This window comes from Patella vulgata, chromosome 5, assembly GCF_932274485.2.
Source record: "Patella vulgata chromosome 5, xgPatVulg1.2, whole genome shotgun sequence".
NCBI lineage: Eukaryota > Metazoa > Mollusca > Gastropoda > Patellidae > Patella > Patella vulgata.
In genome coordinates this window covers 58861743-58996750 of record NC_065883.2, presented here as the reverse complement: position 1 = coordinate 58996750, position 135008 = coordinate 58861743, and the positions used below count along the sequence as shown (strand labels likewise).

General features: G+C 36.7%; 8 protein-coding genes and 2 long non-coding RNA genes across 18 annotated transcripts; 1 reads left to right on the top strand and 9 right to left on the bottom strand.

Moving 5' to 3' along the window:
* Positions 1–2626: 2626 nt before the first annotated feature.
* On the bottom strand, positions 2627–11418 carry LOC130010456 (sulfotransferase 1B1-like). The gene is made up of 6 exons (XM_056101211.1): positions 11300–11418; positions 8129–8359; positions 5720–6043; positions 5002–5102; positions 4116–4293; positions 2627–3457 (listed from the first exon to the last, which is right to left on the bottom strand). Exons 2-6 carry the CDS (start codon positions 8328–8330, stop codon positions 3345–3347), a joined length of 918 nt encoding a protein of 305 aa, XP_055957186.1. The 5' UTR covers positions 8331–8359; positions 11300–11418; the 3' UTR covers positions 2627–3344.
* Positions 11419–14635: 3217 nt separating this feature from the next.
* On the bottom strand, positions 14636–20994 carry LOC126820784 (sulfotransferase 1B1). Of its 2 annotated transcripts, XM_056101210.1 has the most exons (6): positions 20912–20994; positions 20526–20770; positions 18175–18504; positions 16260–16360; positions 15257–15434; positions 14636–14825 (listed from the first exon to the last, which is right to left on the bottom strand). In XM_056101210.1, exons 2-6 carry the CDS (start codon positions 20668–20670, stop codon positions 14713–14715), a joined length of 867 nt encoding a protein of 288 aa, XP_055957185.1. In that variant the 5' UTR covers positions 20671–20770; positions 20912–20994; the 3' UTR covers positions 14636–14712. The 2 variants fall into 2 exon arrangements, with proteins under 2 accessions (XP_055957185.1, XP_055957184.1); XM_056101209.1 differs by lacking the exon at positions 20912–20994 and having other exon boundaries at positions 20526–20861.
* A 5851-nt stretch (positions 20995–26845) lies between these two features.
* LOC126820764 (putative E3 ubiquitin-protein ligase UBR7) lies at positions 26846–126872 on the bottom strand. The gene is made up of 9 exons (XM_056101021.1): positions 126576–126872; positions 122505–122638; positions 120909–120969; positions 119756–119851; positions 117836–117889; positions 116541–116646; positions 115197–115312; positions 27527–27531; positions 26846–26861 (listed from the first exon to the last, which is right to left on the bottom strand). The coding sequence occupies exons 1-9, from the start codon at positions 126732–126734 to the stop codon at positions 26846–26848; spliced, it is 747 nt and encodes a 248-aa protein (XP_055956996.1). The 5' UTR covers positions 126735–126872.
* LOC126820780 (sulfotransferase 1B1) lies at positions 29124–44889 on the bottom strand. Of its 4 annotated transcripts, XR_008788195.1 has the most exons (8): positions 44480–44889; positions 41167–41490; positions 40390–40490; positions 39799–39976; positions 38680–38881; positions 35706–35858; positions 35352–35592; positions 32952–33088 (listed from the first exon to the last, which is right to left on the bottom strand). XR_008788195.1 is itself a non-coding variant. In XM_050548901.2 (6 exons), the coding sequence occupies exons 2-6, from the start codon at positions 35551–35553 to the stop codon at positions 29224–29226; spliced, it is 918 nt and encodes a 305-aa protein (XP_050404858.1). In that variant the 5' UTR covers positions 35554–35592; positions 35706–35848; the 3' UTR covers positions 29124–29223. The 4 variants fall into 4 exon arrangements, 2 of the variants coding, with proteins under 2 accessions (XP_050404858.1, XP_050404865.1); XR_008788196.1 differs by lacking the exon at positions 35352–35592 and having other exon boundaries at positions 32953–33088; XM_050548901.2 differs by lacking the exons at positions 38680–38881; positions 39799–39976; positions 40390–40490; positions 41167–41490; positions 44480–44889 and adding exons at positions 29124–29336; positions 30254–30431; positions 31067–31167 and having other exon boundaries at positions 32765–33088; positions 35706–35848.
* On the bottom strand, positions 47550–52758 carry LOC130012956 (sulfotransferase 1B1-like). Of its 3 annotated transcripts, none has more exons than XM_056101208.1 (6): positions 52700–52758; positions 51558–51795; positions 50102–50425; positions 49393–49493; positions 48768–48945; positions 47550–47766 (listed from the first exon to the last, which is right to left on the bottom strand). In XM_056101208.1, exons 2-6 carry the CDS (start codon positions 51754–51756, stop codon positions 47654–47656), a joined length of 915 nt encoding a protein of 304 aa, XP_055957183.1. In that variant the 5' UTR covers positions 51757–51795; positions 52700–52758; the 3' UTR covers positions 47550–47653. The 3 variants fall into 3 exon arrangements, with proteins under 3 accessions (XP_055957183.1, XP_055957182.1, XP_055957181.1); XM_056101207.1 differs by having other exon boundaries at positions 52635–52749; XM_056101206.1 differs by lacking the exon at positions 52700–52758 and adding an exon at positions 52321–52570.
* On the bottom strand, positions 70365–71765 carry LOC126820768 (uncharacterized). Its single transcript, XM_050548885.1, has one exon. The coding sequence runs from the start codon at positions 71472–71474 to the stop codon at positions 70383–70385; it is 1092 nt and encodes a 363-aa protein (XP_050404842.1). The 5' UTR covers positions 71475–71765; the 3' UTR covers positions 70365–70382.
* Positions 76314–81806, bottom strand: LOC126820781 (sulfotransferase 1B1). Its single transcript, XM_050548921.1, has 5 exons — positions 81579–81806; positions 79379–79702; positions 78643–78743; positions 77783–77960; positions 76314–76565 (listed from the first exon to the last, which is right to left on the bottom strand). The coding sequence occupies exons 1-5, from the start codon at positions 81778–81780 to the stop codon at positions 76453–76455; spliced, it is 918 nt and encodes a 305-aa protein (XP_050404878.1). The 5' UTR covers positions 81781–81806; the 3' UTR covers positions 76314–76452.
* LOC126820775 (RING finger protein 151) lies at positions 92550–95988 on the bottom strand. Its single transcript, XM_050548894.2, has one exon. It carries the CDS (start codon positions 95273–95275, stop codon positions 94313–94315), a length of 963 nt encoding a protein of 320 aa, XP_050404851.1. The 5' UTR covers positions 95276–95988; the 3' UTR covers positions 92550–94312.
* A 371-nt stretch (positions 126873–127243) lies between the features above and the next one.
* Positions 127244–130103, top strand: LOC126820799 (uncharacterized). Its single transcript, XR_007680144.2, has 3 exons — positions 127244–127449; positions 127885–127978; positions 129969–130103. It is a non-coding gene; the product is annotated as an uncharacterized LOC126820799 (long non-coding RNA).
* A 408-nt stretch (positions 130104–130511) lies between these two features.
* LOC126820792 (uncharacterized) lies at positions 130512–134129 on the bottom strand. Of its 3 annotated transcripts, none has more exons than XR_007680131.1 (4): positions 133996–134129; positions 133322–133437; positions 132056–132129; positions 130512–131601 (listed from the first exon to the last, which is right to left on the bottom strand). It is a non-coding gene; the product is annotated as an uncharacterized LOC126820792 (long non-coding RNA). The 3 variants fall into 3 exon arrangements; XR_007680132.2 differs by having other exon boundaries at positions 133986–134102; XR_007680133.2 differs by having other exon boundaries at positions 133322–133457; positions 133996–134096.
* Between the last annotated feature and the right edge of the window lie 879 nt (positions 134130–135008).

Genomic DNA, 135008 nt, shown 5'->3' with positions numbered 1-135008 from the left:
TTGAAGAGGCAATACCAGATTTCACTTAATGTTAATAAAAGTTGATTCAAGTTCGCGAGTGACCGTTATATTTGCTTAACGCATTTAAGGAATTCCACTCTTCAATGTGATGAGTGACTTGTCAATCGCCACACCCTTCACCAATATCACTAATGTATACAAGTAGAATATCCAGACATTTTGCAATCTGGGGAGTTATTACCAAAAACATATCGAATCCGAAAGTTTTTATTTCTTCAACTTCAGACAGTTGTTTATAACTGCGATAAAGGTTTCAAAAAGTATTAACTTGCTTCATTCACTAAAGTCACTAAAATGTATCTTGGGCGCCCCCTTTAACATCTGGCAGGTTTTATTAATGCTTCGTGTTCTTATAGTTATGTACAGTAAACACTCAATGAACAGTCGCTGTGAATACATGTTAGCTCTTATGCATGCAATGCAGAAAATCAGAACTTTAAGGGCATAGTAAAGTGACATTATTTTGTCACATCACCTGAAATAGGGGGTCCTGAAAAGGCATTTACAATAGCTTTAGTGCCTATATATGTTGGTATGTATATGTGCCGGAGATGACACATAGCAATACAAAATGATTGAAAATCCAAAATAATGAAGCAAATGCCTAAGTTGTAACTGCACAGCTACACGCGTAATAAATCAAAACACAAGAAAATCAAACTGGCTAGATGGCACAACTGAGTTATACGTTGCCAAAGTTTTCCAATATTTTGTAAACAATAAGCCATTTTGTTCTATGGATTACTTTATTGAAGATGTATTGCGTACCACTACTAAACGGTCAAAAGCAACTCCTATTCCATGGCTCGCGTGAGATAAATGACGCAACAATTAATCATGATATGATATAGGACTAATGGAGACGGGATTTGACAATAAGCACCATTTTCAACTATTATTTTCCTTATAATGTTTCTACATATATAGGCCTACATGAAAATTAACAATTTAAAAATATTAGAAAAACAGATTTTGACATAGAAAAGCCCAATAAATGTAACACTGCAGAATAACATGAAAATACTAAAGAATGTAACGTATATTATTTGTATCATTTTCGCTATGAGATAACTTCTTACACATTCAGTAAATGAATGCTCTGTGATGATTTTTGTGCGCTTTACCTTCCGCTTAATTACATAATCGCAAACAAAATACAGGATATGCAATTAAAAACCCATTTTTTTATCAATACATACCAACAGAATATAAGCATCAAAGCAAGAATGATTTACAAATAGAAACAATTTACAACTGCTTGACGACAAATCCACATGTACTAACTTTAAAAAAAAAAAAAATTCATATAAGGGCCAGTGTTCTGGGTTTTGAAATATGTTTTTCAGCGTTCATATCCTGTGTCAAGATTGTGGTACTTTCCCTTTACCTTAAACATACATTATGCAAGGGCTAAATCTGCCTATTGCGGATCTTTCTTTAAGCCTGAACTATTACATAAATTAGACCTTTAATTAACTTATCCAGACCATAATCAACTCTCGATATCACCGCTAGCCTGTGATATTTACTGGATTAGCGACCGATTTGCTGCTCAACTTTCATTCATAATTTAATCATGGAATGGATAATCGAGACTATGTTTTTATCGTACCGACTTCATTTGCCAAAATCTCGGTTCAGAGTAGATCAATTTGACTGAAATTTTCAGCAAATTCCCTTTACATTATTAGTTTCTATAGTGAAAACTGTCAGCTCGTTATCCAATCTCCCATAATGTATCTTTAATTTAAAAAGAAACGAAAGTTCCAAAGATCATTTGATTGAACCTTTGTAAATATTTTGAAGATCCGATGAGAGCTAGTGGATTCATCTATGCTTCTCGTTAAAAAGATAAGGTTGGTCTCATTAACGTTGACTGGCAAAATGTGTTTCAGCCACAATTCTTTCTTTCGTAGCCTATTATGATTTGATAGGTTTATGGATGCATAACAGGTATGGTTTAGAAATACGTACGTCAAAATGAACGCCGTGAATAGTATTAGTAGTAAAATATCGAAACATTTATAAATAAATCTTTGTGCTCAACACTGTCTAAGATTTTTATCCGGGCCTACTTTAACGTGACTGCAACGTGCCTATACTATGATACTATCCAGTGTACCCCTTGCACAATTCTACAACTTAGTCACTCACAGACGCCAGGTCAAAGGCCGTGTGATAGATTCCAGGTTACCACAAATAAATGCCCAAAAGAGCGCTGATGAAATATGGCAATAGCCAGTCCTAAATCCATACCTATGTATATAAATTATTTCAAGTGGAAATCAGTATTTTAGACATTCAGTTTTGCTGTTGTCGGTTTGTGATTTATCACCACAACGTGAAGTACTGCTTTGACACAGGTAATGTCACAAATCCGATTTGCCGCCTGACCGAGTGGCATAGTGTCCCATCTATCGATTTACGGTCTTTTTGCAGGATAGTCTTTGATAGTCGACACCACATTCTGCACACAGAGATCCATCCGCTTCATTCCTCTAGAATAGATGTCTTCCCTAAATGGTCGCCATATCCAAAAATTAGTATACTGTTTTGTAATGCTTTTCTACTCCGTTTCACATCTGCCATACACACAAAGACTAAATAAGCTTTTTTAGTTTTATTAAATGGAAGCAGAATAAATACTCAACACAATTCTCGAAGTATATTAGTGTTTTCGACTAAAATCGAAGATTTGGGACTTAAAATGTTGGTCAACTAGCTTAATGTCTGTAAACGGACAACCTAAGTGTATTATGGTGACACCGTAGTCAGTAGTCAAATGAAATGAAATGGGGTTTAATGTCCTACAGTTCTGCTCCGACTGGGCTAATGAAGACGGGTGTACGTATACAAAGGACAGTGTGCAATCAGCAATCATTATGATCATCGATAACGTCGTTTGACTTCTAGGAGATCGTTTTCTCATTTGCGTACGGTCTGTAAAATGTGATGAGGGGAACTAAATTGAATCTATCACATTGAAACACGGATCATACTCTAGAAGAAATAAACGAAAAATGTTAAAATCACGCAGGCTTCTTCGTATCACTAATAAAAAATACATAGTATATATTATTTTAAAAGGATTGGATGAAAACTGTAAGCTCTAGAGTGTTCACCAGAACAGAGGGAGCAATGATATGCGACCACATTTCCACTAACACGTAGGCCTATACAAATAGTTATATTTTTTTATATGTTCTTTTTGTTTGGATTCTAAAATAATATCAACTATATATATACATGTATTAACCATTACTGTACAGTGAGTAAATATAAATTCTTAATCGTGTGGTGGTGTTTTTTTTTATAATTGTACTTTAAATTGTATATTTCAATTTAATTTGACTATCTTTCATTCGTTTAACAGTCATTTGATCAATCGATTCACTATCAGCTACAGTTAACCAATTCTTCCAATCACCAACTTTACCTGAAAATAGTTATCGTCAAATTATTAACCATACAACGACAGTAAACATAGAAATATCTGATATCACATCATCTTCGGTTTGCCCAATGACATCGTTCCGTTGTTAGTGGCTTCGTCGGTTAGACACATTATCTGCAGCAGTTCTATATTTATCTTCAATAGCAGGTTAAACATGTTTACAATCGCCTGAATTCAAACGGTAGTCTTGTTTACAGTCTCCTGAGTTCAATAATAATCACAATGGAAATATTGCTAATTCCAAAGAATGGAGATCTAGCAACCATTTCGGCCAGCGACATTATGCTGTCTATGCGTTGAACAAAAGGTGACGCCGCCAATGCGCAGATTCCCTACTTGCTTGTTGCCCTACCCCTGGCCAAGAGGCGGATTATCCGAAAAGGTCATTATGTTACCCAATCACATTTGAGAAAACACTTGGCCAGACTATCCTTCCCCCATTGTTGGGTTAATTTAAATTTCGTAACATAACAAATCAGACGAGAAATCGTTTAATAATCAAACTACAATCAAGTGTGTTCTGTGTACGCTGTGGAATTCATTTTCTTAATTATACTATACCACAGAACAGAAATGATTGAAATGGGTTCTAACGTCCCACTTTTATAGAAAAGGCACTATTCAATAATTTTGATCCTACCTTTTCTGTACATTGAACGGCCTTCTTTTAAAAAAGGTTTTATAAAATTGTCTTTTACTTCATCATTGGCTTTCTTTAGTTTATTAAAGGAACATGCATCAACTATAGCTTCACATAATTCATCAGAGGCATCAGTTTCAAGAAATTTAGCCAAACCTTTTACATGATCTACAGGATTCTGAAGTAAAAGTATAAATATAATCGTTATTCTTAGTGGTGACATTGGTGACATCATCTGACAATTCTGGTGATATTATTTGACAGATACCGGTCTAATTAATTATCCGACTGATACTGTTGATATTATCTAACGATTGATATTATGTAACAGATACTGATGCTATTATGTAACAGATACTGTGGCATTATCTAATAGATACTGATGATATTATCTAACAGCTACTGATCGTATCATCTAACAGATGTAACAGTGACAGATAATGGTTACAGGTGACATTAGCCAGTAGATATAGATACCGGTATTATTTTCTAACATTTACTAATGATATTATCTAACAATAGAAGATAGCATTGAAAACACACGTATATATAACGGTATTATTTTCCGACAGTTACTAAAGATATTATCTAACAATAGAAGATAGCATTGAAAAAACACGTATTTTCAAACCTGTACACATTATATTGTCAATTTAACCAGCTACTATTGATCTGTCCATCCTTACTGATAACTGATGGTATTATCTAAGATAGTATCAACTGTAACAGTTTCACATAAAAAAATTAGTAATAACTGATGGTATTATCTGAGATAGCATAATCTATAACAGTTTCACACAGAAAAATTTACTGATAACTGGTGATCTTAAGATAGTACATTCTGTAACAGTTTCAATAAACTTATTTATAGATACAATCAACATACCTGCTGCATGTCCTCATAAGAGAATTGATAAAATGGATTTTCAGTTGTCTTAAAGAAGTTTTCCCATTCTAGAACATATTCATACCATAGACCATATGGTACTGAAACAGTTTGTATCAAGTAAAGGGGTTACCAGACAACAACACATACACTCACGGCAGATACGTCGCCAGGGCAGCCCACAAGGATTGTCGCATATTTATTCTTTAATGGGCAATGGTAGCATTTACATGACACTTTCGTGATTAAAACTAGCCATATTAAGTCTTTATTAGAAATCATTAAAATTTGATTTGATTTCTGGCTTTTCCATTATAATATTTAAAATGCATATAAATGTCAAGTAGATCGGGTGATAATTTTTACTGTTTTGAAGTTTAAGTGATTATGAGCAATAATTTGGGAAGTAACATAATCACATTCAGATTAGCGAGACGTCTTAATTACGCTTATTAAATTTATATAGAAACTTCAAAACGTCGTGTCACCGTTTTGTGTCTTGTTCGTAGATGTGCGTTTTAGCGTCCATATTTGGTCAAAATAATACTGTTGGTCCACTGTGTTTAACAGAAGGCCAACACCTATTACTAACGAAAATAATAGTTTCATTTTATTGAAAGCACACAAACACGACCAAATAAGTACGTGTTATAGATTGGGCGCCATTCCAAACTAATTCTATAACTAAGTTCTAGTAAAATTATTTCTTTATACTTACATCGTTTATTGACGAAAAGATCTATAAAATCACTTAAATTCCCATGGTAATCAAGATTCCTTGCTGAGGCGTTAAAATGAAAAAACATGGAAACTGCCGTGTCTTTAGGATTACGAGTGAGGTAAATTATTTTCGTTTTCTTTTCAAATATTTGTTTTGGTAATTGTTTTGGCCATAAGTGTGAATTGAGAACTCGTGGTGATGGTTCGGCTTCAATTCTATCAACATTAGTAGCTTCTACCATTTGCTGCTCTTTAATTTGTTTATGATATTCTGTTGTTTGACCTCTCAACATCTGAATCACTTCCCAGATCCAATGAGTACCTGAAATATATAACAAGCCAACAGTGAGACTGATTTCCCTCAACGGCAAAATAAATAGATGACACATTTGTATTAATTTCACATTAAGCTTTTTGTGAAGCATGAAGCAATCAAACTGCTTGTCTATATTTGGCAGAAAATGCGCATGGTCGAATTTTGCCAAGGTTTGGATGTAGTGAAACTACATGTATAGGCCTACACTCTACTCAGCTATAATTAACGTTAACTTGTCCGAAAGTATCGACCTACCAAACTGAAGTTCTCTCTACTTAGTAAAAGATAAAATGGCCCATGAACAAGCTCGGTAAAGACATTCACCTTTTGAACATCCACGCCACGTCTGCACACTCTACATCAATTTAAAGCAAAGTTAATGTGTCCAAAGTCTTGAACAATCAAATTGTTTATTACGACTGAGCTCCATTTGAAAATGCTCATCATCGAACTTAATCAAGGTACTGATGTAATACAATCTGTTTAAAATACAGATATATTTCGTTTAAATACGAAATGAACAGGGATCTGTGTTTTAATCAGATTGGATGTAATAAAACTATACACGAAATTACACCATTGACGACACAATTAGAATCAAAATTATCGGGTTTCAAAATCTCGACCAATGAAATTGCGTATCACTCTGCTTAAAAAGCGTATGGCGTTATTCTTTGGGACAATAACACTCTTGCTGGTTTGACAGCTCCAGAAAATAAAAAATAGCCTTATTCTAAGTACTAGATGTGTTAGTGTCCTACCTGTTGTGTAAATTATCCATTAAATCCTACTTTACTTGTCCAAAGGGTTCAAAAATATTTTTAAATCCAGGTCACATTTGAAAAGCTTTACGTCAGGCTTTTCAAATCATTTAGTTGAATTTTTCCAATTTTTAAAATTAGGTGTGTTAAGATGAAATTTGTATCATCAATTAAATGGAATATTGTAAAATAGTACAATTTGTTGACCAGAATAAAGATTGGGATATATTATTCAGTTACAACAAGAGTGGTATTGAGCCTTTAAAATAGCTGAAAATGGTTCTAATATCACATATTTAAATATGAATGAAATATGAATGTATATGAAGTGATTTATATTCAATTTTTAAATTTTTATTGTAATCTATAGTTAATTATAAAATAAAACCAAGTACGAACAATCCAAACCATAAGACAGAATTCGAAGTCCTAAAAAACGTTATAGGCAAAATAGTGTATTCAAGCAAAATAGTGTAATCAGCAAATGGACTGCTCCTCGTGTACAAATTACACGACAAACAGTGGTAACAGGTGTCCGGAAGAGTAAGCTTACCCTGCCTGGCGCCACACCCGCATTATGATTAGATGAAATTGAAATACTTGAACTGTCCAAATTGACGTTTTTGAATCCCCCATTACTATTTACTTTCTCATTGCCTTCCAGAATATTCTTTTTTCCTTGTTCATTACAAATGTCAGACGACTCGTATACTAATTTTAAAATGTTCACTGTGTCTTGAATATTCGATATCAGTATCCTATATTTTCACGGCAAGATAACAACCTCAATATTGATTGATATGGACGAATATTGAATTATAATTCGTGTTTTTAATATTATAGAAAATATTGAGTTACATGTTTTGCTCTTTTAACAAGAGAAGGAATTCCGCATTAGCGAACTAAGTCAGAATCAGACTTATTATGTAACAAAGCAGCGAAAAATTAAACTGTTTATATGCTTAGTCTAAGCAGAAAATGTTCGTCATCGAACCCAGACAAGACATCCGCCTAATAAACAACTACACAAGGGCTGAACTTAAAAATCTCGCTCAACTAGAAGCGTACAAATAACTGTGACTGACAGATAGAAAACCCAGTAGTGTAGATATTATACAAAGGCCATCCTGACTAACAATGTCGCTTAAATATTAATTTTGGAGCATCACTGATGTCCAGTATCTGCGTTGTGATTACAAAGTCTCTTTAGAACAGTTTATTGCTGAACCCAGGCAAACTGAATTTGAAGGTTGGTTTGTTTGATGGATATTGCTTATTGGCATCGATCTTTTCTCGGTATTAACTAAACATAATTTTCTAAAGTACTTACCTGCTTTGGGATAAGCACATATAATGACGTCATCATCTCTTATGTTCATTTCTCTAAGCTTACTGAAATGTTCTAAATACGAGTTTCCTAACATCTCTTCAGGAAACGGTGGTACCGGTATCCCGTCTACTTCTATCGTTTTAAATTCATTTCCTGATTTATCTATGAATATGGCTGGTTTTACTTGATTTTGGTTTTCCATTTTATTTTTGTGTAATTATCTATCTTGACCTAAAAATATCAGTATATCATTTAGATAACGAGCTAATCTTATTATGTGTTTCGTATATTCGCGCACATCGGATTATGGCCCCTGATAGTACGAAAGGTCGCGTTTTTAGCTTGTGGACCCTCTAGAAGTCATAATTTGTATCCGTTTTTAAAAAAACGGTTAAATATACCACCTTTAAACCCTAATGGCAGTTAAGTTCGAATTACGTGAAAATCGGAACTAAACTGCCTGACAAAATACGTAACTAGTGTAAAAGTATAGAGCGGGAACTCCAATCCGAGCGGAGCAAGGTTCAGTCCGTCCCTAGTATCATTAGGTCCGATAGCAACCTAAGGTTTATTTCTGTTTTATGTATTATCTAGTGTCCATTGCTAATGAAAATAGTATTACTGTGGCAATCGCAAGAACTTGTGAAATGAATAAGTTACTAATCGTCTAGATGATATCAGGGACTCCCCGGGGACCGAGGGTCCCTGTAACCGGGCTTGCGAGGCGTTCCAACTCTCTGGGGGCCCGGTGGGGTTGTCTCCTCCCCTGCGCGAAATTTCGTTTCAAAAACTGAAAATGATGTTTTCTATGGTATGTTCTGATATTTATAGCCTATGCACAAATTTTAAATCTGACAATCTTATCGGAAAGTAACACAAATCGCCATATTGGATTCTATTTTGATTGTCGTTTGTAATTTACAACATCCTGGGCTATTCATAATTTGTTTTGTGGGTCAAAATTGAACTAGGCAACCTTAAAACCCTTATATAAGACATATTACAAATGTCCAACGGAAGCAAATGACCATTAATTAAAATTTCGCCATTTTGGATTTCATTGTGGTGTCCCTTTTGAATTTCTGCCATCATGGATTTTTGAGATCAGAATTGAACTCAGCGATATCGAAAACCATATAAATGCTATGTTACACGTCACACTGCAACAGTATAAAAACGACGATTTTAATTGTATGTACATTTTTTCTAAGATCGCGTAAAATCCGCCCTCGACAATTTCTTGTGCACATTCCACAGATTACATTTCAAAATTCCCATGAATGTTCATTGGGTTAAAGGAAGATACCAAGTGAAAAAGAGGATAAATTTATAGAAGTTATACAAGCTTATTCCCCATATTATAAAATGTTGGGAATCTGGCGCAGAGCACCCAACCCCCAACACATGAGTAATGCCATCTCCTTCTTGGGAGCTGGGGCTGACGTAGTTAAGACGAGATCGAGCCTTATTGAAGATGGGGATGGCAGTGGTTTGGTTTAAAATAAGTTAGTTTCTTGGTTGGTAGCCACTCGCACTTCCCAACCATGGCTATGTGAAAATGTGGGGAGGTATCGGCCAAAGGTTCCCCGGCCGGTAAAGTGCTAATTTTCAATTTTATAAAGATAGGTTGCCAGGCAACGAAACATACGCCCACAGCGGCTAAATCGTCCGGGCAGTCAACAAGAGTTGTCACATATTTTCACTTTTATCGGTAATGAAACATTTATAATACATTAAAATCTGATTAAGAGTAACAACCCATTAATTAATTATCAGAAAACCATTAGAATTTGTTTGGTTTTTATAAAGTTTTGCCCCATGCTAACGTTTAGCTGTTCAAGTCATAAAAATCCATTGAAAATCAATATACTTGTTCGTCTCAAGACCTTACACTCTGTGTATGAATCTGAAGTCAATCGGATGATAACTTTAGCTTCTAGAGGGTCACAAGAGTTTTCAAAGTGATCAAGGGCCATAACTTTGACAGTAATTATCGGAAATCAATACGATTCTTCGTCTCATGACCTCAAACACTCTGTCTCAATTTAAAGTCAATCGGATATTAACTTTAGCCTCTAGAGCATTTACAAGATTTTTTGAATTGATCAAGGGCCATAACTCTGGCAGTAGTTATCGAAAATCGCTGAAAATGAATAAACTTCTTCGTCTCATGACCTTAAACACTGTGTATAAATTTAAACTCAATCGGATATTAACTTTAGCCTCTAGAGCGTCCACAAGATTTTTCAAAGTGGTCAAGGGCCATAACTCTGGCAGTAATTATCGGAAATCGCTGAAAATCAATAGGCTTCTTCGTCTCATGACCTTAAACACTGTGTATAAATTTAAAGTCAATGGGATATTAACTTTGACCTCTAGAGCGTCCACAAGATTTTTTGAAGTGATCAAGGGCCATAACTCTGGACGTAGTTATCGGAAATCGCTGAAAATCAATAGGATTCTTCGTCTCATGACCTTAAACACTGTGTATAAATTTAAAGTCAATCGGATATTAACTTTGACCTCTAGAGCGTCCACAAGATTTTTTGAAGTGATCAAGGGCCATAACTCTGGACGTAGTTATCGGAAATCGCTGAAAATCAATAGGATTCTTCGTCTCATGACCATAAACACTGTGTATAAATTTAAAGTCAATCGGATATTAACTTTGACCTCTAGAGCGTCCACAAGATTTTTTGAAGCGATCAAGGGCCATAACTCTGGCAGTAATTATCGGAAATCGCTGAAAATCAATAGGATTCTTCGTCTCATGACCTCAAACACTGTGTATAAACTTTAGCCTCTAAAGCGTCCACAAGCAATTGTGGACGCCGAACAGACGGGCGGGAGGACGGACGGACGGGGGCGACGACAATATACGACCACATTTCAATGTGGGCGTATAAAAATAAAGATCAGCTCACGTAATTAACTAGGTGCTCGAATTAAACCGTGATAGGCCGTCCTAAATGGACACGTATAAGCATTTCACATAAATTAGCCAGCTAGTTTTCCCCCGCGGACGGTTCGGCGAAAATAGCTAGGGTAGACATCTAAGGTTTTAAACGTGTTTAACATTAAAGCCTGGAAGAAAGTTATTGTATTGTACATGTTGTAATCAATATTATAAAGGCTGACATTTTTACAATTCGATAAAGCATATCTACATACCTATATGATGTGAGCTGACTTTGTTGAGAACTTTTCACTCTTTTAAACATCGGCAAGACGTGTTGACTTGTGGTTAACTGGGACACATGAGAAAAAGAGCACGTGACCTAATATCCAACCACAGTCTGTATAAGTTAATCTACCGTTGCCTGTTGCCTGCTGCCTTAAAGATACCTTCCCGCGTACACACTGGGTGATTTGATGATACATTTGGACTAAAAACATATTCAAAATTTTGTTTCAAATCCTTCCCAAAACACTGTGTTCGCGAGTGAATACCCCTGCTATAAAGAGAGAGAGAGAGAGAGAGAGAGAGAGAGAGAGAAATGGGGTTTAACGTCCACTCGACACAAACTAGGTCATTTCGGGACTAACATATGGTTTAGTTTTATTTCAATAATTCACTTGCGCGTAAGGGTCTTTAGCAGTGGGAGGAAACCGGAGGACCCGGAGAAAACCCACGAGGTTGGACAGGCGACCCTACTCCTTGTCACGTACAACCGGGGATTCGAAACCACACCAGTCGACTCAATGACAGACTTATGATATAGCGCGCACGCTAACCATTCAGCTACCCCTCCCCCCCCCCCCCGCTATAAAGAATCTATGAAAAGAAGTCATGTTTGTGTCACGTGTTTGTGCCACCTAACAACGGCTGCGAAGGGAATGCCCCTGCTATAAAAAATCTATGAAAAGAAATCATGTTTGCGTCACGTGACTTGACTGACGCGGTACCTAACGGATGTGAAGCCGGAGGAGAATTGATTGCATATACAAGACGATGTTGTCTTTAATCGCTGTCCATTTATCATAAACATCGAAGCCTAATTAGATTCTCGGATTATCCACTGCCCATATCTTTTTCCGTGGTTTTTATCTCAGAAACTGATGTACGTTTCAGCTCACCATCAAAATTTATCAAACGCTTACTAACGCGGGGAGACCGGACAATCTTCGCGTGCAGTCGTTGACGTCACTCGAGCAGACATCCCTAATTTTTGTACTGTATTAACTCTATGGATGTTTTTATGGGAATCCAGTATTTTTCTAGTAAAATTTTATGTTCCTACTTTTTATATACACCAAAATTGCCATATTTTTATTGGAATTAACCACCCGATAAATACTTTTGTGGGAAAGTATATTTAAATAATAATGACAAGATGTTACAAACATTTAGTTAGAAAGCAACTAAACTGATTTAAACTCAAAAGAAAATGTCATCAATATAACAAGTTTCTAGACTTTCGTATCATACATGCTTCATTTTCGACATAATTTTATTTTTATTCCTTATATACTTATGCTATGTTTATTTGTTGATATTACATTCAGTATATTAAAGAATCAGTTGTTTTAATATGGGAACCTGTCGTTGCCATCTTCTGATCTCGAAAAACCGATGAATGGTGAAAAGTTAGAATGTCGCGGAAGGGGTCAAGAGAGTGCGAGAATACGTTTACGCCCATTGAATTTTTCCGATTTCTCGTGCCCACTCTTCATCACAATCTCGACATCTCGCCCCCTTTGACTATCGACTGAATAGTTTCTTTGGGTGTATAAATATAACTCACAGTGAATATATATGATATTATCCTCATGGTGTATATGAAAGATAATGTGTTCAATAGTGTTCGTTATAGACTCAAATTTCACCCTGTTCAATATTTGGATATTTTCAAGGAGGAACCATTTGGGCCTCTATTGTTGTAATACTAAATGTCTATACAGGTCATTTAAGTTCTATAAATGGTGTTCTGCTTAATGTATGGAAATGGGTGAGGCTAGATTTTGGCTAATTAGGTACCTTGCAAGATTTTACTTTCTTAGACTAACTTACTGGAGTTCCTGCCACTTTCAATATTTGGAAGTGGGTTACTGTTGTCACGTTTCGTTAAAATGGGCAAATATCAGGTCAGTGGTCTCCGGCCATCTGGCATAGCACACATTAGTCTAATTTCATACAATAAGGTTGACGTAACTGGGAGATCGAATAAAATACACAAAACACACAAATATGGCAATGGTCCGTCTTAATAGCTGACGTATCTAAACATTTTATATAAATAGACCAGCGCGGTTAAAGTTCTCTTACTACATCATGCGGCGTTCTTTGAAGGACGTACAGCCTTTGGCTCGAGGCCGGAATAGAGACAACATGCAGTGTTCCTAGAGAGACGCCTCGGCTTCGAGGCCAGGTTAGACATAAAGACCTAGAAAGAAGAATTTAACTCACGTCACAGAAGACACGCCACGTAACAGGGAACTTATATATATCTTATATTTAATGTCATAGCTGTATGTGTAGTTTCCTGTATATAACCTTTGTATTATGGATGTTACAGAGATATAAAAACATAGTTATAACAACACAGTGTTCCAGAGTTAATTCATCATTGAGTAAAAAAGTACTCAACATGAAGTTCGAGATGAAAGGAATCTGTGACACAGGATAAGTGTCACCGTAGTGTTACACTATAATTCGCTTCTGAATGGCTCTTTCGAAATCCAACTATCAAAGATTCTTGTACGTGTAGATCAATAAATCAAACTCTTCATTTAAAGGAATGGAAAGTAAGGTTCACTGTTAAAAATAAATGTAAAATTACAGTGAAAAATATGTAATTTCTTTATCATAACGCTGTAAAAATACCACTGCATGTAAGATTACATCAAACGTCATGTAGAAATACAACTATATGTCAGTTTACATTATGTGAGCTGTATATTAACGGAAATGCCATTTGAAATAGTATTTTTACAACAAATTGTAAATTTACTGTCAAATGGTGTCCAAATCGGTTATTGCACTTCGATCACATATCGAATTTTGTGCAAAATATTTACTGTTACGTCAGTTAAATTAGCCTATTTTAGAAAAATAGGTTATTCAAAATCTGAATGCACCTAACTCGCGTATGGAGTGATATGCCATGCATAGGGTTGTACGTGTGGGACATTTTACTTCGTGTCATGCCTCCTACTCTTTCCATTGTAAGAAGCAGAACAGTAGGACGTTAAACCCCATTTCATTTAATTTCTTTCCATTATCGAATGATGTTTTGCATGCTCGGCTGAAAGGTAAATGGTAAATTTAAATTTACAAACACCACGTAAATTTACAGTGAGTGTAAAATAACTTTGAGGTAAATTTACAACCACAGTGTAAATTTACAGTGGGTGTAAGATAACTTTGAGGTAAATTTACAACTTATTACTAGTTGCAAACAAAACCACGTCTCGACTGTATAAAAATGTAAATTCCTTAGTCGCTTGGAGTTTTTGTTTGAATAGTAAAAACATGCAACTATGTAAACAAATATTTCCTCTGTTATGAATCGTTTTAATAGTCTGGCGTATTTTTTTTCAAATTGTATATTTCAATTGAATTGAATTGGAGTATTTTTTTTTTTTCAAATTGTATATTTCAATTGAATTTGACTGTTTTTCATTCGTTTAGCTGTCATACGATCAATAGATTCACTATCAGCTACAGTTAACCAATTCTTCCAATCACCAACTTTACCTGAAAATAGTTACCGTGAAATTATTAACCACAATACGACAGCAGGCATAGAAACACTGGGTTCATCTATGAGACACATTTTCTGTGGCGGATTTCAGCAGCTAACAGTTCTACATTTATCTTTAATTACGGGTTCAAATTTAACACCGTATGAACTATTTCGGTAGACCGGTTTACAGTCGCCTGAATTGATCAATAAGTATACTGAAAATACTGTCATTTCCAAAGATTCCAAAGACTGGGGATTTAGCGACCTTTTTGGCAACCGATCCGTGCTTTATATGCGGGGCCCAAAAAATGACTTTGGAAACTAGTCGTTTTGAGTGACAGACTCGCTAGTTTTGGTTGAATAAAATTTCGGAACATAGGAAATCAAAAACATTATGATTTAAGTTCATTTTCTAGAACTGGATGTTTAAAGATTCTACTACCTTTTCTGTAAAATGAAGTTCCTTCTTTGAAATAGGGTTTTAGAAAGTCGTCTTTTACGTCTTCGTTGGCTTTCTTTAGTTTATTAAAGGAACAGGCATCTACTATAGCTTCACATAATTCATCAGAGATATCAGTGTCCAGAAATTTAGCCAAACCTTTTACATGATGTAGGGGATTCTGAAAAAAGGTCAAAATATAATTGGTTTATGTTGTTTCTGGTGTCATTATTTTAACCGGGGCTTATGTCGACTTTTGAACTGAGATGAGAGCAACTGCTTTTAACTAGTTGAAAGTGTTCTCATGTGGACCAATCAGAAACTGGGGAAGACAGAAAGCAACTAAGTTCTAATATTGATGAGATGTTATATGAAATGAAATGGGGTTTAACGCCCTACTGTTCTGCTCATATACTGTTATTGAGGATATTTATCTAACATATACTGATGACATTATCTAACAGTTACTGATGGTATTCTCTAACAGATACATATGATAGATAATATCTAACAGTTACTGATAATATTATCCAACAAACAGATACTGCTTATATTTAACAGTTACTGGTGATATTATCTAACAGTTACTGATGATATTATCTAACCGTGTCGGATGATATTCTTTTGCAGATACTGATAAAAATGTATCCTTCGACTTATCGATACCCCCCCCCCCCCAACTGTTTCAATGTGGTAGCTCCAAAGAGCCCTCATTCTCTACACATACAAAATGTCTCTCTTGGTGAGCTGTCAACTGACTCCGCATATCCACCCCACCCAGCTACGGTACTGGCTAGTATAGATCAGTAAAAGTTATAGGTGACATTATTTAACGGATACAGAGTGGCAGGCAATATTATCGTAGAGGTATTGGTGGTATTATCAAACCGATAACCAGCTACTATTGATCTGTACGCCATTGCTGATAACTTGTGAGATTATCTAAGATAGTACATTCTGTTACATTTTCTAAAAATGAACTTATTTATAGATACAATCAACATACCTGCTTCATGTCCTCATAAGAGAATTGATAAAATGGATTTTCAGTTGTTTTAAAGAACTTTTCCCATTCTAGAACATAATCATACCATAGGCCATATGGTACTGAAACAGTTTGCATATAGAAAATGAAAGAACTCGGGTTTCTTTCTACACCCAAAAACAGTTACATTCAAGATGCTAAAATGAGATCATACATAATAAATGAGAAATCACTGAACACCAGCAGAATAGGAATCGTCGTCTTCTGCATGTTAACAAGGAATTTTGCTCCTAGAACATTTATAATTTGATCAAAGGTGACAGTAATTATCTAGAATTTTATCATTATGTACATAAAGTCAAATGATAATTTTTACTGCTACATAAGACTGTAAGTAATAACTACAGAACTTACAAATATGGACCAAATTCGACAGGATTCTAAATTCAAAAATAGAAACTTGAAAATGTCCCGTCACCTTTATACTTTGTTTTTTATGCTAGTATTAATGCTCTGTATATTAATTGCGTTTCTACCTACTTAAATATTTATAAAAAAATGTCTCTATAATATCCATTATATGTATCCTATATGTTCTATATTTATATAATTTTGTTATGTATGTATATATTTATACTGTGTACATCTATCTAAATCAGAGAGAGGGGTTATACATAGACACAGCCTCTTCCCCAATCCAAATTCAGGTATTTACTGAACAAAATATTTACCGTTCATATTTGGCTGAAATTTCGCCATTGGTTGATAAGATTAACTGAATGGCAACCAATGACGTTGATGGCAACCCCGTTTGCTAAATGCAAGTTTATGTTTCAAAACGGTGGATCACATGACGCCTGCGCATGCCATTCAGTATGGAAAATCCGCAGCGAATTTCTGCTTCTTCAGTCCTGTTTTTGGAAAGCAGACATTGCGTACATTATCTAAAATGACTAATAATCTGTATCGTCATTCTATACTAATTTTAGTACTTCTAGTACTAGTATTGTTTGACTGGGGCCGTTCGAATCTAAGCTAATTTTAGCATTTCTAGTAAAATGACTAGGCTAGTATTATTATAGATTGAAACATGCTTAAGGATGAATTTTGCGTTTTGATTGGTCGATTAGACACTGTCTATTGGACAATAACACCCTTCTAAATTAGAAAAATCACTGCGTATTAATATTATGCGTACTACTTTAATGGCGATTACCACAATGGAGACAATCAATTTTGATCTCGGAACATTAGATGAAATATTTGGAGATATGCCCGAAGATGAACTTGAAACGCCAACCCCCTTGTCAGGTAACAGCTACAAACAACAAAATATTCAAAAATCTATTACAGAAACATAAATTTTGTTTCAAAAACTACTTTTAAAAAAATGAAGTGAGAATTTTAGGGGTTTTTTTTGTATGTCTATACTCATACGGCTACTATAGCAACCAGACGATAAGCAAGCCAAATCTAACACGAGCAGCCATTTACCCCGCTACGTCACGACGTTTTCATTACGTCAAAATTGATTTCTTTGGTTTTTACGTCACTAAAACCTATTTGCAGTAAGACGAATTTTGAAGTTTACACAATAAAATAAGTTCTTTAAAAATTCTAAAAAATAGCATGTTACAATGTCGATAAACCCCTCCTGTTTCGCATTTAGAGGGGTGTTATTGTCCAATAGACATGTCCTGAGATTTTACATTAGAACCCGTGACGCTAACGCGTCTTAGGTCCTAATGATCTCAGGAAATGTCTATTGGACACTAACACATCTCTAAATGCGAAACAGGAGGGGTTTATCTCCTAACTGTTGCCCTTCTAAGCTAATTTTAGTGTTTCTAGTAAAATAAATAGTATTATTATAAACTTGGAGTTATTCTAAGCTAAGTTTAGTACTTCTAGTAAAATTAATCCTTCTCATACTTACTTCCTTTATTGATGTAAAGATCTATAAAATCACTTAAATTGCCATGGTAGCCAAATGATTTTTCTACTGTATTACCCTGATACTGAAAATACATGGAAACTGCCGTGTCTTTAGGATTACGAGTGAAGTAAATCATTTTCGTTTTCTTTTCAAACATTTGTCGTGGTAAATGATGTGGATATAAATGTGAATTAAGAACTCGTGGTGATGGATCGGCTTCAAAATTATCAATATTCCTAGCTTCTAACATGTGCTGCTCTTTAATATGTTTATGGTATTCTGTTGTTTGACCTCTCAACATCTGAATCACTTCCCATATCCAATGAGTACCTGGAATAAATAATAGCATAATAATGTGTATGCACAAGTTTAAGAGAATGGCAAGGTTCGTTTTCATCAAAAAATAAACACAACGAGTAACTCATAATCTGAAGGGGGTGCCTTAAAATCAGAAATACGAGTAACTCACAATCTAAAGGAGGTCCTTAAAACAATAAATACCACGAGTAACTCACAATTTATAGGAGGTTCTGTAAAGTCATAAATATAACGAATATTACATGCGTTGCGACCCATTTGGGTCAATTTCTAGGTCCCAAATATTACCGATTTAGCTCCTTTAATAATGAGTAATTGCTCCACCAATCCCCAGACATTCAGCAATTCGTCGTGGCATGCTCCTAATCAACCGTCCAATCACGATTTGAGGCAATCTGACCTACTCCTCTTGCAGTGCCACGGCCAATTCTTGCAGTGTTGTGGGTTGACGTTGACGTCGACGAACACGTCTCCCGATCATGTCCCAGACATGCTCTATAGGGGAAAGGTCAGGACTCATGGCTGGCCAAGGCATATGGACAATATGGTGACGCTGGAGGTAGTCATTCACGATGGGCACGGGCATTATCATCTTGAAAGATGAAACGTCGACCTGCACGTTGAGCAAAGGGCAGAACTATCGGTAGTGACCCTTCCTTGAACAATATGCAAGTCTGTTCTGCTAGTCATGGTGATTCCTCCCCACACCATAACAGACCCCCGCCCGAATCTGTCATGCTGTCTGACGTTAACGTTAGCATGACGCTCATTTACACGCCTATCGGTGAAATCCAGAGTAAATCTGGACTCAATTGAGAACATTACACGCGCCCATCGACGATTATCCCAATTCTACGCTGCCTACAGAATTGACGCCTGTTTGCCATGTGCTGGCGAGTTAATGGAGGCACAACACGCGGGCGTCGCGCATGCAAATGGGCTGCATGTAGCCGATTTCTAATCGTTTGGGGTGTAACTCGAATTCCTGTAACTTGGTACAAGTTTACAGAAAGCTGATTGGCCGTTTGTCCTCGATTTCGCAGGATCTGTGTACGAATGTATCGATCCTGGGCTTGTGTAGTGGCTCTAGGACGACATGAACGAAGTCTATCATGAGCATTGTGTGTTTGTTGGTACCGGTTCCCCAGTCTGCTGACACATTAAGCATGCTGGCTACTGCTCGCTGTGTAGAACCCATTTGAAGCATGGCAATAGCACTTAGACGTTCATCATATTGAACGTAACACACTAAAGCAAATATACGCTAAACAGTAAATCTTATGCAAGAACCGATAGGAAAGCAAACATGGATATGATAAACCAGCACGCGGCAGTTTTCATCAACCCTTCCTTGAAGTGTCAAATTGGACAATGAACCTCTCCCACGTGTATGGCGCTATTGCGTGTCGCACATACAGTTCAGTGGTTATATTGGGGCGATAAGTTCTTCATCTGTGAACATACTCCTAAAGCATGTCAAGTGTCCATGCTTATTTATCATATCACAACTTTCATAGGTATTTCCATTTCAATATTCCAAACTTTTTTTGAAGAGTATATATAAGAGTTAGTATCTATCATCCAGAAAAATATTTTCCGAATATTAGTCTGGATGGGTTGTCAACATTTGAGAATAATGGGCCTAAGCTCATTAAAAAAGTGGGCCTAAGCCTATAAAGAAAAAAGAGAAAGAAAAGAGAAAAAAGAAAAGAGAAAGCAAGGAGAGGGGGGGGGGAAGAAAGAATGGAGGATAGGGCAGGACACAGGACAGGAGAAAGAAAAGATAGGAAAAAAATGACTTGTGTGGGCCTTGGTCAATGACCTGACAGGTGGGCCTTTGGCCCACCAGTCCGGCACTGCCTGTGTGTCGTAATTGCAAGATCTATTTAGAATAATCTATTGCTGAACCAGGCATTTTGAATGTGCTGAAAGTGATAAGCATAATTTTTGGTTTGTTTTTTGTGTACTTGTTCTTATTGGCATCAATCATTTCCATAAATAAATAAATAAAGATAATTTTCTACAGCACTTACCTGCTTTGGGATAAGCACATACAATGACATCATCATCTCTTATGGTCATTTCCCTAAGCTTCCTGAACTGTTCCGAATACGAGTTTCCTAACATCTCTTCTGGATACGGTGGTATCGTTCCTCCGTCTATTTCGATCGCCATCATTTCATTTCCTGATCTATCCGTGAACGTAACTGGTTTTGCAATAATTTGGTTGTCTATTTTACTTTCGTGGATAATTTATCCAGTCGATGTGGGTCCTGGCCTAAAAGTATCAGTACATTATGTAAATAACATGCTAATCGTATTGAATTAAATAGTCTATTGCGGAGTGCGTCAACTGAAATTAAACATGAAGATAAGATAGTCTTAGTACACAGGAGCTGAACCGATTGAATATACCTACTATATGACCTGAGCGGACTTTGTTTGAGAACCTTTCGATCTTCAGTGTATGTTTAACCTCAAATGATATATCATAAAATGATTACATAACAGGACGCAGTGCATACTTTGTTAGCATAAGTTAGTATAAATAGCTATTGCACGTGACATTATCTATGCGTCTATTAAATAATAAAGCTTGAACAATCTCTAATCTGACCTCGAATTAAATTAATATTTAGATTGATGGTTGTGACAATTGCATTAGAAATTTACGTTGGGTTCATTGTCCCTCGAAGAAAGCAGGGGACTATTAAAATGGGTTCGTCCGTCTGCCTGTCTGTCCGTCACACGTTTTGGGACACATTAACTCTCCTTCTAATTGAGCTAGAATGTTCAAACTTGGAATGTTTATTAAGTCAGTGCCTTGATCGAGTTCGAAGATGAACATTTTCTGCTTAGGGTAAGCAGAGATAAGCAATTTGATTGGTTGATGCTTTGGGAAACAAAAACTTTGGTTCTAATTAAGTGAGAGTGATGAAACTTGGTGTATAGTTTCATTACATCAACACCTAGACTAAGTTCGATAATGAGCATTTTCTGCTCAGGTTAAGCGGAGCGATAAGCATTTTGATTGGTCGAGACTTTGGAACCCTCATTCTAATTGAGCTAGAGTGTTCACACTTGGCGTAGGTGTTTATTAGCTGAATGCCTTGATGGAGTTCTCATTGAGAATTTCTGCTTAGGTAGTTACTTTAGTAACGTAAATTGTATCGGCTCTGCCTTCTACTAAGTTACTGTCAGCTGATAATGACAACTAGTATGAAAATAAGGCTTTCCCTATCTCGGTTCTAAGGCTATTTTGGAACCCTTACCGTCTATTTTTCACTGCGATTCTTCTTTAGTCGCCAACATGGAATCATTTCTTGTCACATCCAACACAAAGTTATAAAAATCCAACACCATTTTCATTTGAATTGGGCCGCCATGTTCAAACTAACGCTCAGCCAAAATTCCAAATTTAGGAATGGAATTTTACCGTAAATGAGAATAACACATAGAATATTTAAAATATTTTATAAAGGTCAATATATACTGAGCGCCATGGAAAACGCATCACTTAGTTTTTCGTATAACAAAATGATCCTGTAAACATATCGTATTTATTTTGCTTCTTATTGTGAACAATATTGAAATGGGAACAAATCAATAACAACACATTTGTACACTTATGGATGTTTAATCTGTAATCAACGGTACAAAGTCTGAGGGGTCAAAACCAAAAGTACGACACAGATGTCAGTAGAGCGTGTGTCCTCGCATGGAGTTTATCAATGGTTGAAAGAAGGCCTGTTGCAAATTGTTCCATTCTTGGACAAGAGCAGCTTCTAAAGCAGCAATGGTGTGCATCTGTGGTCTCCGATACAGACGGCGTCCAATCTCATCCCAGACATGTTCTATCGGTGCCATGTCCGGAGGCATGGCTGGCCAGTCCAAGACATTGATGTTGTTAGCATCCAGGTAGTCCATACTAAAACGGGTGGTATGCGGACGTGCATTATCCTGTTGGAAGTGCTGAAGTTGTGGGTGCGCTCGGAAAATCGGAACAACAATTGGTTGCAAGACATCATCACGGTAGGCTACAGCATTAACGCCACCCCTGCAAATGTGTAGGGCGGTCCGGTGTTGAAATGTGAAGCCTCCCCACACCATGACACTTCCCCCACCCCATCGATTCGTTTCGAAGACGCAGCAGTTTGCAAGACGTTCCCCAAGACGTCTCCACACACGTTGACGGCCATCAGCGTGATAAAGATGAAAGCTACTCTCATCACTGAAGAGCACACTTTGCCAGTCTACTCTTCTCCATGTCTAGTGTCCTTGAGCCCATATCAAACGCCGCTGACGGTGATGATCCCTGAGGATAGCTCCAACATAAGGTCGTCGTGCACGGAGTCCTACTTCTCTTAGACGACGTCTTACGGTGTTGGCACTTACTGGTCCTTGTCTTCCGACGACTGCTGCATCTGTCACGCAGATGAGTGACCTGGATGTAGCGGTCTTGAGCCTGGGTTGTAACGGGTTGTGGACCAGGACGTTGACGGTCACGTGTTGATCCAGTAACTCGAACACGTTCCACCAACCTTACAATAGTGGACTGATGACAATTGAAGTGTCTGGCAATAGCACGTGTAGACATGCCAGCCCTGGACATTCCCATGGCTTCATTCCGTTGATTTTCAGTAAGTCTCGGCATCTCTAGCTCGATTCCTTCACACGTCCAACAACAAATTACGACAGATTGACGTTTCACAGTTCATGTACTGCACATTAAGTTGAAAACATGCTTTTAAAGGGCTCACGCACAATGCTGCACGTGAATATTGGGTTTTTCATGTGCAACTCGTGCAATATTTTTTTCTTTTTTTTTTTTGCACACGGGCCGATATTTTTTGCGTTTGGGAGCATTGTGTGAAACAATAGTTCATAGTATTGCATAATATTATACATACAAAACCACCTAGTAATAAAATATTTGGGAAAAAAAAGTGATGCGTTTTTCATGGCTGAATAAAAAAAACTTTAGTGACCATGTACAGCACGATTTTTCGTTTACGGTAAAATTCCATTCCTAAGTTTGGATTATTGACTGAGCGTTAGTTTGAAAATGGCGGCCCAATTCAAATGAAAGTTGTTTATGTTTTTGTATCGCACAATTCTACATGAAAATAGAGTTGGATTTTCATAAATTTGTGTCGGATGTGGCAAGAAATGTTTCCTTTTAGCGACCAAAGAAGAATCACGGTGAAAAATAGACGGTAAGGATTCCAAAATTGCCTTAGAACCGAGAAATGGGAAAAGCCTTATTTTCATACTAGTTGTCATTAGCAGCTGACAGTAACGTAGTAGAAGGCAGAGCCGAATTTACGTTACTAAAGTAACTACTGCTTAGGGTAAGCAGAGATAAGCAATTTGATTTGTGTATAGTTTTATCACATCAATGCCTTGACTAAGTTCGATAGTGAGCATTTTCTGCTCAGGGTAAGCAGAGCGATAAGCAATTTGATTGGTCGATACTTTGGAACACAATAACCCTCCTTCTATTGAGTTAGAATGTTCAAAATTGCTACAGGCGTTCATTCTGATTGGTTGATGCTTTGCGGCATGATAACTTTGGTTTTGATTAAGTGAGAGTGATGAAACTCCGAGTATACAATTTAAACTTAAACGTACATTATGCAAGGGCTAAATCTGATTATTGCAAGTCTTTATTTAGGCTTCAGATGTCATAGAAATTATAAATTAGATCGTTATTTACACAACAAGCACAAAATCATCTCTGTAGACCCACGGATGGCTTGGATTCGGCTTGGATTTAAACAGGATTTCATTGATTGATTAAATTTTTAAATGGCGTCGTAAGCGGGGATTAACCGTTACGTTGACGTCATACTCCCGGAAATTTTAGATCGAGGCTAAATGATAGAGTTTACGAAGCGAGGCCGCTGTTGTGCGAGGCCGCATGTCAGTCAATTTGATTAAAAGTTCGATATATACGGCCTTGATGTTATGTTTAGTTGTGGTTAAAATGAGAGTTTGGATGTCTTTATTATACGCTCTTTTGTCACTTGCGTTTACAGAAAAATTTTGGAAATTGATAAACATCGCAGCTAACATCACCCCAGTTGAATTGCAGCCCCATTGGATCACTGTTTCCTATTTGTCTGCTTCGGGAGTTACGTAGGCCTACCAGTTACAGTACAAGAGTACACGCAGGCTAATATGCCTCATTGATTTGGTCCATTCCTTTCAAACTTTCGCTTCTTATCTATATATTAAAAGTCTAATTTTTAATTTGTAGTAAAAATAATGTGATACGAATTGAATTGCAACCCCGTCTCAAACCGAAAGGCTATCGGTACCGCAGCCATTGAAAACGTTACTTGATAATCGAGATTATGTAGGTGGAGTTAATGCCTGTCAATCAAAAGAACGGCCATTCTCGGAGACGGTGAAGAACGAGTTGACTCCTATTTCTAGTCAAAAATTACAGTGGTGATAACTTTGTTCAGAATAAAGTAATTTGACTGAAATTTTCAATATATTCTTCTTTCATCATCTATTTTTGAACTGTTATAGCAAGAATGGCCAACTCTCTATTAAAATCTCCCATAATGTATCTTTAAATATACCTACTACTTGATGTGAGCTTCCTTTGTTAGTATCTTTCACTGTTTTAAATACTGCTAAGGCGTTTTGAATTCTGGCCAAACTTTGAATTTGGAAGAAAAATAGCAGGTGACCTAGCAGCCCGATAAAAAGTATGACTAACACTATAACAATCACGTGTCCTAATCCTGTTTACTTCTCGTGACCTTGACGGAATCTGCAGGTGGCCTTAATATTTAAACCTGACCTAGTGGTTCTGCGCTCTACATTTAAACCTATTACGGCCATGTAGTAAAGTCAAATTGCAGAATAACCCTAAAAAATTGCAAGAAAACGTTTAATGGCATTTTCTTATAGTATTTGGTCCAGAGAACAACATATCAAAAGTTGTCTGAAATTGAGCTACCACAAAGGGCCTAAATATGTCGTCAAACAAAATGGCTGCCATTGAACCAAAATCCCGTTTTTCTGCTCTTATTCTATCAAAGCTGTTGTTTGAGAAGGCTTAGATGTAAGACAATGCTATTATAAAAGCAACATCGTTATGACGTTACGACGAAAATATTTCCTTTCTGATGATTTGTTAGCCATTTCATTTGAAGTTGTAGATGGATGAATAGCAAAAGTGCATACAATTGCTGCAATAGAAATGCCGACCACGATATATGGTCGGTCTAGAGTATATTATTACCCAAAAAAGTCCCAGTCCGAAATCCGTGCCAAAATGTGTCAAATTGGCCAAAATTCAAAATGGCCACCGGTTTTGAGTGTGTGTGTGAGTTAGATGTATTTTACGTCCGCTTCCACCGAGGTGATATCGCAGGCAAGCGCCGGTTTTGACTGGAAAATGTCAATTTGTATCGAATTATCATAATATGATCGAGCTTGGTATCAAAATGTATCCTTTTGGGGTAGCTGAATCCACTTCCATACACATTTTGGTGAACAATTATACCCCCGAGTCAATATTCGGGAATAACTCCAGATGGCGGCTAGTTTGGGCGGCAAAATTCGAATTTTACAAAATGACCACATTTGGTGTCAAAATATACGTTTTGGAGGGAGCTGATTCGACTCATTTTTTTCATTTTGGTAATTAACTGGTTCTCCTGGGTCAAGATATGTGGAAATCCCATTGAAGATTTGGGGATTAAGAGCGGTCGAGTCTGCCTCAGATCTAATACTATTGCATTTATCAAGCATCATTTAGACTCTCTGGTCGACCACTGCTCATTGTGGAAGCAGTGTAGCAGGCATGATGAAAGGGGCTTCTCTCAGCTCACTGTGTCCGATTTCGATCACCAACATCGACAGTGGAGCCAAGATGACCAAACCTATTGAAGCACACAGCGAATTTATTTCACAAAATGATTCAAATAATGCGACACAGATGGATCCCGATATGCATTGAACTATATGATAATGAACTGTATATCGCCATTCTGAAAATTACGCAAAGATAACGGGTATTGGTCCGTAATAATGAGCCGATTAAGATCCCTGACTGAAGTTCAATAATGAGCGGAGATAACAATTTTAATGGCAGAAAATTTAGGACATAATAAAACTTGGTGTAAAGTCATGACTAAGTTCAACAATGAGCCAAGGGCGTGCTAGCGCCTCCGAATGATGGAAGGCAGACCAAAGTTAGGGCACTTTAGCAGTAGGGGCGGAGTCGTGAAAATTTGAGTTCTGTGGCACGTGGTAGAATCGATTTGGTGTCTATGTGAGCCATGACATACCATACATTGACACTTGGTTAAGGGATAATGATTAAGTCCTAAAGTCAAGAACTAAACGACCTGTGGGTAAAGAAAAACAAGTATCAACAGGGACTGGCATTTCTTACAAAGGGTACCTGCCAAGTTTCATTCGATTCTGTTCCCTAATGAGGACGAATGGGGGGAGGGGGAGGGGGGAGGGGGGTAGAATTGAAAGTAGACTAACAACCCCGAGAACGAGAAGACGGTCAAGTTACTGGTTATAATCTCAAGGGCTAAAGGTCGAGGGTGAGAAGTCCCTAGCTTAAGCCTGCTTCACACATAACCATAATGAAGTCCTTGCCTCGTGCTTATTACGCGCAAAAGTATAGAAGCCTATAACTACCATTCATAATTTCTACTTTTCGCCTCTTCAAAACAAGAAAGTCGAAAAGTAGAAGTTACGACAAAATGTGAGGCGACAACACGCTATACAAGCCAAAATCAACTAGAAAATAGGAAATTAAGAAATAACACACAGCGATAATAGCGCCCCTCGTTTTTTCCTATTTTCTTATTTTCGACTTGCATTTTGGCTTGTATACCGTCTTGTCGACTTTCGACTTAGTCATATTTTTGTATTTATTGATGTCAGTAAGAAGGGGCCATACGCATACCAAGCCAAAATGCAACTCGAAAAGTAGAAATTAGGAAATTAACACACCACGCTATTAGCGACTTTTCGACTTTTCGTCTCGGTAGTTGTTGTAGTCTCAGTTTTCCAGGTCGCATTTGAATACGTGCAATCAGGGCTCATATTGTATTTCATTCTTTTCCGTCAAAATGGATAATAATTTTTATATAAAAAAAATGTTCATATTTTTTTTCCCGCCAACTGGGATATTTTATCTGCCAAAAATGTCTGATAAAAAAAACACACCTTAGGCTACAACAATTTAATTTATTATATAGGTCTATTATAAAACAAATTTCCCGTACCGATATATACAACAACATACATGGGGATTGGGTGGTCTAGTGGTTTAACACGTGCGCGTGAAATCACTAGGTCTGACACTGATTCAAGTGGTGTGGTTTCGATTCCCCGCTTAAACATGACAAGGGAGTAGGATTGCTTGTCCAACCTTGCGGGTTTTCTCCGGATACCCCAGCTTCTATCCACTGCTAAATGCAGGGATAGAACACCCGACCTCCACGTCCTGCATCACTGACAAGGGGGAATCCGATGGAAAATCTGGATGAACTTTCTCGACCAATGCAGGGATCGAACACCCGACCTCCAGGCTGGCTTAACATCCAGACATTTTTGGCAGATAAAATATCCCAGTTGGCGGAAAAAAAATATGAACATTTTTTTTATATAAAAATTATTATCCATTTTGATGGAAAAGAATGAAATACAATGTGAGCCCTGATTGCACGTATTCAAATGCGACCTGGAAAACTGAAACTACAACAACTTCCTAGGCGAAAAGTCGCTAATAGCGTGGTGTGTTAATTTCCTAATTTCTACTTTTCGAGTTGCATTTTGGCTTGGTATGCGTGTTGGCGCCTTCTTACTGACATCAATAAATACAAAAATATGACTAAGTCGAAAGTCGACAAGACGGTATACAAGCCAAAATGCAAGTCGAAAATGAAAAATTATGAAAAAACGACGGGCGCTATTATCGCTGTGTGTTATTTCTTAATTTCCTATGTTCGAGTTGATTTTGGCTTGTATAGCGTATTGTCGCCTCACATTTTGTCGTAACTTCTACTTTTCGACTTTCGTGTTTTGAAGAGGCGAAAAGTAGAAATTATGAATGGTAGTTATAGGCTTCCATACAAAAGTCCTATATAGCGTGGTGAGGTAATGCGGATAAAATCCTCAAGTGTGAAGGCAACTACACTCTCAGTACGCGCAAAGTCGCAGAAATATTCATGGGCCGGCGGAAGCAATTCTTGATTTTGTCGTAACTTCTACTTTTCGACTTTCGTGTTTTGAAGAGGCGAAAAGTAGAAATTATGAATGGTAGTTATAGGCTTCCATACAAAAGTCCTATATAGCGTGGTGAGGTAATGCGGATAAAACCCTCAAGTGTGAAGGCAACTACACTCTCAGTACGCGCAAAGTCGCAGAAATATTCAAGGGCCGGCGGAAGCAATTCTTGATTGGGGGGGGGGGGGGCTTCCATCCTAGGTCCTTATAGGCGTAGGTCCAGGGGCCGCAATAACCTGGAGAAAAGAGTACTTGCCGCCAAATTATTGCCACGATCTGGCTGATTTTTTTTTCAGGTCCTAGCGAGGTTGTGGTGTATGTGTGAAGGGGGTATTAACCAGCCAACATCTTTTTCACTGAGCCACCATAACAATTCTTTATCTTTGAATTCTACACATATCTCGTCTATTATCAATCATTGCATATAAATGTAGATTTATCACCCTGTTTTAGGTTTGTGTTTTAAATTGTATATTTAAATTTAATTTCACTGTGTTTCAGTCTCTCAGCTGTCATTCGATCAATATTTTCACTTTCAGCTACAGTTAACCAATTCTTCCAATCACCAACTTTACCTGAAAATAGTTACCGTGAAATTATTAATCATTGGGCGTCAGTAGACATATATATACCTGATATCATTTCATCCTCGGTATCCACTTAGTAGAGTTGAACGGAGGGATACCACTGCGGATACCGAGGATGATATCACTCGTGACTGGGTTCATCTGTTACACACAGATCCTGTAACAGGTTTCAGCAGCCAACAGTTCTGTATTTATCTTTACTTACGGGTTCAATTTGGCACTGTGTGAACTATTTCCGTAGACTCGTTTGATAAATGATTATACTGAAAATACTGCCATTTCCAAAGATTCTAAAGACTGGAGATTTAGCGACCATTTTTATAGTAGTAGTATCTTGGTGCTTTCGGCAACCGATCCGTGCTTTATATGCATGGTCCAAGGGGTGACGTTGGGAGCTAGTCGTTTTGAGTGACAGCTGACATCACGTGTGCAGACTCAATAGTTGATCATAGCAAAACCAAATATTAACAACCAGCTTTGTAACCAGAATTTGAACGGGTAGAGTTATTTTAAAATGTATAAGTCCGAGCGTTTAGCCTGTGAGTATGGTAAACTCGGGTGAGGGGGAGGCCCTTGCAAACAATGTAAAGAGGGACATCTGATGCCTAATTGGAAATTATTGCTTGATATATTCTCTGTTTGGTACTCATGATATATATTCCATTTACGCTCAATTTGTCAAATTAAAAGTGCCTAGTTGGCCTGTGCCTTATCCGGCCCTTCACCCCACTCCCAACCGCACCCTTCACCCCAACCAAACCCTCAACCCCCAAGAGTGGGGTCACTAAATATACCAGGCTGTGCTGCCACGTCGAAATACTTTCAAGTACATTCTCTAGAGGATAATATTTTCTGGAGCTGAATGTTAAAAAGATCTCTACTACAAAACAGTTTTTTACTCCTACCTTTTCTGTAATGTGAAGTTCCTTCTTTGAAAGAAGGTTTTATATAATCGTCTTTTACTTCATCATTGGCTTTTTTCAGTTTATTAAAGGAACAGACATCTACTATAGCTTCACATAATTCATCAGAGATATCAGTTTCTAGAAATTTAGCCAAACCTTTTACATGATGTACAGGATTCTAGAGAAAAATCAAAATATAATTGTTTTCGGTTAGTTCTGTGGCAGTTACTTATATTTGATATAATCAAATAGTCACTGGTGATATTATCTAACAGTCGTTGGTGATATTATATAACAATCGTTGGTTATATTATCTAAGAGTCACTAAGGATAAAATATATAACAGATATCGGTGATATGATCTAACAAATACTGGTGATATTATCTAACAGATACGTGATAATATTTAACAGATAAGCGATAAGTGATAATATCTAACAGATAAGCGATAAGTGATAATATCTAACAGATAAGTGATAAGTGATTTATCTCTTATCTGTTAGATATTATAATATCTAACAGATAAGTGATAAGTGACAATATCTAACAGACAAGTGATAATATCTAACAGATAAGTGATATTATCTAATCTCTAGTATTATCTGATAGGTATAGGTGATATTATTTGGAGGATATTGATATATATAACAGTGACGGGCGATATTTTTTGTTACTGATAACAGTATCAAGTCGATTATATGATAAATTAATGATGTAAGATGTCTACCCTGACTGATGCTATTATCTAATAAGATAACATAATCCGTGACAAATAAAACATTTTAAATATATATTTTAAAACAATCAGCATACCTGTTGCATGTCCTCATAAGATAACTGATAAAATGGATTTTCAGTTGTTTTAAAGAACTTTTCCCATTCAAGAACATAATCATACCACAGACCATATGGCACTGAAATAGTTGGCATATAAACAACAGTTACAACCAAAATGGTAAAATGTATTATAGCCCTGGGGGTAATTATTATAAATCGTTAAAAATAAAAAACAATCAGGCAGTGTAAAGTTGAATCGTTTTTCGTTATTCGTTATTCACCAAAACTTACCTCGTTATTGGCGAATAACGAGGTACAAGCTACCTCGTTATTCGTTATTCGTTATTCATTATTAAACGAGTTATTCTGGATTCCAATATACAGCTAGCCATGACTAGAATGACGGATGCCATGTATCCCCCAGTAGTATAAAACACAGCAAAACGACCTCTAGACGAAAAACAGTCCACATTGTTATTCAAGCAACGAATAACGAGCTGTTTGTTATTCGTTTTTCATCTCGTTATTCGGGATTCACATATGAAGGTGTTCATGTATCTTTAATGAGGATATTTCAGGATTTAATTCTAAACGATCACTAGACAACACTAGAATAATGGATTGCAAAGTATCCCCTAGCAGTAGAAAACTTATTAAATGACATATAGTCGGTAAATAAACCAGATTGTTATGCAAGCGGTGAATAGCGAATAACGAATCACGAGGTGATTTGCCTCGTTATTGGCGAATAACGAGGTACAAGCTACTTCGTTATTCGTTATTCATTATTCAATTTTATATTCGGGATTCCAATATGCTGCTAGCCATGACTAGAATGGTGGATGCCAAGTATCCCCCAGCAGTATAAAACACAGCAGAACGACCTTTAGACAAAAAACAGTCCACATTGTAATTCAAGCTGCGAATAACGAGCTGTTTGTTATTCGTTTTTCACCTCGTTGTTCGGGATTCACACATGAAGGTGTTCATGTATATTAATGAGGATATTTCAGGATTTAATTCAAAACGATCATGAGAGAACCATAGAATAATGGATTGCAAAGTATCTCCTAGTATCGGTAAATAAACCAGATTGTTATTCAAGCGGTGAATAACGAATAACGAGGTGACTTCGTTATCCAACTTTATATTCGGGATTCCAATATGCAGCTAGCTAGCCATGCCTAGAATGATGGATGCCAAGTATCCCCTAGTAGCGAACTTCATGCGAACTAAGAATTTTTGTTACTAGAGTATTTACAAGTTGATTATTTGCAACAACTATGAATGCAATTATCAAAGGTATTAAGAAGATCGAGTAATAACAATTCCAGTAATTCAAATAATATAGAACTTGAAAATGCCCCGTCAACTTTAAGATTTATTTTCTATGCATTTATTAATATTTTGTGTCGTTTTTATTATTAAAAAGACCATGTCTTTGGCGTAGTGGTGGGGTTTGCCGGTTATATAGGATCGAAATCACACCATTGGTTGACAATGTTTAACGGGTCTGTGTTAAAGGAAATAATATTTCTATTATTCTATTGAAACGGCGGGTCGCCTGATTACCTGACGTGTACACCGCTGTCCTGAAATCAGTACATTACGTAATGAACTAGCTAGACTGAGGATTAAGTTAATTTTAGTATTTCTAGAAGTATTATTATAAACTGTGGGTTATTTTAAGCTAAGTTTAGTACTTCTAGTAAAATTAATCCTTCAAATACTTACATCCTTTATTGACGGAAAGATCTATAAAATCATTTAAATTGCCATGGTAGCCAAATGCTTTTTCTTCTGCATTATACTGAAAGAACATGGAAACTACCGTGTCTTTGGGATTACGAATGAGGTAAATTATTTTCGTTTTCTTTTCAAACATTTGTTTAGGTAAATGTCGTGGCCATAAATGTGAATTAAGAACACGTGGTGAGGGTTCTGCGTCAAAACTATCAATATTCGTACTTTCGAACATGTGCTGCTCTTTAATATGTTTATGGTATTCTGTTGTTTGGCGTTTCAACATCTGACTCACTTCCCAGATCCAATGAGTTCCTGAAATAAATAATAACAATAATAATGTGTATACATACACATTTTTTTTTTAGAATGACAGGGTTCTTATTCATCACAAGATCATAAATACCATGACAGGCACGAGTAACTCACAATCTAGCCAAGGTACCTTCCTGTTTTAAACACTGCATAACACCCCAAAACGCCAGGATTATTACTACTTAAAAAGTGATAGTTTCGGATTTTACAGCAAACTTTAGTTTATGCAATCTGGATAATGGCTGAACAATATCAATGTCCCAATTATATAAGAAAGCGGAACACAATATTTCGCATCTTTACTTCATAATATATTTCAGTTGGTACCGAAATAAGCCCACCGGACTGGAATCTTTTTATTGCTGCCCGTATTACTGTGGTTATTATCACACTAGGACACAGTTTTCAGATTCACAACCGTTGTTGTCACGCTCTGGCCACCGGTGGGATACTGTGTATTTTCTTACTGTGGATCAGTTTGCCATGTGGACGTATATTGTCGTCGCCCCTGTCCGTCCGTCCGTCCGTCCGTCCGTCCACAATTGTTTGTGAACACTCTACAGGTCACAATTTTTATCCCATTTCAATGAAACTTGAAATATAGGTTTATCATCATAAGATCTCGGTTCTTTTAGATCTTGGCATGTATCGGACTGTAACTTCATGGATGATGGCTCCTGATTGTACGAAAAATCACGTTTTTAGCTTGTGAACACTGTAGAGGTCGCAATTTTTATCCGATTTCTTTTAAACTTGAAATATGTGTTTATAATCCACAAACCTCGGTTCCTGTCGATATTAGAGCATATCGGGTCGTAACGTCCTGAATTATGACCCCTGATTGTACGAAAAATCGCGTTTTTAGCTTGTGGACCCTATAGAGGTCACAATTTTTATCCGATTTAAAAACCCGTTTGAATATATCACCGTTACACCCTAAGGATGGTTAAGTCGGACCGAAACTGACGGACAAAATGGCCGCCCCTCTTTCGCAAATAGTGTCAGAATATTGTGTATCAGGGTTGTGGACCCTTGGGAGGTCACAATTTTCATCTGATTTTGATGAAACTTGAAATGCATGTATATAACCCAAATATCTTGGTTCCTTTTCATTTTCGTACATATCGAATCGTAACTTCCTGGATTGTGGCCCCTGATTGTTCGAAAAATCGCATTTTTAGCTTGCGGATTCTCTTGAGATCACAATTTGTTTCCGATTTTAAAAACCGTTTAAATACATCACCATTCCACCATAATGAATGGCTGCTCTTTGTACGCAAATTGTGTAGAAGTGTGTAATACGAAGGTTGTGGACCCTCTGGGGGTCACAATTTTTATCCGATTTGATAAAACTTAAAACATATCTTTATATCCCAAAGATCTCTGTCCCTTTTGATATTTGCACATTTCAGGCCATAGCTTTCTGTATTATTGCCCCTGATTGTACAAAAAAAATCAGGTTTGTTTTTAGCTTATTCTCTATCCATCTCTTGGAAACTGTGGACGTATCCTGCCTGGCAGTCGCTGGTCAACAACTAGACTGTGCAGCTTCAACAACTCAACTAATAGCAGCATGCTTCCAATGAAGACTGTAGCTTTTGGGAAAACTGGTCCCAAGAAGGAACAGGACCAAGCAGGCTCTCCTCCTACAAATGAAGAGTATGCTTGGTCCAGATCGGCTTTATCTCGTCCCACTACTCTATCATCTGAGGATCTGTCCACTAAGTTAGCAAACCTAGCCAAGAAGAAAGTTGACAAACCAACTGGCACTTAAAGTAGATTTTTGATTTTGTTTTGTCATTGTGTTCAAGAAGTTGTATAGCAGACATAGCCAAGAAGAAGAGTTGACAAACCAACATGCAGATCTGTCCAAGAATTTAGCAAACCTAGCTTAGAAGAAAGTTGACAAACCAACTGGCACTTAAAATAGATTTTTGTTTTTGTTTTGTCATTGCGTTGGGAGGCATGGACGATGGAAATCGGATATCAGTAAGGACGGATATGTAATAGACAGCAAAGAAAGTAGATTATTGGTATCCCAGAGTTTCGGGTTCTAGAATTTTAAGGCTTCAATTATTGCTATCATTATTTTCATTATCATATGTTTTAGTTATGATCATTAGAAGGTAGGCATTCCAGGAGCATCAATGATCTTGTGTTGAGATTATAAAGTCTCTATATAACATTTATTGCTGAACTCGTGAAAACTGAATTTGGTTAGTTTGCTTACTTGTGCTTGGCATCGATCTTTATTCGAACTCACCTGCTTTGGGATAAGCACATATAATGACATCATCGTCTCTTATGGTCATTTCCTTCAGCTTCCTGAAATGTTCACCATATGACTTTCCTAACCTTTCTTTTGGAAATTCCGGTATCGGTACCCCATCTAGTTCTATCGTTTTAAATTCATTTCCTGATTTATCTGTGATTATGATTGGTTTTACATGATCTTGGTTTTCCATTTTAATTTAGCGTGTTATCTAGTTGTGGTCGATCTTGGCCTAAAAGTATCAGTACATCATGTACATAACAAGCTAATCTTTATTAAGTAAATAGTCTACAGTAGGATGAGACAACTGGAATTAAAAATAGATGATGAAAAGATTGAACTTACCTTCTAATTTAAGTGAATTGGCTTTATTGGGAACCTTTGGCTATTTTAAATAACCCTTATAATTCACAACAGGCACTAACTGTAGGGTGTCCTACACAGCTAGAAATGGGCTCTAATACAAGTTGAACTTGCTTTAATCTCAAATGACAATTTCTAAAAAAAAATATAGGCATGCTTTATCAGTAAAAGTTAGCATAAATAGTCATTGTACGTGACATTATTATGCATCTATCAAATAAAAAAGCTTTAAATATCCAGTCCCGTCCATCAGTCGGATATGGCTGTGCATATGAATATGTCGGCATACTAATCGATATGATTAGAGACACTTTTTAATGTTGGGCATCCTACCAATGGGAAATATGAATAGCGTGACCTAGATTATAAAGTGCCACGTTAAATAATAATAGCGCGATATAATGTCGACCATTTCTTTTAAAACCAGCGGATGCCAGGCAGTATACGCCCACATTTTCGAGAGATGGATAGAAAACCAGCTAAACGAAAGTGATTTTTCCTACAATCAAGGGCCATAATTCAGGAAATTACAATTCGATATGCGCAAATATCGAAAGGAACCAAGATCTTTGAGTTATAAACTTACATTTCAAGTTTCAACAAAATCGGATAATAATTGTGACCTCTATAGGGTCCACAACCTTGATATACCATATTTTTACGCTATTTGAGAACAAGGGGCGGCCATTTTGTCAGTCAGTTTTGGGCCAATTTTCACGAAATTCGAACTCAGTCGCCCTTAGGGTGTAACGGTGATATAATAATACGTTTTTTTAAATCAAATAAAAATTATGACCTCTATAGGGTCCACAAGCTAAAAACGTGATTTTTCGTACACTCAGGGGCTATAATTCAGGAAGTTACGGTCCGATATGCGCGAATATCAAAAGGAACCGAGATCTTTGGGTTATAAACTTACATTTCAAGTTTCAACAAAATCGGATAAAAATTGTGACCTCTATAGGGTCCACAACCTTGATATACCATATTTTTACGCTATTTGAGAACGAACGGCGGCCATTTTGTCTGTCAGTTTTGGGCCGATTTTCACGAAATTCGAACTCAACCGTCATTAGGGTTTAATGGTGATATAATAAAACGTTTATTTAAATCGGAAAAAAAATTATGACCTCTATATGGTCCACAAGCTAAAAACGCGATTTGTCAAACAATAAGGGGCCATAATTCATGAAGTTTTTTAAATCGGATAAAAATTATGACCTCTATAGGGTCCACAAGCCAAAAAATGCGTTTTTACGTACAATCAGGGGGCATAATTCAGGAAGTTACGGTCCGATATGCGTGAATATCGAAAGGAACCGAGATCTTTGGGTTATAAACTTACATTTCAAGTTTCAACAAAATCGGATAAAAATTGTGACCTCTACAGTGTTCACAAGCCAAAAACGTGATTTTTCGTGCAATCAGGGGCCATAATCCATGAAGTTACGGTCCGATAGATGCCAATATCGAAATGAACCGAGATCTTAGGGTGATAAACCTATATTTCAAGTTTCATTGAAATCGGATAAAAATTGTGACCTGTAGACTGTTCACAAACAATTGTGGACGGACGGGGGCGACGACAATATACGTCCACATGAAAATGTGGGCGTATAAAAAGAAAATGGCACATATATTTAAAAATTATATGCTTTCGTTATCACCCATTCTTCGTTTTCAACAAAAAAGCTGGAAAAAATATTATTATATATACTCTTCAAAAAAAGTAGGGGATATTCAGAAACAATACAAAACTGCGGAAATGCACTTCTGTTTTTATTAGAGGTAACCAGTGTATGCTAATAACAGGCCAATTGCCTACACATGAATATAAACAGTTCATATGGGCGGCTTATCTGACGGTCCCATTTCACTCGCAAAGAGATACACCGTCAAAAGTGAAAATGGACGTTCTTGATTTTTGTCTTAATAATGAGTAATTGCTTCACCAATCCTCAGACATTAAGCAATTCGTCGTGGTTTGCTCCTAAAGAACCATCCAATCACGATTTGGGACAATCTGACCCACTCCTCTTTCAAGGCCACGGCCAATTCTTGCAGTGTTGTCGTGGTGCTGCGTTCTTCATTTAAGCCTATTACGACCATGTTATAATCTCGAGGGCGGGGGAGCGAGTGTGCGAGAACTCGTATAAACAGGGCGAAAATCTCGCTCCCTCGTCCTTAGCTTAAACCTGCTTCACACATAACCATAATGAAGACCTTGCTACGCGCTTACTACGCAAAAAAAAATGCTATATAGCGTGGTGAGGTTGCAGTGGAATGCGGACAAAATCCTCAAGTGTGAAGTCAACTATGCTCTCAGTACGCGCAAAGTCGCAGAAATTTTCACTTTTCCACGTTCTCACCACGCTCCGTACGTCCTCGCTGTGTTCTTACCACGCTCCCTCCACACCCCACGACGCTCAACCACGTCCACGCGGCGCTAAATCACGTTGTTGACACGATGCTCCCTCCACGTGAATGCTACGCCGTTACAGCGACCTCACCTCGATCTGCGGATTTTTGGTATACAGGAGAGGTATTGAGCCTCATCCACCAAGAAAGCTAAAACAAAACCTTCACACATAGACCACGACTTCCTTACGACGTACAATAATCCATCAGATCGTGTCTCAGAGCGACACGGGCGTTGCGAGATCTTTTTCACCTTGTTACGCGGGTATGGTGCATGTTCCAAACCCGCGTAGTTCTCCACGTTCTTACCCTGATCCTACTACAATCTTACTAACTACGCTCACAAAGTCATTGCCACGATCGGGCTTATTTTTTTAAATCGTAGCGAGGTTGTGATGTATGTGTGAAGGGGGTATTAGCCATCCAAACCCTTTTAAATATATCCACCGTGGCTTCCGCGTGTGCAAATCTAGGAGACTAATAACAATATAGATGCTAAATAATAAAACTGTATAGCCACAACTTTGATTGTTAACACCTTCTTTATCTTTGAATTCTACATCTCGTCTATTATCAATCATTGTATATAAATGTAGATTTATCATCCTGTGTTTTGGGTTTGTTTATTTAAATTGTATATTTAAATTTAATTTGACTGTCTTTCATTCTCTCAGCTGTCATTCGATCAATATTTTCACTTTCAGCTACAGTTAACCAATTCTTCCAATCACCAACTTTACCTGAAAATAGTTACCGTGAAATTATTAATCATTGGGCGTCAGTAGACATAGATATACCTGATATCATTTCATCCTCGGTATCCACTTAGTAGAGTAGAACGGAAGGATACCACTTCGGATACCGAGGATGATATCACTTGTGACTGGGTTCATCTGTTACACACAGATCCTGTAACAGGTTTCAGCAGCCAACAGTTCTGTATTTATCTTTACTTGCGGGTTCAAATTTGACACTGTGTGAACTATTTCCGTAGACTGGATTACAATCGCCTGAATTGATAAATGATTATACTGAAAATATTGGCATTTCCAAAGATTCCAAAGACTGGAGATTTATTTAGCGACCATTTCGGCAACCGATCCCTGCATTATATGCGTGGTCCAAGGGGTGATGTTGGGAGCTAGTCGTTTTGAGTGACAGCTGACATCACGTGTGCAGACTCGATAGTTGTTCGTTAATCATAGCAAACCAGAAACGAAATATATTAACAACCAGCTATGTAACCAGAAGTTGAACGGGTAGAGTTATTTTAAAAAGTATAAGTCTGAGCGTTTAGCCTGTGAGTATAGTAAACTCGGGTGAGGTGGTGGCCCTTTTAGTCTTGAGTATACATCATTTTTGACAAATTGGTAAGCTTGCAAACAATATAAAGGGGAAAATCTGATGCCTAATTGGAAATTATTGCTTGGTACTCATGATATACTCCATTTACGATCAATTTGTTAAATTCTCAGAGAATGTTTACACGGGGCTCCTAAAAGTGCCTAGTTGGCCTAAGCCTTATCCGGCCCCTCACCCCACCCCCCACCCCCAACACACACCCCTCACCCCAACCAAACCCTTAACCCCCAAGAGTGGGGTTTCTGGAGCTGAATGTCAAAAAGATCTCTACTACAAAACAGTTTTTTAATCCTACCTTTTCTGTAAAATGAAGTTCCTTCTTTCAAAGAAGGTTTTATATAATCGTCTTTTACTTCATCATTGGCTTTTTTTAGTTTATTAAAGGAACAGGCATCTACTATAGCTTCACATAATTCATCAGAGATATCAGTTTCTAGAAAATTAGCCAAACCTTTTACATGATGTACAGGATTCTAGAGAAAATCAAAATATAATTGTTTTCAGTTAGTTCTGTGGCAGTTACTGATATTTGATATTATTAAATAGTCACTGGTGATATTATCTAACAATCGTTGGTGATATTATCTAAGAGTCACTAAGGATAAAATATATAACAGATATCGGTGATATGATCTAACAAATACTGGTGATATTATCTAACAGATAAGAGATATTATCTAATCTCTGGTATTATCTGATAGGTATAGGTGATATTATTTGGAGGATATTGATATATATAACTGATAACAGTATCAAGCCGATTATATGATAAATTAATGACGTCAGATGTCTACCCTGACTGATGCTATTATCTAATTCTAATAAGATAACAAAATCCGTGACAAATGAAACATTTTAAATATATATTTTAATACAATCAGCATACCTGCTGCATGTCCTCATAAGATAACTGATAAAATGGATTTTCAGTTGTTTTAAAGAACTTTTCCCATTCAAGAACATACTCATACCACAGACCATATGGTACTGAAACAGTTTGTATATAGAAAATGAACAACAGTTACAGCCAAGATGGTAAAATGCATTATAGCCTTTTTAAAAATCGTTAAAAAATCAAAAAGGATCACGTCTTATTCATTCGAACTTAGAACTTTTGCTACTAGAGTATTTACAATTTGATTATTGGCAACAACTATGAATGCAATTATCAAAATTATTAAGTAGATCGAATAATAACATTTACTGCTAAATATGATTATGAGTAATAACTACGGAACTTACAGATATGGCTCAAATTCAAAGGATTCTAAATTGTAGTAATTCAAATAATATAGAAAATGTTCCGTCAACTTTATGATTTATTTTATATGCATTTATTAATACTTTGTGTCGTTTTTATTATTAAAAGGACCATGTATTCGGCGTAGTGATGGGGTTTGCCGTTCATATAGGATCGAAATCACACCATTGGTTGACAATGTTTAACAGGTCTGTGTTAAAGAAAATATATTTCTATTATTCTGTTGAAACGGCGGGTCACCTGACGTGTACACCTCTGTCCTGAAATCAGTACATTATGTAATGAACTAGCTAGACTGAGGATTAAGTTAAATTTAGTATTTCTAGTAGTATTATTATAGACTGTGGGTTATTTTAAGCTAAGTTTAGTACTTCTAGTAAAATTAATCCTTCAAATACTTACATCCTTTATTGACGTAAAGATCTATAAAATCATTTAAATTGCCATGGTAACCAAATGTCTTTTCTCCTGCATTATACTGAAAGAACATGGAAACTACCGTGTCTTTGGGATTACGAATGAGGTAAATTATTTTCGTTTTCTTTTCAAACATTTGTTTAGGTAAATGTCGTGGCCATAAATGTGAATTAAGAACACGTGGTGAGGGTTCAGTGTCAAAACTATCAATATTCGTAGATTCGAACATGTGCTGCTCTTTAATATGTTTATGATATTCTGTTGTTTGGCCTTTCAACATCTGACTCACTTCCCAGATCCAATGAGTTCCTGAAATAAATAATAACAATAATAATGTGTATACATAGTATACACATTTATTTTTAAAATGACTGGGTTCTGTAATAATATTGCTAGAATTTTTGCTCTTGAAATTAATGATGGCAGTATATTTCATTAATTAATATCTTTGGCAAGTTGGTAAATTCCCACATATGTGGAACTGTACTAAATCAACTTAGTCTGTAATTGACATATTGTTACATAAAAAGAGCTATTTAACCAAAACAGGTGTCAATAGTTTACCACCAGAATTACACGTGAGTGGAATTATTCTAATTGCATCATTTGACTTAAAGTAACCAATCATATCGTTAATTGCACAGGTTCAGGGCCATGAACAGGCTTTCTGTGCATGATATACTGAGTGCTATATAAGATATCTATAGTAAACTTTTAAGTTAGACTTCCATTAGATTCCAGAGAGGCTCCACCTGAGTTCCTAGACAGCCGCGAGGCTGGCTGGGGTAGAGGAATGGTTTTAGCTAGTATTGTAATTTGTGCTATGCTTGTATCCCTGTATTCAGCTATATATATATATATATAAAATGTAGAAGCAAACTGTTGCATTGTTATTCCTGGTAAGACAAACGTCTTAAGAAACTGTAAGAAGTAAATACACAACGGGAAGCAGAAGTAAAGACAGCTAGAGACAAATTTTAGACGATCACAAGGCTACAGAAATATGTAGTAAGAAAAGATGCATGGGTCCTACGTAGGATGTGGCGACCGGTTTTCCGACATATACGCCCGCTCTCCACGTCAGACAAAGGACCTATGGTGCTACAGTTCTTATTCATCATAAGATCATAAATACCATGACAGGCACGAGTAACTCACAATCTAGCCAAGGTACCTTCCTGTTTTAAACACTGCATAACACTCCAAAACGCCAGGATTATTACTACTTAAAGTGATAGTTTCAGATATTACAGCAATGTTTAGTTTATGCAATCTGGATAATGGCTGAACAATATCAATGTCCCAATTATATAAGAGAGCGGAACACAATATTTCGCATCTTTACTTCATAATATATTTCAGTTGTAAGTGATTTGTAGCCTCTATGTATAGAAAATCGGTACCGAAATAAGCCAACCGGAGTGGAATCTTTTTATTGCTGCCCGTATTACTGTGGTTATTATCACAGTAGGACACAGTTTTCAGGTTCACAACGGTTGTTGTCACGCTGTGGCCACCGGTGGGATACTGTTTTTTTTCTTACAGTGGATTAGTTTGCCATGTAGTCATATATTGTCGTCGCCCCTGTCCGTCCGTCCGTCCGTCCACAATTGTTTGTGAACACTCTACATGTCACAATTTTTATCCGATTTCAATGAAACTTGAAATATAGGTTTATCATCATAAGATCTCGGTTCTTTTAGATATTGGCATGTATTGGACTGTTACTTCAAGGATGATGGCTCCTGGTTGTACGAAAAATCTTGTTTTAAGCCTGTGAACACTGTAGAGGTCGCAATTTTTATCCGATTTCTTTTAAACTTGAAATATGTGTTTATAACCCACAGATCTCGTGCATATCGGGCCGTAACTTCCTGAATTATGGCCCCTGATTGTACGAAAAATCGCGTTTTTAGCTTGTGGACCCTATAGAGGTCACAATTTTTATCCGAATTAAAAAAAACGTTTGAATATATCCCCGTTACACCCTAAGGATGGTTAAGTTCGAATTTCGTAAAAATCGGACCGAAACTGACGGACAAAATGGCCGCCCCTCTTTCGCAAATAGTGTCAAAATATTGTGTATCAGGATTATGGGCCTTTGGTAGGTCACAATTTTCATCTGATTTTGATGAAACTTGAAATGCATGTATATAACCCAAATATCTTGGTTCCTTTTCATTTTCGTACATATCGAATCGTAACTTCCTGGATTATGGCCCCTGATTGTTCGAAAAATCGCATTTTTAGCCACTAGAGATCACAATTTGTTTCTGATTTTAAAAACCGTCTAAATACATCATCATTCCACCATAATGAATGGCCGCTCTTTGTATGCAAATTGTGTAGAAGTGTGTAATACGAAGGTTGTGGACCCTCTAGAGGTCACAATTTTTATCCGATTTGATGAAACTTAAAACATATCTTTATATCCCAAAGATCTCTGTCTCTGGAGGTCACAATTGTTATACGATTTGATAAAACTTAAAACATATCTTTATATCCCAAAGATCTCTGTCCCTTTTGATATTTGCACATTTCAGGCCATAGCTTTCTGCATTATTGCTCCTGATTGTACAAAAAAATCACGCTTGGTTTTAGCTTGTTCTCTATCCATCTCTTGGAAACTGGTGACGTATCCTGCCTGGCAGTCGCTGGTCAACAACTAGACTGTGCAGCTTCAACAACACAACTAGCAGCATGCTTCCAAAGAAGACTGTAGCTTTTGGGAAAACCGGTCCCAAGAAGGTACAGGACCAAGCAGGCTCTCCTCCTACAAATGAAGAGTATGCTTGGTCCTGATCGGCTTTATCTCTTCCCACTACTCTACCATCTGAGGATCTGTCCACTAAGTTAGCAGACTTAGCCAAGAAGAAGAGTTGACAAACCAACATGCAGATCTGTCCAAGAATTTAGCAAACCTAGCCAAGAAGAAAGTTGACAAACCAACTGGCACTTAAAGTAGATTTTTGATTTTTTTTTGTCATTGTGTTGGGAGGCATGGACGATGGAAATCGGATATCAGTAAGGACGGATATGTACTAGACAGCAAAGAAAGTAGATTATTGGTATCCCAGAGTTTCGGGCTCTAGATTTTTAAGGCTTTAATTATTGCTATCATTATTTCTATTATCATATGTTTTAGTTATGATCATTAGAAGGTAGGTATTCCGGGAGCATCAGTGATCTTGTGTTGAGATTATAAAGTCTCTTTATAACATTTATTGCTGAAATCGTGAAAACTGAATTTGGTTTGTTTGCTTACTTGTGCTTGGCATCGATCTTTATTTGAACTTACCTGCTTTGGGATAAGCACATATAATAACATCATCGTCTCGTATGTTCATTTCCTTAAGCTTCCTGAAATGTTCACTATGTGACTTTCCTAACCTCTCTTCTGGAAATGCCGGGATCGGCACCCCGTCTAGTTCTATTGTTTTAAATTCATTTCCTGATTTATCTGTGAATATGATTGGTTTTACATGATTTTGGTTTTCCATTTTAATTTAGCGTGTTATCTAGGTGTGGTCGATCTTGGCCTAAAAGTATCAATACATCATGTACATAACAAGCTAATCTTTATTAAGTAACTAGTCTACAGTGGGGTGAGGCAAATGGAATTAAACAATATATGGGTGATGAAAAGATTGAACTTACCTTCTAATTGAAGTGAATTGGCTTTATTTGGAACCTTTGGCTATTTTAAATACCTCTAACTGTATAGTGTCCCACACAGCTAGAAATGGGCTCTGATACAAGTTGAACTTCCTTTCACCTCAAATGACAATTTCTAAGAAGATGCAGCGCATGCTTTATCAGTAAAATCTAGCATAAATAGTCATTGTTCGTGACATTATCATGCATCTACCAAATAAAAAAGCCTTAAATATCCAGTCCCGTCCATCAGTCGGATATGGCCGTGCATATGAATATGTCGGCATACTAATCGATATGATTAGAGACACTTTTTAATGTTGGGCATCCTACCAAAGGGAAATATGAATAGCGTGACCTAGATTATAAAGTGCCACGTTAAATAATAATAGCGCGATATAATGTCGACCATTTCTTTTAAAAAAAGAAAATGGCACATACATTTAAAAATTATAGGCTTTCGTTATCACCCATTCTTCGTTTTCAACAAAAAAAGCTGGAAAAAATATTATTATATATACTCTTCAAAAAAAGTAGGGGATATTCAGAAAGGATACAAAACTGCGGAAATGCACTTCTGTTTTTATTAGAGATAACCAGTGCATGTTAAATAACAGGCGATTGCCTACACATGAACATAAACAGTTCATATGGGCGGCTTATCTGACGGTCCCATTTCACTCGCAAAGAGATACACCGTCAATAGTGAAAATGGACGTTTTTGATTTTTGTATGCTCCTAATGAACCGTCCAATCATGATTTGGGGCAATCTGACCCACTCCTCTTTCAATGCCACGGCCAATTCTTGCAGTGTTGTCGTGGTGCTGCGTTTTTCATTTAAGCCTATTACGACGATGTTATAATCTCGAGGGCGAAAAGTCGAGGGGCGGGGGAGCGAGTGTGTGAGAAATCGAATAAACAGGGCGAAAATCTCGCTCCCTCGTCCCTAGCGTAAGCCTGCTTCACACATAACCATAATGAAGACCTTGCTACGCGCTTACTACGCAAAAGATATGCTATATAGCGTGGTGAGGTTGCGGTGAAATGCGGACAAAATCCTCAAGTGTGAAGTCAACTACACTGTAACAAAAATTTCCGTGAAAAAACGTAAAAAATTCCGGAAACAAAAATTACCAGGAAAATTTTATCCGTATTTGTTTTTCCTGTAATTTACAGAAATTCCTTCAATTAACATAAATTCCATTTTCAAATTCAGAAAAAAAAATCCTGGTAAATTTTCTTTCCTGAGCATGAAGATGATAAAAATTTCATTGAATTAACCATTGACTTTATACCCGTGCGTCAAATAGCTTTATCTAACGTCCGCTTCCACCGAAGTGATATCGCAGATAATCTTTAAACATAACCTCTTTTCGCTAATGTATGAATCGAGAGCAAGGTATCACAACACGCCACTCGTCAGTGGTTGGAGGCTTTCAGTGGTAGACTATACTATAGAGACAACCTGACTTACACTGGCCAACGGGTTGTACTATCTGGATTTAAGCCTGCTTGATTACCAGATATTACAACCTTACCACACGAGGCATTAAAACATATTTTTACATATTTATGAAAATACTTACAATCTGATTTCCGTATGATGAATAACAATACAATTTATAGATCTTATAAATAATGGAAATTAGATATACATTTCAATTAATATACCAAACGTTACAAAATATGATTCTTCATATTATGGTTAATCCATTGAAATGAATACTATAACATGATCATTATTATAAATGATTATATATGTATACGATTACTTATCGTTGTACCGCTTATCCCATAAAATAACAGAATTAAGTCCATTACAGAACGGAATAAAACATTTTATCCCTAAATTTCACGGAACCGTTTATTCCGTAAAATAACAGGATTAAGTCCATTATAGAAGGGAATAAAACATTTTATCCCGAAATTTCACGGAAAGTTCCTGTTAAATACTGAATATTCCACAGAAATATATAAAACACGTAATTTGAAGAAATAATTCATGCTTTTAACACAATTTTACCAAAAAATCCTTCGATTAACAGAAAAAAGGTGTTAAACTACGGAATTCGGCCACATCAAAAATGGATATTTTTTACAGTGTACGCTCTCAGTACGCGCAAAGTCGCAGAAATTTTCACTTTTCCACGTTCTCACCACGCTCCGTACGTCCTCGCAGCGTTCTTACCACGCTTCCTCCACACCCCACGATGCTCAACCACGTACCCGCGGCGCTAAATCACGTTGTTGACACGATGCTCCTTCCACATGAATGCTACGCTGTTACAGCGACCTCACCTCGATCTGCGATTTTTGGTATACAGGTGAGGTATTGAGCCTCATCCACCGAGAGATCTAAAACAAAACCTTCACACATAGACCACGACTTCCCTACGACCTATAAAAATCCATCAGATCGTGTCTCAGAGCGACATCGGCGTTGCGAGATCTTTTCCACCTTTTTACGTGGGTATGGTGCATGTTCCAAACCCGCGTAGTTCTCCACGTTCTTACCATGATCCTACCACGATCTTACTAACTACGCTCACAAAGTCATTGCCACGATCGGGCTGATTTTTTTTAAATCGTATGTGTGAAGGGGGTATTAGCCAGCCAACCTCTTTTTCACTGATCCACCGTGGCTTCCGCGTGTGCAAATCTAGGAGACTAATAACAATATAGATGCTAGATAATAAAACTGTATAGCCACAACTTTGATTGTTAACACCTTCTTTATCTTTGAATTCTACAAATATCTCGTCTATTATCAATCATTGTATAATGTAGATTTATCATCCTATGTTTTGGGTTTGTGTTTTAAATTGTATATTTAAATTTAATTTGACTGTGTTTCATTCTCTCAGCTGTCATTCGATCAATATTTTCACTTTCAGCTACAGTTAACCAATTCTTCCAATCACCAACTTTACCTGAAAATAGTTACCGTGAAATTATTAATCATTGGGCGTCAGTAGACATAGATATACCTGATATCATTTCATCCTCGGTATCCACTTAGTGGAGTAGAACGGAAGGATACCACTGCGGATACCATGGATGATATCACTTGTGACTGGGTTCATCTGTTACACACAGATCCTGTAACAGGTTTCAGCAGCCAACAGTTTTATATTTATCTTTACTTGCGGGTTCAAATTTGGCTATGTGTGAACTATTCCAGTAGACTGGATTATAATCGCCTGAATTGATAAATGATTATACTGAAAATCTGCCATTTCCAAAGATTCCAAAGAGTGGAGATTTATTTATCGACCATATCGGCAACCGATCCCTATTTATATGCGTGGTCCAAGGGGTGACTTATGGAGCTAATCGTTTTGAGTGACAGCTGACATCACGTGTGCAGACTCGATAGTTGTTCGTTGATCATAGCAAACCAGAAACGAAATATATTAACAACCAGCTATGTAACCAGAAGTTGAACGGGTAGAGTTATTTTAAAAAGTATAAATCCGAGCGTTTAGCCTGTGAGTATGGTAAACTCGGGTGAGGTGGTGGCCCTTTTAGTCTTGAGTATACATCATTTTTGACAAATTGGTCAGCTTGCACACAATATAAAGGGGGAAATCTGATGCCTAATTGAAAATTATTGCTTGGTACTCATGATATACTACATTTACGATCAATTTGTTAAATTCCCAGAGAATGGATACACGGGGCTCCTAAAAGTGCCTAGTTGGCCTGAGCCTTATCCGGCCCCTCGCCCCCGCCCCCCCCCCCCACACCCCTCACCCCAACCAAACTTTCAATCCCCAAGAGTGGGGTCACTAAATATACCAGACTGTGCCGCCACGTTGAACTACTTTCAAGTACATTCTCTAGAGGATAATATTCATTAAGATTTAAATTTCTTTTTCTGGAGCTGAATGTTAAAAAGATCTCTACTACAAAACAGTTTTTTTAATCCTACCTTTTCTGTAAAATGAAGTTCCTTCTTTGAAATAAGGTTTTATAAAATCTTCTTTTACTTCATCATTGGCGTTTTTTAGTTTATTAAAGGAGCAGGCATCTACTATCTCTTCACATAATTCACCAGAGACATCAGTTTCTAGAAATTTAGCCAAACCTTTTACATGATGTAGAGGATTCTGAGAAAAATCAAAATATTATTTTCGTTTAGTTCTGTGGCAGTTACTGATATTTGATATTATCAAATAGTCACTGGTGATATTATCTAACAGTCGTTGGTGATAATATCTAAGAGTCACTGAGGATAAAATATATAACAGATATCGGTGATATGATCTAACAAATACTGGTGATATTATCTAACAGATAAGTGAAAATATCTAACAGCTAAGTGATAATATCTAATCTCTGGTATTATCTGATAGGTATAGGTGATACCATTTGGAGGATATTGATATATAACAGTGACAGGCGATATTTTTGTTACTGATAACAGTATCAAGTCGATTATATGATAAACTAATGATGTAAGATGTCTTCCCTTACTGATGCTATTATCTATTAAGATAACAAAATTCGTGACAACTGACACATTTTAAATATATATTTTAATACAGTCAGCATACCTGCTGCATGTCCTCATAAGATAACTGATAAAATGGATTTTCAGTTGTTTTAAGGAACTTTTCCCATTCTAGAACATACTCATACCACAGACCATAATGGACTGAAATAGTTTGCATATAGAAAATAAACAACAGTTACAACCAAGATGGTAAAATGTATTATAGCCCTGGGGGTAATTATTATAAATCGTTAAAAATCAAAAAGAATCACGCCTCATTCATGCGAACTTCGAATTTTTGCTACTAGAGTATTTACAAGTCGATTATTTGCAAACAACTATGAATGCAATTATCAAAAGTATTAAGAAGATCGAGTAATAACCATACCAGTAATTCAAATAATATAGAACTTGAAAATGCCCCGTCGACATTATGATTTATTTTCTATGCATTTATTAATACTTTGTGTTGTTTTTATTATTAAAAGGACCATGTTTTCGGCGTAGTGGTGGAGTTTGCCGTTCATATTGGATCGAAATCACACCATTGGTTGACAATGTTTAACAGGTCTGTGTTAAAGAAAATAATATTTCTATTATTCTATTGAAACGGCGGGTCACCACTGTCCTGAAATCGGTACATTATGTAATGAACTAGCTAGACTGAGGATTAAGCTAATTTTACTATTTCTAGTAGTATTATTATAGACTGTGGATTATTTTAAGCTAAGTTTAGTACTTCTAGTAAAATTAATCCTTCAAATACTTACATCCTTTATTGACGTTAAGATCTATAAAATCACTTAAATTGCCATGGTAACCAAATGATTTTTCTAGTGCATTATACTGAAAGAACAAGGAAACTACCGTGTCTTTGGGATTACGAATGAGGTAAATTATTTTCGTTTTCTTTTCAAACATTTGTTTAGGTAAATGTCGTGGCCATAAATGTGAATTAAGAACACGCGGTGAGGGTTCTGCGTCAAAACTATCAATATTCGTAGATTCGAACATGTGCTGCTCTTTAATATGTTTATGATATTCTGTTGTTTGGCCTTTCAACATCTGACTCACTTCCCAGATCCAATGAGTTCCTAAAATAAATAATAACAATAATAATGTGTATACACATTTTTTTTTTAGATTTACATGGTTTTTATTCATCACAAGATCATAAATATCATGACTGGCACGAATAATCTAGAAAGGGTACCTTCCTGTTTTAAGCACTGCCATAACACTCCAAAACGCCAGGATTGTTACTACTTAAAGTGATAGTTTCAGATATTACAGCAATGTTTAGTCTAAGCAATATGAACAGAGCGGAACACAATATTTCGCATCTTTACTTCATAATATATTTCAGTTGTGTGTGATTTGTAGCGTCTATGTACAGATAATCGGTACCGAAATAAGCCAACCGGACTGGAATCTTTTTATTGCTGCCCGTACTATTGCTGTGGTTATTATCACAGTAGGACACGGTTTTCAGGTTCACAACGGTTGTTGTCACGATGTGACCACCGGTGGGATACATAAGGGCAGATTTTTTTTTTACTGTGGATCAATTTGCCAGTCATCGAGCAGCGTTACACATTTTCAACAACTAGACTGTGCAGTTTCAACAACACAACTAGCAGTGTGCTTCCAAAGAAGACCACAGCCTTTGGGGAAACTGGTCCCAAGAAGAAGCAGGACCAAGCAAGCTCTCCTACAGATGAAGAGGGTGCATGGTCCCGATCGGCTTTATCTCGTCCCACTACTCCACCATATGAGGATCTGTCCAAGAAGTTAGCAGACTTAGCCAAGAAGAAGAGTTGACAAACCAACACGCAGATCTGTTTAAGAAGTTAGCAAACCTAGCCAAGAAGAAAAGTTGACAAACCAGCTGGCACTTAAAGTAGATTTTTGATTTTGCTTTGTCATTTGTAAGGATGATACTAAAATGGTATTTTTGTTCAAATCAGTAAACTTTAAAATTAAGCTGCTCATTTGCGTGTAAACGAAAGGTGTGTTAGGAGGCATGGACGATGGAAATCGGGCTATCATTATTTCTATTATCATATGTTTTAGTTATGATCATTAGAAGGTAGGTATTCCGGGAGTATCAGTGATCTTGTGTTGAGATTATAAAGTCTTTTTATAACATTTATTGCTGAACTCGTGAAAACTAAATTTGGTTTGTTTGCTTACTTGTGCTTGGCATCGATCTTTTTTCGAACTTACCTGCTTTGGGATAAGCACATATAATAACATCATCGTCTCTTATGGTCATTTCCTTAAGCTTCCTGAAATGTTCACCATGTGACTTTCCTAACCCCTCTTCTGGAAATGCCGGTATCGGTACCCCATCTAGATCTATCGTTTTTAATTCATTCCCTGATTTATCTGTGAATATGATTTGTTTTACTTTTTGGTTTTCCATTTTAAATTAGTGTGTTATCTAGTTGTGGTCGATTTTGACCTAAAAGTATCAATACATCATGTACATAACAAGCTAATCTTTTTTAAGTAAACAGTCTACAGTGGGATGAGGCAACTGGAATTAAACAATTATATATGGATGATGAAAAGATTGAACTTTACATCTATTTGACGTGAATTGGCTTTATTTGAAACCTTTGGCTATTTTAAATACCTCTTATAATTCACTAACTGTAGGGTGTCCACACAGCTAGAAATGTGCTCTGATTAGGAGATAAACACTTCCTGTTACGTATTTAGAGTGGGTTTATTCTCCATTTAACCATGCTTGAATCATTAGAACACGAGACGCGATAATTCAAACATGGTTAAATGGACAATACACACCCGATAACTACGTAACAGGAACGTGTTTATCGATATTGTAGCACAAATATTTGGAGGTTTTCTTTGGAACTTTTTAGGAAACATTTTTACACCCATTTTAAAAAGTCGTTATTTGGTCACGCGCTTGCGTTCATTTTTCAAAATATTTTCAATAGATTATAGACGGTCTCTTGCTTACTTGCAAATTTAAAATGTTTGAGTTTCGAGTTGCTGGTAAATGAATTATGAAAGAAAATGTTATTCGGATATCGACAACAAAAAATATTTTTAACGTTTGAAGATTTTTAAAAGAACAAGGAATTAGTGTTATTGCGTGATTGAAATAATTCCGCCCTGCTATCCGAGACTTAAAGAGGGGTAACTCTTGGCAACAAAAATGACTTCGCTTCGGAAGTTTTATGTAAGTTTCCAGCCTTTATTATATTTATTTTGCAGACTGTTGTCACAATGTTGTAGCTAGTTCTTTTTTACACAATTGCAGTTCATACTTACAGCCTCTTATATACGCCGAGATCAAGTCAGCCGTCACTTTCTCATCCTTCACTAAGAATACTCACCCGTCACTAACTGCGAATCAAGCTGGCCGTCACTTACAAATTCGCTGGATGGCCATGACTTCAGCCAAATCACGTGCTCAGTATGGGCTAATCCGAGCCTTCGATAAATAAAAGGAATTGAAAGTAGTCTATTTTTAGTAACCCATTTCTTTGCTCGAAATAAAAATGCTTTTATCTCTTCTAAAGTATGTAATCATGAATGTGCCAGAAAATAACAAATAGTTTTAAAGAGACATAGAAACCAACTTTCCGGTGATATATGACACAATAACTGGAATTTTGTATTAAGACACGTATTTTGACATTAAACACTCGCCCCACCCCCACCACTATCTTTAATACAGCCAGTGAAGGCTACCAAACTTGTATTAATTTTAATTTAAAAAGTATATATGCATTCCGCCGTAAATATAATATATACATTTCAAGAGAGGATTAACTTTACTTTTCAGTATAGATCTACGGAATTTTGGATTAAGCCTCGCATTTTTATTTCAAATACACCCCCCCCCCCCTTTCACGGCAAGTAAATATAAATGTGCCAGAAAATTATTTATATATTTGAAAAGAGAAATGAATGGGCTTTTCAGTGATATGTAACATGATATCAGGAATTTCGTATTAAGACCCGTATTTTTTATTTTAAATACCCCCCCCCCCCACATCATTTAATAGATTTTTGAACCGTTCGTTTTGATCACCTCTCAAGGTAAGTAAATATAAATGTGCCAAAAAATTATTTATATATTTGAAAAGAGAAATGAATGTGCTTTTCAGTGATATGTAACATGACATCTGGACTTAAATTTAAATAATGATGGGTGGGGGGTATTTATAGTAAAAATACGGGTCTTAATACGAAATTCTAGATATCATGCTAGATATCAGTAGAAAGCACGGTCACGACTTTTTTCAAATATATAAATAATTTTCTGGCACATTCATATTTACTTGCCTTGAGAGGAGATCAAAGATGAACGGTACAAAATTCTATTAAATGATGGGGGGGGGGCTGTATTTAATGTCAAAATACGTGTCTTAATACGAAATTCCAGTTATTGTGTCATACATTACAGGAAAGTAGGTTTCTATGGCTCTTTGAATCTACTTGATTTTTTCTGGCACATTCATCATTATATACTATTCAAAAAAAGTAGGGGATATTTGATTTTGGGGGCATAATACTAAAATATGCAAATGACTACGAAAAAAGTCACTATAGAACCTAACAGAAGAAACATTTCCAGTTACATGTGACGCCCAAACGCACCAATAGCTACCGCATGGAATGCAGGTGATGCTTGGGATCATCATGGGGGTCCAACCCAAGATTTGCACGACTCTGACTTTGAATGTTACAGTCATTGTGGCATTGAATTCCAGGGTGGAAACATCAGTTTAATTGTTTTAGTGACCAGAAAACAAATTTTGATATGCGTCGGTTTACCCAAAATGAAAGGTTACGTGCCCTTGGCATGCTACAGATCGGCACAACACAGGCGGTTGTGGCGCGGACGATGAATGTTTCTCAGTCTGTCATAAGCAGGCTATGGTCCAGATACCGTGATACACAATCTGTACAGGACAGACCACGCTCAGGTCGACCAAGGGCGACAACTCAAGCCCAGGATCGATTTATCCGTACCTTGGCCTTGAGAAATCGTGTCATCACAGCAAATCAGATCAGCGCTCGTCTTCAAACAGACACTGGTGTGAGAGTGAGTGGCCAGACGATTCGGAATCGGACTGCATAGGGGTCACCTTCGCGCCCGACGTCCTCGCGTGATCCCTTGTTTGAGAGATCATCACATTCAGGCAAGACGTCGTTGGTGTAGGGATCGTCAACACTGGGATAATCGACGCTGGAGCAATGTGATGTTTTCAGATGAGTCAAGGTTCACTGTTGATTTTTTGGACAGACGTAGGAGGGTGTGGCGTCGTCGAAACGAGCGCTTCCAAGACGTTAACGTCATCAGACATGATCGATTTGGGGGTGGTTCTGTTATGGTGTGGGGAGGCATCACTGTTGCTGGAAGAACGGCTTTACATGTTGTTGCAGGGCGTGTTACAGGCCAATACTACCGGGACAACATCTTGGCAGTCCATGTTGTGCCGTTCGCACGACGTCATGGCCGCCGTTTCATCTTCCAGGATGACAACGCAAGATGTCACAGGGCCAGGATCGTTACAGGTTACCTCCAACAACAGAACATCACCACATTACCTTGGCCAGCACTGAGTCTCGACCTCTCCCCCATCGAGCATGTCTGGGACATGCTTGGACAGAGGTTACGTCAACGTCAACAACGTCCTGCCAATGTCCAAGAACTTGCTGCTGCGTTGCAACAGGAATGGGACAATCTGGACCAAAATGACCTTAGACGTCTCATTAGGAGTATGCCACGTCGGATCAATGCTTGTTTGGCAAACAGGGGAGGATTTACCCGTTACTGACTTGGTTGTGATGCTGTGGTAACTTTGCTGTTTGACCCCGGGTATCATTTTACCCTTATAATGGTCAGTCTGTGCCTTACTAAGTCTAACGATCATTTGGAATAAATCGATGAATGTGAACTTCATTTCATTTTGTCATTTGTTTCTTCGTCAGTTTCATTAGGTGACTTTAATAACACTTAAAAATCAAATATCCCCTACTTTTTTTGAATAGTATATATACTGAGCGCCATTGAAAACGCATCACTTAGTTTGTCGTATAACAAAATGATCCTGTAAACATATCTTATTTATTTTGCTTCTTATTGTGAACAATATTCAAATGGGAACACATCAATAACAACGCATTTGTACACTTATGGATGTTTAATCTGTAATCAAGGGTACAAAGTCAGAGGGGTCAAAACCAAAAGTAAGACACAGATGTCAGTAGGGCGTGTGTCCTCCACGGGCCATCACCACGGTAGGCTACAGCATTAACGCGACCCCTGCAAATGTGTAGGGCGGTCCGGTGATGAAATGTGAAGCCTCCCCACACCATTACACTTCCCCCACCCCATCGATCCGTTTCGAAGACGCAGCAGTCTGCAAGACGTTCCCCAAGACGTCTCCACACACGTTGACGGCCATCAGCGTGATAAAGATGAAAGCGACTCTCATCACTGAAGAGCACACTTTGCCAGTCTACTCTTCTCCATGTCTGGTGTCCTTGAGCCCATATCAAACGCCGCTGACGGTGATGATCCCTGAGGATAGCTCCAACATAAGGTCGTCGTGCATTGAGTCCTACTTCTCTTAGACGACGTCTTACGGTGTTGGCACTTTACTGGTCCTTGTCTTCCGACGACTGCTGCAATTGTTCGAGTCGCTGGGCGGAATCTGTCACGCAGATGAGTGACCCGGATGTAGCGGTCTTGAGCCTGGGTTGTAACGCGTTGTGGACCACCAACCTTACAATAGTGGACTGATGACAATTGAAGTGTCTGGCAATATCACGTGTAGACATGCCAGCCCTGGACATTCCCATGGCTTCATTCCGTCGATTTTCAGTAAGTCTCGGCATCTCTAGCTCGATTCCTTCACACGTCCAACAACAAATTACGACAGATGGACGTTTCACAGTTGATGTACTGCACATTAAGTTCAAAACATGCTTTTAAAGGGCTCACACACAATGCTGCACGTGAATATTGGGTTTTTCATGTGCATCTCGTGCAATTTTTTTTTGCACACGGGCCGATATTTTTTGTGTTTGGGAGCATTGTGTGAAACAATAGTTCATAGTATTGCATAATATTATACATACAAAACCACCTAGTAATAAAATATTTGGGAAAAAAAGTGATGCGTTTTCTATGGCGCTCAGTATTTTTATTTTGAGCAAAGAAATGGGTTTCTAAAAATAGACTACTTTCAATTCCTTTTATTTATCTAAGGCTCGGATTAGCCCATACCGAGCACGTGATTTCAATGAAGTCATGGTCATCCAGAGAACTTGTAAGTGACGGCCAGCTTGATTCGCATCTAGTGAAGGGTGAGTATTCTTAGTGAAGGATGAGAAAGTGACGGCTGAGTTGATCTCGGCCCAAAATACCATATAAACCATGACAATGACGTCTAGTCTAAGATGCCAGTGGTTGCTATGTAGCTGTTCTGACGTGTTGTCAACAAATGACAATTTTGGCATAAATGATAATAATAATAATAATATCTTTATTTCGAAAGGGTGAACAATCTAGGTCCGATATGTATGGACCTTTCTGACACGTTGTGCCCTTTATAACAAAAACAAGCCAACAGTGAGGCTGATGTCCCCCGCCGAAATTGCAAAATAAATAGATGACACATATTAATTAATCGCACATTTATTTTTTTCACTAAGTTTCATCACTCTCTATCAGATAGAATCAAGATTATCTTGTCCCAAACCATCGACAAATGAAATCGATTAGCTCTGCTTAGGTTCAGATCGAAATGTTAATTATTGAACTCAGTCAAGACATTCACCTAATGAACATCTACATGTACATCAAGTTTAAACATTCACCTAATAGACACCTATGCCAAGTTTGAACATTCTACCTCAATTAGAAGGAGAGTTATTGTGTTCCAAAGTCTCGACCAATCAAATTGCTTATCACTCTGCTCAACCTAAGCAGGAAATGCTCATTGTCGAACTTAGTCAAGGTATTGACCTAATAAACACCTACACCAAGTTTGAACATTCTAGCTCAATTATAAAGAGAGTTATTGTGTTCCAAAGTCTCGGCCAATCAAATTTCTTATCGCTCTGCTTACCCTAAGCAGAAAATGCTCATTGTCGAACTTAGTCAAGGTATTGATGTAATAAAACTATACACCAAGTTTCATCACTCTCACTTAAATAGAACTAAGTTATCGTGTCCCAAAGCATCAACCAATCATATTGCTTATCTCTGCTTACCCTAAGCAGAAAATGTTCATCTTCGAACTCCATCAAGGCATTGACCTAATAAACACCTACACCAAGTTTGAACATTCTAGCTCAATTAGAAGGTGTTATTGTGTTCCAAAGTCTCGGCCAATCAAATTGCTTATCGCTCGGCTTACCCTGAGCAGAAAATGCTCATTATCAAACTTAGTCAAGGTATTGATGTAATGAAACTATACACCAAGTTTCATCACTCTGACTTAATTAGAACTAAAGTTATCGTGTCCCAAAGCATCAACCAATCAAATTGCTTATCTCTGCTTACCCTAAGCCAAAAATGCTCATCTTCGAACTCCATCAAGGCATTGACCTAATAAACACCTACACCAAGTTTTAACATTCTAGCTCAATTAGAAGGAGAGTTATTGTGTCCCAAAAGGTGTGACGGACGGACAGACAGACAGACAGACGGACGAATCCATTTTAATAGTCCCCTGCTTTTTTCGAAAGGCGGGGGACAACAATGAAAATAACAAATATAACAACGGTTATCAATTGAAATGAACATTAAACATAATAATGGCTTACATATCAATCTTGCACCAATTATGTACCGCGTGGTTCATGTATTACCGGTAGTATTAGTAAAATGATGATTAAGGTTTGAAACATATTATTAGTAATAAGTCTTCGAAAAGAATTAACATTTCTGCAATTTCTTTTTATGGTTTCAGGTAAATATACTATTCAAAAAAAGTAGGGGATATTTGATTTTGGGGGCATAATACTAAAATATGCAAATGACTACGAAGAAAGTCACTATAGAACCTAACAGAAGAAACATTTCCAGTTACATGTGACGCCCAAACGCACCAATAGCTACCGCATGGAATGCAGGTGATGCTTGGGATCATCATGGGGGTCCAAACCAAGATTTGCACGACTCTGACTTTGAATGTTACAGTCATTGTGGCATTGAATTCCAGGGTGGAAACATCAGTTTAATTGTTTTAGTGACCAGAAAACAAATTTTGATATGCGTCGGCTTACCCAAAATGAAAGGTTACGTGCCCTTGGCATGCTACAGATCGGCACAACACAGGCGGTTGTGGCGCAGACGATGAATGTTTCTCAGTCTGTCATAAGCAGGCTATGGTCCAGATACCGTGATACACAATCTGTACAGGACAGACCACGCTCAGGTCGACCAAGGGCGACAACTCAAGCCCAGGATCGATTTATCCGTACCTTGGCCTTGAGAAATCGTGTCATCACAGCAAATCAGATCAGCGCTCGTCTTCAAACAGACACTGGTGTGAGAGTGAGTGGCCAGACGATTCGAAATCGACTGCATAGGGGTCACCTAGACGTCCTCGCGTGATCCCTTGTTTGAGAGATCATCACATTCAGGCAAGACGTCGTTGGTGTAGGGATCGTCAACACTGGGATAATCGACGCTGGAGCAATGTGATGTTTTCAGATGAGTCAAGGTTCACTGTTGATTTTTTGGACAGACGTAGGAGGGTGTGGCGTCGTCGAAACGAGCGCTTCCAAGACGTTAACGTCATCAGACATGATCGATTTGGGGGTGGTTCTGTTATGGTGTGGGGAGGCATCACTGTTGCTGGAAGAACGGCTTTACATGTTGTTGCAGGGCGTGTTACAGGCCAGTACTACCGGGACAACATCTTGGCAGTCCATGTTGTGCCGTTCGCACGACGTCATGGCCGCCGTTTCATCTTCCAGGATGACAACGCAAGATGTCACAGGGCCAGGATCGTTACAGGTTACTTCCAACAACAGAACATCACCACATTACCTTGGCCAGCACTGAGTCCCGACCTCTCCCCCATCGAGCATGTCTGGGACATGCTTGAACAGAGGTTACGTCAACGTCAACAACGTCCTGCCAATGTCCAAGAACTTGCTGCTGCGTTGCAACAGGAATGGGACAATCTGGACCAAAATGACCTTAGACGTCTCATTAGGAGTATGCCACGTCGGATCAATGCTTGTTTGGCAAACAGAGGAGGATTTACCCGTTACTGACTTGGTTGTGATGCTGTGGTAACTTTGCTGTTTGACCCCGGGTATCATTTTACCCTTATAATGGTCAGTCTGTGCCTTACTTAGTCTAACGATCATTTGGAATAAATCGATGAATGTGAACTTCATTTCATTTTGTCATTTGTTTCTTCGTCAGTTTCATTAGGTGACTTTAATAACACTTAAAAATCAAATATCCCCTACTTTTTTTGAATAGTATAATTCCACAATTTTTCACCTTTATAACGCAAACTATCCTTTTATAATATCTAAATTCGGTCTGAAAAGGGTCAGTCTGGAACTAATACTGCTATAAGGAGTCTTATAGTTCAATAATAGATTAGATAAATAACTTGGACAGACATTGTTAAGTATTTTATATATGAAAATATGTCTTGAATATATTCAGCAGCTTGCATTTCCTTAGAAAAGGGGCAAGTCATTAGAATGTTCTTGATCAAAAATGAGTTTGAAGGCACGATTTTGTTGACGCTGAAGGAGTAAATATGCAGTTTTGCTACAGTTATCCCAAATTGGAGAGCTGTAATCTATATATGGCAAGAAATGTGACTTGTAATATAGAAGCTGGAAGGATTTAAATAGATATGTTTTGATCCTTCGCAATTGAAATAGTTTCTGGTTTAAGGTTTTACTGATCATCTTAACATGGTCCTTCCAATTCAAATTTTGATCAATATATACACCTAAGAGTTTAAAAGAATTAACTACTTCAATTTTTTTACCTTCAATTTGCATATGGGATTCTTTAATAAACATTCTTTTCTGAGGCGTTGTTACAAGCATAGCTTTAGTTTTCATTATATTTATTATCAATGAATTATTAACACATCAATTTAGAACACTATTAGTATCTGACTGTAATTGAGTTCGAAGTTGGGATAACGTTGCAGCCAAAGTATAAACCGTAGTATCGTCTGCAAATAGATCACAATTAGAAGACAAATGTAATGGCAGATCATTAATGAAGATATTAAAAAAGTAAGGGACCAAGGACAGATCCTTGTGGCACCCCATGTAAGACTGGCTGAAATGAAGATGTGCATCCATTAACAGATGAACACTGATTTCTGTCAAAAAGATATGATTTAAGAAATGATAGGGAAGATTTCGATAATTTGTATAAAGCACATTTTTGTAATAATAATTTATGATTCACAAAGTCAAAGGCTTTTCTGAAGTCAAAAAAGATTAATCCACTTAACAAATTGGAATTCAAATTATCATAAATATTTTCTGTTATATGTGTCAAGGCAGTTAAACAAGAACTAGTTTGTCTGAAACCTGATTGCCTAGCATACAATAAACTATGTTTGGTTAAAAATTATATTAGACATTTAGACACGTGTTTTTCAAGTGGTTTTGATAATACAGGTAAAATAGATATTGGACGAAAATTATTCGGATCAGCTTTACAACCAGACTTATGTAAAGGCAAAACCTTAGCTGACTTAAATAAATTTGGAAATACACATTTAGTTATGCATACCAAATCCCAGCTTTAAAAAAATTAGATTAACAAGATCTAAACCTACAGATTTAGTTGTATCAAGCAACCTAAGAAATTTTGACACTTGCATAACACCTATAGGAGTAATTTCAAAAACGTCTTGCGATGGAAGGTGCCCTTGAAGAAAATTACAAACTAACTCATCATTGAAATATTCTGGTGATACAGATGCTTTCTTTAAAAGATTATCAAGTATTTTAGAAAAATAGTTGTTAATAGATTCACAATCAATGGGTATAGGAGAATTAAATTTAAAGGTGTCAGTTACACTATTAATTGCCTTCCAAATTTGTTTTGAATTTTTTGAATCAGATACTAAGCTAAGGAAATATTTAGATTTAGAGTTTCTGATTAAATTTTTCAATCTATTTCTACATATTTTGTATTCAATGATTTCGCCTCTATTTTTGTGGTGGTCGGGTAGATGCATCATTTTAACAATTTCATCAGAAAGCCATTGTGGTTTTGAGACAGTTTTAACTCTTTTAGTCCTAAAGGGAGCATGCTTATTGATGACTGGAAGAATAGTATCATACCACATTTTAAGAGCAATATTTGGATCACAAGCATTGTAAACATTATCAAAAGGAACAGAATTTAAATCACTCAAGAAATCAGATCCGTTGAATATCTTGAATGATCTATAAGAAATAGTAGTATGGGATAATTTCGGGATCTTGATACCTTTCCTATACCATGTAAAACAGCATGGAAAATGATCAGATATATTTATATTTGGTACATTAATTTCCACAATGTGTTGAGACGACACTATAATATGATCGATTAATGTTGATGATGTTGCCGTAACACGTGTAGGAACATCAACTAATTGTTTAAGGTTATATAACTCAAGAAAATCTGTCCAAAAGAAGTTGTTAGATTTAAAGAGATCAAAGTCCATGTCACCCATCATTATAATTTCATGACCTTGATTCCAAACAGTGTCCATCATTGCTTGAAAATATACAAGCCATTCTGACAAGGAAGCAGGATTACGGTATAAACAACAGATTAAAATAGGTAGAGAGTTTCTTAAGGATACTTCAACCCAGATACATTCAATAAATTTATGCTCAAGATCAGTCCTACGTTTACAGACAAGAGATTCTTTTACATATAAAGAAACGCCAGAGGAACCGCTCAAACAATTATCTTTTCTGAATGGCTCGTGGAAGCCAGAAAACTTTACAGCATCACATGGGATATTCTCGTTTAAATGTGTCTCTGTGAAACCAAAAACATGAAAGTCGTCTATTTTGTTGATCACATGGTGAATATTGATGTGACCGACATGTCATGTAAGCCTTTACGGACTAAAATATTATCAAGCATAAACATTACAACAGCAGAATATCAAAATGTGAAAATTAAAACCAGCATGTACAGTATAAACAAACAAAATGCAAGACAAAATAAGTTCTAGTTAAGTGGTGAGTTTAAATAAACAGAAATCTGTTTATCACTGTATAGATAAAATACAAGAGATAAAACGACCTATAAATAGTAAATGCTATGACCTATACTTAATTAGTTGTTAATTATGCAGTGTGTATATAACAGCCTGCAAGATATAACATTGTACTATTTTGTAATAAGAATTTCTAACAGTATTAAAGTACAATTCTGGGCATTATGTTTGGCTGTGACTTAAATTGTTACCAAATTAATATCAAACAATTAAGTTTGTATGGTGGTACATAATATACTATTCAAAAAAAGTAGGGGATATTTGATTTTGGAGGCATAATACTAAAATATACAAATGACTACGAAAAAAGTCACTATAGAACCTAACAGAAGACACATTTCCAGTTACATGTGACGCCCAAACGCACCAATAGCTACCGCATGGAATGCAGGTGATGCTTGGGATCATCATGGGGGTCCAACCCAAGATTTGCACGACTCTGACTTTGAATGTTACAGTCATTGTGGCATTGAATTCCAGGGTGGAAACATCAGTTTAATTGTTTTAGTGACCAGAAAACAAATTTTGATATGCGACGGCTTACCCAAAATGAAAGGTTACGTGCCCTTGGCATGCTACAGATCGGCACAACACAGGCGGTTGTGGCGCGGACGATGAATGTTTCTCAGTCTGTCATAAGCAGGCTATGGTCCAGATACCGTGATACACAATCTGTACAGGACAGACCACGCTCAGGTCGACCAAGGGCGACAACTCAAGCCCAGGATCGATTTATCCGTACCTTGGCCTTGAGAAATCGTGTCATCACAGCAAATCAGATCAGCGCTCGTCTTCAAACAGACACTGGTGTGAGAGTGAGTGGCCAGACGATTCGAAATCGACTGCATAGGGGTCACCTTCGCGCCCGACGTCCTCGCGTGATCCCTTGTTTGAGAGATCATCACATTCAGGCAAGACGTCGTTGGTGTAGGGATCGTCAACACTGGGACAATCGACGCTGGAGCAATGTGATGTTTTCAGATGAGTCAAGGTTCACTGTTGATTTTTTGGACAGACGTAGGAGGGTGTGGCGTCGTCGAAACGAGCGCTTCCAAGACGTTAACGTCATCAGACATGATCGATTTGGGGGTGGTTCTGTTATGGTGTGGGGAGGCATCACTGTTGCTGGAAGAACGGCTTTACATGTTGTTGCAGGGCGTGTTACAGGCCAGTACTACCGGGACAACATCTTGGCAGTCCATGTTGTGCCGTTCGCACGACGTCATGGCCGCCGTTTCATCTTCCAGGATGACAACGCAAGATGTCACAGGGCCAGGATCGTTACAGGTTACTTCCAACAACAGAACATCACCACATTACCTTGGCCAGCACTGAGTCCCGACCTCTCCCCCATCGAGCATGTCTGGGACATGCTTGAACAGAGGTTACGTCAACGTCAACAACGTCCTGCCAATGTCCAAGAACTTGCTGCTGCGTTGCAACAGGAATGGGACAATCTGGACCAAAATGACCTTAGACGTCTCATTAGGAGTATGCCACGTCGGATCAATGCTTGTTTGGCAAACAGAGGAGGATTTACCCGTTACTGACTTGGTTGTGATGCTGTGGTAACTTTGCTGTTTGACCCCGGGTATCATTTTACCCTTATAATGGTCAGTCTGTGCCTTACTTAGTCTAACGATCATTTGGAATAAATCGATGAATGTGAACTTCATTTCATTTTGTCATTTGTTTCTTCGTAAGTTTCATTAGGTGACTTTAATAACACTTAAAAATCAAATATCCCCTACTTTTTTTGAATAGTATATATAAATCTAAAATGCCCGCTTCAAGCAAAGTACAGTATATAATTATTCAATAATATATTACAGCAATATACACTGTTACTTGTAGAAACTTTTGTCTGATTTGATCAGGTGTTAAAATACTGAATATTAAGCTATTGTTATTAACAATATAATAATATCATCAATTCAATACCAACACTTGACAGTTAGGTATACTAAAACATCAAATATTAAGTCATAACATTAGGCAGCTTGCTTGCTTCTCAATACCCGGAAAAAATGATTGACATCAGTCTTCATACTTTACATAAGCCAATTTTAGCAACTCAGTTTTCTGATCATGAGAATAGAAATAAACAATCAATATCAATTAACAAGCCTTGTACATTCAAGGCAAGACAAAAAGAGATATGTATTCATATAATTACCAAAACCCATTTGACTGATAGGGAAACCGAGGAGGGCTACGACTAAATGATTGAAAAACCTAGGCCAGTTGGAAGCGTGTAGTGGAGAGTGACCTCTTTGGAGTCTGAATGCCAAAAACTTGCTTTATAATGAAAGCCAGATAGCCTACACCTCTTGCATTTAAATGGGTGTGGTCACCATAGAGATATTTTTTAACTACTCCATTAGACTGGAAGAAATAATCATTAGTTTTAATGAAATCACAATTATTAGAATTACAAACTCTGTTTAAAACTTTATTTACTTCTTCAACCCTATTGTTGAAAGCAAAATCCTCTCTAGGTAATAGCTCCAAAAATCTAGGTAATAGCTCCAAAAAGCTAATACGGGCAAGGATAAACTTCACTTTTAAGATAGAAATTAGGTCATCGTATGCTAACTCTAAGGCGGTAAAGCATCCATAGACAAATTAGAGCAATCATTCGAACCTATGAGCAATAATACATTTTTAACAGAAGTCATTGGTCTCCCGACTCTTGCTATATAATTATACATATCATTTACACCGGCGCCCGAAATTGATCGCACTTCTGTGTTTCCAGAAAAGTCTAATCTTTTTGGAGAAAGATCTTTCAACATAGAGGAACTTAGGACTACATTTTTAACACCAGAAAGAGGCCTAACTGAGTTCCCTCTTCTGTTCATATAAGGCCTAGAGTTGCTAATGGATGTATACCCATCTTTAATCAGCGATTTCACTGATGTTTGATCAACATCACTAATATTGGAATTACGTGTAAACTTACAGTTGTTATTTTGATCTACGGGTTTGTGCATTTTGAAATACTGGTCTAGCTTGCTTATTTGACTACAAATAGCAGCAGAATCGTCAATTTTCTTTGATAATATTAAAAATTCTGATTCTAACAAATACTTTGTATTACTCAATTGTTCACATTTGCCCCCCGAATGATGGTCTATAGGTGTGGCATGTGTGGAATCACTACAAAAAGGTTTGGATTCGGCACTCTTGTACGTTTTGATTCTATGCTCAAATGGTCGAGTTCATGTTTAAGTTTATTATTTTCACTTGTAAGCAAATTTACTTTCTCACTTAGCATATTATTCTCATTCAAAAGCACATCTATTTTCTCAGTGAGGACGTCCTTTAACTTGGTGGTGCTTTATTTTATCAATACATCTTCAGCATATGTGCTATTTTTAATATCAACAATACCGGTACCAGAATATTTTATTATACGCGGCATGACAGAAACAAAAGGCCTACGATACCTGGGGGTGTCATACATGAGCGTTTGGGTGCTCGTGATGGAGTGCACATTACTACAAGTGCTAGCAACACTGTATTTGCTTAACGGAAGTAATTCCGGTGGTGTGAAAGTCAATTCTTGTTTGTTCAAACTAGAGTGAAAATAGTCCAAGGGGGGCAACTCCAGTGGTACTAGGCTAGATTCATTCACTGAAGAATTATCTAGGCTTTTGGGGCTGACCTTAATTAGTTTTATTGAGGTTGTACTAACAAGATTCATTGATTCTTGAGAGGGACTAAAGTTAGGACTATAGTGAGGCTATCATCTATCTGAAATTCTGACACTCCTGTGCTAGTTATCACACTATTTACTTCTATTCCTTATATGGAATAGAAGACGTTATTGAACGGGGAGTTATTCCCCTTTGTTGCTTCTTCCTTTCTGCAAATTGTCATGCATGGGTAAAGTCACATGTATTTGCTCTTGTCTTTATTTCGTTTTGAAAATATTATTAAGTTGTGGAAGATTTAAAAAATTTTTGATTTTAACAAGGCTTGCATGTGTTTTCCTGTGAAATAGGCCGTGCTTGGGGAGAGCTTTGGACTTTCTGTCATAAGTTTCCATGGGAAAATGTTGAAGTAGCCGGTCTGTCAGTCCGCATCCATATTGCGTGCAGGTTGAAGTTGGCGCGAGATTTCTCGTTTACATTGACACATAATTAATATAAAGATGGAAAGATCGATATGACAGCAATAATTTCATAAGTGAAAATATTTTAGTTTATTGTTTTCATAATGGATTTATTTACCGGCACGTTTTATTCCTAACGAATTTGTCATTGTTTTTTCTTTTTCATGTAATTTGATGTTAGCGATGTCAACAATTTATCGAATTAACTCGGGTCAGCGAGGTCAAAACTCGGGTTAGCGAGGTGAAACATGACAGTGAACTCGAGTCAGCGATGTCACTTTGTCTATCTATATTCATATGCTGATATCTATTAAGATACCCATTTAATTTAATTGTGCGCGCAATCGCCAAATGACCATGTTACTTAACATGGTCACCGCCAACTGGGGGCAGCGCACATGAAGCTGTGACCACAAGCCAATATATAAATTGCAACCAATTTAGCCGACATCATTAATATCCATTCGTTATTAATGGTGGGTTTGGAGGGTAACAATTTTCCGACCAATTTAACTCAAAATACTCAATAGCCCCTTGAATTGCATTCAGGAAAATGGAATTCCCAGTATCTGAAAGATGAACACCATCCTTATCGAACAATTCTGGGTTAATGTAAGATATATCTGGGTACCGGATACATTTTCCCCCATATACAATTACTTGCTTAGAAGCAAAGCTATTAATCCTTTTCCTTGCCCTTTCCATTACAATACAATTTGGTGAATAGCGCCACTGCTGTCTTGGAAGGATATGCGACCAAACAACAATAGAGTATGGATATTCACGTCTCGTATATTCAAATAAATCACGAAGAGTATCACGAAAAATATGTAGTGGTAGGATTCCCAAATCGTTACCTCCACAATGTACAATTATATAATCTGGGCAAAATTGGTAATTGTTTAATTTTGTCTTCAATGCTTCCAACCGAAGGCCAGAGTGACCCTCCCATGTTACCCAAAAACCAAGACGCCGTAAACAAAGACTTGGACCACCCGGCCTATATTTGGATTTATGATATGCATGTTCTACAATTGAAGAACCAATTATCAACACAATTCGATAATCTGAAAATAACAAGAAACTACAATATTTCATGACTCTATATTAATTTTGGTAGTCTTATATACGTACGAAAACAAGATGATTTCCATCTACCTGCTAATTTAATTGTTTCTTCGGGACAATTGGCTAAAGACAGTGCAGAAGCACCCCCAATTCTAAATGAGTGAGTTTTATAAGGCCCATCATCAATTCCTAACAATGTAAGAGCCTTTCTCAAAATGGAGGAGAATTGATACCTTGTAAGAATTGATTTATTAAAATGACAAAAAACCGGGCCAATAGCCCCAGGCCTAGAAACTAAAAACTGAGCCATGTGATACACTGCACATACATTATCATTTATGGATGGAATAGTAATTGTAATTCCTTTTCCCCACTGATCAGTTTTAGAGTGACGTAAGGTAACTTTCATAACAGCTATCGAGGAATCAATTACAATGTCATCAACTGCAAGAATATTATCTATATCATTGCCCTTCGAACAAGTCAATTCCCCTATCCTAAATAAACCAAAGAATGCAATGGTAAATGCTGCCCTGAATAATTTTACTTCATATAAATCAGCACAAACCGAGGGTAAAATCATTAAAATTTTCCGAAGTAAAGTAATAGAAACAGGTAATCTACTATCACCTACGTGTATACCTCGACCCCGTTTCATACCTTCAAGTGCTTTTATTACCAAAAATTGTTTGGTAATATCCTGCCCACCTATCATCTTACATTTATAACTAATTGAAGACACATAAGATCTTACTGTGCTAGGAGCCAGATTCCTCAATGACAATGATGCAATAAATTTTAAAACCATTTCCAAAGTTGGAGGCCATACCTCAACAATGTTATTATGAACACAAAATGAGGAGAAAGAGGATAACCCAGTGGCATACGCCAAGTGTGTATTGTATGAATATGCTGCTCCAATTAATCGGTTAACTTCGTTCTGTAAATCGCATCCAATATGTTTCTGGGAACCTGCTGTGGTGACTGGTCTGCGTTGGGTGCTAGTCGCCGAAATCGATCCCACTGCTGACGAGAAATAGCATCACTAATTTCATTATCAAGTCCACATATGTGTTTTGCTCGAAAAATAATATTATGTTTTAGAAACACTAACAAAAGGGGGCGAAGAAGGGACATAACTCTTTTCGATTTAGATGTGCATGTATTCAAAATACTGACCAAAGCTAAATTATCAATGTGAAGCAGTAATTTCTTATTTGCAAACTGCGGGCCCCAAAGTTCCAGCGCAATGACCACAGGAATCAACTCTAAAAAAGTAACATCAGCTAAAATAGATGACTTTTCCCAAATATCCGGCCAACCATAATAGACCCATTGACCGGCAAAATAAGCCCCACATCCTAACAAAGCACCCCCAGCACTATCTGTGTACAAATCTAATGTTTCATTACAAAACCACTCTTTCTCTGGAAATAATGTCACACCATTAAAATTTTCTAAAAAATGAAGCCACATTGACATGTCCTCCCGTAAACTTTTATTAATCCTGATATGATGGTGTTTTTCCTTAATGCCACACATAGAATCATACATTCGACGCAAAAACGCCCTGCCAGGCCTGACCGCCCTACACACAAAGTTAAGGGAACCGGTCAATGTCTGCAAATCATGCAATGTAACTTTCTTGCGCTCCATTATAGACTTCAGCAATGTGATCAATTTTACAATTTTTTCATTAGGAATTCTGAGACAATAATCCACACTGTCAATTTCAAGACCCAGGAATGTCAGCCGGGTAAGCGGGCCAACAGTCTTTTCACTAGCAACAGGAACACCAATTTCATTACAAAGATCAGTAAAACCAGACATCAACATGCTACAGTCAATAGAATCACTTGACCCCATAAAGATAAAATCATCCAAATAATGATCAAATGAACTGCAACCAGAGTTATATTCTATAATCCAATGTAAAAATGTGGAAAACTTTTCAAATAAATTGCAAGAAATGGCACAGCCCATAGGAAGGCACTTATCTATATAGAAACAGTTATTGAAATAATACCCTAACAAATCAAAATCCCCTGGATTTATTCTAAGTAATCTAAATGCAGATTTTATATCCATTTTGGCCATCAATGAACCTTTACCTAATGACAATAATTTATCTATAACATTATCAACCGAAGTATAATTGACAGTACATAAATCAGGGTGAATAAAACTATTTATGCCCTTTGTTCTGGGATAAGATAAATGCGTTATTAGCCTCCAGCCACCATCAGACTTGGGAACAACACCTATGGGAGATATGTGTAAATTAGAAATTGGCCTTTGTGCAAACGGACCAGCAATGCGACCCAATTCGATTTCCTTACAAAGTTTTGCAGATAGTTCAATGCTATGCTCATAAGCAGATATTAAATTTTTACTGAATTGAAAATTCCTTGGACCTGTATAATTTAACCTGAATCCATTGATTAACCCCTCTTTTAATTCATTTGCCCTGGCCCTTACAGGGTACAATTCCAAATATCTGCAAATTTTTCCTACATTTAAAGGTGACTCACCCATGGACCACACATTACTTATTCCAACATTGGACCCAATTCCAGGAAAAACCTGACATCAATTCCTATATTGTTGCCCCCTCCCCCTGAAACTTGCATTTTGATTATCAAAAGACCTCTTACCAAACCTCTGAATATTTCCTTGTCGAGGGCCTACATTATCGTACATGGAATTACTGTATCTATTATTACCACCCTGTAAAAATGGTCTTGATTGATTAACACTGTTATTCAGGGGATTGCCCCACCTGTATGAATTACGTGGAAAACCGATTGGACGCTGTTGCACTGACCCCTCAAAAAATCTCCTACTGGTATTTTGTGTATTCTGAACATTACAAGCTACAACAGGGTGATTACCTGCACAGGACATACAATTGTGCCAGTATTGACAAGATGTCTTAGAACAATACCCTTTATAATTAAAATCAAAACATTTTCCTGTTAACTTAATACTGGGCTTAGTTACTGATTTACCATCGGCCATGTGAATCAACCATAACTCAAAATCTACACTTGACCAAGAGCTACTTGGATCCAGACTCCTTTTTAACCGAAATTGTTCATCATATGAACTCCATCCATAGCCCCTTGACGCGGCAAGCCTAATGGTGTGCATGTATTTTAACATTTCTTGCACCCTTTCAGGATGACCACGTAAATAAATACTAATATAAACAAGGAAGGCATCAGTCCAACTGTCAATTGTCAGAACAGAATGAGTCAACTTTTCTCGGGTTACAATTTCTCCCTCATCATTCAAAACAAGAGCTGTTTTACCAGAATTGGTTTTGGTGATCAAGTGAGCTAAATCAACATACTCGCCTCTAGCAATTTTTTGGCGCATACTCTGCGAAATGTTATTACCCAAAACATCATGAACACTCTCTGACATAGTGGGTAAACATTCAATATTCTGACGCATACTTTCCGAAATGCTTTGACCTAAAACCTCATGACCACTCTCGCAAATAGTGGGACTTGCAATATTGGGGACAGATGACATGAAGCCTTCCTGATTTTCACAATTACAACTCATTATATCACCTGTTATACCTGATCCTGACATAGGCCTTGTAGGGGTACCCACAAACTGTGATGGAATGGTACTGGGTATACTATACTGTGGATGTTGCGAGAGCCCAGCCATCACATTAACCGGCTGCTGAAAACTACATGAACTCGCCCCCTGCGAAGCCACAGGACGCCTTTTCTTTCCTGCAGAGCCACCATTACCTGTACCAGTTTTCTTTCTTTTTGGAATACCACTAGATCTAGCAGAGGAAATTACAGGTATGGAAATAGTATTGGGAACAACAAAGTCACTGTCAGTGTTTACACTAGTATTATGTTGATTCTCTCGATCTGAAGCCGGTGGGCGAACTAATACTGGTATTCGCGATCTTATACATGTAGCATTGATTCTAGCAGGCGCCGTATTATCATCAGGGAAACTGCCGAAATTACTAGTCATGCATGGGTAAAGTCACATGTATTTGCTCTTGTCTTTATTTCGTTTTGAAAATATTATTAAGTTGTGGAAGATTTAAAAAATTTTCCCACCCTTACCCGTCCCTAATATGGGCTATTTTACAATTTTGTTTATAATTGTACTGTCGTTGCTTTGCATTGTAGATTTTACAAATGTCACAGCTGTGAATATCCACTATGGTTATGTTAAAGGTTGCACAATTTTATTATTTTGTTTGGTTGAATTTGGGTTATCATGGTTATGTGATAAATAGTATTAAAAGATAATTTTGTTGATGATTACTTACATTTTTGGATTCAAATTGTTTTTTAGTGTTTTGTTTCATTTGCAGGATATCTTATTTGGCGATTGCGCGCACAATTAAATTAAATGGGTATCTTAATAGATATCAGCATATGAATATAGATAGACAAAGTGACATCGCTGACTCGAGTTCACTGTCATGTTTCACCTCGCTAACCCGAGTTTTGACCTCGCTGACCCGAGTTAATTCGATAAATTGTTGACATCGCTAACCCGAGTCAATTTGAGTATTGTTGTTGTTTGATTGTTGTTGGATTGATTTGTTGATTTTGATTGTTTTGGGCTTTGACAGTTGCGTCAGCCCATCTAATAAATTAAAATGAACAGCTGTGGCCAATACTATGCCAAAAGTAGGTTAGGGTTAATAAAAAATTACAATTTAATTTGTTTTGTGTTTTTATTAACTCATTCTGTGAAATAATGGGCGTATCATTGTCGTCACACTCGCATAAAACACTACTCCTAGACTGAATATTGAGTAGGCCTATTTGAGTTTGGTGTAGTCATTGGCTCTTCCTTGGATTGTTTAGAAATTTCACCCGCTGGGTGTGGGTTATCTGTACTGGCCAGATTTATATTATAAGACAAGGTCTTTTGAAGCAACTCATTCATAGCATCTGCTCTCGATTTATCAACAATTTTCAATATTTCTGGCAAATCTGTCTCAATAAAAACATGTTCATTTTAGACCATTTATTAGAGCACTGCATGTTGTATTATACAAATTTAAGGTGTATCTCCAGGTGGATTTATGTTGGCTTAATCGTGTGCGCAATGAAGTAGATTCTATTGCATTGGGCTCATCTTGTAATTCATATATACACTTTCCTGTATAAAGCTGACGGTGGGCTCATTAATGATATCTGGCAAAATGTGTTTGAAGAACTACTTCTAATCTATATATTATGATTTACCAGTTAAGAAATTGTTGGGGTAATTTTGTTTCTTTTGGAGAAAATATTCATTTTCCAGAGAAAAGAATATGTATTCTGTCCGGGTAGCCAAAAATATCTGATGTAATTATTCTACAGCCTTTATTCAGAAAGTGTAATCTTTTACCCTATATTTCTTCCCTCGTCTTCATTTTCCCCTTCTGTGCATATCACTTCATTTTGTCTTTGACAGTATTATTTTATTACATTTGTGGACCAGTCTCCGCCACGTGGATTACAAATCGTATTTTGGCCTGTACTCTAAAACGACAATTCGGAGATGTTCATTTATCAAATACTCCATTCATATTCATACTCCTTGCAGTGCTTCGTTTGATTATGCCTAATCCCACTTTACACTGATGTAACGGAAGCAAATTTCTGTTCCAAATTATGACTGGTCAATTGTCCGATTCAGAGGCGGATCCAAGGGGGCGCCCCCCCCCCCCAAAAAAAAAAAATTTCGACAGTGCCCTTTTTTACTACTGATAGTGCCTTTTCTCAGACCCAAATATGTCCGTTCCCAACCCGTTGCAGGGATCCCAAATGAGTCAAACCATCGACTCAAACACACCAGTCTGGTCTAATTAATGCTTCCCACTTTCAAACGAATACTTGTGGTTTAGCTAACGGTGCCCTAATCCTATAGAGTGACTATAGACAGACATCAATGATAGCATCTTGTGGAATCGGCGGCGAATACACTCATGCCCATCACCTACGCCCATGAGTGCAACTTGATGTAGCATTGTTTCATGTGTGCACAGTACAAGTTACAAGGCTTAAATAGTGAAGTGGCTAGGGAATAGATTCGTCTTTTTTCCCATCATAATGCCTCGCTCGCCATGACAATTTTCGAGTCGCATGTTCAACTGGCTCTTTTGCTCAATTTTAAGGCTCTTTTTCAACGATTTCCGAACGTTTACTTAGACGAAAATATCAGCCAAATAGCTCTTGGAATGGCTACAGATTCAAGGAAATGACGGATAATTTTCTTGGCCCCCCCCCCCCCAAAAAAAAAACCCTCTCAGCGGCGTGCCCCGTCTCCGCGGTCAGTGCCCTCATTTTGCGGCGCCCCCCCCTTTTCAAAATTCCTAGATCCGCCCCTGCGATTAACTACCAATAGCTAACTGCGTAACAATATCATTACGCTTTAAACAGAGCTCCAAATTGGACCAAATATTATGTTTACATAACGTTGCGTCATTACTCCCCATTTTATTATTCCCAATTAACCACTGCATAGCAGAATGGTGCAGAAAAACTAATTGCGTGACAAACGAGGCTATTAAAACGAATACAGTGTAAACAAGACTGTTTGGAGACGAACAATACCTTCACCGTTTTTAATACCTTAAATCATTGTCCAAAGTTTTAGGGAAGACCCCAGATCATTGTCCAAAGTTTAAGGGAAGACCCCAGATTAAACGAAGGGCTGTCTAGTTGCTGTACTTGGGATAGATTTGATTGAAAGGGAAGAATAGACACACTCCCTCAAAAGCTCAAGTATCAGAAGCCAATCCAGCAGTGGCCAGAGAGGGATTTCTCTGGGCATTGCTTCAGGAATATAGCACAAAATGGGAATTTCGCATGTATTCGGAGACTGTAAACCAGTCTGTATTTATCAACAATTGTATTTGTATACAGAATCAAAACAAAAACTGGTTAGGTATGTGAACACCTAAGTTGGGAAGTGATGTCAGGTGCCTTGGAAAGAGTAAGCGAATCCTACCTCGTGCTATTCAGACTTGCACGTTGCTTTTAGAAGCTGGGGCTACTACTGATCCTTCATGCTAACATGTCTCTTAGGCTGCTATTACATAGGGGTATACGGTATTCGGTATACGTTTAGAGGTATACGCGAATACTTGTGTTTGAACAACAGAAATTTGCTTACCGGTTTACATCGGACTATATGAGTATAGGGGCACGCTATACGCGTATAATACATGGTATCGTGCATGTTCGGTTTTTTTCGGCGTACTTGCTTCAGGAAGGAGTAAATTCAATGGGATGAGTAGAAAATGGGGCATTTGTGTTGTAAAAAGTTCCAATTTAAACGTTCTGAAGATTGATGGACATATCTCTAGGTATGGTAGACTATTCTAGATTATCATGAACAGTGATTTCCAGTTATCCCCCCCCCCCCCCAATATTGGAATGAGCCGACTCAAAGCCTGACCTTCACGCCACCATACTTTACGCCTCCGCAAGTAAAAACCAAGTCAGAGTTTCCTCTTCTTCTGAATCCATTCTGTTTGGATATGAATGAGCCTCGATGAAGGTACCAAAATCGGTTGGGAAAATAACTGACCAGGCCAGTATACCTACGTATAGTATATGCCGTGTAAAGCGCCGTGCCCGTATACCGTATACCGAATACCGTATATCGTATATCCCTCTGTAATAGCAGCCTAAAGGAGCTTAAAATGTGAAAATCAGACCTTTGTAGGATCTTTTAATCACATGTTGGACCACGCAGCAAACAAACAATATTTGTACCATCACAAATATAGAGGATCCCCGGCAACAAACTTCACAACACTGTGTAGATGGTTTAAATAATTATAATCTAGGTCAAATACCCAACTTTTCGCTCTGGCAAAAGAAGGATTTCTCGGGTCATTGCTTCGGTAATATTCGTACACATGAACACAAAATATTTGTTAATCTTGGCGGTGGGAGAATAGATATATGCTCCATATAAAACAAAATGCTGCAATGCATGAACACACCAAAACAGTAATCTGGCAAAAGAACCCTCGGTATCTATCATTATCTTCCTCTCTTCAAATTTCAACTGCCAACTATGGAAGCCGATAATGATCCTAATCTCGCTTCGTCACTTCTCTATGAGTTAACAGCGCGAAAGCAAGAAGGCCAGAAATATATTCAGTGACAAGCCAAGAAGCCACGGAACTTCATAGTATCGTGTTGTTTATTTCTTGACTTCGCTATGAGTCTTTAACCGGAAGACATAAACAAGAAGCCGCAATTAAGCATCAACTGGTTTCTATACGACTGCACGTAACAGATATAGACCGGAATTCGAAGTATTTTCTAATAAATATATTCAGTGACAAGCCAAGAAGCCACGGAACTTCATAGTATCGTGTTGTTTATTTCTTGACTTCGCTATGAGTCTTTAACCGGAAGACATAAACAAGAAGCCGCAATTAAGCATCAACTGGTTTCTATACGACTGCACGTAACAGATATAGACCGGAATTCGAAGTATTTTCTAATAAATAGAAACTTTAAACACTTTTTAATAATTTTTATATCTTATTTGTGCTTGAATTCGAAACAAACAATATCGCCAACATTATCAGGCGCTAATTTCAATGCAAATGTATCATAGTGTGTGTGTTTTATGGGGGTTTTTTTTTGTTTTTAATTTTTTAAATTGTATATTTCAGGTTAATTTGACTGTCTTTGATTCGTTTAGCTGTCATTTGATCAATATTTTCACTTTCAGCTACAGTTAACCAATTCTTCCAATCACCAACTTTACCTGAAAATAGTTACCGTGAGATTTTTTATACAATAGAATGAAATGCGGTTTAATATCCTACTTGTCTGGACTAACGAATTCTGGTATACGCGGGCCTGTTTGATTTGTCCGCCGACAGGCAAGTCGGTTTCTACCGCGGTGACCGTATCAAAGCAAATCAAGTGACCAGACTGATTATATTCATAGGCGTAGGGGGACAATTTCAATAAGGGGTTGGGGGGGGGGGGTATGCTGAGGCTATCTGCCCGAAAAAAAATGTTGTCACCCGAAATTTCAGAATGAATTAATCGTTAACTAATACGAATTTTCCACAAAGCTCCACTTCAGTATTATAGTATTCAAAACGTAAACCGCGGGCGATTTCATGTTATAATTATACAATTATATTTCTATGCTGTGCGGTCTTATTCTCTGATGTTTGTGTCCGAAAAACAGAAGTAAGTTACCCGAAAAATAGACTTCTCACCGAATCGGTTCGTCATTTACATTTTTCTTTGTTATAAAACGTACATCATATATGTTGACCAAATTAGGTGATAATCCCTGCCGATATGTAGGGTATGGTGCATATATATTCAATATTTGGAATTTAGCTGTTATCAGTCTATGGCTTTAATCAATTAGAGGTAGGCACAGAAAAGAGGGATCGAGTGATAGAAAAGTCAGAATTCTTTAGAGATCAGACATCACTGGGTTCTGTAGAAGACCGGTTGATTCTCATGATGTAGTATTTTCCGGAGTCTAGCCACGCTGGTTAGACTTTTACAGGAGTTGGGTTTGAGAGAAAGAAATGATAATTTTAAAAATTGTAATGTAGACTATTGTGTAACTGTTAAATGACATATCATTGTTCCTGATACATATTTAATTTCGATATCGTACGACAACACAACGGTGATGTCCTTAAGAAGAGAGATACAACAGTAGCCACTCCAGAGTCAGACAAACCCCCACGATCAGGCCAAAACAAAGATATATGGCAGCGGTAGGCCTAGACGGTTTCACCAATATACTACACCAAATACAAAATAAATGGTACGAATAGAACCGATGAGTAGAACTTTCATCTGGATTTTTTTATCGTTTTGTCATGAACTGTGCCCCCCCCCCTCCTAAACCGCGGGGCTCTGGGTCTGGACCCACTTGGCCCATGCCTAAGCTGGGGTTTGATGAATATAATATATAGACTGATTCTGCTACAGTTTTTCTAGCCCTACCTTTTCTATACAATGAACGTCCTTCGGTTAAACGAGGTTTTACAAAATCGTCTTTTACTTCATCATTGGCTTTCTTTAGTTTATTAAAAGAACAAGCATCAACTATAGCTTCACATAATTCATCAGAGACATTAGTGTCCAGAAATTTAGCCAATCCTTTTACATGATCTACGGGATTCTGAAGTAAAGGCAAATATAATTGTTTTATGTTTGTTTCTAGTGTCATTATTTAAGATACAGTATATATGATAAACTATCATGATTTATCTTCATTAGATGCCCCCCCCCCCCTGGCCTGCAATGCTCATACACTCTCAGTCCATCCCGCCTTGTTGTTATGGCTAAAGATGCTATTATATCTCACAGCTGACGATACTGATAACGGATACACGTGATATTACCTAACAGTTACTGGTGATATTATCTGACAGATACTGCTGATACCATCTAACAGTTACGGGTGATATTATCTAACTGTTACTGCTGATATCATCTAATAGTTACTGCTGATATCATCTAACAGTTACTGGTGATATTATCTGTTACTGATGATAATAGGTATATGTGATAGTATCTATAGGTGATATTATCTAACAGTAACTTATAGGTCAAATTATCTGGCGGATAATACAATATGCGATGTTATCTTACTGATAACATTAACAAAACGATAACGAATATATATTACTAATGATATATAATGTCAGCCCTTACTGATAACTGATGGTATTATATATCTAAGATAATATAATATATAATAGTTTCATATTGAAAACATATTAACTGGTGATATTATCTAAGATAGTACATTCTGTTACATTTTCTGATAATAAACTTATTTATAAATACAACCAACATACCTGCTGCATGTCCTCATAAGAGAATTGATAAAATGGGTTTTCAGTTGTTTTAAAGAACTTTTCCCATTCTAGAACATAATCATACCATAGCCCAAATGGTACTGAAACAGAGTGGATATAGATATTGAAATACCTATGATAATGCTCTCCGTTTTCTCTCCACACCCAAAAAGAGTTGCACGAAGACGTTAACAGTAATTACCAGTGATCGTTTAAAATCACCAAGAATAGCTGTTCCGGCTAGAACATTCACACGATGATCAAGGGTAACAACTATGAAAATTATCAAGTAGATCGAATGATATTTATTACTGCTAAAAATGATAGTAAGCAATAACTAAGGAACACACAATTATGGGGCAAATTCGAGAGGATTCTAAATTCCAATAATTCAAATAATATAGAACCTACAAATAATTCCCTCACCTTTATATTTTTGATGTCTCGTCTGTACAGTGATGTGTATTGTCGCCCATATTTGGCCCAAAGTAAGCTACTGGTTGACAATTTTCAACCAACAGGCATTACGATTTGCTATATGCACATCTATCTTTTCGAAAATAATAGTTCTATTTTATTGAAACGGTAGGTCACCTGATTACCTGACCCGTGCTCTTCAGCCATGTTTCTTGAAAGCAGGCGAAAACTGATCAAAAGTACTTTGTCGAAAATGACCAGAATAGGCCTAATCATGGACTGGGGTCATTCTAAATTAATCAATACTTCAAATACTTACAGCCTTTATTGAGATAAAGATCGATAAAATCACTTAAATTTCCATGATAATCAAGTGATTCTTTTACGGCATTATAATGAAAGAACATGGAAACTACCGTGTCTTTAGGATTACGAATGAGGTAAATTATTTTCGTTTTCTTTTCAAACATTTGTTTAGGTAAATGTCGTGGCCATAAATGTGAATTAAGAACTCGTGGTGATGGTTCGGCTTCAATTATATCAATATTCGTAGCTTCTAACATTTGCTGCTCTTTAATTTGTTTATGGTATTCTGTTGTTTGACCTCTCAACATCTGAATCACTTCCCAGATCCAATGAGTACCTGAAATGGCAGGACTCTTGTTCAACACAAAATCATAAATGCCACGAGTAACTCACAATCTAGCAAACGAATCTAAATATCATTAGTAATTTACAGGTTGTATTAAATAGTACTCAAGAAGCATCAGGAGTATTGCCATATTTTCTATCCGGAAAATGATGTTCGGAACCTCTTGATGGGATGTATCAAAATTACAGAAATGTATATGCCTTTTGTATAATTGCGAAACAATATCAATGTTAAAATTAAAGAAATGTACGTGGAAACACATCTTTTCGTCACCCATGTCAAAGCTTAATGATTTCTAGATAATCGAGTTAATTTTTTAAGTGTTGGTTAAAATTAATCAAATGTGTGAGTAACAAGTCAACAGTGAGGCTGGTGTCCCCCACCGACAACCCGATATAAATAGATGACACATATTAATTCCACGTTTATCGTTTTCAAAAGTATCGAGCAATCAAACTGATTATTAACTATACACTAAGTTTCACTCTCTTTCAGATAGAATCAAAGTTAAAGAAATTGCTTAGCTCTCCTTGGCTTTAGCGGGAAATGTTAATCATTGAACTCAGTCAAGACATTCACCTAATGAACATCAACATCAAGTTTAAACATTCTACCTCAATTAAAAGAAGAGTTGTTATGCTCCAAAGTCTTGACCAATCAAATTGCTTATTGCTCCTTAGCCTAAGCAGAAAATTCTCATCAAACTTAGTCAAGGTAATGATGATATAATGAATCTATCCTCAGAGTTGCACAGCTCCCACTTAATTATAACCAAAGTTATCGTGCCCAAAAGCATCAACCAATCAAATTGCTTGTATCCGCTTAATGTAAGCAGACAATGTTCATCATCGAACTCCATCAAGGCATTCACCTAATGAACGCTTACACCAAGTTTGAACATTCTACCTCAATTAGAAGGAGAGTTATTGTGTTTCAAAGTCTCGACCAATCAAATTGCTTATCGCTCCGCTTACCCTGAGGAAACAATGTTCATTATCGAACTTGGTCAAGGTATTGATGTAATGAAACTAAACACTAAGTTTGATTACTCTCACTTAATCAGAACTAAAGTTATTGTGTCCCACCTTCGAACTTCACCAAGTCATTTACGTAATAAACACCTACACCAAGTGTGAACACTGTTGCTCAATAAAAAGGCGGGTTATTGGTTCCAAAGTCTCGACCAATCAAATTGCTTATCGCTCTGCTTACACTGAGCAGAAAATGTTCATTATCGAACTTAGTCAAGGTATTGATGTATAATAAAACTATACATCAAGTTTGGTTACTCTCACTTAATCAGAACTAAAGTTATTTTGTGCCAAAGCATCAACCAATCAAATTGCTTATCTCTGCTTACCCTAAGCTTAAAATGCTTATCTTCGAACTCCATCAAGGCATCGATCTAATAAACACCTACACCAAGTTTGAACATTCTAGCTCAATTAGACGGAGGGTTATTGCGTCCCAAAAAGTGTGACGGACAGAAAGACGGACGGACGGACGGGCGAACCCATTTTAATAGTCATCTGCTTTCTTCGAAAGGCGGGGGACAATAATATTAGAAAGGATCCCAATCGTTGGATCCAAATTTTACAGATATTATTGTACCCTGGTTCCATTAATATACAAAGGTCACCAAGTTTGGGAATTCAGAAGCATCAATGATCCCCAGAATTTGTTTCGTGATTATAAAGTCTCTTTAGCATAGTCTATTATTGAACTCAGGCGATTTGAATTTGATTAAATAAAGTTATCAGCTTCCATTGATTAACCACGTTCAGCACTATTCTTGGTGGTGTTTGTGTACTTCAGCTTATTGGCAACCATAATTTCTAACATTAAGAGAACTTTCTAAAGCACTTACCGGCTTTGGGATAAGCGCATACAATGACATCATCATCTCTTATGGTCATTTCCCTAAGCTTCGTGAAATGTTCTGTATACGAGTGTTCTATCCTTTCTTCTGGAAACGCTGTCACTGGTATCCCATTTACTTCTAACGCTTTAAATTCATTTCCTGATTTATCTATGAATATGACTGGCTTTACTACAACATCTTCGTCCATTTTAATGTAGTGTATCTAGTTGATGTCGATCTTGACCTAAAAATATCAGTATATCATTTAGATAATGGGCTTATCTATTGAATATAATAGTGCATGGGTCAACTAAGAGTAAACTTAACCATGAATATAAGACAGTAGAATATTATGGAAACCCAAATGGGACAATATTCATGATTCTTGTTTCTACATTCCAGTTTGAGCATTTTAGACACGAACGCAACATTCTAAACTAATGATTCTTGTTTCCACATTCTTATGGCAACATTTCATGCACAAAATCAACATTTGAAACAAAAAAATTGACTTTATGTTTCATTTTCGGCGTTTTATCGGTAACTGTTATATATCATTAAATATTAAAATTAAAAAATTGACTTTATGTTTCATTTTCGGCGTTTTATCGGTAACTTTTATATATCATTAAATATTAAAATTAAAAAATAATGTCTTAATTTTACACGACAAAGAAATCAATTCATTGGTTTCTGAAAGTATCTAAAAAAAATCTGGAATTTGAACTCTTATGAAAATATTTTCTACGTTTCAAAAAGTCTTGAAAATGAAATGAAATGTTATGAAATGGGGTTTAACGTCCTACCGTTCTGCTCCTATACTGGGCTAATGAAGACGGGCATATGCCATACAGTGTGCTACGAGGGAAATTTTGCCCTGGCAGCGGCACTATCGCCTACTCTTATATCGAATTCCAAGTGCCAAGGGATTTTTTACGTGCATTCCAATGTATACACGGGCCATCGGTTTTTCGTCTCATCCGAAGGACTAGACAGCTGTCCTTGTCAGGCCCTCCGTTCTGCACTTCTGATAAGAGGAAACCACGTCGGAAAATCCAGATGAACTTTCTCGGCCAATGCAGGGATCGAACACCGAACCTCCAGGCTAGCGAGCCAGCGTCTTACCCACCTAGCCACCGTGGCTCCCCAAAAAGTCTTGAAGTTAAAATCTTGAAATGAAAATGTCCAGAAAAATATAATGAATTATCAACATTATTACACGAGAGGGCGTTAGCGTATGTGTACAACTTTGATACAAACTATAGATTTATCATCCATTTTTGCCACATTCGAAACACGCGTAGGTCTAATTTGCAAACACTATCCTTTAGTTATAATTAATAAGAAAAAGTAAACAAATAACAGTGAATAGATTCCATTTAAAACACAGCATTATCATCCATTTTTGTCATATTCGAAACACGTGTAGGTCTAATTTGTAAACATATGAAAAAGTAAACAAATAACAGCGAATATGTAAGAAAGGCCTTTGTCCTAATTTTTCTAGTTGTTTAAATTATAAAAGTTATTTGTATTGTTATTATATCTCGAGCTTAATTTCTGTTTCATGCAACTAATTACTGTAAACACAACAGGGGCCCACTTCCACTCGTGGAAAAGTCTACTTTTGATTTCTAATCTATAGTCTGTATCAAAGTTGTACACATACGCTAACGCCCGCTAGTGTAATAATGTTGATAATTCATTATATTTTTCTGGATATTTTCATTTCAAGATTTTAACTTCAAGACTTTTTGAAACGTAGAAAATATTTTCATAAGAGTTCAAATTCCAGATTTTTTTTGATACTTTCAGAAACCAATGAATTGATTTCTTTGTCGTGTAAAATTAAGAAATTATTTTTTAATTTTAATTTAATGATATATAAAAGTTACCGATAAAACGCCGAAAATAAAACATGAAGTCATTTTTTGTTTAAAATGTTGATTTTGGAAATGAAATGTTGACATAAGAATGTAGAAACAAAAATCATTAGTTTAGAATGTTGCGTTCGTGTCTAAAATGTTCAAACTGGAATGTAGAAACAAGAATCATGAATATTGTCCCATTTGGTCTTCCATAGTATATGGGTTCTGAAAAATTGAACATAGGAGGCGGGGCTAGACACAGGCGTAGCATGCTTTATCAGTAGTTGATTTTCTGTTAACCGTGACGTTTTGGTTTAGTATATATACTTCACATCTACTGAAACTATTGTTGACATGCCGCGATCACGTTTTGGGGGGTTGGATGGCCAAATGGTTAGCACGCGCGCGCTGTATCATACGGTCTGTCATTGAGATAACTGACGGGGTTTCGATTCCCCGGTTGTACGTGACACGGAGTAGGGTCGCCTGTTAGTCCCGAAATGACCTAGTCTGTGTCGAGTGGACGTTAAACCCCATTGCTCTCTCTCTCGCGATCACGTTTTTCTGAACTCGAATTGCTATCCTGTCTGTAATGTTTTGTATGATAATATAGGCCGGCCTACGAGGCGCCGAAGTTGACTGGTTTAGCACGACTAATTTCAAAGCATGGACACGTTACCGATTTCGCGCTTACAAATGGCCATGTATAGGACTATGATGGCATGATTATCGATATAATTGGAGATATGTTTTTATTCTGGGGCACGTTACTAATAGGAAATAAGTGAACGCGACCAAACACTCTGAATAAAATGTCTGTCCTGTCCGAAACGGGTTACGAATTATCTTTCTGGACCACCCAAAATCACTTTTCGTTTAAAGGGCGTAAAGAACTAACTCAATATCATTCAGTCTTCGACATAAACACGAATTAACCCCGAATATTTGCTACTACCACCAAGATCGGCACCCGCGCCTACGGCTTGTACTCTATGATCTCGAGCCCAATTTAGCCTTGGTGAATGTCAAACCGTACTGCCGCTGTAGACTGGACTAACCAGGCGTGAGCGACTGTCATTCAATTTGGACTGCTCACTATAATAATATCGTCGAACAAAATTTTATCCATTTTAGGTTCAAAAGAAGAGATATTAAGCCCCTATAGGGATTTAGCACAGCTAACAACTTGTGTATTTATTATTTGAGAATAAATTCCTTTGGTAAAACGTTCCATAGATTATAATTATGCGATACACACTTCCTGTTTCGAATTTAGAGGTTGTTTATTGTCCATTTAACCATGCTTGAGATGCGCTAACGTCGAGTTGCTCTAATGGTTAAACCTCCGATAAATTCGAAACAGGAGCGTGTTTATCGATTTTGTAACATAAATACGTTTAGTTTTTCTTTTGAACTATTTCTCAAATGCTTTAATTTACTGATGTTTCTGAAATATCCCGTAACAGCCAGTATTTTGAATCAGTTGCAGGAATAGAAGTAGTACGCAGTTATTCGCCTTTCTAGGACAGAAATGACCTAGTTTGTGTCGAGTGGACCCCCCCCCCCTCTCTCTCTCTCTCTCTCTCTCTCTCTCTCTCTCTCTCTCGGATTCGACACATTTTACCACAAATCAAAATCGACGAAATTTCAGATTAGTGCTACAATGTACCATAAACATGATTAGTAAATATCTTATTTTTCTTTTTCATTTTTCTATAGCCCTTATCTCCTTGAATATTATAATCCAGCATCTGACTATCGTTCTGTAGGAAAGTTTGAGTAGGGAGAATTTTTTTGAAGAAATGAAATGAAAATGAAATGAAATGGGGTTTAACGTCCTACTGTCCTGCTCCTAATGAAGACGGGTATACGCCATACAGTGTGCTATGAGGGAAATTTTGCCCGGGCAGCGGCACTATCGCCTACTCTTATATCAAATTCCAACTGCTAAGGGATCTTTTACGTGCATTCCAATGTAAACACGGGACCTCGGTTTTTCGTCTCATCCGAAGGACTAGACAGCTGTCCTTGTCAGACCCTCCGTTCTGCACCAGATGAACTTTCTCGGTCAATGCAGGGATCGAACACCCGACCTCCAGGCTAGCGATCCAGCGTCTTAACCACCTAGCTACCGTGGCTCCTTTTGAAGAAATGTTTAGTGGGTGTCCAAGTAAGTATTTTGAACTTGGGTGAACACTCACCACGTGGTAGGTTATTCCACAATGACGTCATCAAATAAGGCTGCCGACATTATAGCAATTTTATCCTACCCGCTCTAGTTTTCCGTCAATTTCTATGAAATAAAGGCCAGAATGAAGCTGTTTATTTGAACGTATTTGAAGAACATATTTTTGGTAATTTTTTTTATTAATTTTCAAGAAAACACATACCACGTTTTTAAGCGAAAACGTGGGAAAAGTTAAAAAAAAAATAAGAAATTTAGCTAAAGAACTATCTGTGCATACTAATTAATGATGTCAAGCATAGTTACCGCAAGATGTGATGTCACAATACATAGTTACCAGATGTAGTATCTTCTGACTGTGAAGAAATACAACGAGCGGACTCTCTCACACGAATTCAAAATGAAATTAGCAAACATATACCTAGCGTCAATAAAACCTATGTATAAATTTATATGGATCACAATAATAATTGTTACCTTTATAATAGAAGGAGTTTAAGACATGTTATTACCGTAAACATACTAAAATATCGCAAACAGAGCACGCAGAAACGGGTGCGTTCACTTTGCATCAAACGCCATTCAAACCAGCTTTGGTGGCAAAATGGGTTTTTTTTATTTCTCAGAATCAAGGGATGAATAAACTACTAGACTGCAAATTTTCATACGCGGTCTATGTTGTATTGTATTCAGGAGGCCTGTTTCAAACAAAATATTATTTTATATCCAAGTGGACCTTCCATATAAACATCTATCTGCATAGTTTATGAAAAAATCAATTTAAACAACATTTAGATATTATCTACCACCTGTAGCACTTTCCCCTCAAACTAACAATAAATTGTTTATTCGAATTTTCTATTAAACAGAAACGTTCTTGTCGCTGTAAAATACTCGATCAATATACTAAGTGTTAATTTATATGATAATTTAAGGCATACACTATTTAACACCTTATCATTCTGCATGAAATGACAATGAATTGCTTTTTGGATAAAACGGGAAAAAATACTTTTCTTTCGTTATTGTAGCAGTAAAATAATACACGAATTATTATTTTATATAGCGTATTTCTACTGATGATTAAAGTAATCAGGTACCGCAGAAAATTGCAACACGTTCTAACATCCAATCTTTCCCCTCCCTTTTTAGGGATGGGTTGAACAAGAGTAAAGTAGTTTCAGGGCTCTCAAAACTAGTTAATGTTCTTGCGTAATTTGGTGTCCCTTTTTAATCATGAATTTATGTCGTTTTTGATGAATTGCTAAGGTTGCCGCAAGTTAGATGTGCAGAAGCTAGAAACACCAAGATATACTCTATAAAGCATAATTTACAGTCAGTTTTTCTAAAGAAATTTTGCGCCTATTCTAAGTGAACACCACCGGACTCCCCACCCCCATGGTAACATTATGACCGACATTAACCACAAGTTCATCATTTCTGCCTGTTTTATCTACCTGTGGTTACTATCGGTCTAGATGATACCACGGACGGACCGGGGCCCAAGGTCCATGGGGTCCGATGGGATTCTCTTCTCACAGGCGCAAAATTTCTTTTAAAAAACTGACTGAAAATGATACTTTCTATGATATGTCGTGATGTTTTCAGCCTAAGCACAAATTCTATGTCTGACAATCTTATCGGAAATTAATTCTTGAACCCCGTATTGAACTTAGTAACTCTGACAACGTTATTTTTCAAGGTATATCCAAAAGAACAAAAATCGCCATATTAGATACTATTTTCATAGTTTTAAATATACCTCATCTGGGCTATTCATAATTAGTTTTGTGGATAGAAATTGAACTCAGCAGGTAAGATAAAATTGGAATAACGTCGGCGGCCATCTTTGATGACGTCATAGGGAATAACCTATCACATGGTGAGTGTCCACCCAAGTCCAGAATACTGACTAAGCTACCTACTAAACATTTCTTCGAAGAAATTATCCCTACTCAAACTTTTCTACAGAACCATAGTCAGATCCAGGACTATTATATATATTAAGGGATCTAAAATAAATACTAGTAATTGTTTTCCCGGGTGACTGTATGGAGCGGAATTCGTAACACCATTATAAATCTTAACATAGTAATGCGTGTGCCAATTTATACTTATTTCAATGCATGACTATTTGATAATTTCTATGACTTGGCTGTATACATGTGGTTTCGTATACATTTTTTCATTTGGCAATTAAAGTAGCTAATCTTCGACATTGAAAACACGATTTATTTGTCAAATTAAATCAACATTCATGTTGTGATCTTACCGGAAAAAGATGGGCTTTTGATATCCAATATTTAAGACAAAATAAACATTTTACCATTGGTACACGAATCGTGTACCATAATGCGCTTCAGCCCCAGTTGTATCAGGAGACTCGCGGAACGAGGCTAGACACATTGCACCAAATCAAACGGCGTATGTAAACTGGAATAACCAGACGCTAGAAATTTGCACTCGCTTGAGACTGTTGGCTTATTTCGCCGAACATAACTGATTTGAAATTGGAGTAAAAACGGAAACCATTGAATGTAAATCAGTTTATATACATTCATAGTACAGTATTATATGCGTTGCTGCCCACTTTTGTCAATTTCTAGGTCCCAAATGTTAGCGATTTAGCTCCTTTAATGTCAAGACGTGGTGGAAACGACAAAATTCTAACTCTCATTATGGCGTTGTTTAAAAAAGCAATTTACCAATTACCGGTCCTGAATTATATGGTGGTTGATAGTGGTCATAGTCGCCCTTTTTATTACCCGACATCACGACAGTCTTGGGGCGAAAATACGACAAGAATTTAACATTGAAGTCAACGAGAGAGGGGGAAATGGGGTTTAACGTCCACTCGGCAAAGACCAGGCCATTTCGGGACTCACATATGGTTTAATTTTATTTCAATAATTCGCTTGTGCGTATGGGGTCTTTAGCAGTGGGAGGAAACCGGAGGACCCGGAGAAAACCCACGAGGTTGGACAGGCAACCCTAAACCCGGGATTCGAAACCACGCTAGTTGACTCAATGACAGGCCTCGTGATACAGCGCGCGCATGCTAACCATTCGGCCTTCCAACACTCCTGAAGCCAATGAGGAATAGAATTACTAGTCGGAGATCATCCTATTATTGAAAGAGTTAGTTCCCTTATATATATATATATAATCAGTTTTTTGGCCACAGTAAGATGTTTATAACTACCCAAGATATTTCACTGAACACAATTTTGAACTATAATACAAGTTTGATTAGGGACAGCCGTGAGTTGGATTGTCAAGTTTCTGATGAATCGGAAAGCAAAGTTCGTGGATGTCTCATTTTTACCAACCCAGTTATTAAGACTATTGGAATATTATATTATAAACGAAACTTTATTAATAAGATTGTGTACTGACATGTCAATATATATCGAATGGAATCGAGTTGCTGATTTCTAAGATAAGACAATTTTTAGTACATATTATAACAGTGTGAAGTAAATAGTGTGAGAGATACTTCATAGAGAAAGAGAAAAGCATCTTACCTAGATAAGAAACCTCATCCTTCGTGTCTCGAGATACGAGATGGTACTCTATAGTTCGTCCTTCTGGCAGAGTAATCCACTCTGAATCCCGGTAAGTGACAGTAAAAACATGTTATACATGTTCAAAGGTTGTGACCACAGCTCTTGTCCGATTTAAACTAAACTTCAAATATATGTTTAAGGTCAAAAGATATTGAACATGCCAACAGTGAGGCTAGTGTCCCCCGCCGAAATCCCAAAATAAATAGATGACACATATTAATTAATCGCACACTTATTTTTTTCAAAAGTATCAAGCAATCAAACTGATTATCAACTATACACTAAGTTTCATCACTCTCTATTAGATAGAATCAACGTTATCTTGTCCCAAACCATCGACCAATGAAAAATCTTAGCTCTGCTTAGCTTTAGCTCGAAATGTTAATCATTGAACTCAATCAAGACATTCACCTAATGAACATCAACACCAAGTTTAACCATTCTACCTCAATTAGAAGCAGAGTTGTTATGTTCCAAAGTCTTGACCAATCAAATTGCTTATCGATCCTTAGCCTAAGCAGAAAATTCTCATCATCGAACTTAGTCAAGGTAATGATATAATGAATCTCTATAGTCGGAGTTTCATCACTCAATCTTAATTAAAACCAAAGTTATCGTGCTCCAAAGCATCAACCAATCAGATTGCTTATCTGACAATGTTTATCATCGAACTCCATCAAGTTGTTCACATAATGAACGCCTACACAAAGTTTGAACATTCTACCTCATTTAGAATGAGAATTATTGTGTTCCAAAGTGTCGAGCAATCAACCTGCTTATCTCTCTGCTTACCCTGAACAGAAAATGCTCACTATCGAACTTAGTCAAGGTATTGATGTGATAAAACTATACACCAAGTGTCCTCACTAAATTTAACGTGTCCCAAACCATCAACCAATCAAATTGCTTATCTCTGCTTACACTAAGCAGACAATGCTCATCTTCGAACTCCGTCAAGGCATTGACCTAATAAACACCTACACCAAATTTGACTTTTGTAGCTCAATTAGAAGGAGAGTTATTGTGTTCCAAAGTCTCGGCCAATCAAATTGCTTATCGCTCTGCTTACCCTGAGCAGAAAATGCTCATTATCGAAGGTATTGATGTGATAAATCTATACACCAAGTGTCCTCACTCTCACTTAATTAGAACTAAAGCTATTGTGTCCCAAAGCATCAACCAATCAAATTGCTTAACTCTGCTTACCCTAATCAGAAAATGCTTATCTTCGAACTCCATCGAAACATTGACCTAATAAACACCAACACCAAGTTTGAACATTCGAGCTCAAATAGAAGGAGAGTTATTGTGTCGCAAAAAGTGTGACGGACAGACATGGGCGGACGGACGGACGGACGGGCGGACGAACACATTTTAATAGTCCCCTGCTTTCTTCGAAAGGCGGGTGACAATAAGTTCCTGGGTTATGGGACAAAGTTTTGGAATCTCACGTAAAATGAATTGTGAACATCAGAGCATGAACACCATTCTCTGTTGCCTCTTCGTCACGGATGTGCGTTATCGACAATCTGCATTCCCCCATTTTCCGCCCCGGTTTGTTCCCCCTTTCCATCCCTTTGTTGAAAGCTTGTGAAAGTGATAGGAGCTCTAGTTTTTAATGGAGTTATTTTAAATTAGGGGTTGTAAGTTGATTTCGATAGAGGTTACAGTTTTTAACACATTTTTTTGTTTCAAATTCGATTTGAAGTAATGGGGACAATTAGAGAATGGACTCTATCGATTTTCCCTGTTTTACGTCCACCCCTTGCAAAATGTGGACGTATCTCACAAGGCAACTGCTTGTTCAACATTTTTGGCATGCTAGGACTTTAATATTACAATTTCTATCCTTAGACTCAATACCTTAGATCCGTTCATACTATTCTACACCATTGTTCCAGTTTAAAGAAAGTAATATGGACAAAATAACAATAGCATATATAGTAGGTTAAAACTAATGGTATGATTTACAATGGTATGAAAACCAGGGCTTTGTCGATGTCGTTTTTCGTTATTCTACTTAGTGTTATATTTAGTAAAGCAATTGTTTATCACTGATCTTAATATAATAAAGTGTTTACACTATAAATAAGGCAAACATGTATATATCTATGTTTATAAGTATAGCAAGTACTTATGTATAAGATAAGATGAATTATACTCCCTTTAATACGTTACACATTATAAATGAACTGGACAACAGGGCGGCGACCAATTAAATATGTTTCATAAAAGAAATTGTCAGACAATATTTCATTCAAACAGTTTACTCATCGCGACCATAAAAGCAAATGTATATTTCATGCAAACGCCCGTCTTCATTAGCCCAGACGAAGCAGAACAGTCGGGGATTAAACCCCCATTTCATTTCAAGCAAACGTCATGAGAGGCAGCATTATGCAGAATCGCTGAATCGGGGGGGGGGGGGATAGTTTGAAAGTATCTAACGTGGGGTTCTTGCAATGGGCTGTACTTAAAGTAGTTAAGTCTCTAACTCAATAGGGGGATCACGTGGCTAAGTGGGTAAAACGCTGGCTCGCTAGTCTGGAGGTCGGGTGTTCGATCCCTGCATTGGCCGAGAAAGTTCATCCAGATTTTCCGGCAGGATGCAGGACGGAGGGGCTGACAAGGAGAGCTGTCTAGTCGTTCGGATGGGACGAAAAACCGAGGTCCCGTGTACACATTGGCGTGCACGTAAAAAATCTCTTGGCAGTTGGATTTCGATATAAGAGTAGGCCGTAGTGCCGCTGTCCGGGCAAAATTTCTCTCATAGCACACTGTATGGCGTATGCCTGTCTTCATTAGCCCAGTTCGGAGCAAAACAGTAGGACGTTAAACCCCATTTCATTTCATTTTCATTTAATTTCTAACTCAATAACATCCAAAGTCTTCGACAGTGAAAACACGAATTATTTGTCAATTTAAATCAAGGGGGATGTTGTGATCTTACCGAGAAAAGATGGGCTTCTGATATCCAATATTTAAGATAAAATAAACATTTTACCATTGAAACACCAATCGTGTACCAGAATGCGTTTCAGCGCCATTTGTAACAATAAATACTACAAGTGTAGAGTGGAATAACCAGGCGCTAGAGATTGCCATTCGATTGAGACTTCTCGCGTATTTCGCCGAACATAACTGATTTGAAATTAGAGTAAAACGGAAATGATTTAATGTAAATCATTTTATATACATTCATATTATATCATTATATGCGTTGCCACCCATTTGTGTCAATTTCTAGGTCCCAAATATTATCGATTTAGCTCCTTTAAGCTACTAGAGAATGTAAGTAAAATAGAGAAATTTTTATCGATGTGTCTTTAAAAACATCACTGAAATGGATAACATAATGTTCAATAAAACAAATATTTAATAAAAACACAGTCATACATGATCGTTGATAATGATGGTACATTCTACAGTGACATTTTTATATCATTCTTATTGAACAAAACAGTGAAAACACTAATATACCCTTCACACCGTTGAAACTGCTAAGGATAGTTATTAATTTCCTCCTTTGTATCCCTTTCTTTTGAAAAAGAAAGGATGTTATAAGAGGTTTTCTTGTTGGTTTCATTCTACACCTATAAATTTAGCTGAAAAACGAAGAGGGTGTTTGCATAGGTCATATGAGTTGGCATTGGATCCTTCAAGAATTAAAGTTAGAGATAAAATAATCTATGTAAAAAAAGAAATTCCATCCACATGACGAATGTACATTGTGGTGCTCTTTAAAAGGTCGCTGGCTTTAAAGGCAATTTTACACTAATCAGAAGGAAAATCAAACCAGTAACGCAAACTGCGGTCAGTTACGTGAGGGTATGAAACGTCAAAACTAGTTCAATATTGTATAATGAAATATTGATGGACGGATTTTATTCTATAAAAATACTCTTCTAAAAACAAACCTGAAATGATATGTTCCAGAAAGTACCATTTTGACAAGTTATTAAAGATGCATTATGTAGGATTTAGATAAAAAGCTGGCCGTTGGTGTTAAAATAGTTACAAAACAATATAATTCAAATTAATATATTGACATTTTCATTCAAATTACTTTTTTCTGAGCGAAGTTATCACTGTTTGAAGTGTTGCCAAGATGTGACATAGAATGTGTATTATCGTAGCAAAGTTACGTGTTAATCGAGACTCGGATTCGTTTCTCTATTTTTTAATTAAATCATTAAATGCTATTTGTAAGTCGGAATGATAGATAGATAGACAGACTTATTTGGCAAAGTTTTTAGAACTAACTTGAGGACCCCTTTAATATTGGGATCCCTGGCTGAACCCAGTCACCCCCCCCCCCCACACCTCCTTAGTTTGGCCCTATGCACCTATAGACATACATATCATATCATATTTTGACAAATATTAAATTATTAAACTATAATATACAATCTTAAAAGCTAACAAGGTACCCATATTTTTATAACTTATTCTGAACTGGGGTGTTCCAATGGAGTCGATATATTATCAAATAGTACAATACATATTAACAAAATTGAATACTGTGATGTAGGTAGGACAATTGCGCCAGCAATTTAGAATAATTATCGACGGCAAAGTCTAGTAGAACTAATAGACCTATTCAATACATATATTTAATCTTGCATACTTGCGAGCCTATGCTTTACATTGAGCTATGTTGAATGAATGAATTTTCTCCACGGTTAAATCGCAAATGATAAATCAGCAACGTATGCTGTGATTTATGAGTTTCGCGAATTATCGGCTACTACAAGGATGAGCTGGCAAATGCATACATCTCGATCTTAATGGGTATTTCCCGAATAACTAATGATGGCAATGTAAAAATGTAAAAAGAAGAGAGCATAAGCGATTCATTTATCATGCTTGATATACGAATCATTGTCATAATCTGATTCCCATTATCGCGGATATTACTCAAGTTGGGAGAATCCACACTAAAAATGTTATATTTCCCTACATCGATCGCAAACAAAAATGGTTTTAGCTGAACATAATACTAAATCATAGAACTGTGTTGACATTTAATTAGTTGTACAGAGTGACCTAAATGTCAAATAATGAAAAATGTGTCATGCAAATAAATTATTCACTCTGATAAAGAAAAATATATATAAAGAATTATTTAGTTTCCCTGGGGTATCTTGTATGTTGTCGATATCTAACAATACACTGTAACCAGCAGTTTAAACTAAGTCGTTGGCAAGGACTAAACCAGTTACTGGCATAAGACGTAGCTAGCAACATGTGTACGTCATGTTCATATTCATTACCACAGCGAAAATATTTCTCATAACAACGTTTGATGCAGGTGAAAATTCTATCACTTTCGATATAGCTGGGTTTTCTTAACAAACACCTGGCTATCAACAGTGATAATTTACATATACTGTCTGAAGTCATGCCATATGAATAATCACTATCAAAATCAGTTAAATGGATGTCAACGATATCTTGATGTTTTTGCTGAAGTTCATCTCTAGCTTTACGATATTCTCGCTCTAAAAAATCATTTCTACACTCTGCTTCCTGTAGATCGCGTCGCAGTTTCTTTAACTGAAGCTCTAAAGTTGTTATTCGAAATAATAAATCGGAAATTTCGATGTGTCGAATTGGTTCGTCTTCCCGCGCCTTTCCTCGGTTTACCAGAATAGGCCCTTCGTCATCGATTGTTGATGCAATTGCTTGGCACTGAATCTGGTGAGATGCCAGTTCGTATCGATTTACCACTTCGTCACAACCTTCACATCGTATTGGAAAATGTGTACAGGTATCTAGATGTTTCGCCAAACGTTCAAGTTTCACAACAACTTTACAACCTCTCTCAACATGATCACACTGCACGTTTAAACCATTGATCAAACTTCTCATAGATAAAATCGGCTTGACTGAATCGTAGAGTATCAATGTTCGGCATTCTGGACAGGAATTAGTCTGAGGTCGATTCAACCAAGTTTTCAGGCATTCTAAACAGAAACTATGACCGCACGATGTGAGTACGGCATTTTCAAAAACTCCACCACAGACACCGCACAATAAATTAGGATCTACGCTACCTATAAACTTATTGATATTATAACCCATTGTCTGTATCAATCAATCAATTTAAACTCACTCTCCTTTCCACTGTTTAATTTGCTTGCGGCTATGAACACAGTACTAACTGTTAAATACAATGAAGTAACCTAGAACTTAAACACGACTGGCGTATTAGTACCACATGTGTTTCCTTCCAGTTTATTTTAGTGAAATATGTTGAGCAGACGAATGGAATACCTTTCTACTGGCTATCTTACCTCTAAGGTAGATCTAGTATATCGTGCACTGTAAGATGATACCTTCTATGTATGGCACAAGCACACCGATTGCTTTCCTAATACAAACTGGATCTCGGTTTAACCACCTATAGTAAAATCACCAGACTATTTTTCAGGATAAAATATGAATTGTCACTAAAACTAGTTTCAATATATGTACAAAAGGTAAAATCGATTTAACGTCTAATGTGTTTGAATGGCTATTTCAATAGTCAATGTCTATATTCTTTGTTTCCTGTGGATTATAATGATACCAAAAAGAAAAGATTCCTAAGCCATTAATGCACACATTCAGTCAATACCGTTTCTTCCCTTTTCCCACTACCAGTTAAATCAGCTCGCGTTATCCAATTACTAAAATAAACTTGAACCCACTACAGGTACGTGTATGATCAAGCGTGCCCGATAAGAAATCAACGTTCATTTCTTCATCCTATATACAGACCCGGCTTAATCAATTAACTTACACGCATGCGTTAAGCCCATCATCTGTCCAACTTATCTTTATTTTAATAACTCATATTATATATATACAATATACCTATAGTACACTTATTTATGTCTGTCTATCCATGAGAAATAAGGGTGTGTTTTCTTACGCGGCCATTAGAAATACAATGCCATTGAAAGTTTTGTGTTCTAAAAAAGCTCCCTCTATTGAATATCACATGCTAGAAAACTGTCGTTAAAAATACATAAAATTGATCGTTCATGACTTTCTGATTTTTTTGCCTAGTTCATGTTGTAGCAGGTCATTAGCCAATATAATATAAAATTCGACTGCTTTATGCAATCAATGAATTGTATTATAACAGAACGTACTAGTATATTAAGATTATTCATTGTAAATGCATGTATAAAATTGGTATATAATAATTTGTGTAGGATCAGTATAACAATAATGTATTGTGAAATTCGTTTAACGTCTGCTTCCACAATATGTGTTTTCTGCCAACATAATATATTATATCACCTGGTAAAGATTAAAATAGCCTGTGAAACTCTTTGGTCCTTGGTGCCTGTTCTAATATTAAATGTGCAATTCTAATGCGAAGTTTGGTATATGTATTTAAAAATGGATTGGGACTCGTGGTTTGTTGCGATTTTGTAACTGGTCCGCTTATCCATACGAAAACATTTCCAAGATCCCAACGTGTCATAGGGACCATTGTGGCTCATTGTATAAGGCGCTCACTCACTAACCAGGATATTCCGGGATCGAAAAAGTTCCTCGGGATTTTCCGGCGTGGTTTCCTTTTCTGTGATGCAGGGCGGAGAGCCTCGCAAGAAACAGTGTCTAGTTGTTCGTATGGGTGTAAAACAGAGTTCTTGTGCACACGTTAGCGTGCAAATAAAAAAAACCTTGACATTTGAAATTCGAAATAAGAGTAGGTCGTAGCGACGCTGTCCGGCAAAATGTCACTCATACCATACGGTTAGATCTATATAGTAAGGTCACATGCAGATTTCGTCAAGGTGTAAACAAGGCTAGCGCATCTAAAATCATCATAAAACACTATACTGATCTCCAGGAAAATCACCCAAAAATCTTCACACGGAAACTTATAATTGCATATTCTAAAAATAAAAACATCTTAATGCACAGTAAATTAGACTAAATAAGACCACGTGGGGATCACGTGGCTAAGTGGGTAAGACGCTGGCTCGCTAGCCTGGAGGTCGGGTGTTCGATCCCTGCATTGGCCGAGAAAGTTCATCCCGATTTTCCGGCGTGGTTTCCCCTTGTCAGTGATGCAGGACGGAGGGCCTGACAAGGACAGCTGTCTAGTCGTTCGAAAAACCGAGGTCCCGTGTACACATTGGAGTGCACGTAAAAGATCCCTTGGCAGTTGGAAGTCGAAATAAGAGTAGGCCGTAGCGCCGCTGCCCGGGCAAAATTTCCCTCATAGCACACTGCATGGCGTATGCCCGTCTTCATTAGCCCAGTTTAGGAGCAGAACAGTAGGACGTTAAACCCCATTTCATTTCATTTCATTTCAGCAACATCAATGTCGATAAAACTGACCAATAAATCGTGTTTGCAATGTCGAAGACTGTGGATGATTTTGAGTTAAAGACTTGCCGCCTTTAATATTTAGATCTTGTCCATGGCATACTGCATGGCGGATGCCCGAATGGTACAGAAAAGTGGAACGTTTAACCCCATCGCATTTCATGTCATCCCCAACGTACCATGCTAATCTCCATCATACGAGAACTCATGAAAGGACAATGGATATTTTCGGGCTGAGAAAAATTAGGAAAGTCTCAATCTGGACCTAGGTGATTTTTTTAAATCCTTTAATAACGATAAGTGAACACTTATCGAAACGTCGTGTTATGTGTACAAACCAGTGGTTGTTTCCGTAGAATTTGTGTTGTTTTTTTTTTTACTTCTTTTAACTCGAAATAATTGCAATACATGATAATTTGCACCTTGTTGAGGGTTATGACTATAGTTAAAGGGCATTAATCTAGAAGTCTAAATTTCATTGAAATTGGATAATCTGTGGCCTGTTTCACGAAATTTTAACTAAGATAAAATCCAAATTTTAGTAATTTGATTGGATAATATTAGATTGATTTTAGTGCTTAGCCAATCAAAATTGAAATATCTACTAAAATTTGGATTTTATCTTTAGTTAAGATTTCCATAAACAGGGCCCAGACTTTAGCTATGGTCAAAATAAATAAATCAAATCAAATCTTAAAACATTTATTTGTAACAAATCAATTGGAAGATTTGTATCAAATTTTACATGAATATTCTCGAATGAACCGTCAAATCAGTTTTTAATAATGTATAATACAAGCTAAAAATTTCTGATTTAAAAAAATTGTCTTAGTCTCAAAATAGCTTAGATTGAGTTGACGAGACATTATGTTTTTCTGTATGCATGTCTTTAGCTTAATAAAGACATGGGAGATCAGTAATACAAAAAAAAACCTATAGTATAGTAAATACAAGATTTAAGTGAACTAGTACATCCACTTTACGTTACAAGACAGTAACAATCAAATTATTAGCGTTAGAATTGGCTGTTTATTTATTTAAGATTTGTTGATGTGTATCTATAGTAACATAGCATATGGCATTCTAAAGGGAATAGAAGAGCGGATATTCAAATCGATGTTAGGTCGTCCAAGAAATGTAAACTCATCACTTTGAGGTAATCTTATCAAAAGTTAAAGCCGATGCAAGGTGAAAAATCACGACAATTCGCTGCTAATTAATGGCATGTCATAAATAATGAAATACCAACCGTATCGTGCCATATGCTTCCGTTAAAGCCTGTTATTAGATCTACCGCACGCAGAGTGGCATTAACCATTCCTTTCAATCCATGTCGGCATTCTCGAGAAATGAAGTTTGATTAAACAAAAATAAAAATATGGAATGGCAACGGTAATGGCGGACACGCATAAAAATTAAAATCTAAAGAAGGTTATAATAAGATTATAGTACTAATTAATCGATAAAATAAATATTCTGTATTCCAACCTTTGTTTAAAGGAGCTAATCTTAGCCATAATATTCGAAATTAAAAACACGAATTAGAATTCAATATTGGTTCATTTCAATCAGTATTGATGTTATCTTACCATTAAAATATGGGATCCAAATATCCAATTTTTAAGACACAATGAACATTTCAAAATCAATACACTGGACGTGTACTCAATGGTTTTGAGTGTCATTTGTAATGAACAAAGAAAACATATCCCACAAGACAATGTGGAAGTAATTAAAAATGGCCGATTCACAAACGACAAAATAATATTAAAAATGTCGTTCAATTATGACTATCCATTTATTTAACCGAACATAATTGATTAGAAATTACAATTTAAAAAATTTAAACATTGAATATAAATCATTTTTTGTACATTCATATTACATTAATATGTGCTTTTGGACCCATTTTCTTCTATTTTAAGGTTTCAAACATGAGAGCTTTACGCCCTTTGTTGGGGGTTTAGATAGCCGAATGGTTAGCATGTGCGCGCTGTATCATAAGGTCTGTCATTGAGTCAACTGGCGTGGTTTCAATTCCCCGGTTGTATGTGACAAGGAGTATAGGGTCGCCTGCCAACCTCATGGGTTTTCTCCGGGTTCTCCGGTTTCCTCCCACTGCTCTTTTACTCGCCCATTGATGCTTTTTTTAGGTGTCTGTATCTAGACCTTCTGAAATCACCCACATTGCAACTGTGTAGAAAGAAAAATATACAGACTATATAAATGAAATGGAATGGAATTTTATTTTTTGCATCAACCGGGATAATTACAACAGGCATACGCCACGCTTGTGCTATGGAGAATTCCCCAACGACCTACTCTTATTTCAATTTCCAACTGTCATGTGATCTTTAATGTGTTGCCAATGGTATACACGGGACCTAGGTTTTTCGTACCATTCGAACGACTAGACGGTTTTTGTTTTATTGCCGGTCTTGCCATGGGGATATCGTTTTGTACTTCTGTGTCATTTTATACGCCCATATTTCTGTGTAGGGGAAGTCGTTACCCATACCCTACCGCTGATCCGTATGTCAACAGTTGGCTTCTGATCAGATTTTTGTTCAAATTTTGTGTGAAACATTGGGGTCGTGAGAAGACAAACCCTGTCGATTTTGTCAGCATTCTGCGACCTTCCGCTCCAGAGTAATGCCACTTTTCCGCAAAACCTTGTGAGTTACACCCCTTTTCCGAAACATTATTTTAACGTGAAAGGGTCTACAGTAGAGTTATTACTGGATTTTTTTTCAGAGCAGCGAGGCGAAAAATTGTGAATATGAAACATTGTGGAGCGAGTAGGCCCGTAGCTAGCAGAGGAGTAAGGGGGCATATCAGTATGGAGGCACCATAAAGCCGAGTGACATTGGTTGGGTTCCCATGACGAGATTGGCGGCGCGCCCAAAAAATGTCTCTTGGTTTTTTGGGCTCCTTGCCAATCATGTCGTTAAATATGAGGTGCCCAATAATGAATCACACGATCAACACCACAACTTGATTGATGGAGCGCCCATAATGATTGGTAGGGCGCCTTATAATGACAATATGATTGTCGGGCCGTACATAATGCATAATGGGCGCCCACGACTTCAGCAATGGGGCGCCCAAAACGGCATGATTCGTGAGGTGCCTCATCCCGGAAGGGCGCTCATTATGCCTAGATTGGTGGACCGCCCACGACGAAATCTGCCATAAAAAAAGCCAACCGGAGAATGTAGGAAATTTTCCAGGTCAAATTCACGATAGGAATGAGGTGGATTCAAGCTCGCGCCATGCGTGATAATCTTCAAAATTCTAACAAGTTGCACTCTAACCCGATTCCGATCTTTTCGTTTTTCTCATAATTTATTATAGGTACGCTAAAGTCGTATTTCTTCATTCAAATTTTTATAATGTTCATATCAAAATATCATAATACGTCAATGTCGCAAATTCAACCTCAAAATTGAAATTTTCCGTCATTTTCATAGTTCCTCCCCTCAGGTGCAACCACTTATTTTCCAAACTTTTCTTGGGGGGAGAGCACCCCTAGACATCAGTCTTAAAGGAGCCTTCTGAGAAAACAAGCACCATCGTACTTTCGATGCGCAATTGTTCAAGGAACGTGCATGCCAGGTTTCGTGTCGATCGAACATGAATTGGCGGAGGCTTGTACCTCTTTCGAAGAAGGTTGCCTCCACGAACAACAAGATGGAAGGGGGGCAGTTCCTGATACAGAAATATAAGACAAAACCTAGAAAACATTTTTATTCGGCATGTATGTACTTTAGGTTCTTTTTTGTTAAGTATGAGATCATTAAGTTGGTGGTCAAACTTTAGAGTTCACGAGTTTAATCGAAGACCTGCGTTCACGATGGGATTCTATATGCCAATTGCAATCACAAATTATCGGAAATATTGTTTCTAAATATAAAATCTCGTCTGATAGTACAGCGCAGTAATCAAGTTCATTCACATTCACAAAATGGAAGTGCCTTTAATAATGCATAGACCTGTCTTGGTTTTATTATCAGGGAATCTAATTTAATTAAAGCTGACTTTTATTCTGGAACGGTTGGTGTGAACTGTTGTTGATAATTGAAGTCAATCGCTAATTATATTTATATACATCAATTACCGAGTAACTTCAACTCTCATAACAGAAAATGCTCTGTATATCTCTATAATAACATAAACATTAACCTGTAAATAAAATTTATTCATTAATAAAAAAAAACCCAGCTATTCGTTAATTCAACCGTTAAATCTGCTTTTAGACGCACTGAACTCAAGCAAATTGATATACAGCCTAATAATAATAAAAATCAATCACATGGATGATTGGAATTGTGTGTATTAAATATTTTAGACCTATATAGATTAACCCCATTTAGTTTTTAAAAGAACATAATGTATTATGTTTTATGGATACTCCATAATCAGTAAAGGACCAGGAATTGTACATGTACTAAGGCGTCCTAGTAGAACTCTATCGCCATTGACATTTTGGCTATAATACAAAAGTACATTGCTGACAATGGTTCACAAGACAGGGTTGAGATACATCGTGTCGACACGGAAAGACATATATTTGAAATTAAAACCTTATACTTTAGCTTAATGTTTCAAGCTTAGTTCAACACATCCAATCACATCATATGGCATCATATCAAACCAACAGAGTTTTAATCTAAAAGGATTCTCATAAAATGAGAAAATCAAATCTACATTAAGAAGGCCCGTTCCTGGTCCGCCTTTCGGAATTGCCGGTCATGTCACGAAATAGACAATGCAGTTAAATAGATTCGCTTTATTTAGTTTTCTGTTTTTTTCAATATTTTGTTATTTTTCATGTTAAGCTACTTCTCTTTATATTTAACACGAATGGTCAAATTAAGGCACTTGCTATAAGATGTTAATCGACACCTCGCCCCCCACCCTCACCCTCACCCCGCAAACGCATGACCTCCTCCATTCCAGACAAACCCCAGTTCCTCTCTAAAGATCATATTTTGTGGTCTGTAATTCTCCACACGGTATCACATTTTTGTCTCAACCGTAGCACTATAGATTTTTGTAACTCTCGCAGATGCGGCAACGGATCAGGTTAAATCTTATATTAAAAGTTCAAAATGTTCTTCTAAGAGAGCAGAACAGTGGGACATTAAACCCCATTTCATTTCATTTCATTTCTTCTAAGAAATGTAAAGTGAATATAAACATTGAGATGCTTACCATGATTTTGTATAAAAATATAAAATATCTCCTCTAGTTCTTCCTACATCCTTCCCTCTAAACTGTAAAATAATTCTCCTTCGGATGGTATTCTTCTTTTATACACACAACCCATTTTGTAATAATCCAAAAATTAATGTTAATTTTTTTTTTTCAAGCCATTTGTTGGTAACAGGAATCGATGTTTTACATCTTCTAATTAACTCTTTCCAATTGCTATAATGTCTCGTGTATTGATGCACGTGCATGATTGAAGGATTATGGAATACTGTTATTATTTTGAAGGATTAAGATAAAGATTACGCGAGCGGGGGAAAATATCGTGACAGAAAAAATGTGGGGAAATGACAAAATGAACTAAACCGTTAAAATTGTATCCGTTTAACAGACATTAAGCAGATAAAAAAGATTATAAATTATGTTTTCTCTACTCCAAGATATTAAAATATTTGGCTTACATCCGGCTTTAAAAATTGCGATGTTTTTCTCGGCCCAGTTAAACATTCTGCGTCAGCTAGTTATATAACCACACGAACCTCCTTCACTAACGACCCATCTCCATCCCTGAAACAACGAGGCATATAGACGGTCTTTACCTATAAACATGATTCCATTTATTTATTTGATAATTTGAAATATGAATGTTTTGATGTCCCCAAGATGTGAATATCTACTCTTCTTAAACGTATCAATAACAAGTCGAACACCGCGCTTAGGTCCCCGATCCAATATTTCTGGCATATGACAATATAGGTATTCTCCATGTGTTCCGCCCCTCCCCTCATTGCTAAAGACCCTTATGCTACAGCGAATTATTAAAATAAAAGTGTACCAAGGGCTAGTCCCAAAATGACATAGCACATTACCCGGCTTCACTCGGGGGGTCATAACCCCGAAACCGGAAGTGGTAGACTAACGCCACCTGGCCTCTGTTACTCCCCGGTCCGAGCTACCCCTATACCCCAAATTTCAGACTCGGGGAAGACCTAGTGTAGCCGCCAACCCCGAACAGACCGGCTTCGCTCGGGGGTCATAACCCCGAAACCGGAAGTGGTAGACTTACGCCACCTGGCCTATGTTACTTCCCGGTCCAAACTACTCCTATACCCCAAATTTCAGACTCGGGGCAGACCTAGTGTAGCCGCCAACCCCGGACAGACAGACAAACAGACAGACAAACGACAGTCACAAATATTAGTATAGATAACGTATAAAATATGGATTTTGGTTTAGATCCGAAACAGATAAACGATTTAAGTTTGGACTATACAAGAAGAATAAATGTTTACATAGTTCCACTATCTTCCCACTAGCCTCTGATTTCGTAACTTCCTTAACTCGTAAGCGAATACGTATGGAAGAACCCACATTCCAGGCCCGTGGCTAGCCCAAAATGTTGGCGGGGGGGGGGGCAAAGCCTTCTGGGGGCGCCGTAGTACTGACAAATGACGGTCCATGGCGAACGGTACCGTGGACGCGCCTCCCTTCGGAGGGTCTAGGGTGCTCTGCCATCCGAAAATTTTGGAAAATAGAGTTTGCACCGGAGGAGAGGTACCGTGGACGCGCCTCCCTTCAGGGGGTCTAGGGTGCTCTCCCCTCAGAAAATTTTGGAAAATAGGGTTTGCACCGGAGGAGAGGTATAATTGAAAATTTCAATTTTGAGGCTGAATTTGCGAAATTGGCGTATTATGATATTTTGATATGAACATTATAAAAATTTGAAGGGAGGGAGGAATACGACTTTAACGTACCTTTAATAATAATCGGGTCAAAGTGCGACTAATCAATCTCACTCGACTTTATGGACGCCCCGCCAATTATATATATATGGGCGCCCATGATCTCGTCGTGGGTGGCCCACCGATCTCTTCATTATGGACGCCCCTCCGGGATGAGGCACCCCACCAATCATGCCGTTTGTTCCCCATTGATCAAGTCGTGGGCGCCCAACCAATCTCACTCGGCATCATGCATTATGTGCGGCCCGAGGCCCGACAATCATATACTGTCATTATAAGGCACCCCACCAATCATGTCATTATGGGCGCCCCTCCGGGATAAGGCATCCCACAAATCAAGCCGTTTTGGGCGCCCCATAATTCAAGTTGTCATGTTAAACGTGTGGCTCATTATGAGGCGCCTCGCCATTGGGGGGGGGGGGCACATCATATAGAACGACATGATTGGCGAAGCGCCCATAATATTACTCATTCATATTATTATGTTAATAACGTAATTAAAACAACCTGTCCATAATATCATGCCTTATGTATCAAACAACAGAGGCGCCCATAAAATCAAGTGACATTGGTTGGGCGCCCCGCCAATCTCGTCGTGGGCGCCCAACCACTGTCACTTGGCTCTATGTGGCGCCCATACTGATATGGGCACGTTAGTCGTTGGCTTCGTATTACGTCCAATGGAAAGTGCGCCCTCGGCGCCCATTCGGGGAGCCGATCTTTCTCCAAATGGCAAAGGGGGTTACATCTCTTTCTTTTTTAACGCTCATGGACGACAGTAATTATCTTTATGGGAATTCAAGCAATGTTGAAAACATGAGGAGACCTTCACCTTTAATAGAATAATAGGCTTAATACAGATCGTATTATCGATGAATAATAATCAAATCACGCAATTAAATAACTACTAATCTGCTAAAACAAATCGTAATAATGTGGTCGAGTAGGCTGTAACAAGATTAAACATCCCAGTACTGGTGAAGAGCATAATCAAAGTAGATACAAAAACATACGTGTGCACATATAAATCAATGGCCAGTGGAAAGTCAGTGGAACCCCTGATACGCCAAACGATGCCAATGTCCTCCACCACGCGGTTGCATGACGGACGGTGTTCTTAACTTAATAGAGGAAACTGCTGACACTCAGGGACAAGTAAGAAAACCAAAAATAATTTTGTCCAATTCGTCTAAAAAAAAAAAAATTTCTGCTGAACATTATATAGGGGGGGGGGGGTATTGAACCGGCCATGGATCATGTATGTGGCCGGTGGCTTTAACGGGTCGCCACGCCATCACTGGAGTCTGGAATGGGCCGGTATAAATTCCGAATTTCATTCGAAAATTTCATCGGATTCACCCGCAAATTTACTAATTATTAAGTCACCTGCACCCTGTTTGTAGGGATACGCCAGAAACGTCTGCCGATGTTCTGAACTAATTCTGTGTACATTAATCAATATGTAGTGTGTCAAATGTTCAAGTTCGAAGTCAAGGTAAAATAATTGACCTGGAACAACAAATCTAAAATTCAAAAAGCAGCTTTCATGAATTTCACTTTCGTCACTCTGTACCAATGTGTCTCGTGGCCTTCCATCACAGGAGGAATCAACTAGCGCTCCCGGCAACAAAAATGGTACATTTTTCAATGAAAATATTCCTACTTATTCAATATTCCTAACTGGCTAATCAAATGGTCAAAATTTTCTCAACTAGTCCCATTTTAACCAGTTACACTCTCTTGACTCTTGACTCTTGACGATGCAATGATAATACGTTAATTAATACGATATGATAATTTCACAGGTTGATGGTTGTAAATTACTTGCAGATCGGGGTTTTGGCCTAAATTAATCGATTTATGAGATATATTATTTGACAGAGATTATAATCAGATATGCCACCAAATCGCATAGTTGGGGTTCATTTTTCAAAACTTACCAGGGGGAGGGCCCCCGGACCCCCGTCCGGGCTCCGCGGTCAGTAAAAGGGGCCGCTCCGACACGGGAGCCAAATCCGGTTCACGGCCCCAATCCGCCCCTGAGTCGGGGACGATGGCTAGGAAAGGCGAGCTGAAACAATCGGGGAAAAATCCTACCACAACAGCATAGTGAAGCTGTAATGGCGGTACCTCGTCATACGTCGCGTTTGGTCAAGGACCGACCGGAGAACACTCTAATTTTAAGTCTAAGCGGGGCGGACTCATTTCTTTGATACATTAAGGTGCAACACGTTATTAAAGGGGAATTATGGGAGATTAGATAAAGAGTTGACTGTTCTCGCTGTGGTAGTTAAAAATAGATACCCATGTAACGTAAATAGAATATGCCGAAAATTTCAGTCAAATTGCTCCACTCTGAATGTATTCCAATCCGTTAAATATAGCAAGCTAGCGATGGCATCGTTGAATATGGTCTGAATATGTTAATTAATGTCTACTTAATAATTTAGATACCATTTGAGGCCTAAAGAAAGGTCTGAAATGGGCAGATTTGGCTCTTGCATAATGTATGTTTAATGATAAATAGTCGGGTGCATACCCTCTATGCAATAATGTCTTCAACATAATTATTAGAGACTTTTGGCAAGCGGATTTTTCCCATCCGTATCCCGTATCCGTATCGTATACGTGATACGTTGCGTCAATGTAGTTTTAGAGTTTTGGCAGATTTTAGCAATTTTTGGTTTCACTAATGTATCATTTCAGAAAGTTTAGCCCGTAGATCAACCAGTATGCAGACAGGCGGGAAAAATATAAAAATTCCGAGAAAACCCCATCAGAAATAATGATTAAATTCCAGTCGTTATCACTGTTAAAATCACGTCAAATATACACCTTCGTGTTCTAGGATACACATAGATTCATAAAAACGCTATGATGCAACATTCCAGCGTCTAAAAGTAGCAAAAAAGACGGTAAAAAGACGACAGTGTTATACGGACCATTTCCGTATGAAAGCCGTTCCATACGTGCTGCCGTATCCGTGTGCCGTATCACGTATGAGAAATACACAGACATTGATGACGTCACACGCAAAATCCATACGGATACACGATACGGACCAGGAAATTGCGCTTGCCAAAAGTCTCTATTAATTAATGCGAATGCTAACGTATTATGGCGGAGGGGCTTGTTATGGTTGATAAATAGTCCAACAGAAGCCATTTTTGACATCTGTAGATTAAGAATGTAGCGAAATGGAATAAAATGAGATTTAATGTCTCTTCCACGCAATATTTCGATCATTTTGTGACTAACACATGGTAATATCCATTTCTACGGTTACGTACTGTATATTGTCGGGCAGGGTGAATGTTGCCCCGGCAGCGACGTTTTCAATGAGCTGTCAATATTGTTTGTTGTATACACGAATGGCAGTGTATACACGGTGGCAATCGGTTTTCGTTCTATTCAAACGACTAGGTATAAAATATGTACTTGTCATGTTGGGTATCATACTATGACTATTACTTATCCACGCTATAGCATTCGTTACAAGTCCCTGTGATATCAACTTTGCCATTTGGCATTAAAAACATTATTAAATAACATTTATCTTTGGAACGTGTAAAATGGTTTAGAATTTTATTTTGTTAAAAAGAAGGCGTGTGTGAGCGTTATAAATCTGATAATTATCATCCCGACATCACGACTAACAATCTTTAATCTTTCTCGACTACCAAAAGAAATTTTTTCTTGTGCTTTAGATCACGTCGATTCCTTGATAGGATTTGAAATGGTATACGTGTCTCTTAAAGGGCGATATTGGTGTCAGTCATTATCACATATGTGATAGAACTGGTTAAACACGTTCAGATATAATCTGAACACAGAGATCATTGCTTCGATAAATGCGTTATGAAGATTCCAAGAAAGGGAAGTGACGAACGCAAAAGGAAAACAGGAGTTGTCGATCTATATAACTGACTGAAGTGACGATTGATAACAGATACACGGGCGAATTTCTGCTCACTGATAATTCCTTCGAAGAGCAAAAGTTGTTATGTGAGGCTGTGAGCATATTCCTGAAGCAATGGCCCGAGAAATCCCATTCTGGTCATTGCTGGATTGACTTATGATACTTGAGCTTTTGAGGGAGTGTGTCTATTCTTCCCGTTCAATCAAATCTCTCCTAAGTACAGCAACATGACAGCCCTTCGTTTAATCTGGGGTCTTCCCTAAAACTTTGGAAAGTGATTTAGATATCCCCCCACTATCTCATATACTTTTGGTCTTCGAAGGAATTATTAGTGAGCAGTTATCACTGGTCACTTCAGTCAGTTATATAGAAGGATAACTCGTGTTTTCCTTTTGCGTTCCCCACTTTCCTTTCTCGAAATCTTCATAACGCATCTATCGTAACAATGATCTCTGTGTTGAAATTAAATTTGGAACGTGTTTAACCAGTTCTATCACATATATGATAATGACTGACACCACTATTGTCCTTTAAAACCTAGTTTCACGACTGTCTTCTGGTTTCAACTCGCTGCAGTGTTTCTGTGATGAACAAAATCTGGGACTGTAAATAAAGCAACCCGAAACTGGCTACGATAGATGCAACGTTAAATTGTTATTTTATTAAAATATTATTAAGTCACGAGAACAGGCGGTTATTTGACAGGGTTGGTGCCCGATTGCGATGGGGGTTCTGACAAATAAAGTGAGCCTAGTCGTTCGGATAGTCCATAAAATAGAACTGTTGACGGGTGCACGGAAATCGAAGAGGAGTTTGCAGAAAGTTTCGAAGCACATGAAGAGAGAGCGAAATGGGGTTTAACGCCCACACAAGGTGAATATTACTAAAATAATTCGCTTGCGCGTAGGGCCTTTAACAGTGGGAGGAAAACGGATGACTCGGAGAAAACCCATGCACGAGGTTGGACAGGCGATCCCACTCCTTGTCACGTGCAAGCGAGGAATCGAAACCACACCAGTTGATTCAATGACAACCTTTATAATCCAACGCACACGCTTTAACCAACCGGCCAAACAACCCCCGAAAATGATGGAATTATGAAATCGTTAAACCTCGGTGAAAAACAAACATATTGTTGATTTGTTAATGTAGAATAAGATCACTTTAAATCAATCCATTCATTCAAACTTTGCATTATTTTGCCATTTCGAAGTCCCCGAATAAAAAATTTATAAAAATCCATCAACTTACTTTCGGCGTTTGTGGCTGACATAAATACGTAATGATGTTAGCCTTTGGTGTTTTCTATATCTAGATCAGGGAATTCAATGTCACATATAATTCGATTATGTGGCTAGAGGGTGACCTGATAAATGAGACAACGCATCTAAGACAAGCTAATACAGAGGCTTCCTGGTCCGTGGCAATACCCAACCTGACCACCACTGTTTCTGAAAATGTATTATTGATGGTTTTCTCTTTTAATTACGGCGCACCTTGGAGTATTAATGACCCAATTAAAGAAAATATTCATGCCCGTAAAATGCCATAATTGTACAGCGCACTGGGCACATATATAGGACTGTCCCTCGGATCCATTCACTTGAATTGATATAATAATATACGGTTGTTGTTTAATGCTTGCAATGTTTGTATATTTCGTGTGCCTTGACTAGACCGCAGGTTTGTCTTATGAGTTTTGTCTGAGCGCAGTGCGGTTCTCCTTGCACTTTCTCTACTGGCATTGTAATAAAAGATAAGGGAACACGGAATAACGCGATGCCCGATCATCTATGCGTATCAACACTAGTTTATAAATTATTGGATCTGAAGACTGAAACACAAAATTTGTTGTTTTAGCAAAAAAGCAGAATATTATATATTTAGGACTTGGTGATTTGAGCAAATATGCAGTAAGGAAGAATTGGGATTGTCCATTGATATTTATATCACGCTAATGTGCATTTTACTACTGTTATAAAAATACAAAATAAGTTATTTTAGGATTTGGAGAGGCTAAACCCTTCTATATAATAACAGTAGTAAAACGCAGATTAACGTGTTATAACTATCCCTGGATAGTTTAGTTTAGTATGTGACAAGGAATAAGGTCGTGTGTCTTACGGCTGGCCCCCGGATCCATTCACTTGATTTGATATTTGTTTATTTGGTGCAATGTCTATTTTCTGTCTTGTCCGCAGGTTTATCTTGTAGATTTTTGTTTTAGTGTAGTGCGGTCCTCCTGCACTTACTATTAGACTGGTGGATTTTCTCTGGGTCAAGTGAATGTTAAACCCCATTTCTCTCCTCTTTTTTACACCCTTGCAATTCTAGGTATCTGTCTTTTAAATACCCCCAAAGTATGCAGCATTATTTTACTCTGCTTTATTTTATTCATTTACTTGGCGTGTCCTTTTTATATAAAAGAAATAATAAATAGAGGACCTGTTTAAAATATTATTCTTTTTTAAGCCGCTAGTCGTCATCAATATGCATTATTCAGGAAATATTTTATTTTGCATGGCTTAATCCACGCTAAAATGAACGTACTCAAATTGATACATGTAATTTTAAAAGATCTGGGAATTCAAAGCCTGATTTACCTAGTCTTGAGCCTCAAGATCTAGGGGGCCTGCAGCCAAGTTGTATGTATCTTTTGACACTATTAGAAGCATCTCTTACACCACAGTAGTCTTAATCATCCTTCATCCTTGGATTTGCTCAGTTATGTTTAAAACACATTCATCTTCCTCTAATCGTGAGGGTGGGGGATTGGCACGGGCCTCATAAGAGGATTAACCTAGGCCCTATCTTCAAGTAAATACAGCAGGGGGGGGGGGGGAAGAGACAGCACACCAAGACTCCTGGTTGATCTAAGGGTTGCCACTACCCTTGTCCATAACACCTTCCCAGACTTGTGTCGACAATCCTGTTTGCTTGTCACAGGCCACATTCAAGAAAAATCTGATCTGAAATGCAGTCCCTAACTCCTCCTGCCACTCTTGGGCATGACTATCAAAACTTTCAGTTATCCATAATAGCGATTTTCCCTTTGCAACGCCTGCATCAAAATCATGAACAAAACCAGGCATAAATTGTACATTAAAACATATTTCTTGGTATATTACAAGATTTAATGGCAATTGTAGACATGTAAATCAGTTCTTGCACTTATAAAATTTCTGTCGAATGATGTGGGAATCACACCTTAAAATCAATTGCAACTTAAATTCACTGGAAGATATTTATCAAAATTCATTCAAGCTGCAATCCATCTATTCTTCGAGTTATGTGAGTTAATACAATAACTTTGTGTTTATTCAAAAAATCTTTTTAAAGTATTTTAAGAATGTGTCTTCTTCATCTGAGGGCTAAAATCTGTGCTAAAGTTTTAGTGTTCAGCCAATGAAAAGTCAGTATTCACCATGACAAACAAAACTTAATGATTTAAATGCAATTTTATTGTTTGGATTTGTAACCTTACAGACAAACAATTTATACAAATATACAAGTATGAGATAGATGAAAATGATGCTACTTAAAACAATGTCCTCTCCATTAAATTTAAATCAGCTTCAAGAATAATATCACAGTTTATTGTACATATCTTTGTTCCCTTCTATTAAAATGAATGTGATGCATAAAATAAACTTATAAAGTTATTTTACATTTACAAGCAACATTTCATCTTGCACCGGTATATTAAAATCTATTTACAGTTGTACTGAAAACCTGCATCAGTTCGTTGACGTTTTCTAGATTGCATCTGACTGAAAAACTCTCGAATATCTTCTTCTTTTACGACCTACCAAAATAAAGGTGATAAATTAATGAAATAATATATATTATTATTATTATGGTACTTTTTATAGCCCATCTTTCACACATTAAGTGCTTAGATGGACTTAACAATAAACGAGAGCATGGCTATAAGTATAACTGCAATATACGTCCACATTCCTGCTTTGATTCATATGGTACTTTTTAGAATAAAGAAGGCTAGGCGTTGCCAAATTTAAAGACTGAATTTAACAAAACGTGGGAGTGACACAGCCCCTGGTGGTTGGGACATGTACTAAAATAAATAGTTACTATTCTTACGATAAAAGGAATAAATATGCCAAGTTCCAAGATGACCCCCTAGGAGTCGGGACATGCACCAAAATCAATAATTGCTGTCCTTAGGCTATAAGGAATACTTATATCAAGTTCAAAGATGATCCATTAGTATGAAATTGTCTGAACTTGAATGTCTTATAGGTTTATAAAATTGAAGGAGATTGGATAGATATTTTGGTGCTATGTTGTTTATACATTTAAAAGTTAGAAGTAAAATTTTATAATCAATTTGATAGGGCACAGGTAACCAATATACTGTATTGTTAAATCAATAATTTTTCATTACAAACAGTAACATACAATACAATTTCTTTTGCGTAGTGGTTTTTTTTTTTTAATTATTGATAGAATATGTCCATAAGTCATTCAATAAGATACCAGTCATGCTTATCAAGTCACACAATTTAAGACAAATTCTTACATGAATTAAATAATCTTTGCTGGTGTCTACATCTTGGCGAAAATTTCAAAGAAAGTAGACTATTTCTATCCATATGGCATTTGATTTGCATGTTAAAACTCACTTGCATCATCCAGTGGAACTTATTTCAAATACCCATCGATCATACATGTACATTCCAAAACAAGTTTGATCAACCCCTCACTTTATTACCCAAATACACACCTTTCCATTTTCAGCAAAGCCTCTAAGATATTCTCTTAAACCATTCTTCATATCATTGAATCCTGAAAAGAGGAAAGCAAAAACTTCTATAAAAAAAAAAGAAATTTTTACCATGATTTTATCAATCTAATTTGATATATTTGGTTCAAATTCTGGAAATACGGCAGATCGAAATATAAAATATCTAAAGTCGCTAATACTGATCCTGCATTTTTTTACCATTAACTTACAATATCTAATAAAACCATTTAAAGTACACTTCAATGTACTCATATTGATGATTTAACATTAAATTAAGATAGCTTGTTTATATTTTTTCCAGAGCATGCCAATTGTTGTAAAATAGTAATTCATTATATTTTGTAAATACAGAATTAAACCATTTTGAATTGATAATTCCTTTTATACTAGATTCAACTTTCAAAATATTGTAGGTTGCAAGGGATTCAAAACCCCTCAAATGACAATCAGCAGTTTTAAAATAAGAACTGACCATGAATCAGTTCGACTTGTTGAACTCTATCCATCTGTGAAAGAGCTGTAGGTAGTGCATTTGGATCTGAATTACTGTGTGCAGCAAGCCCTTTATCTTCATATGCATGTACTGTATCATCATTATCTAATATAAAGCTTATTCCCTTTTCTTCATACATTTTCTATAAACAACAAAATATACAGATAAATATATATATAGTTAATCACAAACAATCTTTGGTGTTATAATCAGTTTATCAACAGTATTATTATGAAATGTCCTGACAGCTCCCATTTCATCAAGTGTACTCAAGTAGGCATGTTCAATATAGAGCTGTATTTCCATGTATGCAAGTCTTACATGTGCTTTGTGAAATGGGATCTATGTTTAATCATTGCGACATGTTTACAAGCAAGGTTTCATTGACAGGGAAGTGGAAGATCCTGATAATAATTTTAAAAAAAAAAACAAACGTCACTTGGACTTTGAGATAATACAATTGATTAGGCCTAGCAGGGACTATTTAGTTACAGAGACAAACACAGAGAGCAGCAACAAGTTAAATTAATGAACAACCAATACAACAATACAAGAAAACATGGATACTTTATTGAACATTCCTGAATTTAATTCTTTCAGTCCCCCAAAGGTCTCGATCTAGTAAACACACAAATTTATTGCTTCAAGGCATGCACCCACCAACAGAGTATTACTGTCTCAACCAATTGCTTACATCACGATTTTGCTCACACCATGTTTTTTTCAGGACAGGACTGGCAGAATTCTGGCAGAACTGTGAAAGGATTCAATTAATGGAGTAACAGTCACTTGCAATTCCATCAATACTAATATTTCCAGATTGACAAACAAGACCCCCCCCCCTCCCCGAGCAACTGTGCTTAACACAGAGAAATGAAATGAAATAGGGTTTAACGTCCTACTGTTCTGCTCCGACTGGGCTAATGAAGATGGGCTTAATACAGAGAGATGGCATGAGTTAAACCACCCCCAAAAGTATTCATACGCTTGTAGAATTTTTATTTTATATTATTAAAGCTCATACAGTACTGAATTAGTGTTAATTTTATTCTTCAAAACCTACCTTACAACTTGTACATTTACACAGTTTTGATCTCCAGCCTTCTGACATAAAAACAGCTGAATCAGTGCTCGGTATTTCACGTTTCTGTAATTCTTTAAGTAGACAGGTACTATCATTTGTAGTCTGAAAAAAGTTTAAATTTAAAATGTCAAAATATGCTCCTTCAAGCTACCCCTGCTTTGCTCCCAGAGACTAAAGCAAGTTCATTTGAACAAATCAAAATAACCAGAACTCTGACCATATGTTATGTTTTAAATTTAGCTGACCATATGTTCTAAGTTTTAGGTGAAGAAGTCAATGTGTTTAATTTTCCCCTGACTTTTTGAAAGCCAAGTTGCTTTATTTGAACGAATCCAGACAACCATCCAAATATGGCTGAAATGCATTTGACAGATTTGCCACCCAAAAATGTCCCTGCCCTGCCCCTATTCAGCCCAGCAACAATAAATCTGAATAAGCACCATTTTGGATAGTACATAACCTTTTGTGGGGAAGTACATTCTCCAGATAAATTACGTTTTCTTCCTGTAGATGATCCTTCATCAGTGTTGACAACATCTACTTGTGTTTTACCATTTTCTTTTTCAACTACTGTCACTAAAATATATAAAATTACAAAATAACCATTAAAATATAACTAACTTTTTGTCCTTAGTTACAAAACTGTCAGAAAACTAACTTTATATTTTAGATTCTAGCTCTTCGTTTAAATTTAAAATTTGATAGTTTTGTAAACAACATGACATAATTTAACAAAACTGTCACAGTTATATGGGACAATAATCACTGGTTTATTATACACAAGCACCACCCACGTTTCGACATAATCTTTAGAAATGAAAATAGGGTTTAACATCCTACTTCGACTGGGCTAATGAGAGAGAGAGAGAGAAATGGGGTTTAACGTCCACTCGACACAAACTAGGTCATTTCGGGACTAACATATGGTTTAATTTTATTTCAATAATTCGCTTGCGCATAGGGGTCTTTAGCAGTGGGAGGAAACCGGAGGACCCGGAGAAAACCCACGAGGCTGGACAGGCGACCCTACTCCTTGTCACGTACAACCGGGGATTCGAAACCACGCCAGTTGACTCAATGACAGGTCTTATGATACAGCACGCACGTGCTAACCATTCGGCCATCCAACCCTCCGACTGGGCTAATGAAGACGGACATACGCCATACAGTGTGCTATGGGGGAAGTTTTGCCCGGACGGTGGCACTATGGCCTACTCTTATATCAAATTCCAATTGCCAAGGGTTCTTTTATGTGCACGCCAATGGCAATGTGTACCAGGGACCTCGGTTTTCTATTACATCCGAACAACTACACATTGTCTCTTGCAAGTCTCTCGGTCCTGCACCAATGACCACACCGGTAAACCCTGATAAACTTTCTCAGCCAATGCAGGGGCTGAAGTCGGGACCTCCAGGTTAGCTAGATTGGATGGCCGAATTAAGTGACTTTTTATTTTTACTGCCATCACAATTTCATGTACTACGCTACGATTCGTATCGTGATTCATAACCAGGTCAATAGTTACCAAGACAACAACAGGATAAATTAATTATTAATATTTTATGGCGAGAATTTTCAGTTGTGCAGGAGTCAAAGAAATAAAACTGTTTTATATCACAATTTAAGTAAGTGTGTTTAATTAAGATTGACAGGTTAGTTACTGAAGCGACAAAAAATACAATCATAAAAAAAAAAAGAATCGTAAAAAATTAACTCAAGACTCACGATTCAATAGGAGAATCATGAGAAGGTGAATCGTGATACATAGATTCAACAATGTATCATACCACCACTAATTTTTACCTGCAGTATTGACTGCGTAGGCTGACAAGAAATCATGATTATTGACACATTCAGGACAAATCATCTCTTCAAAATCTGATGGTAAAGAACCTTCTAAACCCAAATGCTAAAAAAAAAAAACATTCATAATTAGCCAGATAAACTATGAATATGAAACATATGCCATTGCTCTTACTGAGTCTTAGTCTTATAAATGTTACAGGAGACAGGGTATGCTTATTCTTTGTCTATGAAACATACCTTATGGTCCTCTTCCATATGAAAACAAGCAGAACATGGTTTTATAAAGTATATTATAAGATCATACAAAACAGTAGTTTAGTTCTCTCAGCCAATCCTTCAAAAAATTTGATGAGGAAGATATTTTGTTTTATCAAAGAACCACTGGGCTAAATTACTTAAACCACCAACATCAAATTTCAAGGATCTACATAAAATCTCGACTGTTTATACATGATGTTTACAGTAATTTACTTACATTATTATTACTACTAATTTTAGTGTTACATACCAAAAATTTAATTGTTACTTTTGCATATGTTTAGGTCTCAGAGAACGCACTTAAAGTACCTTTTAAAATTAAGCAGGCAAATGTGTGTTTCTCATTTTCCAATAAATGTGCATTAGTTTATAATTTCCCTGTGTTACTTATGATTGTCAATAACATTTATCGGGATGTAGAAATAAAATGAAATGGGGTTTAACGTCCTACTGTCCTGCTCCGAACTGGGCTAATGAAGACGAGCATCCTCCATACAGTGTGCTGAGAGAAATTTTACGTACATGCCAATGTGTACACAGGACCTCTGTTTTTCGTCCCATCCGAACGACCAGACAGCAATCCTTGTCAGGCCCTCCGTCCTGTATCACTGACAAGGGGGAACCACGCCAGAAAATCTGGATGAAATTCTCGGCCAATGCAGGGATCGAACAACTGACCTCCAGGCTAGCGAGCCAGCATCTTACCCACTTAGCCCCCACAGGATAGAGAGAACTTGAAATTGAGTCTATGGTACACTACCAGTTTCAACCAGGAAATTTCCTTTACTAAAGGAATTAAGAACATGCGAGATTTAATCATAATGTTATTATATTTTTAAATAAAAAGTGGTCATGCTGACCTTTTGATTTAACTTTTAAGTAACATGACAGCATCTGAGAATCAGAATAATTTTAATATGGCCTAACCTGGTTATTATGGGCCTTACCTCACAATATTACCTATTAGATTACTCATCTTTAAATGCAAGTTAATTACAATATCATGATCTGAACATAAAAGTGAATAAACTTACTCGTCCATGATACCAATCTTCACATAATATACACTGAATCATATCATCTTCAACCTTCAAGTATCATATAATATTCAATTACACAGTTTTATTCTAGGAAAGAACTGCTCAGTGGTGATATTTCTTACATTAAACAGTCAGAAGTATGTAATATAATGTAACAATTGTTGTTATTATGTAATTAAGTACATCTCGGTATAAAGAGACTATGAACATGAAGAATGGGTTGGCTTGTATAAAATAGATTTTGTAAAACAATAAATTATCAATATTTTGTCTAACTCTAAGTGTTTTATTTTGTCTGATTAAAACACAGATCCTATTTCATTTCGTTTTTTATAGTTCAAAATTTTGTTTTACTTGTCTTTACTACACTAGGATCTGGAAGAGTTGTTATCATTGACGTGTTCTAGATGGTGTTAGGCCCTAACTTAGAGATTAGCCAATGAAACGGTCTGTTACGTGGAGCTTTAGGTGTGTTTTGAATGGAACTGTGGGAAATCTATTAGAAACATCAATGCCGATTGGTTAATCAAATATCTGACGTCATAGGGTCAAAAGTCGCTCGTATGACCTCTGACGAGACCTATCGCTACATGTAGTGTAGGCCATCGAAAGTATAAAAAAAGGAAACAAAAGTAGATCTGTATTTTAATCAGATTGAGAGCTACAAAGTATAGATGGTGTGATGAAATTAATACTAGAAACCAATGTAAACTTAAAATGTCTATCCCCAGGTAGACCATAAAGTGGTGGACACACTAGTCGAATCATTCAGTCAAATTTCTATTCGCCCGATTGAATCATGCTTGATATATTTAGCCGAATTTTCAATCGCCGTGCTGCTTAGTGAATAGTTTTTAATAAAGGTACATGTATTTATGATTATGTACATGTATGTTCTTAAAATTTATCTTTAAGTTATTTATTATAATCTGGAACATTAAGATATTGTTATGGAATAAATTACCAATTCAAATTTGTAATGTCACTGCTATTGCTGCTTTTAAAACTAAAGACATATTTATTTATAAAGGCTTTTACCACGTGATCCTTTCATATACATGTAGATTAACCAGAGCTATTCTCATTTCTAATTACATTAAATATCTAAATAAATAATAATTCTTTATTTATATATTTTATCAATTTGTTGTCACGTTTTAGTATGTAAATGTAAAATATTGTCTTTGTAAAGTCAACTTGACCACATTTATGTGGCTGTTGTGCACAACAGAAATGTGTAATACTTAGCAATTCAACACAAGTGTAAATTTAATGGGATTTAGTCAAACTTAAAACTTAAAGATACATTATGGAAGATTAGATAAAGAGCTGGCAGTTCTCACTATAATAGTTAAAAACTAGAGATGATGTAAAAGGAATATGCTGAAAATTTCAGTCAACTTGCTTGACTCTAAAAATCACTGTAGCTCGATTGTCATTGTTGCCGCTGTCAGAATAATAAACAAAGTCTCGATTATCCATTTTTGCATTTAATCATCAACAGACACTGAACGGCAGATCAGATTCAAATCCAAAGAAAATCGGACACATAAGATGGCATCAAGAGTTGACTATGGTCTTTTCATGTTAATACATACCCAATCTAATCAATAGTTTATATAACATTTCAGGCCTAAAGAAATACCTGTAAATAGGCAAATTTAGCTCTTGCATAATGTATGTTTAAAATATTTTCTAGGTTAACAGGACTATTCCCCCCAACGATATCAGGTAAAGTCTGATTACCTCCCCTTGTTGCTTGTAACGTTATTTGTTGTGTAATTCAGTTGGTTAAATAATCCTACCAATGATTACAGATGGGCAGATTACAATATAACCATTAAATTAAATGCCTTATTTAAGAACACAACAACAAGCAACCATATGTCTATGAAATATAAAACAACAGATTACCTCATCATCTGGATCAGGATAAGGACGGTGGCAGGAACAGTATAATCCTTTAAAATTCTGACTATATCTATTTCTACTATTAGTTGCGTCTTTTTCCTACAATCAACATAATTTACCATTTTAATCTACAGATATTATTTTTTTATACACAAACCAGACAATAGAGATTCAACTAACTAGAATTCCATAACAGCAAACTTAGACTAGAGAGAGAGAGAGAAATGGGGTTTAAAGATGGGTTACCAGAAAAGTATTTATCGGGTGGTTATTTCCAATAAAAGTATGGTAATTTTGGTATATATGGAAAGTAGAGATATCTATCCAATCTTACTAGAAAAATACTGGATTCCCCGAAAAACACTCATAGAGCGTATACAGGACAAAAATGTAAGGGTTCCCCTAATCAACAGCCCGACGATTAGGAATTTCTGCATGCGTGATGTCAAAGGTAACACGTGAACATTGAGCGCTTGATGTACAAGTTGATAAACTTTATGAAGAGTTAGACGTACAACACTTTCTGAGATAAAAATGACGGAAAAAGACGCGGGTAGTGGATAATCCGAGAACTTAATTAGGATTCGATATTTGTAATAAATAGTAAGCGATAAAAGACAATATCGTCTTATGTATGCAATGAATTCTCCTCTGACTTCAAAGAGAGGTAAGTCATGTGACGTAAACATGACCTGGTTTGATCGAATTTTTATAGCAGGACATTCCTTCGCAATTACAATGTTTGAGAAGGATTTGAAGCAAAGTTATGACATTTTAATTAGTTTGAATATGTTTTTAGTCCATATATACCATTAAATCACCCAGTTTGTACACGGGAACCCATCTTTAACATCCACTCACACAAACTAGGCCATTTCCAGTCTAACATATGATTCAATTTTATTTCAATAATTCGCTTGCACGTAGGGGTCTTTAGCAGTGGGAGGAAACCGGAGGACCCGGAGAAAACCCACGTGGTTGGACAGACGAACCTACTCCTTGTCATATACAACCAGGGAATCGAAACCGATCATGCCAGTTGACTCAATGACAGACTTTATGATACAGCGCGCACACATTAACCATTCAGCCATCCAACCCCCCATGTTTTATTTTAGCTCTTAAGAGTAATTCAAATCATGAAGACCATGCTTACCTTTTCAAATTTACAAATTAAATTTGGAAACTTTTCATTACCACAGTCACATCTAAATGATCTAAAAATTAACAAAACAAAGCTATTAGTCTCTAGAGAATATTAAAATTAAAAACTTGTACTGGTAAATCTTTATTTCATAACTTGTAGTTTCTGAAAGTGGGAGAAGATTCAGGAAAAGTCATTTCAGAATATTTCTTTTATCATGGGATCAACTAACTCAAATCTGATTAAAACACAGATCCTATTTCGTTTGGTTTTTATAGTTCAAAATTTTGTTTTACTTTTCTTTACTACATCAGGATCTGGAAGAGTTGTTATATAACCCATGTTCTGGTTGATGTGAGGGATAAGCCAATGAAACGGTCTGTTGCATTGAGTTCTTGGCATGCAATGCACGGAACTGTGGGTAGGCCTATCCAACTAGAAACATCAACACTGACTGGTTAATCAAATAATGTCTGACATCATAGGGTCAAAAGCCACTCGTATGACCCATGACGCAACCTCCAATTACACAACTGGTCAGATCTTCACATATTTATTCTTTTGTAAATAATTGGGGCAATTATTTATAAGTTATAATATAAGATAATTTCATACAGATCAGATTATAATTTTCGTTGTTTGAGGGTTCACAAGGTTCTACAAACTGAAACAAGGGCCTTTAACTCTTGAAGTAATTTACAGAAATTGTTGAAATTCGATATGCTTTTTTGTTTTACTAATTGCATATAAATTTCATACAGATCGGATAACTGTCATCATTCGCGCATTCACACAGTGAAACAAGGGCCATAACTCTACAAGTAATTATTTGAAATGGCTGAAATTCAATAGGATTTTTCGTTTCACTAATTTAAAAGATGCATATAAATTTCGTACAGATCAGATGACAACCTTCATCATTGAATGTACACAAGGTCAACAAAATTAAACAAGGGTGATAACTCTAAACGTAATTATTGGAAATTGCTGAAATTCAATAGGAGTCTTCATGTCACTAATTTAAATGATCTGTATAAATTTCATACAGATCGGATAACTTTTGTCGTTAGAGCATTCACTAGTTGCAACAAAGTGAAACATGGGCCATTACCCCACAAAAAATTGACGGAAATTAGTGAAATTAAATAGGCTTCTTCATCTCAGTGATCGATATGTAAACAACATATATTAATTTCAAAACAATCAGATGATAAAGTAGTCTGTACAGTGTTCACAAGAAATTGTGGATGGACGGGGGTGATGGCAATATATGACCACATTTCCATGTGGGCGTATAAGATACGAAACAAAATATAGATTAGTATTTAATCAGATTGGATCAAACTCACACTTCATGGCATTAAATTTAACCTATTTGTTCTCCACCCCTTTCCCGCAAATATAAAGCATTATTTGAAATACAATAAAAACAAAAAGATACAAAATGTAGATATGGTCATGAATGATATCCCTAGGTGGCCCTAGCCAATAGTCACCACACGTAAAGTTTGGAAATATGATATTTCGCAAAATATTAATAAACAGATACTTTGACCTAAGTAATAGTAGCAAATAAAATCAAAAATTTGGGAAACATAAAAATCTAACCTTTTTGTGTATAACTCATAGAGATCATGACCTTCATGACATTCATAACTACAAGCTAAACAAATGCCTGCTAATACATTTTCAGACCGTGAACATGTAGAACAGGCATACAGAGCCTGTCTTGGCACATAACCCTGAAAAACAAGAAAGTACTGTACCGGTATATAAGCTTTTGAAACTTTCAAAGCTTTTACGGTAAATTGTAAGCTTACATCTACATGTACCAATATTAGGTTGCGGATGGTTGTATTTACTATTTGGTAGTATTGGGTTAAAATTGGAAGGTATTTGGAAATATTGTGAAGATGTTTTGGGGGACTTGATCGAGTTAAGATAAATATTATACAATTTTTTATAATTCAAGGAATTCAATCTCTGATAAATGATATGTTTGGAGTAATTATGTAAGAGGTACATGTAGTACATGTATGTTGTGGTATTTCGTAGCACTGGGTAAATTGCTCTGTCACTAGAATTTTCTTGTCATGCAACTATTGTTCTGTTTTTGTTTGAGTTTTTTCAAAAATAAAATTTTACTGTATGGCTGAATGGCATAATATGAGTCAAACTATTCAGGGCTTCGCATACGGCATCCCTACCGCACACTGTCAAACTCTTGTTCATGTTTGAGCGAGAAAATAATACCCATTCTCCGCAACATGCGGTCTATTATTGCTTGGAACGTTTTATATCAGGCTAAAGTCATTAGAACATAATATGGCCATGCACCATTAGCTGCAATATTGTAGCAGTGTCTTGTTTTGTCCTTCGCTACAATTAATGAACTCTTCAAGGCCTTGCGCAAGAAAAAAATAGCTTCAAATGCAAAATTCTCAAAAGCATCATCACAGTTTGCCAATTGTTTCGGGTTTTTTATAGTTCAAATTTTGTTTTGTCTCTACAACACTAGGATCTGGAAGAGTTGTTATATTACCGGCGTTCTGGTTAAGTGAGGGATTAGCCAATGAAACGGTCTGTTACGGCAAGTTCTTGGGTAAACCACTAGAAATACATGTAAGTATGTTACAAATAGTTACCAAACAGTTTTTCTACATTTTCGAGGTGACTTTTAATCAGGGGCGTGTTCCAATTCTAGTTTGGCAACCATTTTAACCAGCGGCTGCCAGGCAGGATACGCCCACATTTTCGAGAGATGGATAGAGAACAAGCTAACAAGAAAGTGATTTTTCCTACAATCAAGGGCCATAATTCAGGAAATTACAATTCGATATGCGCATATATCTAAAGGAACTGAGATCTTTGTGTTATAAACTTACATTTCAAGTTTCAACAAAATTGGATAAAAATTGTCACCTCTATAGGGTCCACAACCTTGATATACCATATTTTTACGCGATTTGAGAACGAACGGCGGCCATTTTGTCTGTCAATTTTGGGGCGATTTTCACAAAATTCAATCTCAACTGTTCTTAGGGTGGAACGGTAATATAATAATACGTTTTTTTAAATCGGATAAAAATTATGACCTCTAATGGGTCCACAAGCTAAAAACATGATTTTTCGTACAATCAGGGGCCATAATTCAGGAAGTTACGGTCCGATATGGGCAAATATTGAAAGGAACCGAGATCTTTGGGTTATAAACTTATATTTCAAGTTTCAACAAAATCGGATAAAAATTGTGACCTATATAGGGTCCACAACCTTGATATACCATATTTTTACGCTATTTGAGAATGAACGGCGGCCATTTTGTCTGTCAATTTTGGGCCGATTTTCATGAAATTCAAACTCAGTCGTCCTTAGGGTGTAACGGTAATATAATAATACGTTTTTTTAAATCGGATAAAAATTATGCCCTCTATAGGGTCCACAAGCTAAAAACGCGATTTTTCGTACAATCAGGGGCCATAATTCAGGAAATTACGGTCCGATATGCGCGAATATCGAAAGGAACCGAGATCTTTGGGTTATAGACTTACACTTCAAGTTTCAACAAAATCGGATAAAAATTGTGACCTCTATAGGGTTCACAACCTTGATATACCATTTTCTTACGCTATTTGAGAACGAACGGCGGCCATTTTGTCTGTCAATTTTGGGCAGATTTTCACGAAATTCGAATTGAGTCGTCCCTAGGGTGTAACGGTGATATAATAATACGTTTTTTTAAATCGGATAAAAATTATGACTTTTATAGGGTCCACAAGCTAAAAAAGTGATTTTTCGTACAATCAGGGGCCATAATTCAGGAAGTTACGGTCCGATATGCACGAATATCGAAAGGAACCGAGATCTTTGGGTTATAAACTTACATTTCAAATTTCAACAAAATCGGATAAAAATTGTGACCCCTATAGGGTCCACAACCTTGATATACCATATTCTTACGCTATTTGGGAACGAACGGCGGCCATTTTGTCTGTCAATTTTGGGCCGATTTTCACGAAATTCGAACTCAGTCATCCTTAGGGTGTAACGGTGATATAATAGAACGTTTTTTTAAATCGGATAAAAATTATGACTTCTATAGGGTCCACAAGCTAAAAACGTGATTTTTCGTACAATCAGGGGCCATAATTCAGGAAGTTACGGTCCGATATGCGCAAATATCGACAGGAACTGAGATCTTTGGGTTATAAACTTACATTTCAAGTTTCAACAAAATCGGATAAAAATTGTGACCTCTATAGGGTCCACAAGCCAAAAACGTGATTTTTCGTACAAACAGGGGCCATAATCCATGAAGTTTCAATCCGATACATGCCAATATCGAAAGCAGCCGCGATCTTTTGGGGATAAACCTTTATTTCAAGTTTTGTCGAAATCGGATAAGAATTGCGACCTGTAGAGAGTCCACAAACAATTGTGGACGGACGGAGAGGGGCGACGGCATAATACGTCCACATGAAAATGTGGGCGTATAAAAATAGGTTGCTCACAGCAGCTAAATTGTCTGGGCAGTGAACAACAGTTTTCGCATATTTTTACTTTTGTCGGTTTTACTTTAATACACTAAAATAAAATCTGATTAAGAACAACAACTCATTAAGTAATTATCAGAAAATCATTAGAATTTGTTTTGCCCATGCTAACGTTTTAGTATAAAAAACATTTAATATCATAGATTTAGCTGTTCAAGTTATCAAAAATCATTAAAAATCAATATACTTGTTCGTCTCAAGACATTAAACTCTGTGTATCAATCTAAAGTCAATCAAACGATGTGTATAAATACTATCAATTTAAAATCATGACCTGATGACTTCCAAATACTGTGTATAAATTTAAAGTCAATCGGATATTAACTTTAGTCTCTAGAGTGTCCACAACTTTAGCCTCTAGAGTGCCATAACTCTGGCAGTAATTATCGAAAATCGGTGAAAATCAATAGACTTCTTCGTCTTATGACCTTAAACACTGTGTATAAATTTAATCGGATATTAACTTTATGACCTAAAACACTGTGTATAAATTCAATCGGATATCACCTTAGGTGGAAGTGGACGTAAAACTCCAGAAACGAACGAACGAACGAACTTTAGCCTCAAGAGCGTCCACCAGATTTTTCAAAGTTATCAGAAATCGTTGAAAATCAATAGTCTTCTTCATCTCATGACCTAAAACTGTGTATACATATAATAAATTAGTGAAAGGCCCCGGGTTCGGAACCCGACATCTCCATAAACTTTTATGGGGGGTTGGGATGGCCTAGATAGTGTCACACTTCGACATCTAGCTGGCCGGTCACCTCTGCTCTGGCTTGCGTCTGTGGTTTCGTCAGTTTCGATCCCTGGTGTGAGCATATTTGGCTTTGGAGATAGGGGCGCCTTCTCAACCTCGTGGGTTTACTCCGGGTACTCCCACAGGAAAGACCCCTGCGCGCGGTGGAAGCGGACGTTAAAAACACTAAGAACAACATTAGTCTACCATGGCATACACTTCTCTAATTATTTTCTAGCCTATTGCCACACAATGAACATAAATTATTGCCTATGTATTTGAAATTGATGACGATGAAAATTGAAATTGAATGATATTGATTGCATAGTCATAGTTTGCAATGGATGCAAATTTAGGCCTAGGCCTAATTAATAGATTTCTTTTTACCTTACTGTAAGTACAATTCTTGTCATCGCTGGCTCCTAAGACAGCAGCAGCGTCTGCTTTGAGCCTATTCTCCTCTTCAAGTATTTCCACCATAGAAATACTTTCTGTATCTTGAGAAGAATCTAAATTACTTTGACCCGCGCTCATTTCGTCGGACATTGTTGATGTTTGATGAGTTTTGAAGTTTACCTATGGGTAATTATTGAAAATACTACTTTTAAACGAATAAACTATGAATGTCCTGCTTATACTACTACTAATAATAATTTACACATATTCGGTAATCGACAATGTCATGATTAAGCCGATTATGCTGTCATCGGACTTCAAAGGGAATAGTATTGCTCAAATTAAACTATAAAACTAGATGCTCCCGAAATCCAGTTGCACGAGCGGGAGAAGGGAGATAAATAGTTATTGGATTCACACCGGTAATTTCCTCACCACTAACTTTATCATAGAATTAGCACGGTGCTATCTACGATGTTATTTCTTTGACTAATCCATTTTTTTTTTTTTTTTTTTAAATTAATCTCTATAGCCAAAAATATCTTAATATGTTGCATAGACGAACAATTGTGAAATCAGGGAAAATGTTGCCAGTGGAAGTCCTTATTCAGTTATTCAAATTGAGTTATTCACTTATTATTGCGTTATTTCCCTTTGTTGACCACCCCACTGTTGTGGAGCTCAGTTATTAATGAATGGATAACAACGATCCCAAGACGACTCCGCCCAATAAAAGCCCACTCATCCCAAGATAGAAGACCACTAACCCCACAATAGTTGTGTTTGTTTTAATACGTGGGTCGAGATATAACTTATGAGATCACTCCGACTAAGTTTAGAATAGAAGACCACTCATTCCACAACCGTCAGTATAGTCTTTTTTTGTTTGTTTTTTTTTTTAAAAAAACATGGCCCGAATAGAAGACCACTTGGACCAAATTAAAATAAAATAGGCATACTCAATTTATTGTTTTTATTCATCATTATTTATTAAATTACTCTATATTAGGCCTACATCAACAATTTATAAAAGAATTTATTACATCTGTGCATTATAACATTAAAACAAACACATATTTGACATATATAATCAATTTATTAAAACAACAATACCAAAATGTACTCAATTTATTAAAACAATTATATTAAAACAAATACAACTATCACTTTATTTCTTGGGATGGGTGGTCTTCTATCTTGGGATAAGTGGTCTTCTTCTATTGGGCCGAGTAGACTTCGTATATGAATTGTCTTTGGGATAAGCTCAGTACTAAAGTAGTGGAACCATTTCTATTTCTAGGTTAATTGTCAGCTTATTCAGATTATCACAGATACCCGATGCACTTATTTTTGAACTTGGCAACTTCCGTTACATTACTAAAATGGCTTCAAAGGTAATTGTTATTTCCATTTTTCTTTTCTTCTAATAGTAATAGCTCATTAAAGGATTATTGAACACTTCTTCTATGTCACTTTTGTGCTTCTAAAGGATCTAAATCGCAATATATAATTCTGGACATAGAAATTGACACAGTTTATACATTCATATTACATCATTATATATGCGGTTGCGTTGTGACCCATTTGATCCAAATGTGTCAATTTCTAGGATCCAAATATAGCGATTTAGCTCCTTCAACTCAGATCATTAGGCTATAAATTGAATCTCTGTAAGTCGCTTACTCACACTTTTTTTTTTCCTTTCTGTAGTACGTCACTAGTGATATAGTGTTAGGCCTATTACTGGTACAAAAAATCCTTAATGTTTTGTTCCCCACAATCTGAAGAAAACAGAATTATTAAAATGAGTTTCTCATACTTTTTGGGACACAATAACTCTGCTTCTAATAACTGAGGTAGACTTTTGAAACTAGGTAGACTCACTGGCTGAGATCAATAATATTTAGCATATGTGAACAATTTGGAACACAATAAATGACTGTGATTCGAAACTAGGTGTATAGTTTCATTATATATCGATAACTTAAGACTAAGTTTGGTAATTTGGTAATGAACATTTTCTGCTCAGGTTAAGCAGTGGGATACGATTGCTTGAGACTTGATGCAAGTAATTGAGTGTCATTTATATATTTAGAATAGGGCGAGGAACATCAGCCTTAATTAAATTTGAATTATTCTATATTTTCATGTAGATGAAAAGTATTTAATTTCAATTTTAATCTGTTAAATAATTAGTCTATTGAAATTAGTAATTAATGCAAAATTTTAAAGAAATGCTTTTAACTTGGGTAAATACAATGTCAATTGAACAAAATTTGAAAAGACTTATTCTACCAAGGAAAAACTTTTATAAATTGAAAAAAGTGAAAGCAAAGTCTACATAATCAAATATATGTATATATAGCATAGTTTTTCTGGTTTCCTCCCACTGCTAAAGACCCCTACGCGCAAGCGAATTATGTAAATAAAATTAAAACCATATGTTAGTCCCGAAATGACCTAGTTTGTGTCGAGTGGACGTTAAACCCCATTTCTCTCTCAAAAGCATAGTTGCAATATTTTCTAAAGTTTTTAACAAAAAAAAAAAGGTCAGTATCTCAAATGTAGGTTGTTATAAACACGAAGATTTGAATCCGAAGTTATTGATGCAATAGACTGTAAAGTCAATAATTATTTTTTGTTTTGAATAAAGACAGTGTATGTGTAATGTAATGTTTAATCTCCTGAAAACAGAAGTTATGTAATTAATTTTGTGGTCTTTAGGCCTGCATTTTTAACTTTCTGCCAAATTGGGGTATCTTATGACAGTATTGTCGGTTGGTGGTTGGCCATGGCAGTTGAACACAACACACAGTAAACAATAAGATAGTCTATAGATGCTCGCACGATTATTATATCCAGTGCACAGCATAATCTCATATATGATAGCAATTTTCGATAAAAAGTGAAATGAGTGGGGGTGGGCCTACTCATTATGGGGTGTTTTTCTTCTTCTCTTTATTACAGGCAATCAAATCCACAATGCAGTGCTATCCAATAAGATTGCGTCCCGGACAAGAGATAAGACAATGTTTGTTAGACTTTATTAAAGAGCATGGCTTAAAAGCTGCATTTATTATAACCTGTGTTGGAAGTGTTACACAGGCTCGACTGAGAATGGCAAGTGGACAGGAAGTGAGTCATGCAAAACTGACAGTGTTTGCTACATAAAGTCAATAAATTTCTTTAGTAAAAATCTCAATCAACCATGCAATTATATACTGCACATTGGTTCTGTAGATGTAAATGCACAAGTGATTCTGTCGATATAAATGATTTAAATTAACTTGCATGAAAAATATCAAACTTATTACTGATAAAAAAAGCCCAAAACTTATATTAATCATAATTTGTAGGCAAGTACATGTATATCTTTAATTTCAGATAAAAGATTTAAAAGGACCATTTGAGATAGTATCCCTGGTTGGAACACTGTCAGGTGGAGAAGGTGGCCATTTACATATATCACTCAGTGATACTGAAGGAAACGTTATTGGAGGCCATGTTATTGGCAATTTAATTGTTTATACTACAGCAGAAGTAATGATTGGAGAGTGTGAAGAAGCTATATTTATAAGGCAAGATGATACAGAAACAGGATTTGATGAACTTGTTATACAGAAAAGAACATGATAAAAACTACATCTTTATTGACTTACTACTTTTAGTTTAGAAAAGAACATAATTTACATCTTAACTTTTTGATGTGTAATTAAATTTTGATATAATCAGACTATAGTATAGTCACTATACACCGCCAAACTAGGCATTTGTAATATTGGTAAAATTATTTCAAGTTGAATTAAAAATTGCCCAAAAATTGATTTGTTGATATTTTAATTAAATTCAGCATACATAATTGTGGGTCAAAGGAAAGTATCCCTGTTATGATAGATATTTTCATATACATATAACAATAATAGTAAATAACAAAGGAAACAGTTTTATTTGCTAAAATCTCATTTGTATAAAATGTCATTTAGGATACATTAGGGGTCATGCAAGGATATATTTCTGTAGAATTTCGATATATAATCTAACAAGGCGAGACACTTAGTGCAGCATTTTACATGCAATAATTATTTCATCAGATAAATTGATGATATTCAATCAAATTAGCAGGGTTTTTTTTATAGAAATATCATTTGTCATACAGAACCATTAATCCCTGGATTCCCTTGTCTGTATGTTAAGATTTACATACAGTTCATCAGGTTATTACTTGCCATAATTTTCGCGATGTTTTTATTTTTGCAATTATTTTCAATAATGTTAATAGTTAAAATCTGTATTACTGTAAATATGTGCAATACCTATTTTGTCTTTGTATAAAATGTTATTGCTTTCTGAATAACAAAATTGCATAGAACTTAATAATAGACACTTAGTTGTTTCAATTTATTATGCTCATTACTCAAAGAGTAATTAGACTTCCTTGTCCTTGCTGAAGATCCTAATCATTTTCCAAATATCAAACAAATGTAATTATGATTATGAAAGCAATTTCAGAAAACCAAAGATTACAATGTCTGCTAGAAAACCAACACAGGCAAGTTTATAAAGAGACACATTAACCAGAGTGTTTTCTTTCTTCTGTATTGTCACTTCCTTCTGCTTGAACAGACTGTAAAAACAATGCTGTCTCTTTTTTGAGATTTTGAATTTCTTTTTGTAAAATCATATTCTTTTTCATTAGATTACCAGTTTTAATAGCTATAGGAAGAAGTCCTGATTCCCTCAACGCTTTTGCTGTTCGATTGAAGCGCTTTTGTTTGACATTTTGAGAGTCACTTGAGTCTGGTTTTGTGATTTTTACATTAGAATTCTGATTGCTACTTGACACACTGTCAATACTGACTTTCCTTTTGAGACTCATATAAGATGACACACTAGATTTTGGTAAATCGTTAGACTTAGTTTTTGGTATTGATCGTAATGAGTTTGCATAATCTATGTACTCTGGACTAGAGATAATGGTGGTTAATACTGGAGTTGATGGTTCAGATGCAGATGTCATCTGAAAGAGAAAAGATCACAAAGATTTTACAACTAAATAAAACCTACAAAGTTCAACTTTATATGATTCAATCATTGCCAAATTCACTTTGATGAAAAAAAATTAATGACATCTTCAACTCCTGAAATAAATTCCTGAAATAGCTTTAAAATGCTTTGTTTGAACTGGCAGAACAGAAAGACTAAACTCCATTTTCATTTTACTCCATGTCGTTTGAACTGGCAGACCAGAATGACTAAACCCCATTACATTTCACTTCATGTCATTTGAAATAAAAGCGTTTAGAAACTACCAACTTTCAGAATATCAGATTTAGTAGGATGCATTTTTTAATATTTGCAATTACAAATGTTCAAGAGTAATAAACCATGTTTTAAAATTATGCCTGTCCGTTTCATGAAAACCCTTAATACAATATATATAGGTAATAATTAGGAAAAAAATATTAACTTACATGATGAGATAATGGTGTTGTTTGATTACATGTGCTGGGTGATTTATTTTCACTTCTATTCTTTTTTTCAGGGTCTGCAAAATAATGAAATTGAGTTGTTAAGTAGAAAAAAAACACCACATGCTATTATAAAATCAATATGACCTTAAAAGTTGGTACATGTAGTTAATACACATATAAAACATGCTTGTAAGATCATGACAATGTTAAAATATATGAAATGTTAAAATGACTAGAACTCTTTGGTTTTGATCAATAATAAAATTTAATCATTAAATAGTATTTAGCGATTGAACATAATATGACTTACAGTTCTATGGATAACAATCACTATACAAACATGATGTTACAACAAAATTTCAAATTCGAGTAGTCGTTACAGGGGTGGATCCAGGAATTTTTGCAGGAGGGGATTTGCCAGGTTCCTGTTAAGGAAATTTGACACTTGACAATGCATGATGCCTTCATCGTCTCCAAATTGTGTAGGCATACATACACACTGAGCTTTTTAAAAAGAGAAATCCAACACCCGTTTGACATCAATTTTTATTATGAAGTAATAGGATCACATTGTGATTCAATTTCATTGATGCATAGCATTATTAATTGTGATATCTATCACATATGTCTATATCAATCATTATATCACGCTTTGAATGCCCATCCCATCCCACCATCTGATGATGAAGGATAAAACACACGACCGTGACACTTTTCTCATACAAAATCCCACACAATAAAATTGTTCATTGATTTGATTTTATGTATTTATAAGTCTATGTACTGAATCTCACTCCAGAAAGGTCACAGTAGTAAGAGAAATATACATGAAAGCCAAATTATGTTTAATTTCAACTTAAATTAAAATGCTTTATGTAAGATTTAGATAAAGAGCTGGCTGTTCTTGCTATAAATAATAGTTCAAAAATAGATAATGAAAAATGAATATGTTGAAAATTTCCTTCAAAGTATTTTATGTACCGGTAGCGTACATTAGTAGCAATGGTACTGGACAAACAAGACTAAGACTGGATTATCAACTATATCGTTAAATTTTTAAATCTCGCTGGCGGTCTAATTCATTTGAATCTGTGCCATGGCGATGATATTGAGAGTTGATTATGGGCTTGTCATGTTAATAAATCATAATTTCTAATACTTTATAACATTTGAAGCCAAAATTTAAAGACCTGCTATATATAGGAAGATTTAGCTCTTACATAATATATCTTTAATAAAAACTAGTTAGTGTAATTAATTACATACCATGAGATAAAGAAACAACAGGTTCTTCAGTACAAAAACCACTATCACCTGATCCAAAGGAAAACTTTTCAAGTTGTGACTCTGTGTCACTTTCTTCAGCAGAATCCATTGTTTTACTGCAATTAAATAACAAACACTACTATGTTTTATACATACATACTAATCTTCACACAGTCGACTACATCGAAAAATCACTGGTCTTTTCAGAGACGTGCATCGTAACAAAAGCCCTACGAATTCTATAGGCCTACTGATCAGAAACAAATTTGTTGCATCATCATGACGTGTTCATTGGTAATATTGTTTACATCCAGGGACCAGGCGAATGTGTCACTATGTGAAAAGAAAACTTTTTAAGTTATGTGAATATTTTATTGTGCAATCTATTTTAAGGAACCCGAGATAAGTCTATTTGTAAGAATTTATTACTTAGTTTTGGAGTAAATCGAAATCTGCGATATTGACGCCCTGCTTGTTATGTGAAACTCACCAGAATAATTATTAAATGATAATAAACTCGGTCACGTCAGGGAACCCTGGCACAATGTTGCGATTAGCTCCTTTATAATTTCCAACAAAGCAGACCAGTGATGCAGCTACAGTAAAGATAATGTTTATAATAAATTTAAAATGAATCCGGACATATGCCAAAATAAATACATACATATACATACATGTATAGATCTCTCATAATTTACAGGCATCTGCCATTTCTTCTCCCTCACTCACATTGACATTCTTTAATGGCAACGTGCTATGACGTGTGAATGTAAATAGCACGTGATAACGGTGACCTATTTTTATCCGCAAGTGTAATATCATTGGATGATAACCAAATTCAAGTATATTTATAGACTTGGCCGCCTCTTGTCACACACAACGCCACGTGACATGTCACCTTGTTTGAGGTCCAGTCTAAATTACTTATGTGCAATTAATATTAGGTTATTATTTTTATATGTTTTTATTAAAATAATGTTAAGGTCCCATCGAGATTGTGTAAGGTTATCTGTTTCGAAAACTACCTTTTGATAAATAATATACCGTACGGTATAGAAATTGTTATGTGCTCGAATGCATTCACGTGTTTTCTAAAAGATGCGTTGCCAGGCAACGAAACATACGCTCACCGCAGCAAAGTCGTGCGGGCAGTCAACGTCACATAATTTTTCTTTTGTTAATAATGAGAACATTTAAATTAAAACTCATGAAAATCTGCGAACAGGGCGCAAACACAGCTACAATATCGAAGGGCACGACTTGCCACGAAGCATTACGCGGCATTGCGGTAACAAAAATCGTGCAAGTGTCAGGGTGGCAAGAGTCTCACGGACCAAATATCTCTACGGCCAGTCGGCGATCTTCGAATCTGTACACGCAAGTGACGCGTAAGTCTAGCTCACGGGTTTACTAAAAAAAATTCCCCGTAGACTGCCCGTAGTATTGTAGCACGTACGGCGGGTAGTGAGCTAGGCTAAGAGTCCATTTCCGAACAAAATACGCTCTTGTTTTTTTATTACTTAGGAACTCATTAGGTTTTAGTATAAATACAATTGGCCTTCGTATTTGTTTAGTCGAAAATGCTATAAAGGCGAACACGCACCATCGCCAGTGCCGCTTTCATTTTCAGAAAATGTGAACTCAACCGTAATTATGGTGTACCGGTGACATATTCGAATGCCTTTTA

Coding starts and splice junctions, on each gene's coding strand:
- LOC126820768 (XM_050548885.1), bottom strand. CDS start 71,474: ATGGCTGGGCTCTCGCAACATCCACAGTATAGTATACCCAGTACCATT.
- LOC126820784 (XM_056101210.1), bottom strand. CDS start 20,670: ATGATGGCGATCGAAATAGACGGAGGAACGATACCACCGTATCCAGAA. Junction 16,361..18,174: donor TCTTTACATCAATAAAGGAA/GTAAGTATGAGA, acceptor AAACTGTTTCAG/TACCATATGGCCTATGGTAT. Junction 15,435..16,259: donor CTTATGAGGACATGAAGCAG/GTATGTTGATTG, acceptor ACCTTTTTTCAG/AATCCCCTACATCATGTAAA.
- LOC126820764 (XM_056101021.1), bottom strand. CDS start 126,734: ATGTCCGACGAAATGAGCGCGGGTCAAAGTAATTTAGATTCTTCTCAA. Junction 117,890..119,755: donor ATCCTGATCCAGATGATGAG/GTAATCTGTTGT, acceptor TGATACTTGAAG/GTTGAAGATGATATGATTCA. Junction 115,313..116,540: donor CTACGCAGTCAATACTGCAG/GTAAAAATTAGT, acceptor TATATATTTTAG/TGACAGTAGTTGAAAAAGAA.
- LOC126820780 (XM_050548908.2), bottom strand. CDS start 44,681: ATGGAAAACCAAAATCATGTAAAACCAATCATATTCACAGATAAATCA. Junction 31,168..41,166: donor TCTTTACGTCAATAAAGGAT/GTAAGTATTTGA, acceptor CAACTATTTCAG/TGCCATATGGTCTGTGGTAT. Junction 30,432..31,066: donor CTTATGAGGACATGCAACAG/GTATGCTGATTG, acceptor ATTTTTCTCTAG/AATCCTGTACATCATGTAAA.
- LOC130010456 (XM_056101211.1), bottom strand. CDS start 8,330: ATGGAAAACCAAAATCAAGTAAAACCAGCCATATTCATAGATAAATCA. Junction 6,044..8,128: donor ATGTGCTTATCCCAAAGCAG/GTAAGTACTTTA, acceptor TATATATTTCAG/GTACTCATTGGATCTGGGAA. Junction 4,294..5,001: donor CTTATGAGGACATGCAGCAG/GTATGTTGATTG, acceptor CTTTTACTTCAG/AATCCTGTAGATCATGTAAA.
- LOC126820775 (XM_050548894.2), bottom strand. CDS start 95,275: ATGGGTTATAATATCAATAAGTTTATAGGTAGCGTAGATCCTAATTTA.
- LOC130012956 (XM_056101208.1), bottom strand. CDS start 51,756: ATGGAAAACCAAAAAGTAAAACAAATCATATTCACAGATAAATCAGGG. Junction 49,494..50,101: donor TCTTAACGTCAATAAAGGAT/GTAAGTATTTGA, acceptor AAACTATTTCAG/TCCATTATGGTCTGTGGTAT. Junction 47,767..48,767: donor AACTTCATTTTACAGAAAAG/GTAGGATTAAAA, acceptor AACTATTTTCAG/GTAAAGTTGGTGATTGGAAG.
- LOC126820781 (XM_050548921.1), bottom strand. CDS start 81,780: ATGGACGAAGATGTTGTAGTAAAGCCAGTCATATTCATAGATAAATCA. Junction 78,744..79,378: donor TCTTTATCTCAATAAAGGCT/GTAAGTATTTGA, acceptor ACTCTGTTTCAG/TACCATTTGGGCTATGGTAT. Junction 77,961..78,642: donor CTTATGAGGACATGCAGCAG/GTATGTTGGTTG, acceptor CCTTTACTTCAG/AATCCCGTAGATCATGTAAA.